Source organism: Meles meles, chromosome 20, assembly GCF_922984935.1.
Source record: "Meles meles chromosome 20, mMelMel3.1 paternal haplotype, whole genome shotgun sequence".
Taxonomy (NCBI): Eukaryota; Metazoa; Chordata; class Mammalia; order Carnivora; family Mustelidae; genus Meles; species Meles meles.
The window spans coordinates 1,299,324-1,411,382 of record NC_060085.1 but is presented as its reverse complement, the minus strand read 5'-3'; the positions used below and the strand labels follow the sequence as shown (position 1 = coordinate 1,411,382).

The window sequence follows — 112,059 nt, the reverse complement described above, 5'->3', positions numbered from 1 at the left end:
CGGACTCCCCCCCACCGGCCAGCGCGGACACCCCCCTCCTCGGTCAACACGGACCCCTTCCCGTCAACGCAGACCCCTCCCGGTTCCACAGAGACCCCCTCCTGGGTGAGCACCACCAGCCCAGGCAGGAGTCCAGCTCCAGCACCGGTGGCGGAGCGGTTTCCGGGGGTCCCAGTGGAGCACAGAGCTTGCAGGTCCGGCTTCCTTTCCCGGTTTTGCTTTTCAGGCACAAAGGGAGGGTCTGCAGAGTTGGGCAGAACTGAAGCAACTCTCGTATGTTTCTTTGTCTTCACCATTCACGTCTTTTGTTTTTATCTCTTTTTTATTTCAATCTGCTGTGTCCATTTGGGTTAGAGACACAAGCTTTCCCCAAAGAGACTTTGAATGATTGCAAAACCCATAGGAGCTTACTGGGCAAAGCAGGTCTGCTGAATCTGTGTGTCTTATTAATTCCTTGCCGGGGGGAAATGCAGTATTTCTATTCCTACAGTAATTCCACGTAAAAGTGTCTTATTTGCAGCTTCCGAACACGCACTACGAGAACGCCACCAAAACTCTAAGAGTTGCACATGTCGGGCCCGCCAAGGAATTTTCCTGGAAAGGAATATTTAATCCCTGACTTTGTGTAAATTGCAGCCCGTGGTGAAAATTGAAAACAAGTGGATTCTCACTTCGCTTTCCAATTGTTTTCAGTCGTTGTGCAGAGGGGCACGCTTTCGTTGCGAAGGCGCCCTCCAGCCCACCCACACGGGCAGGGGCGGCAGTGTCCTGTCTCCTTGAGGCTGGAAGAGCCTCTGCGCTTTGAAATCTGGTTGGGTTTTTCATTTGTTTGTTTTTTGCGTTCTTTGCCTCTTGTGGGCTCTCCCGTGTTTCGCACAAACGAGCGATTCTGGGCCAAGAGTCCAGAATCCAGACTGGCCACTGGTCACTTGGTCATAGGGTGTCTGCCCCCCATGCCTGCGGCCAGAAAGTGACAGAGACCACAGCTGACCCTCAGCACCAGTGGGCTCAAGACCGTCTCTGGTCCACTGCCCAGCAAGTACCTGGAACAGTGAGATGTCCACCAGAGCGCCTCCCCTGCCGGGGTGGGGTCTGGAGAACGGGGTGTAGCCCTCCTCAGCCACAGGGAACCAGCAGGAGCCTTGAGAGACCCAAGACTCGGATGGGAAGGGTCCCCTCTTCATCGGCGGGTTCTGCGCTGTTGCTGGCCAACGTGCTCTTTAACTTGGGATCACTGTGGGTGGGAAGGGGCGAAAATGAAGCTTCCTGGCAAAACAAACAAGCAACCAAGTTGCGCAACTTGCAAAGAATCAGAGCTTGAAGAGTAAAAGCTTGGGGGTCCGGCGGGGCAGGGCATCCGAGTCAGGGACAGTCGCTGGCAGGGTGGGGTCTGGCGGGGCAGGGCATCCGAGTCGGGGACAGTCGCTGGCAGGGTGGGGGAGGGCATCCGAGGGCTCTCAGTGCCCGGCCGGGATGTGGGAACAGTGTCCCTCGTCTTCTTGAGGAGGGTGGGCTCTGGGTCTGGGAGATGGCCCCCCCTGCCTGCTGTCAGGGAGGTGGGGACATGTGGCATGAGGAGCATGTTCATTGGCTTTGGTGGCTGTGGGGGCGGGGAGGGTACCCAGGCACCTGCCACCACCAGGATGGGAAACCCTGGGGCCGGGGTCAAAGTGTCTTTCCAGATTTCCTGTGGCATCAAAAGGTTTGTTCGCGGTTGGATCTCGGTGACTGGATGCAGCGTTCAGGTTCTCGGGTGGCAAGGGACTGACATGATGCATAATCAGGCCGGTCACATCTGGGGGCCCTCCTGGACGCTGGGGGGGTGAGCACATCTCTGGCCCCCACTCCTCGGTGCCAGGAGCTCCCCCCGTCATGGCAACAACGGACGACCCAAGACACTGCCCCGGGTCCCCCCAGCGTCACGTTCTCCTTTCTCTGTCTCTTCTGGGTGCCCCTGTAAATGCAGGGTGTGTGAGGAAGGTCGTGTCCACTCTCGGAGGACTGCGGGGTGCAAGGAAGTTTCCGGGTCAGGAAACAGGCAGCCTGCCCTGACTGGGCTTGCCGGGGACAGAGAGAGAGATCAGACCTGCGGGATGGGCCTTGCTGGGAACAGGAGCCTGTGAGAGGTGAGGGACCCCCTAGACTGCAGGGTAGGAAAGAGGGGTATCAGGGAGGGCTTCTTGGAGGCGGTGAGAGCTGAGCTGCAGGGATGGGACAGAGGAGATGTGGTGGGAGCAGGTCAAGCAGGGAAAGAGCCCATGTCTCGCATCCTGGTGAATCTCTGACCACATTAGGTATCTGGGGGCGCCAGGGAGGCTCGGGTCTCACTCTGATTTTTGAAAAAGGATTTGCAGAGCATGGTTGCCTAACAGCCCCCAAAACGTCCATGTCCTAGTTCCAGAGTGTGTGGGTGGATCACGTCACATGGTTAAAGGGACTTTGAGGTGGGGGCAGGTCAAGACCCGAGGTGGGGGTGACCCTTGGTTCCCGGGGCACCCAGTGTCCTCACCAGGTCCTCATGAGAGGGAGGCAGAGGGCGGGGGTCTCAGAGACTGGCAGACCCCATTCTGCTGGTGGGGAAGACGGAGGGGGGCCGCGGGCCAGGAAAGGGCAGGAGCCAGGTCTCCCTGGGGCCCCCGGGGCACCAGACCTGTCCACGCCAGGGTTTTAGGACTTCCAAGCCCGGAACTGTCGGAGAATCAATCCCTGTGGTTTTAAGCCATTAAATTGGGGGCACGCATCCCAGCGGCCCCGGGGAGCTCCCACACGGTGGGAAGTGAACCTTCCGCGTCTGGGTTGGCGGCAGCTGGTGGCGTGTGAATTTCAGCCACACGCGGCGGTTCGAGTTCGTGCGGCTCCAATGAAACGCAGAGCAAGACGGCAGCGGGGCTGTGGCGGCGCGGCCAGAGCCAGACGGAGCGAGCGCGACGGGCGATCCCGGTGGGATGCGGTGGGAGGGGCGCGGTTGGGCCTGTGTCCGCTGGAAATGCTCCTCTGCCATTTGGAAATTTTCAGAATAAAATGCCAAAGAGTGGGACGCCTGGGTGGTTCAGTGGGTTAAGCTGAGACATATACGGCCTGTGTCTCACCAGCCCTTTGCTTTTTTTATTAAGCTTTTTTTTTTAAAGATTTTATTTACTTATTTATTTGACAGAGAGAGACACAGTGAGAGAGGGAACACAAGCAGGGGGAGTGGGAGAGGGAGAAGCAGGCTTCCCGTGGAGCCCGGAGCCCGACGTGGAGCTCGATCCCAGGATCCCAGGATCATGACCTGAGCAGAAGGCAGAGGCTTAACGACTGAGCCCCCCAGGCGCCCCTGATGTATTTATTTATTTTAGAGAGACAGAGTGTAGACGCACACACGAGCGGGCGGGGGAGGCAGAGGGAGAGAAAACTTCAAGCAGACGCCCCGCTGAGCACAGAGCCTGGTTCGGGGCTCGATCCCACAACCCTGAGAACAGGACCTGGGCTGACACCGAGAGTCGGGACACTGAGCCACTCAGGCCCCCTGGAATTTATTGCTATGTAACCTTGGGTTATCTTCACACATTTTAATATTAAAAACCACCTTTTCTTCCCGGTGACCAGTCTGGTCCGGAAAGTCTCGTGAAGACGGCGTTGGGAAGGGAAAGGCGGGATTCACCAGCCGTTTGCCCACCCGTGTGCACAGCGACGTGATCCGCATCTGGCGTCTGTCCACAGATGGACACACACGGCGCGGTCCGTCCCCACGCGGGAACACGGTCCAGCCTCAGGAAGGGAGGAACCCTGACCCCTGCCATGACATGGAGGGACCCCGAGGACACGGGGCTCAGCGAGAGCAGCCAGACCCCAGAAGGACCCATCCCGCAGGTCCCCACTCCCAGGAGGGACCCAGAGGAGTCCCGTCCGCACGGACAGAGAGGAGAGGGTGGGAGCCTGGGCTGGGGCAGGGCTGGGGAGTCCGTGCTTCTTGGGGACGGAGTCTCCGTGTGGGGGATGGAAAGTTCTGGAGACAGAGGGTGGAGGGGGCCGCAGGACGGGGGAGTGTGCTTCCCGCCTCTGAGCTTTGCGGTCGGGAAAGAAAAGTGATGTTTCACGTTATGTGCGTTTACCACAATAAAAAAACTAAGGCATAAAAATCCCACGATGAACGAAATATTGACATTTTATATTTTCTAAGGACAGGATCTAACACTGGGCTTGAGGGGCATTCCCCCCACTACTCCCCCCAGCCCTGCTGGATGCCAGGGAACAGGTAACACAGCGTGTCCCCACGTGTGGGAGCGTCCCTTAGCTGCGCGCAGGACCGAGGCCCCCACGCACGGCCCCAGACACAGACCCCGAGCCCACGACGCTCAGGGAGGGAACCAGACACAGGAGGCCACACTGGGTGTGAGTCCACGCGTGTGACACGCCCAGACCAGGCTCCTCCACGGACGGGAAGGGGGCTCGTGGGGGCTGGGGGCTGGGGGCTGGGGGGGGAGCTGGGGGAGGCGTTGCTTTCCGGGTGACAGAATGTTCTGGAGCAGCATAGCCGTGCCGGTGGCTATGGAGTGGTCTTGAATGCGGGTTCTAGATGAGGAAACAGGCCTGTCCCACGGGCCCCCCCTGGCTGCTCCGGGAGCTTGTACCCCGTTGGCTTCACCACGGGGGAGCCCGGCCCAGGCTTCGTGGCTCACAGGCTGGCTGGCCGGACTTGAGGGAGAAAGCAAGGTGACTCTTCGTGGTGTCCCCACCTCCAGGACTTGCTTCTCGGAGGCTCAGGGACAGGAAGCGAGCTGCCCAGGCCACCGTGGCCAGCGGGGCGGTGGCTCTGTGCTGGAGTGGGGGTGGGGTCACCCTCTGGCCAAGGCTTAGTCCTGCGGCAAGGGTGGAGCCCGCCCCGGCCACCATCCACCCCCCACCGCCCTCCTCCCCTTCCCGCCACCGCCTGCCCCGCGGACTGGCCCACACCCCTGCCTCCGCACACCTGTTGCCGTCTGTCTTGGGGCCCCGCTCCCCGGGCTCCATCTGTCCAGCGGGCTCACTGTGGCGGCTGCGGAGTAAGTGGGGCAGGGGGAGGCCTGGGCAGGGGAACGGTCCCTCGTGTCTGGGGAAGGCATCTCTGCGGTCCACGGGGACCCCCAGCTCTTGCGACTGCCCCCCCTACATGCCTAAGGGCACCTGCCCGCTGCCCGGTCGGGCCCCTCGCTCAGTGGCCTGTCCAGCCCCAGAGAAGGGTCACTCTTCTGACCAGAGACGTCAGAACACGCTAACGCTGGCAGCCAGGGGCACGGGGGCCCCAAAACAGGGCTGTGGGAAGCCGGCTCGGCTGGGTTTGACCACAGGCTGCCTACGACGTCTGGCAGATGGCTCCCCATCTGTCCCATGGGAGCGGGGGTCGTGGGAGGAGGGTGGGACCCCAGTGCTGGGATCAGGAAGCTCCTGGGGCCCCCGGCCCCTGCCTGTCATGGCCGGAGTGAGGCCCGTCCAGGGGGCTACAGCCTGAGCTTCTAGATTTAGGGGCTGGGGGCTGGGGTGCCAGGAACGGCCGGCCGGGACAGATCAGAGACCTGGGGGCGAAAGTCCGGGAGGGGCCGGGAGGCACGTCGGCCTGTTCCTCTGGCCTCTGGCACTGGGTAAAAATAGTGTCTGGTCTCAGAGAACCTGAGCCGCCCCTGGGGCCAAGGGTTCTGGTCTGGGCCGTCTTAACTCATCTGTGTGTCACCTTGGTTGGGTCCCAGCCCTCTCAGGGCCCAGGCAGCCTCCGGGTCCTCAAGGAGGGGTCCCAGCACAGGGAGGGGACGGAGTGGGGGGGGGGGCGCTGAGCCACGTCCACCCCAGGGTGAATCTGCCCTGGAAAGGAGTTTCCAGATGGAAGGACCAGTAAGGGCTGAGTTGAGAGGCAGGGGGCCCCTTCATTTACGTAAAAGGGGCACCCCCAGGTCAGGCCCGGCCCACAGCAGGGGCTCAGCCAATGCAAGACTCTGACTCTGGCACTCTGACGCAAGGCGCCTCCTCTCCAGCCGCTGCCCCCCAACTCCCAAGGATCCCAGGGGCTCAGACGTCTCCATGACGACCAGGGCCCTGCAGGAGCTGGATGGAGGCCTGGGCAGCTGCCAAGCAGGCGAGGACCTCTCCACGCTGGCCGACCCCTGCCCTGAGCAGCCCCAGGAGGACAGAGCTCGAGGTACCCACAGGGGCTCGAGCAGGACGGACCCCTGTCCCCGTCCACCTGCTGAGCCGGGTGGCTAACTGGCAGACCCAGGACTAAGACTCCCACGTTGGGCCGGCCCCAACTCTGCTCCTTGTTCCCAACCCGTGTCCATTTGTGCCTTGGGGGATCTATAAGGAGCCCCAAAGATACAGGTCATGGGCCAGGCAAGGCGGGATTCAAATCCTAGCTTGCCAGCCAAGTGCCGTGTGCCTTTGGGCAGAACTGCCTCTGAGCCCATTTGCTTTCTAATCTGTAGAATGGGAGGGGTCCCCCACCCCTGGCCCAGCAGAGCCCCGCAGGGGTGGGATGGGCCTGGGGAGCTCTCACAACCTTGACTCTCCCTCTTTTCTCCCTAGCGACGCCCAGGCTGGCCGACTCTAGCAGCTGGCCCCATGTGAGTAGCCGGGGCCCTGGGGTTTCCGCCTGGGGTGCCCCTGGAGTCAGGGACACGCTGTTCAGAGGGGTGGCTCTCTGCAGCCTATGGGAAGGGTTCGGGTTCCCTTGGAGGAAAGAAGGGAAGGAAATGCCCCGGGCCACTCATGACTTCTCATAGGTTTCTCAAGCTGAGGGCAGCCCCCCAGGCAGTGTGGATGCCAGGCCCAAGAAGACAGAAAAGGAGCCTGTGGCCAAAGTGGCCCCAGGACCCGGGAAAGAGAGGCTGAAAGCAGGAGCAAGTAGGTTTGCAGAAGGCAGCGGTGAGGTGGGGACGTGGGTATGGTCCAGCAAGCGGGTGGGGGGGTGGGGGGCAGGGGCAGGCCCCGGGCTGGGTCCTTGGATCTGGGGGGAGGGGAACAGGGTGCAGTGGGGCAGCTGGCTGGCTTCTGTCCCATGTCACCGGCAGTGACAGGCCTGGAAGCCTCGAGAATTCATGGTAACATGACGTGAGGCTCCTGGGCTTCAGCCGGCACCTTCTAGAGCATCCCCACATCCCCGTGAGGCTCTGAAGCACGCACGGCTTTATTCCCCCGCCCAGGGCGGCAGGCAGGGAGGGCAGAGCCCCACGGGTCCGAGCCCAGCCCAGCCCTTGCTCCCCGCAGCGCCCCGGAGCCCCGTGCGCAGGAAGACGCAGGCCTCACCGCCCCCGCAGCGGCTACCGCCACCCCCAGCTCCAGCCCTGAGTGACGAGCTGCCCTGGGGAGACCTGTCCCTCAACAAGTGTCTGGTGCTGGCCTCATTCGTGGCGCTGCTGGGGTCAGCCTTCCTGCTGTGCCGCGGTGAGCCCGGGTGCAGGCCCTCCCAGGGAAGCTCACGTGCCCTCCGGAGGGGGCTCTTCTGTGCCTGCCTCCCCCTGGCTGGTCCCCTTCTCCCTGGCACGGTCTCTGCAAGGAGTCCTCGGCCCCCAACCGCCCCACCTTGTGCACACCCTGTGCAGCCACTGACCTCGTGCGCCCTCCCTCGGTGCCAGCTCCGGGAGAAAGTGCCTCCTCCCCCGTCCCCCACCAGGGACCTTCTCCGGGGGCCCGTCCTCTCCCAGGTTGCATCTCCGCGCGCCTGTCTCCTCCGTGAGTGAGCAGGTCCTCACCCCTCATGGGCCTTGCCCCCCAGGACTGGCCCTATGAGCCCCCTTTGGGTGGTATGTGCCAGGAAGCTCCCACAGCCCGCGGAGAAACAGGGTCTGCCCTTTTGCAACTGGCCCCAGGGAGATGTGGAGGGGAGGGGCGTCACAGCCCGGGACGGCAGGAGGCTTCCTCCTGAAGGCTTGGAGGGAGGGGACTCAGGACTCCAGGGTGGACGGCTGGGCGGTGGGTTTGGTCTGCAGCTCCCCCGCTCCCCCGGTCCCCGCCTGGGCTGACTCCCCTCCCCTCCAGATGCTGTCGCTGGGGAAGCGGACGTCCCTGCACCTGTCCCTGAGCCATGGGTACCGCCCAGCTCAGCCCCGGAGCCAGCAGCAGCCCCGGTAAGCGCTTCCATTAAGTGACCATGGGCGGCGGGGGGAAGGGGCCTGGACCCCGCGCTGGGCAGGTGTGCGCTGACCCCGGCGCCTCGCACCACCCGCCTGGCAGCTGCGGCCGAAGCCCAAGGCCTGGGCGCCCCCATTAGGACCGCCGGCACCCCAGGCGGAGGAGCAGGAGCAGGAGCAGGAGCGGGAGCAGGAGCGGGAGCAGGAGGAGGCTGAGGTTCCCGGAAGACGGGAGGGTGCGGAGAGCGCTGCGGGGCAGAGGCGCGGGCCCAGGGAGCCTCCGCGGAAGGAGAGGCCTCGCAAGGAGCGGCCGCCCAGGGAGAAGCCGCGGAAGGAGCAGCGGCCGCGGAAGCAGAAGCCACGGGCCGCCGGGGAACCCCGAGGAGCCCTACCCCGGCGCTGGGAGGTGCGCGAAGGGGGCCACCGACACTGGGCGCCGGACCCCCGAGACCCGGCGCAGAAGAGGAGACCGGCCTGGGACTCCCTGCGGCGCCCCGACGAGGACCGGCCTCCGGGCCGCCAGAAGCACCGGGCGGGCAAGGGGCGGGACTGAGCCAGGCCTGGGTCCTGGGACCCAAAACTCGGAACCACCCCCACCCCCCGCCGTGGGCGGCCCCGAGGTTCAGCGAAATAAATGGAAAGCGGCAGCCCCAGGGTCGCTGGCTCCTTTGCCCGGGGCAGCCTGGGCCTGAAGGGCCGCGAAAGGAGGCCCTCCGGCGGGGGGCGGGGGTGGAGGCCGTGGGCACCGGGGATGACGCTGCCGTCGCGGAGGGAGAGCGGCCGGGTGGAGCCCCCCCGCCTGTCCGCGCGCGCACGTACACACCAGCAGGTGCGCGCTGGTCTTTATTGGGGCGGGGATGGGGGTCTGGACAAGCACGGGCGGGCGCCCCGGGCCGCCTGGGGGTCAGCGGCAGCCGCACTCCGTGGCCACCATGTTGGGCACGTGGTGCGCGCTGATGCGCTCCTCCGACAGGCCGATGAGCAGCTTGCCGGCGTAGGCCGTGGGCACGCAGCAGGGCGGGCGCGCCAGGGCGGCGCCGCGGGCCTGCATCTTCAGCAGCAGCACCACGTGGTTGCCGTAGCGCGGGTTGCGGTCGGACTGCGGCCAGCCGCACGCGCCCTGGCAGTTGTTGGCCTGGTACGTCTCGGGGATGAGCACGGAGCCCTCGGCGCGCAGGTCCACGCTCAGCTCGCGCAGCGCGCACGGCCCGTCCGCCGCCCCGGCCCCCGCGCTGCGCTGCGCCCGCGGCGCCCCGCTCCGCTCGCGCCCCCGCCACTCGGCGCGCAGACCCTGCAGCGCCTTGAGCAGCAGCAGCGCGCGCAGTGGGCCGCCCGGGCCGCCCGAGCCCCCCGGGGCCCCGGGGCAGAGCGCGAGCAGGCGCTCCAGCGGCGGCGTGGCGGCGGGGGGCAGGCCCGGGAGCCCGCGCAGCTCGGCGGCCGCGACCCGCAGCTCGGCGGCCACACGGTGCGCTAGGCCCGCGGCCCAGGGCCCGGACTCGGGGCTCCTAAGCGGCACGGCGTCCCCAGCCGTGGCCGTGGCGGGAGGCGGCAGCAGCAGCAGCAGGGGTTCCTCCTCGCCGTCGAGCAGGCGCTCCTGGGTCGCGGGGTCCGACAGGTTGACCAGGCCCTGCGGGAAGCCGGCCAGCGCACCCGGGTCCAGGGCCAGGCGCGGCGGCGAGGCCTGGGCTGGGGAACCGCGCAGGGCGCGCACCAGGCGCGTGAGCGTCTCCAGGAAGGGGTCTGCGCTGGGCGGCGGCTCCTTGGGCTCCTGCTCCTGGGAGGGCCTGGAAGGCGGAGTTGGGAGGTGTGAGCAGGTGCGAGGTTCTTCCCCTTCCCGCCACCCCCGGCTGGACCTGCACATACCTGGGTGGCAGGAAGGGCACTTGGTCCAGGAGGCCGCGCGCGGGCATTGGAGTGGGCTCGGGCAGTGGCAGCAGGAGCAGGGCCGGGGTCATCCGCGTGAAGCAGCGGGGGTCGGGGCCGAACAGCAGCTTCTGCAGCTGGGCGGTGCTCAGGGCGGCACCTGGAAGGCCTGGTGCGATCCCGGGACGGCTCAGCATTTGAGGAACTAGGGCAGCCCACCCTTGCCAGGTCCCCGTCTTTGAGAGCCTACCGTCTCCTCGGGTTTGCAGGGTCAGGGTGACCCCAGGGCTGTGCCAGGCCCCCGCCGGGCGCTCCACAGCCAGCAGCAGGTAGCGCGTGTCCCGGGACCAGCAAAGGTTCTGTGGAGACGGGGGCTCGGCCCAGGCCCTGCCCAGCTCTGCCCGCTACCCCCCCGGGACACTCGGAGCCTTGTTCGGCACAGTTAACCCCACTCCCGGGGGCGCCTGGGGGGCTCCACTGGGGAGGCGTCTGCCTTCCGCTCCGGTCATGACCCAGGGTCCGGGCATGGAGCCCCGCATCCGGCTGCCTGCTCCGCGCGGAGCCTGCTTCTCCCTCTGCTCCCCCCCATAAGCAAGTAAATAAAATCTTAAAAAAAAAAATCCCAAGCCCACCACCTCCATACCCTCTCCTCTGCTGGGCAAGGGCTCCTGGAGGCCCAGGAACTGCCCCATTGGGTGCCCTGCTACCTGGGTGCCTGGCAGCCCGGTCCCCGTGACGGTGACCTCAGGACCGGGCCCGGGGTACAGCACCAGCAGCGCCAGCTCCAGGGGACCGGCTCCTCCGGGTGGGGGCGCCTGGAACTTCAGCGTGACTGCTGGCTCCCAGCTCACTGTGACAGGGAGGGGACGACACCTGAGGCCCTGGAGCCAGGCCCCTCCCCGCACCTGTCCTGCGTTCCTGCAGGGAGAGCCCCTGGCCCAACTGGGGGTCTCGGGGACCTGGCGGGAGAACGGTTCGCCCGGAGGAATGGGCGGTGGGGGTGGCTGGCGAGGCTGCTCGGGCTGGGCGCCCTGGGGTCTCCGTCGGGGGCGGCCCATTCCTCCCGTGGCTGAGGCCAATGGCTCCCCCGGACAGGCCAGCGCTCACAGCAGGGCCGCCTCAGCTGGACCGGCCCCCCTCCACCGGGCTCCTTCCCTGGGAAGGGCCGGAAGGGGCAGGTCCGGGAGCCCAAAGGCATCTGCCTCCCGGCCAAGGGGGAGGCTGGGGAGGGGTCTGGTGTGGACGTCTCCCTTCTCAGGAGACCAGGGTCAGATTCCCCCGCTCAGCAGCAGGCCACGGCCCCCCACGTACCTTCCTCCAGGTGCAGCACCGCCAGCCGCCGCCCCCCGGGCTCCCCCAGCCACGCCTGCAGCTGCCGCAGAGGGAGCAAGGCACGCTGCCCCGCGCTGGCGGTGCAGACCCCGAACGCGGCCAGGTCGCGGGGACCCCAGTGTGCCCGCTGCACGGCCTCGAGGAAGGCGCGCTCGTAGCCTCTCACGGCCCCCACCACCCGAAGCGGGGTGCCGCTCCCGTTGCCGCTCTGGTCCAGGGTTACCAGGCACAGCGGGTCTTGTGGGCTCCCTGGCGGCCAGTCCCAGTCGTGGTGGAAAATGAGCCCCCCTGTGCCTGGCTCTCCGGGCGAGGCCGGGGCCCCGGCTCCCCACAGGGGGCCCGTCACCCACAGGACCAGGGCCAGCAGCCGGAGCAGCAGATTCCGCATCCTGGCTGCCGGGAGGGGCTGGGTGGCCCCGGCTTATATGCGCGAGGCCAGGCTGTTTGTGCCCAAGACGGACCCTATCTCCTCCTGGGCTGTGACCTTGGGGACCAGCGCTTGGCTCCGCAGCACCAGCCAGGGCAGGCCAGGAAGCTCTCAAAGCCTCCTCTGTCCTGGCCCCACCGCCTGTCTCCTCACGCTGATAGGAGGCACAGCCTGTGACCGACTTGTCATATGTCTGTCCTTGACGAGCGTCCCCCGGAGGGAGCGGGATCGGGAGCAGGGGGTGTCGGCGCAGACTGTCCGCAGCTCTGGGATCCGGGGACGGGGGGAGGGCAGAGAGTGACGTCCCAGAGGACCGGGCAGTAGGCTCTGCTGGGGAACCCGTGTCTCGGGGGTTCAGACCGCCGGGCAGGTGGGCCCGGGCAGCGGGTGGTCCCCCACCCAGCGGCCACACTGCGGGAGAGTGAGCAGCCGCGGCTCCCCCTCCTCACAAAGGAGAGCCCAGACCCGCTGCTGGCTGGGCCTGCCCTCACCCGGCAGCGCCCCATGGGGCACAGGGACACCAAGACGAGGATGCTGACGCCCCAACCCCGAGCGGCCCCTGCGCCGTCGCCCCCCCGCTGCCAACAGCAGTCCAGTCGGGCATCGGGGCAGACGTTTAATGAGCAGCGAGGACGCAGCACGGGCCGTACAGGACCGCACTCCGCTCGGACAGAAACACAGACCACCACACGGGACTGGCCTGGAAAAGGGGCTGCTCTTCAGTTGGCTGGGGGAGGGGGTGGAATGTTCCCAGGGCCTTCGGAGGGCAGGGGAGGCCTCAGCATGGGGGGCATGGGAGTTGGGGGGTGGACCCCAGGAGTTGAGGGGTGAACTCCAGGAGGCTGGGGGTGGACCCCAGGAGCTGGAGGATGAACCCCAGGAGCCGATGGGTGGACCCCAGGAGGCGGGGGGTGGACCCCAGGAGGCTGGGGGTGGATCCCTGGGGCCGGTGGGTGGACCCCAGGAGCCGGTGGGTGGACCCCAGGGGCCTGGGGGTGCACCGCAGGAGCCGGTGGATGCACCCCTGGGGCCTGGGGGTGAACCCCAGCTGATGGAGGGTGGACGCCTGGAGCAGGTGGGTGGACCCCTGGGGCTGGCGGGTGGACGCCTGGAGCCGGGGGGTGGACCCCAGATGTCGGTGGGTGGACCACCGGGGCCGGGGGATGGACCCCGGGAGCAGGGGGGTGGACTCCTGGTGCCGGGGGGTGGACCCCAGACGTTGGGGGATGGACCCCTGGTGCTGGGGGGTGGACCCCAGGAGCTGGTGGGGGCAGCTGGGGAGGGCCTGGAGGCCCCGAGGGTGCGGGCCCGCTGGGCGGCATGGGCGGCAGAGGCAGGCCTCCCGGCGGTGGCGGGGGCAGAGCCTCGGGCAGCGGCGGCCGCGGGGGCAGACCATTCATCAGGGGCGGCGGGGGTCTCTTCACTCCAGGCGGCCCCGCAGGGAGGCTGGGCGGGGCCGGCGGCTTCTCCATCTTGAAGTGGAACTGCAGGAAAAACTGGAGGGAAACGGAAGAGTCTGAGTAAGGCCTTCGGGACCCTGGGAGAAGGGACAGGCCCGCCAGGGCAGCCATCAAAGGCCCCAGAGTGGCTCACCTGCTTGGTTTCCCGATTCCAGTGGGTCCAGAACTTGCCTTCGGCCTTATCAATCTCCCTGCTCGGCACCTGCGTGGGGAGGGGACAGAGGGGGACCTTCAGGACCACCACAGCCGACACGGCCGGGCCTGCAGGGACTTGCCCCTTGGCCCAGAAAAGGCCCAATCGGGACAGGATCTGGTTCTGGGGTAACAGACTCGCCCCACTACTTAGCAAGGCCGCCGCCCTGGGGAAGGAGCGGCTCGTGGTCTGTGTGGCCGAAGTTACGGGATCAGGTTATGGGATCCCTGAGCAGCCTGGCCGTGAGAGCCTCTGAATGGCATGAGCACCTCGGGAAGCCCAGCTCCCGGCCCCCACGTCCTCTCCCACCCTTCCCAGGCAAGCGCGTGCCGAAGGGGCACCCGGGGCGCGGGCAGGAGGGCCGGGGGACCCCGCGTGCACCACCTTGAAGGCGATGGTCTCGTAGGGCTCGGCGGCCATGAGCAGGTACTGCCAGCGCCGGTCGGGCGGCTCGATCCTCTGCTCGTAGGCGGACATGAAGCGGTGGCGAGGCGTGACGCCCTCGGCGATCTCAGGGTAGTCGATCTGTGGGGACACGGCAGGTGGCAGCACCGCCCCGCGAGGGACCCTCCCCCGCGGGCTCAGGCTTCAGCTCACCTGGAAAAGGAGGCTCTGCTGGCCCATCTCCGGGTCCCTCTGCTTGGTCACTGCAACACACGACGCTCTCCAGTCTAGGCCGCCTCGTCCTTCCCGAGGCCAAGGCGCCAGAGTACGCTAGCGCTGCCCACGGACGGGGGGCAGGACACTGGGGACCCGTACTTGGGTGGCTACTGCCCGGGGCCAGGAGGGTCCCTGCCCGAGACCACAGGGAGGGCACGAGCAGGAGCTCCAGACTGGGCAGGCTGTGCACGGGCGGCCAGCGAGGGCTGTACCCCGGCTGCTGGGAGGGTGCCCTCTGCACGAGACGTCTGTGGCCAAGCCGCCAGCGGCCGGGTCCCCACCTCCAGGCTGCTCTCCGTACAGCTCCGGGCACGCCACACTCATGCCCCTTCAGCCCTCGACTGTCCCCCGCTTTTACTCAGGACACCAAGTGCCCTATTATGGCCGAAAAGCTTTTGGTAGTCACCCCCCCCCGTCCCCCACCAAGGATTCTGTCATCCTGGCCTTAGCTTCTGACGCAGACCTGCCCCCAGGCCTCTGCATGGCTGGGTCCTACCTGGAGTGCCGGTCACCCACACGGCTTCCACGGTTACTCGAGACACCTGCCTGACAGCTTCTCTCCTCCCTCCTACCGCCCGGAACACAGTCCCCTGCCCCAACCTAACGCTTCTCCAACTTCCCGGCAGGTGACCCAGGAACCCTCCTCTCCACCCAAACAGTCCGCTGAGTGAACGGTTTCTTGATGTGGACCCTCGACCCTCCCCCCTCCCAAGGTCAAAGAAAAGGAACCCGTGGGCTCCTCATCCCCACAAGGACTGTAAACTATCCCCAGCTCCCCAAACGCCAGCAGAAGCCAAGGGAAGCCCTGACACCGTGAGCCGGCGGCCTGAGAAAGCTCCCAGGAACGCTGGGGCTCCCGGTGCCAGCGGACCAGAGGGAGAGGGAAGGCCCCTGCTCCGAAGGGAGCGGTGGTCTCCATGGGGCTCAAGGACAGGGGTACGGGCTGGGGCCAGGGCTCGCTCACGCCCAGCGCCAGCCGCGGGCCAGAGCACACGCCCAGACAGAATCACCTTTGTAGCCAGGACGGCCGATCTTCACAAACTTCTTCACCTCCACCTTGACCTTCTCTGGCGCCGGCTGGGCGGGAGCCTCCTTGGCCTCCTTGGCGGCTCGCCGGGCCCTGCAGGTGGGACGCTGTGACCCTCCACACAGGCCGCCAAGGCCACAGACCCAAGTGCTGGGAGTCGTCCAACTCCCACACTGACCTTGGAGTTTGTCTGAGAGGCCAGGGGCATGGGGGGTTGGCTGGGGGTCCTGGGGTTGCATGAAGTGGGGACGGGACAGGCCCGGGGCACCCTCTCTCCTCGTCACATTTCCCACTGCCCCTCACTAGGGCGTCTTCCGCGAACCCTCGCTGCTTCCCTCTCGTGTCCGGGAAGCCTCACGCTCAAGCAAGCTCGGTCGGCTCAACCGCTGTGGACAGAGCTGCTCCCACTCCCCTGGCGTCCCCCCAGCAGCCCTGAGGCACGGCCGGGCTGGCTCGAGACCATCTCACACCGGCGACTCGAGTGACACCTCACGCGCCTCGGAGGCCGGGCCCGGGCACTGGAAGGGGTCTGGGGCACTCACAGGTTGGTCTGATGCTTCTTCCCCTGGGTGTGTGCCAGGTAGCTCCCCTGCAGCGGAAAAGCACACGGACGACTCAGGACAAGGCGCGTGGGGTGGGCCGAGAGGAGGAGCCAGCCTCTGTCCACCGGCTGCCGCGGAACAGGCAAGCTCTCGGGGCTTACACCGCGTGGGAGGAAGCGCACGCAGAGCCCATAACTCTGCGACCGTCAGAGGTCACGGCCTGTGGGACATGGCAAGTCTCGCCGCCTGCCTTGGTGGGGGGCTCAGTGGACTTGGCCGGAGGTGGAGAGCACCAGGCACCAGCCAGCGGACAAGTGAACTTGCCCTGTGACCCTGTGTGTCCGTTCTGACCACAGCCCGGGGGACCCCTCCCCAGAGAGCAGGACGGACTCTACGGATTTCTGGAGCAACAGAGGGACACTGGGCCACGACTGGGGACGTCTGTGGTCATCGTGACTGAGACGCTGCTCAGCAACCTCCAGAGAACGGCCCGGCTCTGAGGGAGCTGTGTCCGGGGGGCCGGCCGCTGACATGCGCGACTGGCCCGCTCAGCGCTCCTGGTACACAACTGAGAAGCTGCCAGGACGTGGGACAGCGTGGAGAAGGACGAACCACATCTATCCGTTACTGAATCACGGCCACGTGAGCACTCGTTACACCATCACTGGGAGGACCTCGGGTCGCCCAAAGAAGCGAGCTGCACCCACACCGACAAGTCCTCGACACCTGGATCTGGAGCGTCCAGGATGACGCCTGCCGCGCCTGCTGCCTGGCGCTCACGGGGATCCCTGACGGCGTTCAAGATTCATGGGCCGGACGCAGCCCTGCACGCCCCGGGCAGCGGCGGGCTCTGGGGGCGCAGGCTGGTGAGCAAGCAGACCCGAGCCCCACCGCCCCCGCCACGCTCTGAATGACATCCCAGAACAGGGGGAGCACGGTGGGACAGGGATGGGAGCGGCCGGTCCTGCTGGAGCCGGGAGGGGCAGCACCGGGACAGGCAGCACCTGGACGGGGCCGGGGTGGGGGAGCAGCAGGGCCCCGCCCGAGCGGAGAACGCACCTCATTGTTGTGCAGGGTCAGACACAGCTTGCACTCGTACGAGCCCAGATGGTTCTTCATAAAGTACGGGTCCTGCACGGGGAGACGCTGTTAGCAATCGCGCCCTGCGGTCCCCGCCCGCCGCCAAGAGCCGAAGCCTCCCCTCTGTCCCGCTGGCGGAGAGGGCGGCGACTCTCCTCCTGCGCAGGTGTCCCGCGGACAGAGGACTAGCGGCGGCCCGCAGCCCAGGGCCCCGCAGGGTTTTCCGCCCGAGGCAGCGCCGTGGGACCAGCTGGGATTCTGTGGACACAGGCCACCCGGCAGGGCTGGGGCCCACAGTGCTGGTTCCTGGCCCCACCTCTGGGGGCAGTTCCGGGCCTGGATGACAGCAGGGGCAAAAGAGCACCACCGGGCGGCCGCCTCGGGGCTGGGACAGAGACCTGTCACCAACCGCGCGGCATTCCAAGCACCACCGCGGAAGCCAGGTGTGGGAAGAACAGAGCAAATGGGGTGAGACAAAGGCCCACGGAGACCCTGGTCTGTGCATGCAGGAGCTCCCACGCCAGACAGGTGACTTTCCATAAACACAGGCCGCAGGGCAGGCGCTTCTGGCCCCAGGCCCGGAGCAGACCAGCTGGGGTTCGAACCCTAACTCCGCCGCCCAGTGGCCGTGTCACCTTCCACAAGGACGGTCCTGCCTTGTCTCCCCAGGAGGACCGTACAGAACTGACCTCGGGGGCCGGGCTGGCCACAGGTCAGAGAGGAACCACACACTGGCCGCTGGGCGCACGCCCAGGGCGACTCCGCCCCCAGGCCACACGGGGCGATGTCTGGGCACAGCTGCGGTCCTCACAACTGGGACGCTGCCCGGCTGCCAACAGCGCCCCACACGTCCGAGGTGCCGAGGGGTAGACTCCGGGCTCCCCGAGCTGTGGACGCCCAAGCGACACGTCGCCCTGTGCTGCTATAACATCACAACCCCCACGATGCCATCCCGGCCCTCGCCACTGGCAGGTCTCACGGCTCCGGGAAGTCGGACAAAAGCAAACTTTCGTGCAGTCACGGCCCCTCTGAACAGCAGGTGGTCGGCGGGGTGCGCCACTGGAGCTGCTCTAGGTCAAGTTCCCTCGATTACAGATCAGGACCCCAAGGCCAAGAAAGCTGGGCAGCAGGGCCAAGGGCACCAGAGACAGGGTATACAGAACTGGGCTCCGCTGACAGAAGTGGGGGGAGGGGCCCCGAGCCGGAGGGAGCCGGGGGTGGGGGGGGGGGCCCGCCTGCCCGCTGCCCACGGCTCAACCCACCTTGTTGATGTCGATGGTCTCCAGGGCCAGCTGCCGGAGGCGCTCCCTGCGGTCTCGGTTGCTCTCCGAGGAGGAGGCCACGCCTCCGCTCCCCGTCTTGCCCCCGGGGCGATGCTGGAAGTCCATGGTGAGGGTGCTGGGCTTTACGCACCGGTAGAGGGACCTGCAGGACCAAAGGGGAGGCTGTGAGAGCGCAGGGCACGGCCCGGCGGAAGGGTCAGGTGAAGACCCCCTTTTTCAGCTTCCTCTTCCCCACGTATCTTCCAGGAGACAAAGGGCCCACAGTGGCCTAAGGACACACGAATCTGGAATCAGGACGAGCGAGGCCAGGAGGCGTACCGGGGGAGGACTGGCAAGGAAGCCACTGCAGCCCGAGCAGCGTCAGTGCTCAGAGCCCCAACACGGCAACAGGGAGGAGGTGGCCATGTTCTCTCCCCAAGTCTCACCTCCTTCAGGAAGCCTTCCTGGACCGCCCGAATGCACGGTTCACACGCCTCCGAGTTCCTTCTGCTGGTCTACGCTCACTTCTTCCAAGCTAAATCCTACTTCCGCGGCTCACCTGTGAATTCGCTGCATTTACCTACCCGCACCTGCTGCCTAACGCGCAAGAGAGATTCGATACCTCCTTGTGGCCAAGGAAGGCTCTCCCGGGACCTAAGCAGACTGGTTCCAGCCCTACCACTGTGCTTCCCACGTTCTCTCAGACTCGGGTCAGACCCAACCTCCGGAGCCTCCCTCTGGCCTCCGAACACTGTCGCTGTTGACTTGGCCAACAGCTCCAGGCTGTCGTCAGCTCCAGGCCCCTGGCTTAATCCCACGGTACCTCGTCTCTGTAGAGGTTAGCTCATGGGAACGGGGCCAGAAACGAGGATGACCTTACAAAGATGTCCCCATTCGGATCCCTGGAACCCAAGAATATGGAACCATAAATGGCGAAAAAGACCCTGCAGAGACGGGCAAGTCGAGGCCCCCAAGCTGGGGGTGACCCTGGTTCCCAGGGGGCCCGGCATCATCACCACATCCCCACGAGAGGGAGGCAGAGGGCAGCTGCGGGCCAGGAAAGGGCAGGACCCTGGGGTCCCGGGGGAATACAACGCTCCACTTCATACTTACAAATGAAGTATTTAACGATCCATACGCTTATTTCAGAGAAAAAGAGAGAGAGACACGGGACGGGGAAGCAGAGGGCGGGAAGAGTCTCAAGCAGCCCCACACCGAGTGCAGAGCCTGGCGCAGGGCTCGATCGCACCACCCGGACGACCTGAGGCGAAATCAACGGTCCAACACTCAGCCGACTGGGCCACCCAGACGCCCCCCTTTTATACCTCCGACCTCCACGACTGCACAGTAAGAAACGCGTTCTAGGAACCATGGGCTTTGCGGCGCCAGCACCGGCGGGCCCAGCTCCGCGGTGGGCCTGCGGCGTGGCTCAGAGCCACCCCCAGCTCCGCAGGAATCTAGATCTCTCCCTGGTGCAGTCCTGATGCCCCTTACACCTGGGAACCCGCAAAGCGACCCCCGATGGCTGCCGAATCAGGAATCAGACCCGTCGCGGCACCAGACGCGTCATCACACCGACCGCCCAGAGCCGCCAAGCTCTCATCTCGTGAGACAGCGAGAGACGAGCACCACCAACCCGGCAGGCCCCCCGCGGGAGAGAACACCACGTCCGCAAAGGAGGAGACTCTACACCTGCAGGTCCCGGCCAGGCACACCTGTGTGCCCCCCGGAGCTCCGCGGTTCCTGCCGCCAGACCCGGCCACGGGCTCGTCGGGGGAGGCCGAGCACCCGACCTGCAGGAGATGCGCGGTTTCCGGGTGAAGTGACGGAAGCTCCCACGGGAGAGGGACAGGGACACCACCGGCAGCACAGATGCACAGCAGGATCAGGGGTCTGGGAGGTCCCCTTCCCACAGGTCCCGAGTGACTTACAGACCTCTGTGGAGACGACGCCCACGTCTCAAGGCCGTCACAGGAGGCCGCTGGCCTGGACAGCAGAAACCGAGCGCTTGTGGGGCTGCGAGTGCGCTCGATCAAGTCAGCAGCCAGCCGACGGGTGCACAAAGGCCCGCGCAGCGTCGCCAGCGACACCACGTCGGGAGGCCTCCTCAGTCGGTTCCCAAAAGGAGGAGGCGGTTCCCAAAAGGAAGACAAAGGTAGCCCGTGCTCCCCGGTTCAGCCAGGCTGGGGGGGAACGGACAGCTCCAGAGGCCGGGACAGAGACGTGGCCTCACCTCCTGTCCCCTGCTGTACTGGCGACTCCAGAACACCCCACAGGCCCTGCGGGAGTGCAGGTGTCTCTAGGAGGGCAACAATCGCAACAAAGCCAAGAGCCCCCACCCCCCCGCCCCCACCCCGTGCCGTGAGGAGCCCAGCCCCTTCCTGAGCAGCGGGATAAGCCCCTCGCATGCTGGGAACAGGCACCAGGGCCCGTGCAGAGTGATGGGCTCAGGGAGACGGAACTGCAACACTGAACTGGCCCCCCAGCTAGAGGGAAACCAGTAGGCTGCCAGCTACTCGTAGCCCACTGCCCACAGCAGCCCCGTGCCCCCAGGAGAGCCCAAGCGCCCGTGGGCAGCTGCGTGGGCAGGCCGGTTTCACTCTCAGAAGAACCGCAAGGAAGGGCCGCTCCACTGGCAGGGGCAGGGACAATGGGAGGGAGTCGGAGTCGGGGAGCGGGATGAGGGTGAGGCTGAAAAGAGGGAATGCCATCACAATCTGCCCTTCCCCCACGCCCGGCCCAGAAGGTCCAGCCGGAGGCCTACAGCCCAGCCCAGGGGCACAGCAAGAGCGCCAGAGACCGAACGCTCAGACACGGACAGCTGGGGTCGGCGGCGTCCCGCGTCTTCCCGGGCTCACTAGGCCAGACGCCGGGACCTCGCACACAGACCCGCAGAATTCCACCTCCCCCCGCCCCAACTGGGCAAGTCACAGCAGCGAAGCAGAACCGCAGGCCGGAGGTCAGCGCGGCCAGTCAAACCCGGGACGAAACCCTCAGAAAGGGAAGACAGGACCATCCCGAGGAAGAGCTGAATGTGAGGCTGGGGTCCGCGTCCAGCAAGCCTTTCGGGAAGGAGAACAAAGCCAGGAAACGTAAAAGGCAGAACGGAACCCAGATGAGGTTTCGGAGCGAGAACAGCAAGAAGCGTGGAAAACATCCAGAAACCCGCGGGCGTCCCCCAAAGGGTCCCATAACGCGGAGCTGAGCGATCTCGCTCCACGGAGACACGGTCCGCCAACGGAACAAGCAGGGAAACCCCGTTTCTAGCAAGAAACAAAACGACCAGGAGCAAAGAGCGGGCAACCGGGAGGGAGTCCACTCGTCCCCGGAGCGCTCCGCGGGCCGCGCACCCCTTTCCCAGTTGCACGGCGGCTCGGCGCGACCCCGGTGCTGCGGGGGCACAGGAAACCAAGGCCGCGAAGTCAGTCCCCGCCGAACCCAACACCGCCGCGGGGCACCGCCGGACGGCCAGCTGAGGGCAGAAGCGGACTCGGGAGCGCACGGACGCTCCGGGACACCGGTCGGCTGCCCCCCTGCACCCCGAGCTGAGGCCCCCGCGGGGGCGGGGACCAGAGGCCCAGGAAACAACCGGTCTGTTTCCGACGATGGAAGAGTGCGGGCGCCTGGGGGACTCAGCCACGACCCCGGACACCAGGGTCGAGCCCCGCGCGCGGCTCCCCGCTCGGCCGGCAGCTGTGCTCCCTCCCGCTCCCGCTCTCTCCGCAACGACAAGATCCTCCCGACGCAGCTGAGCAGGGACACAGCGGCCGGGAGACCAACCCTCACCCCGGGCCAACCGAGGAGCGACGCCGACAGGCTCGGCGCGGGCGGGGCGGCGGCAGAGCAGCGCACGCGGGACCCCCGCCGGGGCGCCAACACCGGCGCGAGCACCGGCACGGACCCGCCGCCAGCCCGAGGCCCACCCGCCGCGGCCCAGCCCCCGCCAGCTCCCGGCGCAGAGGGGAGGAGCGAGCGCGGCGAAGCGGTGCGGCCGGGCCCGGGCCCGCGCCCGCCCTTCCTCGGGGACCCGCAGCCAGGGACCTCCCCCCAGTGGCGGGCCCCGCGGCTCCCGCGCGCCGCGCCCCCGGCCCGACCCCGTCGGCCTCTCAACCCCCGTTCGCGGCGATCCGGGGAAGCCAGAGCCCCGGGGCCGCCGCCCCCAGCCCGCGCCTCTCCTCACCCCGCGCTGCTTCCCTCTCAGCGCCCGCCGCGGCCACGAATACGTTATGCGCACGCGCCCCGCGCGCTCGGGAAGCACTTCCGGGGGCCAACGGGCTGGAGGGGGCGGGGAGAAACGGTCTCCCGTGTGCGCATGCTCGTTCTGCCTGAAGCGCCGGAGGCGCGAGGAAAGGGAGCGGGGCTGATGAGCGCCGAACTCGAAGTGCGCGTGCGCACCAGGCCCTCGACGCCTAACGCGCGCGGTCAGGTTTCACCAGCTTCCACTCGTCGGGAAAGGGCGCCCCCAGTCGTGAGGGAACCTTCCTCTGTTCCCACCCCGGATCCAGCTTATTTCATGCTTATCTACGAGGATCGTGCGTGTCGCTAGTATCGCGTGCGCCCCACGCGGGGTTCGCGTAGCGCCGAGGGCCGCCGGGACACCAGCGCCCCCCGTCGGCGACCCGCAGAATGCGTGGCTCGGGGGCGCGCAAGCGCAGTGGCTGCGGCAGCGCTTCCGGGACGGCGCTGTGCGACTTTTTTGGCGCGAGTGGGGACGGCGGCCGGGAGGGCGCGGTCCGCGCTCCGCGGTGTGGGCCCGGCAGCGCCATGCGCTACAACGAGAAGGAGCTGCAGGCGCTGTCCCGGCAGCCGGCCGAGCTGGCGGCCGAGCTGGGCATGCGGGGGTCCCAAGAAAGGCAGCGGTGAGCGGGCCGGGGCGCCGGGCCGGGCGGGCCGGGCGGCCGGGGCGGGGCTGGGCGGCCGCGAGCCCGAATGAGCCCGCCCTGTGCCCGCAGTGCTGAAAAAGCGGCTTGTGAAGCTGGTGGTCAACTTCCTCTTCTACTTCCGGACGGACGAGGCCGAGGTGGGCCGGCGGGCGAGGGTCGGGAGCCGAGGGTCGGGACCGGGGGGCCGTGGCCCGGCGGGGGGCGGGCCGGGTCGCGGGCCGGCGGGGCGGGGCTAGGGGCGGGGGTCCGGTCGGGGTCGGGGTCGGCGCGGGGGGCGGCGCCGGGCCTCGGCGTCGGCCCGGCGAGGGTGGGTGGGGGGCGCGGGGCCGAGTCGGGGCCGGGAGCGGGGCTGGGATCGGATCTGGCGCTGGGTCGGGGGCCGGGGGCGGGCGTGTGGGGTCCCCGCGGAGGCACGCCCCCACCCACACCCTCGCCCCCCTCGGCCCGCAGCCCGTCGGAGCCCTGCTGCTGGAGCGCTGCAGAGTCACCCAGGAGGAGCCCAGCGGCTTCTCCATCAGTGAGTGCCCGGCCCCGCCCTGCCTCTCCCGGGCCCCGCCGCCGCGTGGGTCGGCCTGGAGCGAAGTCCACTGCCTCGGGCGGCCGGAGGGCGGGTCCGGCTCTTACCCTGGGGCGCAACCCCTTTCTAGCTGCGGCGGCAGCTCCGCCAGGGCGGCCTCTCTCGCTGGGGAGCATTGCACTGTCCAGGTGCCCGGCCGGGTTCTGGGTCCTGCGGAGGATCCGCCCGGGGTCGTCTTGAGAGCGGCGGAGTGGGCCGATTTTCTGGTGTGGCGCTCAAACCAGAGAAACGTGTGCTCGCCCCGTCCAGGAGGGCACAAGTCCCACAGCAGGGTGTCTGCAGGGGTGGTTCCTTGCTGGGGGATGCTTCCCCAGGACATGCTGGCTCCCGGGGGTCGCCGGCAGTCCAAGGGGCTCTTTGCCTTTGTGCTGTCATTCCTGGTGGGATCAGGGTTGGTGCCCACCTGCTTCCGGTTGATCTCCTCTAAGTGGTCGCACCTGTAGTCCTCCTGTATGCAGGTAGGGCCGCGTTTTTAGGCTCTAGGGGTTAGGACTTGAGGACACAGTTCAGTTCCCAGCACCGCTGGTGGGAAGGGATAAGCGCAGCGTGGCCTTGGACTGGAGGAGGGGACACTTGGACAGAGGCAACAGGAAGCTGAGGCCTGTGGCGGGCTCTGGGTGGGGTGGGGGGGCAGTGAGCGGGAATGGACGGGGGCTGCTCCCTCTGCAGGCTTCCTGGAGGACCCCGAGAGGAAGTACCGCTTTGCCTGCTGCAGTGAGGAGCAGTGTCGGGAGTGGATGGGGGCTCTGCGGCGAGCCAGGTGGGGGTGTGGGCCTGCCTGGGGGGGGTCTGGGGCGGGAGCATAGCAGGGCTCTGTGAGCACACGCCACTTGCTCCCCCAGCTACGAGTTCATGCGGAGAAGCCTCATATTCTACAGAAACGAGATCCAGAAGATGACTGGCAAGGTGCGCGGAGGGCCTGGGGGCCGGGGCAGGGGCCTCTGGGGCCTGGGCTCATGCTGTCCCTTCACCCACACAGGACCCCCTGGAGCAGTTCGGCATATCTGAGGAGGCCAGGTTCCAGCTGGGTGGCTTGAAGGCCTGAGTCTGGAACAAGCCCTCCCCATCCTCTCCGCGCCCTGGGTTTCTTGGTCAAGCCTGGATTTCCTGCCACAGGTGCTTGGCTTAAAGACTTCAAAAGTCCAAGATTGGTGGGGGTGGGCAGGGGCGGGTTGGAGAAACAACCCAGTAACACGCCACCCCTGACCTGGACTGGCCTGGCACCTGTTGGGTGCCCCATGCTGCTACCGGGGGACAAGTGTCCACTCCTAGAAGCTGCAGCCAGCCCCTCGGGTCCATCCGTCTGGGGCCTGGCAGCTGCTGAAGCTGGCGTAGCCCTTCTGCCCCGTGCAGGCTGAATGTACGTAGCTAGACGATGCTGTGAAGGACGTGGGGGGCCGCGCCTCCCGGAGCCACTGTGAATTCTACTCCTGCCGCTGGGGCAGGCCCTGGCCGATGCCTCTGGGCGGAGCAGGACGCCTTCACTCTCAGGCCAGCGTGCTTGTTGTACTCAAATAAAGGGACCTCTTTTCCACGTGGGATGGCGCTGTGGTGAATGCGGGGAAGGGCTGCTGCCCCGAGGTGGTTGGAGAGAGGCAGGGCTGCTCCAGGAGAGGGACAGAGACCTAGAATCAGACCCGGGAGAGGCACGGAGCCTGGGACTTTGCTTGGTCCACGGGGCCTATGGTGCTGACAGGCCGCAGGAGACAACGGAAGGGTGATCTGATTGAACCCAAAGATGACCTGTGACCCCAGTTCCTAGGCCTCCCCTTGAGTACAGGCACGACTCTGGAAAGGGTTCTGCAAATGTTAGAGTCCTAAATCAATTTAAAACCCACGAGAGGTATTCTGGTGGGCCGGACCTAGTCAGGTGTGAGTGCGGGAGGGGCTGGGCCTCCCTGAGGCGGGTGCTTGTTGTGAGCCTTGGTCCCAGGCCTTGGTCCCATGATGGCCTGAAGGAGCTTGCCAGGCTCCCGCTGGGAGTCTCTTGTCCTCCCAGCTTGGGGAGTGGGGAGCGTGGCTCTTGGCCTTCAAACCTCTCCTTTCCTGCGTCACGGTCAGAAAGAAACACTGCGAGCAGACCAGGTTCAAGTGAAAACAAGTATTTTATTACAGCGTCTAGAGGTGGAAACGCAGAATGCATTGGCGTTCTCTTAGAAGGGGTCAAGCCAGGCCAGCACCCCCAACTGAAACACAGTCTACCAGAAACACAAAAGCAAAGCCCCGTCGGAGTTACAAATCAAGGTCAAGAGACGTGGGAGACAAACCAGTGTGGCTGGACCGTGGGAATGAGGGCGGGCGGGGTGGGTACAGAGGGGCACGTGAGCCTTGGAGAAATCACAGTCCATAGCTGCAAGGCCTGGCGAGCTGCCCGGGAGGGCCACGTTCACGGTTAGGTTTTCCTGAGCAGAGCCACCTGCGACCCGCAGACTTCCCTGAAGTGGCCCGTGGTCAGTGGCGGCCCCGGGGCCTGCGCCCCTGCGTGCCGCCTGCCTTTCACCAGGGACCGTGTCTGCACACGAGCGTCTGTGCTGGGAGACTCAGTACGGCACGTCGGCAGGAGGCCCCCCGAGGTGACGTGCTGTGTGTCTGGACAGGGCTGCTCTGTTCTACCCCGGGGACACCTGTGTGACCTCTGCTGTCCACTCTGTATCTTTTCAGGGAGCCTTGTGTGCCTGATGGGGGCGTAGTGAACACTGCCCTGTCCTGGGGGGCGGGGGGTGGGGTTCACAGGGTGAGGCACAGCACCTTCATGCGCCGGGAGCACCAACCCAGAGGGCGGGAGCCAGGGCGGCCAGTTACGGAAGGACGGGCCAGTTTCCAGAACCCATCACGAGCACCATCTTCTGCCTCAACTATTGCTCTGGGCCACCCCCAGGGCAGGCAGGAAAGCAGAGCTCTGGCAGGCCCCTGCCTGGGGGAACCAGGGAACCCGCTGACAGCCAGGAAAGGGCCCTGCGGTGGCCCTCTGGCCTGCGTGCCTCAAGGCGTCCGCCTGCCCCTCGGGAGTGGGGGTCAGCAGGAAGCAGGGCCAGGCCGGCCCAGTGCGCCGACCCTCCCCAGGCAGGAGCTCAGGGCCCACCCGCGATGCACAGCCCACCTCTGGGAAGAGGCAAGTTCCCGGTGTTCCTTGGTGGGTGCAAGCACCCGAGAATAGGGCTCCTACCTCACCAGCTCAGCCCTTCCTAAAGCACCCATCTTGGAGTCCAGGGCCCCCCGCCAGGCCCCTGGCTGACCTTCGCCCTTTCGGGGGCCGGGGGACTTCTGGACGCACCCTTTTGAAGACTGCGCACAGACATGACGCTGGTCATACTGCTGCGCTGGAGGAGCTGGAGAACCCTGCTGGCGCCTTCTAGAAGCATCCAGACAGCTCTCCCGGCTCTGCCCTGGCCGCCCGCCCCCCAGCACCTTCACTCCCAGGCACCGTCAGAGCGGCTGCAGGCCGGGAGCAGCACGGACGGGCCAGAGGGCCTCGGGCAGGGCGCGGGGCGAGCACTGCGCCCCAGGAACCGCGGGCACGCAGTCGGGGGCGGAGGGCTGGACCGGCCCGTGCCATGTGTGCACTTGAATAAATAGAAAGGTTTTCCCTCGCTTTCTTCTTTAGTTTACTGTGCATTATACAATCTAAAAATATATGAAGTCAAGTCTATGAAATTTATAAATTTTCATCACATCTCTATAAAATACTGTCACTCCTCAGCGTGACTCTCTTCTGTACAGACAGCCCAGGCCCCCATGACTACCCAGCGCCCGTGCCGGGAGCTCGCTGCACGCTCCGGCGGACCGCGGGGGGAGCCCGAGCCGAGCCAAACCGAACCGAAGTTAAATGCACTTGCTGCACCGGGCCCACTGCCGCCGGGAGTCGGGTACCAGCCCTTCCTCAAGCACCACTCAGAACGGGGCCGCGCACGACCGGGGAGGCTCTGACCAGACCCGCCGGCCGTTCCTATGCCAAAGGCGCCGACGCCAGGCCCGAGCGGCCGCCAGTCTGCAGGAGCCGTTCACAGTGATGGGGTGGGGGCGGGCGCCCCCTCGGGGACGGGGCCTCTTCTGAGGAATGTCACGACAGAGCCAGCCACCCTCTCCTAGAGACGGCCGTGCCTTTGGTATAGGAAGAGCGGCGGGGTAAGTAGGGCAGGCGCCTCGCGGCCTGGGTTGGCGTTGGTCAACCTCCGGTCAGCACCAAGAGCGCGAGCGGGCCGAGGCCCGCGTGGAGATAGCACCGGGACGGCGGCCGGCGCGGCAGCAGGCAGGCCTCCGGGACGTCGGCAGGCGGGTCCTCTCACACATAGCACTTACACTTCTCAACGGGTCGCCTTACGACTTCGGTGGAGTAAAATAAGTCAGAGTTGTTTATACTTTTTAAAAAACGATAAATACTTTATCTAAAACTATCGACAGCATGAGCCGCGGCCGGGCCCCAGCGCCTCTGCGGGTCTGCACAGCGCGGATTCACAGTAGAGCCTCGTCCCCGTCTGCGGTGCGTCCTCGCCGTCCTGGGGCCGTCGGCCGGGCTGGCCTTGCATAGGTCTCGCGGTTGAGGTAGAAATCCTAGTTACCTGCGGAGACCCGCGCGGGAGGAAAGGCGGCACAGCGTCAGCATCCCCCGCAGGGGAGCCCGGACCTTCCCCCAGGCCAGGGAACCAAAGCCTCCTAGAGACGGACGGACGGACGGTCGGACGGAACATGGTCGCTGCAGGCCCCGCCTCTCCTGGCGGGGACCCCTGGTGCCACGCCCCTGGTCCACTCAGAGGCAGCAGGTCCCCATCCTCCCCTCTCCCCCCACCAGGAACCTGGGCACCAAGGCCCTCCCCGGCCACATGCCAGGCCCTGCTCGCAGTCCAGCCCACAGAGACCTCCCGTGACAGCCACGGGGCAGGGGAACAGAAGGTGGTGGTCCGCCGTGGGCCAGGCCTAGGAGCCTGATGCCCGCGAGCCTCCACACGCACACCTCGGAGCTCTTCAAAGCCAGTCCCGGCCGCACACCTTCTCTGATGGCATGAGACCCCCCACGCGCGCCAAAGCCGCTCTGCCTTCTGGGCTTTTCCAAGAGGACTGTGACACAGCCTGTCCCCAGACCACAGGTAAGGCTGTCCACCGACCTGTGCCCCGACCGGGAGGCCATCAGACTCCGGCGACCCCACGCCGTTGGCGCGCCAACACGCGGCAGACGGTGGAGCGCGGCCCCAGTGCTCTCTACCCGCCTGGCTCCCTCCTTGAGTCTTTGGCCCCAGGGACGCCCCCAGGGACACCAAGCAGCAGCTGGCACCAGGCAGCCATGCCAGGGCCTCGCTCTCTAACGCCCACACGCGGCCGGCCGAGGCACTGACCAAAATCCCCTGAAGGCCTCCTGCTGACCGTCCACCCACTTCCAAAGACGGGCCCTTCCTACACTGCCCTGCGCCGACCCCATGCAGGGCCAAGCACGGGCCGCGCCCCCGCGAGCGGCAGGAGCCGTGCATCACAAGGCTGTCCCTCCGTGGCCGGCCCCACGCGGCCCTGCGCCCGCTGGCTCCTGGGGCCTGCAGGCAAGGGCCTCAAGCTCGGGAGCCCGAGGCACGAGCCCCGAGTTCAGACAACCCTCCACGCGCATCCTTTTCTTAAAGCCCTAATGGCGCATTCAGGGAGACAGGCCGCGGGGGGCCCTGGAGCAGACCAACGGCAAAGCTGAACTCTGAGCTGCCCCGGGGGTCCCGGTCCCTCGCGCGCGCCACAGACATGAAGCCTGAGGGCAACGATCGCAGGCTCCATCCAGCTAGACGGGCCAGGCTACGGGCCTCCTCCATCTCCTCCCAGCCACCTCTGCCGGGCAGGGCCCCAGGCGGGCTTGCCATAAAGGGCTGGGCTGGGTGGCGGGAGCCGGCCATTCCCTGGAGCCCCACAGTGGATGCTCAGTCACCCGGGAGGCCAGAATGCACGGCCAGCCCTGTCCGGCCGCCCAGCTTCCCTCGCCTCCCTGCGCTCTGTCTTCCCTTGCACTCTGAGAACCAACCGTCTCCACCCGAGGCAGAACAGCCTGGGTCCCCGGGGCCCCTCCACTGTGCGGAAGGAAGGACAGACAGTTCAGGGTCTCGTACGGGCCCCCTGGTTGGGCTCTAGCCTTACCTTACAGAATACGAACGGCTAGCTAAGCAAGGTCTTTATCTCGGCTTAACCCCCGCAAGGCGCGCGGCATACGGAGGCGGCATGCCAAGGGAAACCCACACGGCAGACGGCCCCGTGGAGCTGGCCTGCGGGATCACGGGCGCGGCCTGGGCCAGGGCCAGCCCGGGCAGGGGCTGATGGTGCACCGTGAAGGAGGGGCGGGGGGCCTTGTGCGGGAGGGAGGCGAGCTTGATGGACAGAGAGGCGTTAGCAGGCTGCAGAGAGGCGGCAGAGGCGGCGGGTAAGAAAGCCTGGTTAGCCGGGAGGGACGCGAGGTTCTGCAGAAGCACGGGCTCAGAGTTAGCCGGGAGCAGCGCGGGGGCAGGAGGCAAGGCAGCGTTAGGGGGAGGGGGTGCGGGGAGGGCGGGCTGCCCCTGCGGGGGCGGGGGCGGGGCCTGAAAGGAAGACGCGGGGGCGCCAGCCACCGCCTGCAGCGCGGTTAAGCCCAGCGTGCCGCTGCGACACGCAGCCCCGCTGCCGAAACTGGCTCCAAACGGATGAGCGGAGGCGGAAGGCACCGCGTGGTTAAAGACACCTGCAAACAGGAGAGAAAAACTCAGCTTCAACAGGTGGGCAGTGTCCGGCCAAGCGCAGAGAGACACAACAACGGGGAAGCAGACAGCGGCCGCAGCTCCGTGGGCGTCGCAAGGGCAAGGGCAAAGCAGCAAGCAGCAGGACCCGCCTGCACCCAGCAAGGAGCCGGCCGGGCCCCCCCTCCACGGTGCCCCCACACAGCAGCTGCTGTGGCCCCTCGCTCTGGCCCAGCGACAGCCCCCAAAGCGGCTCAGAGCCCGCGGGCCATGTCGGGGGGGACGGGCGACCTCCACGGGGAGGAAACCAAGCCCTAGCTGAGGCGCCAGCTCTCCTGAAGATACAAGGACGCCGTCACCACCAGAGGGCCTGGCGCAGGCCGACTCACGCGCAACTGCGCTGCCCACACCACAGGCACATCTGCGTCTCATGAAAAGGAGCAAGGTGGCAGGTGCAAAGTGGCCCCCAGGGGACAGGTGGGCACAGCCTCTCGCCCCTTAGGGGGCCCTGCAAGGGAACCTGTAAAGCAGTTGTCATTAGCCCCACGGTCCAGGAGGGCGACGGCGTGCGGCCCGCAGGACCCGCGACTCAGACGGGGGAGGCGCGCGTCTGCCTACCTCCAACTGCGCCGCCTGCCACCCCAGAGGAGAAGCTGCCCATGGCGTGCGAGTTGGTCAGTCTGGTCGCGGCGGATGAGACGTGCACCAGGCCGGCGGCGGCCGGCACGGAGCTGAACAGGGACTGCAGCACGGACGAGCCCAGGTTGGCCTGCAGGGACATGGGACCCAGGGCGAACTGCGGGCCGGGGGCAAAGGTGCCCAGGAAGGGGCGGTGTGTCTGGGCGGAGGGAGCCGCGCTGACTGTCGAGGACGCCGCGGTGGCGAGGCCCGGGCCGCTGAGGAGGCCCCCGGGAGGCACAGCGGCGGCAGAAATGAAGAGGTTGTGGCCGTTCTTCAAGTCGGGCTCGCGGTCCCGGCCCTTGCCCGGCTTGCTGTGCGTCAGCGAGGCCTTGTCCGGGGGCCCGCACGCCGGCAGGCCCAGCTCGCCCGCCTCTCTGCCCTTGGGGCCACTCAGTCCGTCCAGCTGCCTCTTGTTCACAAAGGTGCCGGGCTCTGCGGCGGCGCCCTCCTTGCCCCGAGGGGTGGGAAAGCTCAGGGGGCCGCTCAGGCTGGCCGCCTCCGGGACCTTGTGGGAGAGAGAAGCACCATCGCTGAAGCTGTGTAAACTGAGGTCGGCGGTCAGGCCCCCGCTGAAGGCGAAGCCATTGGGAGCGTTGCTGCTAGGGCTCAGTCCCCCGGCCCCTGCCAGGGCACCGGGAAAGCCCTTCCTCGGGTGGGCAGCCAGCTTGGCATCGGCCAGGCTGGGCTCCTCTAGGGGCGGCCGGAAAGCGAACAGGGAGTTCTGGCTCAGGGCAGAGCTGGTCTGCAGCGGGCTGTCGGCACACTTGGCCAGGCCAAGGTCGGAGATGGGCGAGAAGGTGGATTTCCACTTGCTGCTGTTGGTGGGCTCGCTGGCAGTCGCCGGCTTCCTCCCGGTCAGGCCACCACCTGACGAGAACCAGAGCCGGTGAGGCCCAGGGCTCAGAGCCACCCCCTCCCGCCCGAGGGAAGTGTGTTACACTCCACACGTGCCTCTGCTGGGGGATCAGGCGGCTGAGCAGGGCGAGGGTGGCACGGGACGGGGAGTCAGAGACCGGAGCGTCTGCGGGCAGGCTGAGGGGCGTCAGCGTGCTCACAGAGTGTCAGACGCTGGCCCAGGTCGACCAGCAGGGGACGGGACTGCCTCCCGACAGTATCAAGGCCAGCCCTCATGGGGACATGGGTGGCATTCGACATCACCCAGAGACAATTCTAGAAGCCCAGCGTGGTTGGTCCTGAGGGTTGAGGCCACACCCTGGGTCCAGGTCACCTTGAGCCTGGGAGTTACAAGGAAGTACACGTAGCCACTCACCGCTTTCCAAGGTTTTCGGAGGAGACTTGCTCTCTAGGGAGATGGTTGCGATTTTCCTCTCAATTCTAGCAAGAAAAAAACAGATGATGGAGGTTTGAAATCCATTTGCACACTGACTGCCCAGCCACCTGCCCACAGACCTCTCTAGAGGGGACTGTGACTGCCAGGCAGAGCCTGAGCCCCTGGTGGGGAGCGGGATCCTGACTGCAGGAGAGGAACGAGGCTGACAGCTCGGGAACGGGGCCATCACATCCCAACACAGAGAGACGCCCAAAGTCCTGCTGGGGCCACTTCTGTGTCAAGCCCCTGAGGCTCACAATAGCTCCAGGCACCATGTCAACAACGGCATGTCACCCACATGACATGGAGCGCGTGGCACATGCCGGACCACAAAACAGCACACGGCCTGGGTGGCTCCGTGGGTTAAAGCCTCTTCCTTCGGCTCAGGTCATGATCCTGGGTCCTGGGATCAAGCCCCGCGTCGGGCTCTCTGCTCAGCGGGGAGCCTGCTTCCCTCTCTCTCTCTGCCTGCCTCTCTGCCTACTTGTGACTTCTCTGTCTGTCAAATAAATAAATAAAATCTTTAAAAAAAAGAAAGAAAGAAAAACACTCGAGTGTAAAACTTTTAAAGACGTAATTTACGTCTGTAGAAGAAGAACAAGATGAACGAGCCTAGACCAGCCACCGAAGGCACGGGCAATGAAAGACGGAGAGAAACGAGACCGGACCAAGACGCAACACTCCTGTCCGCCAGACACCTGCGAGAACGTGAGATGACCGGCCGGAGACCCGAGGACGTTCACGGAGCAGGCGTCAGATAAGGGACCGCGCGTCCGCACACGAGAGAATCCTACAGCCCGACAACACAGGACCGGAACGACGTCTCTGCACGGACACACACACGGCGGGAGCCACGAGCGGACGCTCCGCACCCCCGGTCAGAGCACGAGGACGCTCAGAGCGCCAGTGAGCCCGGCAACACCGGCTCCCCCCCGCTGACGGGGCCCGCGAGGACGGCGGCTGCCAAAGGTTCCTCAGAACATGAAACACAGTCGCCGTCTGGCCCAGCGGTTCCACACCTGGGAGACTGGAAATATTTTCTCTTTTTCTCAAGACTTCCTCGTTTATTTGAGAAGAGCGAGCGCAGGCGTGCGTGGTGTGTGAGCGGGGGAGGGGCAGAGAGAGGGGAGCGAGCCTCCTGCAGACCCACGCCGAGCACAGAGCCCGGCACGGGACCCTGAGACCCTGACCTGAGCCGAAATTGAGTCGGACACCACCGACTGAGCCAGCCAGGGGCGCCAACGGACAACGTCTTCAGATAAGAGGGCGGTACAGGGGCTCACGGCAGTGTTTCCCCATTAGCGAAACACCCGACACCCCAGGCGTCCACCAGCACGTAACGAGTGACTACCATGTGCGCGGTCCGTCCCCAGCGGGAACACGATCCAGCCTCAGGAAGGAAGGGACCCGACCCCTGCCACACGCGGAGGGACCTGAGGACACGGGGCTCAGCGAGAGCAGCCAGACCCAGAAGGACCCGTCCCACAGGTCCCCACTCCCAGGAGGGCCCCAGAGGAGTCTCGTCTGCACGGACAGAGAGGAGGGGATGGGAGCCGGGGCTGGGGAGTCAGTGTTAAGGGACACAGGCCTTTTTCTGGGGTCATGAGAATGTTCTAGAATTGATACTGATAAGGCTTGTGCAACTCTGCGACACACCCAAACCCACTGGGCTGCACTCTTCACACAGGCAACGGGCCACCCGAGTTCCACGGTAATGCTGTCCCACGTTAGGAGGGAGCACTGCTCTCGCTCAAACACCCCCACGTGCAGGGTCCGCTCTCCGGAGCCCCTGCCTGCCATGGCCGCCTGCGCGCCCGTCAGCGCCAACCAAGTGACACAGGCACCAAGCACGAGGCGCCAGGACCGAGGCGACACGGCAACTCCACGCCCGGCGGCTCCAGGCCCAGGCTGCTGGCCTGCCCTAGGTGTGGCGTCTCAGGCGGGAGAACCACCCAGGCCCTTCCCGACCGGCTTCTCGCCCTGTAAAGGTGCGCAATCTGGGGGGACCGCCTACTCGAGCACGGCCGCTCTACGGGGCTGCAGACGGCAGCGGACAGGCCACAGTCAGGGCCCTGGCGCCCACCGACGGTAGCCAGACACTACCCCGGGCGGGCGACCTCATCACGAGGGCCTTTCCTCCCAGAAGCCGTGCCCATGGACGCCCGGCGCCCACCCCGCCCGGCCCCACTCGCCTGGCGCTGCCCGGCTCGTCCTCGGAGCCCTGCTCCTCGTCGGAGGTCAGTGGGGAGTAGTGGGCCCCGTTGGTCTGGCTCAAGGGCTTCTCCTTCTTGAGAACGGGCGGCTGGTCGTTGTCCTGGTAAGGGACAGGGGAGCTCTTCAGGCTCTCGGGGGACGAGATGGCCGTGATTTCCAAAGGCTGGTTAATGTTGCTGACCTGAGGGACCGGCACAGACGCGGCACAAGCCTGTCAACGGGCTCCCTGGGCGCCGACACCCACGGGTTTCGCTCAGGTCCCCGCCGCCCCGACCCGCCCTGGACCTCAGGCTGCTGGGCTACGGCAGAGCTGGCCCGCTGCCCTCAGAGGAAGGTGGCCCATGGCCATCCTCCCGGCTGAGCTCCTGGGGCCCTGCCATCCTGGCCAGGCTGGGAACACGAGACTCCATACGAGACACCTGCGTGGGCCAGACGAGCCAGCCCGCCCTCCCCACCGCACCCCTGCCCCCCAGCTGGCCCCGGACTTACCATCGAGTTGAGGTTCAGCGGGGACCCTGAAGACTGTGTGAAGAGGCCGGCAACGGACGGCAGGGCCCGACGCTTGGGCGACACGCCGGAGCTCAGGCTGGGGGTCCCGGCCGCCGCCCGCTTCCTCCTGCCCCGCTTACGGCTGTCCGGCCCATGACCTTGGCCGCTGTCCCCGCGGGCACCCGTGGGCAGAGGGCTGGGTTTGCTAGGAGGCGACTGTTTGGTGCTGCCGCCAGCCGAGATGGTAAAGACGATCCTCCTCTTGGCCTCGCCCTCGGGGTCTGAGACGCCGGCCTCAGAGGGAAGGTCCCCTTTGTTGGCCTCGGGCAGCGGGCCCTGGGCAGCGCTGCTGAGCCGCGGGCTGGCGCACAGCGGATGGGCAGGGGAGGCCGCACCAGAGCCGCGGGACTGCGGGAGCAGGGGCGGGTGCTGCGGGGTGGAGCCACAGGACCCCATGCTGGCGAACAGGCTTCCTGAGCTCGAGACCTCGTCCAAGGCGCTGGGCTCGGCTCCGGGAGCGAGGGGGGCCGGGCTGCCTGCCAGGGCCCCGCTGACAGCCCCGGAGCCCGTGTAGAAGCCTGCCAGAAAGGACGGGCTCTGTCAGGGGCGGACGCCGCTGCCTCGGGAGCTGCCAGTCACGAAGCTCCGTGCCCAGGAACCCGCCCTCCGTGGGGTTCCGCCGCGCACAGGAGACGAGCACCCCTGAGCTGGGCATGGCTGGGCCAGCCCGGGGGCTCCTGAGCAGGCACTTCTGGATGCGTGAGGACCCCTGGTGCTGGAACCCGACAACTCCAAGTGGGCCTGGGCACCCCACCCTCACTGGAGGCTCCCTAAGCCACAAGAAGCCCTACTGAGGTCCCTGCCTCCCGCACAGACCCGGGCCTCCCCGCCCCAGAGGAAAGGCTGTGCTGGACACGAGAGGCGGCCCTGCCCTCCCTGCGTTAACACAGGCGGCAGCAAACTGGCCACGCCCTGGCCTGGTGTCACTGGCACGCCCACCCCCCAGGGCCGAGTGGCTGGGACAGAGCGCCCCCCCCCCCCCCACCGCAGAGGCACCATGTGCCACCCGGCCCTGTGTACAGTCTGCGGGGGCCTCTGCCAGGAACGATCAGGGGTCTCTGAAGGGGACTCAGAGCCCAGATGGAAGCAGGCTGCTGCCCCCGGACATCAGCAGCCAGGTGGGGCTCGCAGCCTGCCCTGGCTGACCTCCAGGAGGGAACAGCAGCATGCCTCAGGCCAGAGGCTCCTGACGTGAACCAAGGCCCAGCCTACAGCCCCTAACCCCCCGGGCTTAGGGGCTGACCCCGTGGCCAGGAGGAGATGGGCCTGCTCAGAGCCCAGCCTGCCAGATCTGGGGCCTCCCCTCCATCCAGCCTGTCCCAGCTCCTCCTCCTTCCAGCAGCAGCAGCAGAGGCTGGGGAGGGCTGGGCCCTGGGGGCAGGGCCGGAGGCAGGACCCAGGTGCAGGAGAAGCCGTCTGACCTGCAGGAGCTGGAGCGAGGCTTTTGCTCCCAGCGCCGTGGGCATTAGCGCCCATCTGCTTTTCAAGTGTAGACGAGGACTCTCGGGTCTGCGACACAGGGCTGGGGGTGCTTCTCTGCGGAGAAAAAAGTCCACACTGTCAGATGAGCCAGGGCTGGAGACTAAGGGCAGGGAGGGAGTCTCCGACATGAGCCACAGCATGTGCAAAGGGCCTGAGGCAGGGAGAACGGCAGGTGTGTGGGAGCCGGCGCACAGGAGGGGAAGCGACCTGTTGGGGTCTGAGCACTGCAGGCCGCGGTCAGAAGGTTCTGACAAGGGGAGGGGCAGATATCTGTTCCAAAGCGAATGTTGGGCTGGGAACGAAGGGAGCAGGGACGGCAGCTGCGATCCAAACCCTGATTCCACTCCTGTGTGGAACGGGATGGACACACGCACCCACACAACATCTGCGCGCGCACGTTCACATCACCGTGACTCGTAACAGCCACCGGTGGGAACAACACGTCTGCCCGCAGGAGAGCAGATAAACACGTCGTGGTCTGTGCACATGGGGGAGCGTCCCCAGCCACCAGCAGGAGCCAGGCGCCCCCCCATGCGGCCCCAGGGACGGACCCGAGCCCATGACGCAGAGGGTGGGAACCAGACACAGAAGGCCACGCGGGGTGCGAGTCCACAGATCGGGTGTGACACGGTCTGCGGACAGCTGTCGGCGGCACAACTCGGTGAACGAACTGCAGGCCACTAGAAGCTGCGCTTCAGCCGAGAGGTCGGAACGTGAATCACGTCCCCACTCACGCAGAGCCGAGCCGCGCCATGCAAGACGGAGCCCCCACGGGGGCCCGCGTGTGAGACAGGACGAGGGGAGTGGGGCTTCACGCTTCTACCGAATCCGGAGTTCGATCCCCTCTCCACCCAAACATACCACCCTCCTCAAAAGAATCGGGAGCCGAAAATGGGAAAATATTGCTGTAACCAACTCTGCATTCTGGGGCTCTGTCCCGGGTGCCGCGGTACGCTCCACACTCGTCAGCAGGCCAGTCAACAGAAAGTAGGTCTCGTAGGGAAAAAGCCAGCCAAGACCCCCTCTTCGCCTACACACCACACTGAGGAGCCCAAGGGCCGGGGCCAGTCACCCGGGGCCGACACCGCCCCTGCCCGGCGCGCACTCACCACCTTCTCGGCGCGGCTGGGCAGCACCACGCTGGCCAGGGGGATGCTGACGGGCAGTTTGCTCGGCTGCACGGTGCTGAGCGGGATGCTCACAGGCAGGCTGGTGATGGCCTCCCCGCTGCTGGCGTAGGCGCGCTCCTTCACACCCTGCACACACACCAGCAGCCCGGCCTCGCTCCTGCTGGCCAATCGCGCCAGGCCACCAGCGCCACCCAAAGACCACGGGGACGTCCCCAGCACAGGAGGAGGTCCCTTGTCCTGAGACACAGTTCCTCCTTCTAAAATCCCAGGGACCCTCCCCCCATTACTTCCCCACAGACTCTCTACTCTCCCTCCCATCTCTACGGGCAACGGCCCCCCACGGGGGCTCCGCTGCGGCACCCCCGCCTGGAGGGCCTCTCCTAACGGCCTGGCTCAGGACACCCACCATGCACCCTCCACGACATGGGTCCTGCTCTCACCTTCTCGCTGCCCCTCTCCCCTGTCATCTGTAAGGCCACGGGGGACGACGGTCGCGGGTCCTGAGGGCTCAGCTTGATACCGTTGGCAACGCCAGGGCTCTGGTACGGAAGGCCGTTCTCCTTGGCGTGCTCAGCCCTGGAACGAGACACGGCCCTGGTTCCTCCTCTGCGGGTGCCCGCAGCCTCAGGTCTGCATCTAGAGCCAGTGGCCCCGGCTCAGCGCACACCCCGGGGTCTCTCCCAGACCGCGAATGCTGGCTCACCAGAGCCCAAGGTGGCCCCGGGCACCAGAGCGGACTCACCGTGGGTGCAGCTCGCCGGCTGCGGCCTTGCCGCCGGCCGCGTGGTCCTGGCTCAGGTGCCGCCTGAGCACCAGCTTGGCCGGGGAGAGCCGGGTGTAGTCGGGCAAGGCCAGGCCCGCCATCTTCTCCAGCCGCGGCCGGCCACCATGGCTGGGGGTGCAGGGCACGACGTCCTGGTCCAGCGGGGAGGCCAGGTACTGGGGCGTGTTCTGCTTGGACGAGGGCCGGCTCAGCACACCACACACCTCGTAGCTGGCCACGTGGCCGTTCATGGAGAGCTCCGGGCTAGCGCTGCTCAAGTGGGGCAGCGAGAACTTGGGGCCATCCAGGTCAAGGTGTAGACGGCCGGGCTCAGCCTCCAGCTCCCGGCCCAGGGTGCCCTTCCCGCGCAGGTGCGCCGACAGGCCGTCGTCGGGCGGCCCACACGACTTCAGCTGCAGAAGCTCCTGCCGCCGCTGGCTCTTCTCCAGCTCCACGATGCTGATCTGCCAAGCAGGGAGAGGCTCAGGGCCTGAGGCCATGCTGGGCGCGCCACACCCGGCCCCTCAGCCAACGCGATGGACGCACCCCCGGAGCGCCTGCAAGGACGCAGACCGGCTTTGGGGGTGACGCGGAAGCCAAATGCCTGGCACGGGGCAGGAAGCTCTGGGACACCAGACAGAACAGCTGGTGTCCGGGGCGTTCCGCTGACGTGCGCTTGGGGGATGGGAACGGGGAGCGGTGACCCCGTCTGTGCTGAAGGAGCCTACGTATAAACCAGCAGCGAGAATCCCTGGCTCTGGACTTCCTTCCCGTCGCGCGGGGCACCGGGCATTTCTCTGGTTTCTGTGCTTTTGCTTCGCCCTCACGAACGTGCCGTTACCGCACAGAGATCAGCAGCCTGTCGGCCGCTCACGCACGAGCGCAGAACCGAGGCCTGGCTGGGCCAACGGGGTTGGCCTCCTCTGTGACGGGCTCCCCTGCGTCATGGCCCTTCAGAGGGCGGTTGGCCCGGACCCCGGGACCCCACACCACTCACAGACCCGCTTTGGGGAGCAGATCTTCAAGAAGCATCCTTAACCGGAGTCTTCTGTGCAGAACAATTCCTTGTGGCATCGTTTTGTAACAAAACAGCACTCGGAAGACCCCGAGGGCTGGTGACCAGGAGAGCTCCGCGTGAGCGGTGAAGCCAGGCTGGGGAGACGCCAGCCCAAGGGGGGCCACAGCCTTGCAAAAACGGAGCTTGCAGGTGCCACCGATGCCCAGGCCGCACGCCGTGCTATGGTCCTGCGGTCACCGGAAGGCGACACACCCAGCCGGCCAACTCCGGGAAACTGGGACAGGAGACAGACCCGTCCATTTCTCCTTCCCTCCTGCCCTGTTTCCCCCCGGACCTTGACAAACACGCTACCCTTCTCGGCAGAAGGGGCCAGCTACTGGGATTTCCTGTGCAAACACTGGTCTTCTCACGGCGGCTTCATGAATGACTCACTAAGGGGCACTGGGGAAATGCTGGGTTTCCAAGGAGCCTGAGACGCCTTGGAGCAAGCAGGGCCCCTCGGCTGCCTTTGAGGGCCAGACACAGGACCATCAGGCTGCTTCCCAATACCACGACAGACGGCCTGGCCCTGGAGCAGGACAGCCCGGCGGGGGCGGCCGGCGGCACCGCGCTGGGAGTGCAGGGGCCCCCGAGGCGCTCGTCCCCACCTGCAGCTCCAGACAGTGCCTCTGCTTCTCGGAGATCTGGGTCCTCAGGGCCTGCTTCTCCTTCAGCAGGTTCTCCAGGGACAGCGTGGACCAGTCCAGCTTCAGCTCCTCACACCGAGCCTTGAGCTGTGGGGATGAGGAGGTCACGGTGGTGAGCCCCGGCTGGGCAGACCCTTGCCGCGGAGCACGCGCCGCTATTGCGGGGGCACCTGTCGGCCCGGCAGAGGGCAGACTCTGGGCTCTGAAGGGAGACCTGGCCGATGCCTGGGTGGGTGTCTCTGAACATCTGTGTGTCCGGCAAGGGAAGCCGCTAAGAGAGGGCCGGGCTGGGAGGCAGCCCAGGGTAGAAACCGGGGTTCCCCGGGAAGCACACCCACGGGGAGCAAGGCGCGGGTGCCCACGGAATGGGACAGGAAGGCCCCATCAGAAGTGACGCTCCCGCACATCCAGCAAGCGTGTCCTGGTCTCCAGGGCACTGAGGTCCCAGGAAATGTGCCCCTGGCCCTAGGGCTCGTCAGAGACCAGCATGGGGCTGCAAGGGAGCCGGAAGGACCCGCCCCCGCCGCCCGCGCGCCCCGCCCCCACCAGCCGCAGGCTCTGCGTCCTCAGCTCCCCGTTGTCCTTCTGCAGCTGCTCCGTCTGCTCCCGCAGCTGCTGGTTGTGGGCCGAGATCTCCTTCTGCGCCTGGATCAGGTCGTTGTAGGTCAGCGCCTTCACTCCCAGCTGCGGACACACGACAGCAGAGGTGGGCTCTCAAGCCGCAGGGTGCAGCGGCAGGCTGAGGGCAGGGGACGGGGCTGGGGGCCGTCTGGGGGCACGAAGGGGCAGGCGGGGCTGGTGGCCGATGGCGGTCGCAGAGAGGACCTATGGTGACCCAGAGAAGGGACAAGGACGAGCCTAGGGCACGAACCCACAGCAGCAGCCCTCTGTCAGCAGACGCGGGAAGTCCGAACACCGGGAAGGAACCTCAGCACCCTGGCCGGCACCCCGCCCCCGCACCCGCATCCCTCCCCGGGGGCCCAGTGGCGGGCCCAGTGGCGGGCGTGGTCCCAGCACCCCACCTCGTCCAGCTTCTGCTGGAAGAGCTTCTTGATCTCCTCCTTCTGGGCCTGGCAATGGCCAAACAGCTGCTGCGCGGCGCCCAGCAACCGAGCGTTCTTCTCCTGGGGGACGCGGCAGGGTGACGGCAAGGCCCTGTCCCCGCCACGTCCCCTCCCACAAAGGGCCGCACGTGCCCCAGCCCAGAAGGCTGATGACCCTCAGCCGTTCTCACTGGTTACGTGAGACCCCCACGGCCTCTCTGGAGCCAGCAGGGACAGTGCACGGGCCCTTGAAGGGACCGCCGCTTCTCCTAAGGCTCCTTCTGGGGGCCAGCAGGTGGGGGGCACAGGGCAGGGCTCACCTTCTCCTGGTCCAGCAGCTGCTGCAGGCTGGCCTTATACTGGGCGGTCTTGGTGTAGGCCAAAAACTGCAAGTACTGAATCTTGAAGGACTCTGCGAGGGTCAAGGACGCAGCTCAGCACACACGAGCCCCCGAGGCCGGCAGGGAGGAGGAGGGCCGCCCCTCAGAAACCCGTCGTGGCGGCTGCCACCCCCAGTGGCGGCTGCGGTGTCTGTCTCACCGCCCGCCATCACGCCGGGGCCTTCGGTCCCCACCCGGGCGCCCCTCACAGCTCCTGCCAGTGCGCCCCATGTCTTCTGCCCTCCGACACCACATGGGTGCCCGTTTGCTTGGGGAAGCGCAGGTTATGGATGCTGAACGGAGAAAACCGGCAGCTCCCAAGAGGTGAAAAAGGGTTTCTTTCACCCGATTTTCAGAGATAAGCAGCTGCTTGATCTTTCCCAGCAGCCTGAGTCTGTGCGCACTCGGCTCAGCGACACTGGGCGCCAAGCTCACTCGACACGGCCCTCCCCACCCCACGCAGCAGACACGGGGTGGGGCCGGGTGGTTCTCCGGGGGCGTCCCACGTGCGAGGGAGATCACAGCTGCCCTGAGCCCGCGTGACTCTGGTCTGGGGCCCGGCAGCCCTCCCGCCCCGCCGCAGGCCCACGGGGTCCGTGGGCAGCTCACCTAGCAGCTTCTGCAGTGCGGGCGGGGTGGGAGCCAGCAGCAGCTGGTCGGGGGGGTGCCGCTGCACGCTGGGAGGTAGCTGGTAAAACGGGCTGTGAGGTGACTTGTACGCGTCTGTAGAAGACAGAGCGGCCACGAGTCAGCGGCAGGCCGGCGTGCCTGGGCACTGCCACAGCTCTGCTCCAGGGAACCGGCCAGCGTGCTCACACCGAGACTGAGCGGGGGACCAGACACCGCGTCGCAGCGCTTTGAGAAGTGGAGTCAAAGCTCCGCGGGATCCAAGACGCCCCCGTGAGTCGTGTCCCTGGTGCGGGGTCTGTCACCTGAGCCCGGGGCGGGAGGATGGGAAGGCCCCCCCCGGGGTGCGCTCTCAGGGGGCCGACCCCAGTGTAGACGGCCGTGAGGATCCGTGTGCCCCAGCAGGGTCTGGAAGGCAGGCACCCAGCCACACGGGACGTGATGCCCTCACGGCGGCCTCTGCCCCTCTCACTGCCTCAGCGGACAGGAGAGGGACCCTACTCCCTACTCGCCGCACCGAGGCAGAGAGACACAGGGGCGCTGGGACTGGCTGAAGGCACGCCCCGGGGTCCACCCACGGCCGGCTCACCCTGCGGCGAGGGCGCTGCCGTCTGCGGCGCGGCCTGGGCGTGCAGGAGGTCCAGTGCGTTTTGGCTCTTCTTGGGCTTACGCTCGGGGTTCGCAGTGCTCATCTTCTTGGGGCGCCCGCGCTTCCGGCCGGCCATCTTCCGCCCCTTCTTGTTCAGCTTCTTCTTCCGTGCTTTGGAGGGGGACGGCTTTTTGATGGTGGTCGCCCCAGCTTTCTCTTCCTCGGCCCCCGAGTCCTGGCGGATGGGAGCAAGGCCGTCAGGGGAGCACTGGCCGGCCCATCGGGCCACGTGAGCCCTCCCTCCGCAGGGCGCGGGGCACACACTCACCATCGGGGCGTCCGCAGGTGCGGCAGCCTTGCTCTCGGGCCCCTTGGTGGGAGTGGTCGTGGCGCTCTTGCTTTCCCGCTGCTGCCGCCGCCGGGCTGCCTCTTGCTCCTCCTGGAAAACAAGTGTGGCTGCGTCTGCGGCGGGGCCGGCTCGAGGCGGCCGCCAGCCCGAGCTCCGCCTGCCTCCGCACACGCAAGGACAGAGAGGGGCAGAGGAGCCCAACGGCCTGCAGGGCACGTGCCCCCCAGGGCTCCATCAGAAAGCAGGTGGCCTTCCAAGCGTGGACGGCGCAGGACCCTGGTGCTGGGGTGGGAGAAGCCTCCCGGCCGTGGCTTCCCTCCAGCTGGTGGCACGCTCCGCACGCCGCGGGGGTGTGTGCACGACAGCGTGGTCCTCCCCGGTGAGGACTCCGGGTCGCACCGCGTTACGAGGAAGGATGGTGACCACCTGCTCCAGGGGCCGAGAGCGCTGGTCAGCATGTTACGACCCGAGTGCCCTCAATACAGTAGGCAGAGCACGGGGCCCCCGGCAGCTGGAGTGGCTGTCTCTGGGGCTGGGGGCTCTCCTGCTTGGATACTTATCCGAGTCACCAAACAAAAAAACTCGTGCCCAGACAGCACCGACTCTGGAGACAGATGAACAGCAGCTGCGAGGGCACGGGAGGGACATGGGCGCAAGGATCCCAGCTCCCCTCGGACGGCAGCTCGGAACGTTCCGGCCCCTCTGTGGCTCGGGCCTCGGATTGGGACAGCGGGAGGGCTGCTCTCCGCCCTGTACTTGGGCATAGCCCACCATGCCGCCAAACCCCATCTCAGAGACTCATTCGACCCATTCCCCAGAAACGTGCCCAAGAGCTGCGGCCAGAGGCAGGTGTACGCGGTCCCCTGGTCCCCCGCACTGAGACCCGCCCCCACCCCGGACAGCCCCTCCCAGCCGGCACACCCCCCACCAGCAGCGCACACACAACATGAAGACTAGTAGAAAACACACACTTACCCTGAGTTTTGGATTTTTCAGACTAGAAAAATAGTTTTCAAGCTGCAAACACAAAAAGACAAGACAATATCTCATGAGAAGCCGGGCCCCAGCCCTGTGGGGGGGTGAGAGCAATAGGCCGGGCTCGCAGACACCGCACCCGGCAGAGCGCGGCGGGGCGGCTCCCAGGTGGGCAGCTAGCAGGGCACCCGCCGGGCTCAGGGCTCCCCCCGTGTGGGCCGTGCAGACCCCGCACAGCCGTCCCACGTGGGCCGGCAGCCACACGGCAGGCCTGGCAGGGCGCCGGTGGCCTCGGACTCCAAGACAGAGCCGCTGTACCACGGGTCCTCGTGGACAAGGTCTGCCCCCCACGAGGGCTGAGGACAAAGGCGAGACAGACCAGGGCCTCCAGCCTCCTGACCCACTTCCACCCGCACTGCGGGCCGGCTGGCCAGGCCCCCCACCCCAGCCCAGCGGGGCACTCACTATGGTGCGGTCGATGGTGTGCAGGTAGTAGGAGACCGGCTTCCCCGTCCAGGACACCGAGCCCTTCAGGGGCGAGAGCTCCACGACCCGCATGATGGTGCCGATGTCTGCGCACAAGGGGCTACGGTTAGGGCCCCTCCTGCGCCTGGGGTGAGCGGGCAGGCCCTCGGAACATCTCCCTCCAGTCCGGAGAGACCCCGTGAGGCAGGAAGGGGTAGAGCCTGTCCCAAGCGCCCGCCAGGGGGCAGCTGGCTGCCAGCACGCGGCTGAGCAAGGGAGGCGGCATGGCCACCCCAGGGGCTTGTCGCAGGAAAACAGCGACAAGCACGGGGCGGTGGCATCGGAGAGCACTTGCAGGATGACTCACAACGACGTGAAGCCAGGAGCTCCCACTAGCCTCCCAGGAGGCCCAAGCCCCCGAGGCCCGTGCAGCCCGACCCGAGGGCTTTCCGCCACCAGTCACTCCTGAGCAGGGACAGGGCAGCCACTGCCTGCTCAGGCCAGTCACAACAGGAACTCAAAGGGCTCGGCACACCTGTCCTTCTGAGTTCCACACAGAGCCACGCTCCCCGCTGGGGACACAGGGCCATGTCGGGAATGTTTGCGGCCATCAGGACTGGGGGGCTCGTGGCACTGAGGGGGTGTGGCCGGGGCTGCTGCTGACCCCCCATCCCCCCAGAGAACGACCGGCCCGATGTGAGGAGCACCAGGTACGGACCCCACAGCGACACAGATGCTTAAAGTCACATAGATTGACGACTCAGCAACGTGAGTTTCTTACCGCTCAAGTTTCTGCTGTTTATTCTAAAGTTCAGAGGCGCGAAGGGCTTCGAGGACACGATTCTGCCACCTGCAACACAAGACTGGTCACCACGGCTCGCGGGGTGGCCGCAGGGCGGCGGAGCGGGGCGCAGCCACAGCAGGCGCGGGGACAGCAGCGCCACCGAGTCCTGTCCGCGCTCCACACGTCAAAGCAAAGCCAGGAGGCGCCTTCCCCGTGGAAGTCTGTCCACGAGCGCACCGTGCGGACGACGGTGCTCTGGGCACAGCTCCCGGCCGGGACTCAGGCTGGCCACAGGCGGACACCAGCTGCGAGGACATGCGCCCCCTCCGCTGGCTCCGTACTTGAGCGGATGAGTTCAGTCATGGCCGAGGCAAACCCTGAACTCACACCACCGGGCCTCCCCGCAAGGTGGCAGGTGGCCCGCCCCGGCTCCGCATGCGAGTTCTAGGGAGAGAGAGATGCGCAGAGGAACCCACAGGTGCGCGCACGCTCTCAGAAGCCATGCTTCTGGGTGTGAGGAAGAAAGAGCCACGTGGAAAAGTCAAAGAAAACACTACTGTCACCCTGAGTTGGAAGAGTCCGTCTGAGCCCGTTTCCGTGTGCGCACAGTCCCGCGTGCCGCATGTCTGAGCCCGTTTCCGTGTGCGCACAGTCCCGCGTGCCCGCCGCGGCACGTCCCGCATGTCTGAGCCCGTTTCCGTGTGCGCACAGTCCCGCGTGCCCCTGCAGCACGTCCCGCATGCGGAGCAACCGGTCACCCAGCCCACGTCCTGAGAACCAACCCTGGCGGGAGCAGGCCACAACCAACTCAGCACTGCGCCCGGTGCAAGGTCGAGGCAGCCAGGGTCAGAGACTGCAGGGCCCTATCAAAGGTCTCAGCGGACGGAGGCTGAACAGAGCCCCGCGGGGTGCCTGGAACCCGGAGGGCCTCTGAAGAGCGTGGTGCCGAGTGGACCGCATCCCAGGCCCCCAGGGGCTCCCGCTAGGAACACAGCACCCTGCATGGCCCACACGACAAGGGAGCTGGGAGGGGCCCGAGGGCGCGTCGCTACAGGATCCCGGGTCAGGTGGCTAGGGACCGCAGGGCTCGGCGGGTGGTCTGAGCCCCATCAGGTCCCCCAAGCCCACCCACAGAACACCACAAGGGAGGAACCAGAGCAGCGACACCCCATGAGACAACGAGCCCGGACGTCCAGCAGGGGTCGTCAACAAATGCGGAGGAGCCCTGCTCCCACAAAAGCCCACTTGGCCCCTTGCCCAGGACGAAACCAGCAGACGGCAGGCCCTTGGGCGGGCAGCAGGACAGCGACAGGTGGAGGGGCCCTCCACTCTCTCCTGGGGGAGGCGCACGGCCCCTACAAAATGACGGGGAGCACCCCAGGCCTCGTGCACACACTCCCCGCACACAGACCCATGCGCACTGGCCATGTAGCTGTCAGGGCTGAGGGCAGCTGGCGGCCACCTGCGCAGGTGCGGGGCGGCCCTCCACTTCCTCGAAACGTCTCCTGATGGGACGTGGGGGACCCATCCCATCCCTCTCTCGTAGGAACAGGGATGCGGAGGGCGCTTGGCCCTCCTCAGAACTGGAGCCCGAAGCAGCGGGGATGGCGCAGGGAGGGCGGCACGCACAGGCCCTCCTGAGGTGGGAGCGCCAAGGCCACATGCAGGCCGTCTCGGAATCTGGAAAACCAGCAGTGGCTTCCGCAGCTGTGTTAGAAGCTACAGGGATTGGCCAAGGATGAGGACATGTCCTGAGGCTTCCCGTCCAGGCCCCGGGAAGGGTTCTGCTGACCACAGGCCCAGGCGGGCGACGCCCACACTGAGGCCACAGCCCGCAGCCCGCTCCTCCAACAGGGCACGCCACACTGGAGGCCGAGGAGGCCAGTCACGTTCATGCCAGGAGGGCCTTGAGAAGGACGGGCACCCGAGGACAGCAGCACCCCCTGCTACGACCCACAGCCTGGCCGCCCTAAACCGGGCACATGTAAGGAGGGGAGCCCATGGGCTCTGGGCTGTTGGCTAGGGGCCTCGGCCTGCAAGCAATGGGCTCCTCTTGATCCTGAAACACAGTGGGCCATGACCAAGGACTTTGGATTCAGTGTGTCCCCGAGCTCAGCCAGACAGAGGCCCCACACTGTTCCAAGACTGTCTCCGCACAGGGAGAAAATGAAAAAACAGTCAGAACCTTGACTCTCGGCTCAGTGAGGACACATGCCAGAGGCACAGCAGACAACGGGGTGACACGGCCCTCGTCCACGGGAGAGCGGCAGGAGGCCCCACTGTGGCCCGGCCCGTGTGCCCCGATCGGCGCCCAGGGTGGCCGACACCCGGAGGAAGCTGCTGGAGTTTCTCTTTCCTCCAGGAGCCCACCGGGCTGGCTCTGCTGTGCTGGGACACGGAGCCACGAGCGCTCCCCCGCACTGACACAGGCCTCAGCCAGCGCTCCCATGAAGCTAGCTCCCTCCCGCCTCCTCGGAAGCTCCTCGGCTGGATGGTCTTCTCTGCCTGACGCTCCAAGTACACAAGGGCTCCCGGCACAGCACAGGGAAACGCGGCACCGGAGGTGCGCTGCGAAGACAGAGCTGGAGGGAGCGTCTCACGCGGCCGCACACCCCGGCGCAGAGGGCATGTCGGTCCCCCGCCCTCAGGTGCACCCCGGGCCGTGGGAGGATCCAGGGAGCAGAGGTCTCCCCCGGAAGGAGTCCAGCCGGGAGGCTGCCCCCCAGCACGACGGCCTCTGGTCTCCACTTGCCAAGATTCAGAAAAGTTTTCCCTAGAAGGTTCGGGCCAGAGCAGAGGACCTCACCCCACACAGTTCCAAATCCGGAACCCTCCATGAGCACAAAGAAAACGCAACCCTGGGGCACCTGAGTGGCTCAGTGGTTCGGCATCTGCCTTCGGCTCAGGTCATGATCTCGGGGGCCTGGGATCGAGCCCCGCATCGGGCTCCCTGCTCGGCAGGAAGCCTGCTTCCTCCTCTCTCTGCCCTGCTTGAGATCTCTCTCTCGCTATCTCTCTCTGTCAAATAAAAGTGTCTTAAAAAGAAATTCTTTAAAAAAAAAAAAAACGCAATCCCACCTACACGCCAACAACTCGACCAAGAGCACGGGCCGGCGAGTCCGGGACACACGCACGGCAAGGGGGCCTCCCCCCACCCTCCCCGGGACGGGAAGGCAGAGGAGGGCAACCGGGGCCCAAACACAGGGAAAATCCAGAGAGCCGTAGAGGCCTGTTGGGACGAGCCCCGTGGCCTCACTGTCCCCGGGTTGGGGTCACAGGTCGAGCCCAAACTTCAGACTCTCAGCGAGTAACCCTTCAGCACGAGTGTGCACCGAGAAGTTACTCGTCGCCTCCAGGACGCGTGAGCGTGACTGCACAGTGCGCAGCCCGCTGGCAAGCCAGGCCCCCACCCCAAGGCCCCGGGCCCACCAGCCCCATCCGCCCAGGTGAGGCCCAGTCGGCCCCACCACGCCTGCCGTCCGCGGAGCCCCGGGGCCGGGGCCTCGCGCGCAGCCTGCACCTGGGGGCGGTCAGCACCGACCCGCCGCGCCCGCGGTCACAGACGGACTGAGCGGGCCTCAGGCGCCGCGAGCACACGGGACCACGACAGGGCAGGGTTCCGGGGAGAGTGCGTTACCTTCCTTCATGTTGGCAAACCGCTCCTTCAGCTGGTGATCCACCTCAGGACCAAAGGCAAAGTTATTCACAAATATAACACTGCAAAACAATGTTCCGGTTCAGTGAGGCCAAGGCTCCCGCGCGCGCCACGCCTACCGCCTCCGCCGCCGGCTCCCCCAGCCCGGGGACGGGACCCGCAGCCCGCAAGGCGCAGAGGACAAGCAGGCTGCGCTGGTGGGGGGCGGGCGACGCCCCCGGGGCGGGAATGGGGACCGCACACGCGTCACCTGGGGACCGAGGTCTGAGGACACCCGGGCAGGGGGGCGTGCGGACGGCATCCCGCGGCGTTTGGAAGGAGCCGCCGAAGGACCGGCGGGACCAGAGGCAGAGTCCTCCTCCGCCCGCCCAGGCGCTCGGGCACGGGACCACCCGGGACCCTGGTCCGCACACGCCAGCCGGGGCGGCAGGAGACGCGGCCGCCTCACACGGCGTGCGCAGAGCCACACCCCTGCCCGCCCGCCTGGGCCCTGCTCGTGCCCGCTCGAGGCACTCTCTGAATGGCCGCAAGCCACGGAGCGCTGGCTCGCGTCCAGCCCCGCAGGTGAAACAGCTCCCGACTCAGCGGGCGGCTCTCCTCTCCCCGGAAGTGCCTCCAGATAAAATGCGAGCCAGGGCAGACGGACGTTTACTTCCTCTCTTGAAAGGGACAGAAGACACCCTGGGCTGACCCCAGCCATCCCCTCGCTGCTTGTTTGGAGTCTGGACAGTTTAAAATCGAGATGCCTGGAAGCAGTCAGGGCAACCCGGTAACAGAACAGTCCCGGAAGACCCGAGCACAGCGAGAACAGACACCGGGTGCCAACGGGCAGAGCGGCAGGGGGAACCGTACAGACACGGAGCAAGCCCAGTGCGCTCTCCCTGAGAAGACAAGGACGGGAGGCTTTAGGCTGGGGCCCAGGCATCCTTGGGAGCCAAGGGACAGAGCGCTGACAAGACAGCCAGGGAGAACAAGCTCTCACGGGGAGCGAGACTGGCCTGTCCCAGTCCCTAGTTGGGGATGGAGCCTGGGAACGCAGGACGTGAGCCAGCAAAGGCCCTGGGGACAGCCCTGATGGAAGAAGGGTGCCCTGAAGGCAGCCGCTCCCTCCCGCCCCATGCACGAGAAGTCAGAAGCGGGGACAGATGTCCCTAACAGGAAAGGGGCTGGGAAGGGAGGGGATACCCCTGCCAGAAAGCAGAGCACCTGGGGGGACATCAAGGGGCCACTCTCCCATCACCAAGGCCTGTTCCCATCCTGCCTGCAGGACGAGGGGCAGACAAGGCCCTCCCTGTGACCACAACATGGGACACCTTGGCCCAGATGCTGCTGGCCAGCGCCCAGCAATGGAGAGCCCCAGGCCCCTGTGGATGGGGATGCCCAGGGGATCAGCACGAGTCTCTCAGGAAGAGGGGGAAGACCCGGCCAGTAGGGGAGAGCAGAGCAGACCCCTCCGATGAGAATTTCTCGTGGGACAGCCACAAAGGGAGACCCCCCGGGAAGAGCGGCACCCAGCTTCTACCGACACCCAGGACTCAGACGGTGGGGACTACGGGGCAACAGGCCGTATGCGCCTGAAGGAAAGACAGGGAGAGGCCAGATGGCAGGGTCCCCCAAAACAGTGGGCCACCATCAACAAGGCTGACTTGTCCCCAGGAAGACGGCTCTGGGTGTGCAACACCCCTCGGGTCCCAGGCTCCCGGCAGGCTCCAGCTGACTTCTGAGCCCCAGTCCGAGGCCCGGGGCAGGGCGAGAGGGAGGTGCGGGCAAAACCACAGCAGCCCAGCCGTGGGGGAACAGGACGCCGTTCCGCAGTGGGCGCAGAGAAGCCCGGCCCCGCGCCCAGCTCGGGAAGGTGTGGACACAGCAAGAGGCCGTGCGCTGAGCACAGGGCCGAGACGGCAGGGAAGAGCCCTTCCTGACGGGCAGCCAGGGGACTGGCACGTGCAGGCTTTGCGCCACACCTGGCCCTGCCCTGGGGCCCTGGGTCCAGCTCCCAGACCACCTGCTCGGCTGCGGGCAGGGATGGGGAGAGAAGGAGCTCCGCCAGCCACGCACCCTCCCCGGGGGGGGGCACCCGCCCGGCCGGGCCCTACCTTGTGTTGGCAATCCGCTCTCTCCACTCTTCGGAGAGGAAGTCGCCTCTTTCCAGCTGAAAGGAAGAGAAAAGGGGAGAGTCTGACTCGGGAGGCCTCGCCGGCTCGGCGCCCCGCCCGCCCGCACGGAGATGAAATGAGCGCAGTCACTGACGGGGGAGGATGTGGGACCGGGGCGGCGGCGGCTCAGGGAGGGTCCAGCCCCAGCAGAGGACGCGCCACGGAGCCACACAGAGCCAGCTGGGGACGCAGCCACACGTGGTTCCCAGCCTACCAGCAGTTCTGGACAGAACTGGGCTGGCCGGCTGGGGCAACCACGGGGAACAGTGTTTGTGCCCTCAGGAGGCACCTGTGCACCGAGGGACACCAGGGCAGAGCACCGGCCTAGCACGCAGCAGAGGCCAGGCCTGCTTTCTGTACCGCAGACGTGCTGCATGGCGGGCCCGGCCTCCCGCAGCTCGCTCACTTTCACGCCGGCTCTCTGCATGGCGTGGCCCAGCACAGTAACACGGGCCTCCAAGAGCACGTGGTTCTTAGTGACCAAGGTGTCCCGAGGTGGGGCATTCAGCAAACCAACACGTCTGCTTTAATCATTCTTTAAAAACGCGATCACACTGGGGCACCTGGGGGGCTCAGTTGGTTAGGCGGCTGCCTTCGGCTCAGGTCATGATCCCAGCGTCCTGGGATCGAGTCCCACATCGGGCTCCTTGTTCGGCAGGGAGCCTGCTTCGCCCTCTGCCTCTGTCTGTGCTTGCTCTCTCTCTCTCTCTAATAAATAAACAAAATCTTCTTAAAAAAATAGAAATAAATAGAAACACGATCACACTGCACCTCGGCGTACACCAAAAAGCGAGACCATGTGTCCCTGCAAAGCCTGCACCTGCTCCGTCTCGGCGGCTGGATTCAGAAGAACAGACGACAGAAACGCCCATCAGCGCGTCCCCCACGTGCGGGAGCGGCCCCCAGCCGCAGACAGGAGCCAGGAGCCCATGCACTGCCCCAGAGACGGACCCCAAGCCCACAACACACAGGGAGGGAACCGGACACAGAAGGCCACACGGGGTGTGAGTTCACACGTGTGACACGTCCAGCCCAGGCTCTTCCACGGACGGGAATGGGGGTTCGTGGGGGCCGGGGATGGGGGAGGGTGGGGCCAGTCACTGGCCTCACCGCACCCGTATGCATGCCGCGAGGTGACCAGGAACCCCCACTTCCCTCACGAAGACAGCAGGGGGGGCTGCTAGGCCACTAGGCCTGCTGTTGCTCAGAAACGGACAGAAGACCCTGAGCTGAGACGACCCAGTTTCCAGTGAGCGCCACTGACCCGGGTCAGAGGCCAGGAGCCCATCCTACGACCCCCAGCACAGGCGCAGACCACCCGGGGTATCCCGCGGCGGACACAACGTGACCGCACAGGGCGCAGGGGCGGGGAGAGGGGCGGTCCACCGGAGCGTGCTCGGGCACTGGGGGGGGGCTGCTCACACCCCAGCTGTCCCAACTCTGAATCCTCTCCCCGCCTGTGGAACTTCCTAAATCTGCCACACTCCTGAGAACGGTCCTGCCAGACCACAGGAGTGACCCGAGTCTGCAGCGTACGTAAGAAAGCTCGCACCGAGGGCCGGAGCCCTCCCTCCCCACCGGTCGGCTCGCGAGGCTGGCCCTCCGTGGCGTCTGGAACCGGACTGCGGGCTCCGGTCAGCCTCGCTGCTGGGGGAGTTGGGTCCCTAAACCGTCTGTGCAGACGCGAGGCTCAGGCTGAGCACCTGCTCCCCTCCCCGAGTCAGGGTTCCCGGCCTGCACCGGGCAGACGGGCCTGTGAGACCTACCCAGCGGAGAACCCGGTGCTGGGTCTCTGCCAGCCCCCGGAGACCACACCACACACGCACGGTGCTGTCTCGTTTGGGGGGAACTAAGCGTGTCCTGTAGGACACCCCAGGAGAGGCCTCTGGAAGCTCCCGCCTGGTGTCCCCGCCCCCCACACCCCTGCCCTGAGCTCATTTTGCTTCCTGTCCTCTGTCTGTATAAACCACGGCCCTGGGGACGACTGCCTGCTGGGCCGTGGGGTCCTCCCGGCACCCCCCACCCCGCACCCGGGCCTGGGAGGGACACAGATGCCTTCAGGCACTTCTTCAAGCGGCCTGCCTCTCCCTGGCGGCTCCCGTCCAGGCCCGGCCGTCTCAGGTCGGAGCAGCACTGCTGGGCTGAGGCCAGAGAACAGCCGCAGGCTCGGATCCTGCTCGCCCGGCCCCACTGTGGCTCTGCTCTGGGCACAGGCGGGCTGTGACCCTCAGAAGAAGGGGGCTGGCTGCCGCAGCTGTGCCGCATGTGGCCCTCCTGTGCCCCTGCCCCGGGACCCCGCGGTCACAGAGCCTGACCCCGGGGTCAGGCAGACCTCCACGTGTGAAGGAATGGGAAGACACAGAGAAGGTCCCGGGCACGCACTGGCGCAGAGGGCGTCGGAGCCCATGACCGCCCCTGCCGGAGACCCCGGGCCGGCAGGCAGGTGCCTGGGCCCATCAGCCCCCCCAGCTCGCCCCTGACATGCTCCTGGAGGCCACGCACACCCCGTACCAAGCGCACACACTCTTGTCGCGGGAAAAGAGCACAGCGTCCGAGCATGAAGAGACCGAGGTCTGCCCCACCAGAGTCAGGGGGGCAACGGGCAGGCCCTGGCACTCGGCGCACCCACCCAGGAGCAGCCCCAAGTCCGCAGATGCAGCGCGGCTCGGCCGAACCACCAGGCCCCGTCTCCTGGCAGCGCCAGCCTGCCGGTGACCCAGCCCCAGGCCGAAGGGGAGGTGGGCCAGCGCATCTGAGATGCAGGGGCCGCAGCAGACATGGCCCAGCCCCCCCGAGGCCCACACGCGCACCGTCGTGACATCGACAAAGCCGGAGGGGTGGCAGGTGCCGGGGGAGGCCCCGCACACGTACTGGAGAGAGAGGCCCGGGTGCAGGAAGCGTGTCGGCACGGGCCGGTCTGCGGACACCCTCCCTGCCGTGGCTCCTCCGAGAGGCCGCAGCCACCCCGGGTGACACGCCCTCCATGCCTGCAATCCGCCGAGGGCCAAGCCCATTGCCAGGTGCCCACAGCGTACGGGGCTCATCGTGAACAGCCCGGCTACTGTGTTAAGGGGGCTCTGGGGGCCTGGACGTCCGCCTGGGCAGGGAGCCGGACAGAGCGTCTCCCAGGTGGAGGGGGCGCCCTGCGCTGAGCCAGACCCGCAGGCGGAAGCCAAGGAAGGAGGGCACGGGGGCTCTGACAGGAGGAAGCACGTGGTGGCAGGGAGGGCCTGGCGCCGGGCACCGCTGGGTGCAGGACAGGGACTGGTAGGTGGAGCCTGGGGGGACCTCTGCGGAGGCGGGAGGGGACAGAGGAGGCGGCGGCCGCACGGGGAGCCTTGGCCCGCAGAAGCAGGCTCTGGGGCTTGGAAAAGCACACGGAGCTATTTTTAGACTCCTGTTGGCTGTTTCCTCTTAGGTTCTTAAGCAACGGGAGCAGGACTGTCCGTCTGCCAACGAGGACGCCTGGTCAAAGCCACAGAAAGCTGCTGGGAAGGCCTCACAGACCCAGGACACGAGTTCCCGCCAAATGTGGGCGCTCTCCATCACCCCGCGCTCCCACAGCCACAGGGCCGGCGCTACAGGACGCCCTCTGGAAAGAGACAACGAACAGCAGGGGCTCGGCCAGCTTCCTCCACACACCCACGGCCAAGGTCGTGCCCGAGTGTCCCCTGAGCCAAATTCCATTCGCAGCCACCCCGCAGGGGCCGCAGCGGGGCCAGCGAGCACTCTGCCCCACGCTGGACCTGAGGAATGAGACGGTTTCCACACGGGGAGCCCCTCCTGTCCGCCCGCGTGCCAACCACTGACCCCGCACCGAGCCAAGAGAGGGAAGGAGGCGGCAGGAGGAGAGGCAGGCGGGTAGCAGGCGGCGGCCCAGCCTGGCCTGGCCCTGGCCCCCGCCCCCAGGAGCTGCCCGAGGCTGCGAGCAGGCCGCACTGACCGCACCAGGGGCTGCTCCGGAGGACGTAGCGCCCTCACCAGAAACGAGAAGCCCTTGAAGACGCACAATCCCTCGTCTCAGGAAGTCCGCCCAGGGCTGCAGTCTGCAGAGGAGACGTGGGAAGTTCCTGGAAATGGAAACCCCCGGGACTTCTGCAGGCTGACCCCGGGAGCCGCAGTGCGGGGCAGAGAGTTCCAGAAGAAACTGCACCAGGAGGCAGGGAAGAGAAGCCAGGCAGAGGGCGCACCTCCGCCCCCACGGGGCCAGCACCCCGCACCCGAGCACGTCACAGGGAAGGAGAGCTCCCGGCCGGGACCTCTGGGGACGCCGATGCAAGCGCTCCCCACAACGCAGGTGCAGAGCGGAAATCCCGCACCGTGTGAAAACCGCCCACGCCATGACCGGGCAGGACCCCCCCAGCCACGGAAGGACACCTGCGCTCGCCACACCAACAGGGACGCGCCAACGCACGCAGGAAAGGCATTTGACAAGCCTCTGGCGCCACTCCTGGTGAGGATTCTCAGCCAAACAAGAGCGGAGGGGAAACGTGTCTGCTCGGTCAGGAGCACCCACGGAACACCTGCCAACTCACGGCCCCTCTGTGATTGTAAAGTCGCCGTTTCCCAGGAAGCTCAGAACAGGCCACAGTGTCCCTCTCAAGCGTCGTGGCCATACCAGTGTTACACGGGCTCGTGCAACAGACAGGAAAAATGACGCACACAGACCGGGAAGGAGACACCACACCATCTCGGCTCGCAGATGACGCGATCGTCTGCGCAGAAAATCTGAACGAGTTCGGAGACGCACACCCGGAGCTGGTAAGCCATCACAACACCACTCTAAGGCAGAGGCGCCGTCGTACGTAAACACACGGCAGAAGCCAACTGCCTTCCTGCAAGCCAGCAACTGACACGCGGGTTTGAAATTAAAAAGCCAGTATTGCTCACACAGGCACCAAGACAGACAGACAGACAGACAGACTTCCGGATAACGCCAACAAAACGTGTATGCGACCTACAGGAGGCAGACTACAAAAGCCTGGAGACCGAACTCGGCGAGGGAAGGCAGGCCGCGTCGGAGGCACGAAGACGCAACCCTGTCCGGACGTGAGCTCTCCCCACGCGCCAGCACAGACTCCGGCCGGCCGCCCCCCGCCCTGCCCTCTGAGGTGGACCCGACGCACGGACCGCACGCCGACTCCATGGCTTATCTGGGGACGGGAAAGCCCCAGAGTGGGCGACACGGCGCGGAAGGAGAGCCAGGTCAGAAGAGGCGGATGGCGCCCGAGTGAAGACTCGCTACAGAGCCACGGCAGCGGAGACGGCACGGACGGCCAGACAGGCAAGCACAGGGCTGAACCTGCAGGGCCTCAACATGCAAAAGGAAAGGATCCAGGTGCCAACCTCACAGCCTCGCGGCCCTACTCATAAAACAGCTACCAGAAGGGGTGCCTGGGGGGCTCAGTGGGTTAAAGCCTCTGCCTTCGGCTCAGGTCATGATCTCAGGGTCCTGGGATCGAGCCCCGCATCGGGCTCTCTGCTCCGCGGGGAGCCTGCTTCCTCGTCTCTCTCTGCCTGCCTCTCTGCCTGCTTGTGATCTCTCTCTCTGTTAAATAAAGAAATAAAAATCTTAAAAAAAAAAAAAAAACCAGCCACCAGAAGACACCAAGGAGCAAACACGGGTGACCTCGGGTCTGGCGATGACTTTGGGACACCACAGCGCAGGGACGACCCACGGAAGGAGAAGCCATCAGGCTGGCCTACGGAAAGGGAAACCTCCCCTTCCCCTTCTCCCCACACCCCAACCGAGCTCCCCTCCGTGATCCCGTGACACGACCAGGACACCGGTCTCAGCTCAGCAGTCAACACCCGTGGGACGGCGTGCTCTGGGCTGGGGACGATGGAGAGGGCAAGACGTGAACACTCGCAAGAGACCCCGGGAGGGACAGGAACGGGGCCGGCCGCGGAGCTGAGCACAGGCTCGGGGGTCTGGGCGCGCACATTGGACCCGGGATGGGAGGAGGAGGAGTTAAAGGTCTGGTTGGGACACACTCTGTCCACGGTGTCGCCGCAGTGGCCACGTGGCTGCAGGCTACACGGCTGCAGTGCGTCCACAGTGAAAGAGGGAGCAAGCGACGAGTCCCGGGCCCACACGCGTGTTCCAGGGCGTGATGCAGGAGCCCCGGACAGGGGCAGACAGAGGCCAGGGCTCTAGAACCCTGGCCAGCCAAGAAACGTGGGCCTCGCAAGCCTGGGCCAAGCCACGGAGGCCACGGTGCAGGAGCGGCCCGGGGAGCTGGGGGTGTGCGGCCCAACCCCGAGCCTTGCCAGGAGGAGGGACTCACCGGCGGGGTCACAAGCTGCCAGGAAGGCAACGGAGAGGACACCACGGAGCCAGGCAGCGGACCAGGGAAGAGGCCTTCCTGTCCACACCCCGCTGCCCAGACCTGCACCGTGGCCGTGACACACACGCGCACGACACCAAGGGCTCCCTGAGACCCGCCAGGTGCCCGGGGACACGATGCCCACGACTGCCTTCGCACGGCTGAGGGCTGCGGGACAGGGTCCACCTGCCACCTGTTCTCAGGGCGCCCGGGGCAGGAGCAGCGGCGGCCCCAAGGAGGCCGGAGAGGGCGGAGGAGGCAGGCCCTCGTGAGGCCGGGCGGCCGTCCCCCAGCACCACACGCCAGGCGAGGACAGGCAGGGCAGAGCGGCGGGTCAGGGGAGGAGGAGGAGGAGGCACAGGAACGGAGCCGGACCGTTAGCTGCAGGGCCCGGGGCCATGGCACTCACTGTGTATTCTGCATGCTTTTTTCCATACCATTTCATCCACTTCCTGAACTCGCGGTCCATGGTCTGCAAGGCAATATCCGACAGCCCGTCAGCGGCGCCCCGCCGCCCCGCCCCGGCCTCCCCCAGGACAAGCTGGGGCTGCCCCGCTACCAGCCCACAACCCAGCCCCTCTGAGCAGCAGCCGGCCGACTCTGGGGGTTGCAGGGGAGGACAGACCGCAGGACCCGTGGGGTCCAGCAGATGCGCAGCCGCACACTCTAAAGGCGTTTCTGGAGACGCGCCTACGCCCCAAACCCCACTGGCCCCCCCCAGGCGGACACGGGCACCCAGGGAATGCCTGCGGACCCGGGGTGCATCGGGAGGAGACAGGCCGGCCTGGCGTAGGCAAGGCTATGGTCCTCCCTGGCGGCACGCGCACCGGGCCCAGATGTGCAGGCAGAGACCAAGCGGCCCCGCGGAACGCCCACCTCCTGCTGTCCGTCCCTCCTTACTCCCCGCGGGTCCCGGCAAAGGTTGGAAAGAAGAGAGGCGGACACACGCGCCTGCGCCCACTCCAGAGGCGCTCACCTCCGCGTACTTGGCTGGGATGTCCGCTTTCTCCACGCCATAGTGATGTTTGCAGTTGGTGGCCGCGGCGACCTGCAGCACGACCTGGCCCACTCCTTCGGAGAGAGAGAGGGACAATCAGACACAGGCCCTGGGACGGAGGCGCCACCCACCCAGAGGCGAGGCCCAGGCCACACAGGCGCTGGCCACAGGGGTGAAGAGGCCGAGGCCACCGGCTCTCCGAGAAGGTACAAGCATCTCCAAGGTCACTAGGATATGCCACTGACCCAGGCCGTGAGCCGAGGCACCGCTAGGGGGACGGCCGTCTGGCCTACACTGCCTCCCATAGACAGCACACCAGGGCTCCCGCGAGGGCAACCTGCACTGTGTCTCCCTCTGGAAGGTTCCCCAGTCACCACCAAGGCACGGCACGGCCGGCCCGATCTGAAACCGCCCGAGAACACCCATCAACGCTCGGCGTCGACCGGGGCTTGATGTGCAGTGGGAACAGCAGGGGCAGTCCCGCACTCCAGAAACGGGGTCTCCAAACCACGGCCACGCACTGGCCAAACGCACCACCAGGTCCAGCTCGGCAGCGCGTGGCGCTCAGACCTCATGTGCGCCCGGAAGCCTGGCCCACGGTCCCTCTCCTACTTGGGTCAGTCGTGCCTCTCAGCCAGCGTGCCGGGAGCCTTCTGAGCTCATGCTTTGAATGTGTTCGTTTGGGTAATGAAAAGAAGCAACCGAGGGCCTGGCTGGCTTGCGTGGTGGAGCGCGAGACTCTCGATCTCAGGGTCATGAGTTCAAGCCCCACGTTGGGGGTGGAAATTACTTAAGTAAAAAATCTCCTTTATTTTATTTTGTTTTATTTATTCATTTGACAGACAGAGATCGCAAGCAGGCAGAAAGGCAGGCAGAGAGAGAGGGGGAAGCAGGCTCCCGGCTGAACAGAGAGCCAATGCGGGGCTCGATCCCAGGACCCTGAGATCACGACCTGAGCCGAAGGCAGAGGCTTTAACCCACTGAGCCACCCAGGTACCCCAAGTAAAAAATCTTAAAGAAAGAAAAATAAGAAAATAGGTCCATGACTTAGAAACACAGGGTAAATGGCAAGGCCCACAGCAAGAGGACACAAGGGTCATGGCGAGGGGTAAGAGCTGGGCACGAGGAGCCAGAAGGGGTTTTCTGAAACTCCCAAACCGTCTACGGCCATACCACCCTGAGCGCGCCGGATCTCGTCTGATCTAGGAAGCTAAGCAGGATCGGGCCTGGTTAGTACTTGGATGGGAGACCAAAACTCCCAAACCTTTCCACACACACAGATAAGTTCTGTAGCGTTTTAGATAACTGACTTTTGAAGCCTAGAAATTCTTTTTTGTTTGTTTTTGGAGAGACAGTGTGTCCACATGCACGAGCAAGGAGAAGGACAGAGGGAGACAGTCTCAAGCAGACCCCTGCTCAGCATGGAAGCTGCGGTGGGGCTCGATCTCACGACCCTGAGATCATGACCTGAGCTGAAACCAAGAGTCGGACACTCGACTGAGTGAGCTGCCCAGGAGCCCCTGAAAGTACACATATTCTTAATAAAAGGTGAATTGTGGGGCGCCTGGGTGCCTCAGTTGGTTCAGGAGCTACCTTCGGCTCAGGTGGGATCGAGCCCCATGTCGGCCGCACGCCCGGCAGGAACCCTGCTTCTCCCCTGCCTGCCACTCTGCTGCTTACGTTCTCTGTCGACTAAAGTCTTCGAACAAACAAGTAAAACACAAATTGTGTGCTTCAAAAGGTCCGCGCTACTGATGACGTGAAAAGGGTCGTCCGCGCCCGGGGCGCTGGGCCCCCTGCAAGCGCCGAGGCCGCGCCGGTTTGAGACGGGACATTCAGTCTGCGGCACAAGGCTCTGTGTTCTCCGGGCCGGCCGACCCAGAGGAGGGCTGTGCACGGGGTTCCCACGCAGGCGGACCGCCAGCCCCATCGCCAGCCCTGTCACCGAACACGTCCCATCGGGAATCGGCCAACCCGAGGTGTGCGTTCGTGGCACTCCGTACGTGGCTCTTCACGTGGATGCCTGCTAGGCCACGCTGAGGACAGGCCCCTGCCCTCAGGACCCTCCATGCTGGTGCTGGGGGCCCCCCGTGCACCAAAGAGGCAGGGGGCGAGTGACAGCTAGGGAGTGTGGTGCAGGGGTGAGGACAACCAGCCACGTGGGGGGCTGGTCTGCAGTGGTCACTGGGGTCCCCTCTGAACGGGTCCCAAGAACAGGTCCCCCAGGGCGAGGAGGGGTGAGGGAGAGGGAGGGGCCCTCGGGAGCACGGCGACCCGGGCTCTCCTCGGTGCAGAGCGCCGGCTGGCCGCAGAGAGGGGCGGCCCCCCGCGAGGGGCTGCAGGTGACCCGGGGTGCTCCATCTCCAGGGGCCAGGGAGGCTGGCGGCGCTGACGGCGCGGCCTGCCCACACTCACCACTGCCCAGGTCCACAAACAGGTCGTCCTCGGTCATCTTGATCTCGTCGATCATCTGAGCAACCAAGTCAAAGGAGGTCTCCCCGTACACCTCCGGGGAGAAGGGCTCGTAGTTGTTGAGCTTCTCGGGGTCCGTCACCGAGTGGTTGTAGACCTGCTGCAGGACGTGTCGCAGAAGCCCGTTGGACGGCCGCGTGTTCAGCTTCATGGGCTGCGTGGTCCCCTTCCACTAGGGCGGCACAGAACGCCCCACGCGCGTGACACGGGTGCCTCGCCCCGCCCGACAGCCGTGCGTCCCGGCCCCAGCCCCGCCGCCTCCCCAGAGAGCAGAGGTCGTCGGCCGCAGAGCTGCACCTTCACCCGAAAGCCCATCCGGGAAAAGAAATGGGCCGAGGCCACGGAAAGAGCCGGCACCGGGTGGTCCACGTCAGGGGCCTCCGAGGCCCGAACTGGGCCTGCACCCCGTCCAGCTCCCGCTGGCCCGAGGAGGGAGTCCTTAGGCTCCCAGCCCCGGGGACCACTGAGCCCTGACCCCTCACAGTCCGCCCCCTTGGGCTACTTGCGGCCCGTGACTGGAACCGATGGCTCCCGAGGGCCTTCCCAGTCTGGGGCCACACCACCACCACGCAGCCCACGAGAGGCCACACAGCCGCCATGAGTGGCCCAGGTCAGCCCCTCGCCTCAGGCCCCGCCTCCTGCCCAGGACAAAACCGAGGGGAGAGCTCGGGGCCGAGGCGGTGGAGGGGCGCCCACACAGCTGACACAGAACTTCTCCGAACCCCGGTTCTTACAAGCAGACGGGGACACTCTCGTGTGATCCAGCAGCCCCTCCCCTCCCGGCAGGGACAGTGAGGGGGTCGGCAGCCCAGAGCCCCCGCCAGCCCGGGCCAGGCCCTCGGAGCTGCGGGCCCAACAGCCCGCCGCAGCCTCCCGGACCGCCAGGCTGTGGCACGAGATGCCGCGCCCCACCGGGAGCACACACCGCCCAGCCGGCGAGCAGCCGCAGACATGGGGGCGCACTTTCCAGAGCTGCTCTGGCTGCCTGGCCCGGCCCCGCTGTTCTTCACCAGGCAAGCGCTCCGCAGGCCGCAGCACGGTGGCACGGGGTGGGGGGGGTGAGGACAGAGCCCCAGGCCTCTCCGTAACCGGAACAGCCCGGAGGGGTGGCAGGAACGCACTCGTGACACAGCCGGCTGAGGGCACCCACGGGGCCAGGGCGCCGACGTGAAGGTCCGTCCGCACGGGAGACCCGGGGGAGCACCAGCACGCGGGGGCACGGGGCTGCGGACGCACCCTACACCCAGCCCAGTCCCAGCAGAGGCCGGCCCCACGCTGCACATGGGCACCCCTGCCCTCCAGGGCGGTCTGCAGGGGTCCGCCAGGCGTGTGCGACCACCCCCCGGAAAATGTGAGGGGCCGTGGGTCGACACCTCCACACGGGTCCCCGGCGAGCAGACGCGCGTGGGGGAGGCAGAGGCCACCTACCAGCTGGTGGATGCTGTCGATGGCACGGTTGTACTTGTCGCAGAGCCTCTGCATGCTTTCGAAGCTGAAAGGCAAGGGCAAGACGCCGGTCGCTGCGGAGCCCAGCACACGCTCCAGGGGCCCGGCCGGCCTCTCGGGAGAGATGGCTCCTGGACAGGCGGCACCAGCCGTCCCCAGTGAGGAGGCACAGTCCCGGGACACCAAGGAGAACCACGTATGGCCAACAAGGCTGGGCCCAGGTCGCACTGAGGCGGTCTTCGGCTACGCGGCAGCCTCCGGAGGTCAGGGCTCACAGGTCAAAGCCAAGGTCAACGGTGTACCCGGCAGGTGTTAGGGGAGAGAAGGGGCTCTGCACAGTCTTCGCAAAGCACCATGGCTGGGAGCTGGCCGGGCGCGCACCCCACCTGCTCCCCAAGCCGGGCCCGCTGCCCCAGGGCAGTGCACACGGGCCTTACTTCCTTCCCGGGCTGGAGGGAGCCTCCATCTCAGCCCCAGCTCGACGGGCATGGGGGGCACGCGGTAGCAGAAGGGCCCCCTGGCTCTCTCGGCAGAAGAGGTCCCCGACACTTTCAAAGACGGAAGCGGCACCCGTTAGGTGCCTGCCGAGAGCCTGCCTGGGGCTGTTCAACGAGACTGCACCCCCCAAGGCCCAGTGCACTCAGGTGGAACTCTCGATGATCCCCCGACCCGGGAGGTCCCCCCAGCACGGACTCTGCCTCTAGGGCACACAGTACAGCGTCTGGGCACATCCTGGGACGCTCCTGGCATTCGAAGGGGTGGGCCCAGGGATGCTGCGTGGACGCCCCGCAGAGAACGGCCTGATGGGGGCGGGGCAGGGGCGGGGCGGGGCGGGGCGGGGGCCCCGTCCGTAACACCTGTGCACACACACAGCAGCAAGGGCCTTCCTCCCTGGGCCGGACACCAGGAGCCTGGGAGAGGTCCCTCCACACACGGGCCACGACCACGCCGTGTGCACCCCACGCCGCCCGCCCCACTGCCCCCCACATCCTCGCGGACTGCCAGATTCACCCCCAGAGCTCGCACACAACCTTCCTTTAGGACAGAAATACAACAATTCAACGAAGCTGGTTCCCCGACGTCAAGGCCGAGGTTCCCCCGTAGGACAGCCACGTTGGACAAGCAAGAAAAATGGAGAACAAGCGGGAAGACCAGGCCTGACCCAGGCCTGAGGCGTCCTCACCGAGGACGAGGATGAGCTGCCCCCAGGCTAATGTGGCGAACTCAGGAGCCCAAGAGCAACAACGGACTCTGCCCCTCTTCCGAGCGGCGGGCCACAGACACAGCCAGACACTACCCCCTCCCCCGCTAAACACCGGGCCAGGTGGGGTCACAGGGAACCAGGACGTGGCAGTCCGCAGCCCCAGCGTCTGAGTGACACTCCTTCGCCCTCCTAATCTGCAAAATGAAAGATCCGAGACCTCTGGCTCCTAGTTTCTCGTGCTGCCCTCACAGGAAAACCCAGGTACCCCTTTGTCATTTTACTTCCTGGGGTTCGCCTGCCCCTCGACAGCTGTGAGACCCCAGGTCCAGCCTGCTCCAGAGGAGGCCCTGGGACGGTGCACAGGAACCCGGCTGCTGCCTCGCTTGGCAGAGAAACGAGGGTCCCCCACTGCGAGCCTGACCCCGCAGCCACACCAGCCCCTCAGCTGGATACCCTCAGCCTGGCCCCCCACAGCCGTGCCGGGTCTTTCCTAAGCCATCTGAGTACCGAGGGAAGGGCCTCCAACAGCCCCTGCAACCATCGTGCAGCAACACTGTCCTGAGAAGCACGGGCTGCTCTGGGCCGCACAGAGCACTCGACCCATCACTGAAGGTAAGCTCCCGGGCTAACCGCTAACGTCCACGGCTCGGCCCAGCGCACCCCACTCTGGGGGCAAGAGAGCTGCGCCCCAGCCCTCAGTGTGGGCCCTCGTTGCCCACCGCACGCACACCACCAGAGTCCACAGGGCCACCCCATGGCCCAGGGGCCGGGCTGCTCCGGAGGGAGGCGTGAGCACGGTTCACTGCCTTCCCAGTGCTCGGGGAGCGGTTAGATGTGGAATAAGGCCGGAGGCCGGGGGCAAAGGGATCCTGACGAGCAGACCAAGAAGCCCTTCAAACACAGCAGTGAGACGGTCAGCACCACCTGGGCCCCGGGGCTCCTCTGGACTGGGCTCCTGATCGAGAACAAGCCAGCAAAGCCCACAGAAGGCTCGCTCCTTCCAGAAAGACCGCGGAGCCAGGTCTACGCCCGCCGAGAGCTGCCCCCGCAGGAGCAGGGAACGTCAGCCGCCTTCTCCGCCTTCTCCAAGAGAAACAAAACTCCGGCCGGCATTCCAGACACGGCCTCGCCCTTCCCCGCCCACCCGACTCTGCTCCGAGATCCTGCACGCGCCTGCAGGAAACCAGGAGGGGGGCCAAAGGGGCTGGAGCGGCGGAGAGGACCGAGCCCCTGAGACCCAGACGGCCCCGCAAGGCCCGGCAGAGGCACCGTCCCTGGGCCGGAGCGTGGGCCGCTGGCAGGCGGCCGTGGGGAGAGCAGCCCCCAGCGGCCGGTGGGGCTGACTTCACGCCTACTGGGCGCCGTTTCCACAATGTGGCATTTCCAGTCACGTCTCGGCTCGGACAGCCTCCGCCAGTATCTCATCAACGTTTCCTACTGAAATCGCTCTACGGGGCGACAGCCGACTCTAAAGGAAACTGCAGACCAGCTCGCGCCGTCGAAGAAGAGCCGACCAGAGGCCGCGTCCCCGGCCGGCGCAGAGAGGCGGCTCGGCTCACCTTTTGGTGTCGTAGTCGATGAGAACGTAATTCTCCATAGCAAGCTTGAGGTCCGGGATCTCCTCACAGACCCACCTGAAACACAAGAGCAGAGCCAACAGTGACGACTTTTCACTCTCGACTCCCAAACGTTAAACTCAACAAGCGCCAGAGAAGAGGGAGGCATCGCTTGGGGACAAGCCACAGGAAGCCACGCGGTCGGCGCCCGGGGCCAGCGGGCCACACGGGCCGAGCCGGGGAAGCAGCCGCTCCAGGCAGAGGGCCCGGAACGCGCCGTGTGCCCGGGGCCGGCAGACAAGCGGGCCGCTTCACAGGCGCATGGCGAGAAGCAGACGGGGGAGCCCACACAGCAGAGGGACAGAGACACACGCCAGCCCGTCCCGAGGCCTAACCCTCACTGGATCCTGATCTCACCACCTCGACAAAGAGCCCGAGAAAGGACTCAACGCTCCACACGTTCAAGAGAACACCGGGAAGTCACGAAAAATGCGCCGCCGAGAGGTCTGACAACTTAGACGAAATGAGCGACGTCCTGGAAAGACACGAACACGCGAAACCGACCCGGGGACAAAGGGGACATCTCGACAGTCTGGACCCTGCTGCAGACTGCGATCCCCTGATCAAGCGCCCTCCCGCCAGGAGAGCCCGGGTCCAGCCGGCCTCGCCGGGGAATCCTGCCGCACATTCAGGGAGGCAGGACACTGACGTGTTCAGTCAGCTGCACGAGGTCAGCATTACCCTGATGCCGAAACCAGAGGGAGACAAAGCCTCGGAGAGACAAAGTCGGCATAGAACAGGCAGTCTACCACCAACACCCCCCACGAGCTCCGACACAACAACCCCCTAAAAGCACGTGTGAACCGAAGCCCACGTGCGCTCACCATGCGGAGTTTACCGCAGCTACGAACCACCGTCCTTCGCCTGGTCAACAGAAAGTCGTACGATCGCCTCAGCAGACAGAAAACGCCCAAGCCAAACCCAAGCCCCACACAGGGTAAAAACTCCGAGGAAGCAAGAGGTGGAAAGAGGCGTGGGGGGCACCGCCCGCACGCCTGCTCTCTCTGATCTACCAGCAGGCTCCCCGCCGGCCCCGCTCGGCGGGGACGGGAGGTACTGTCCCTGCGTCCTCAAGCCCGACTCCCTCACTGGAGCAGGAAGCCGCAGCTGCCGCACCCCCAAACACACGCGCACAGAGCCGCGCTCCCGGCCCAGACCCTGCGGCCCCTCCCACAAGACCCCTCCGCTCCCCGTCACCAGCGCCAGCTGGGCAGGGCCCCCCTCCAAGCGTCCACACGCCCAAGGGTCCCTCCAGTGCGTCAGGGTCCTCCCCACCTTCCCGCCCCACGAGCACTTCTCTCTGGTAAGCTCTCCGCTCGGCAGCACACACAGCTTCCGTCAGGAACCCCGACAGGACAGGAGGGCACCGTGCCTGCGGACGCCGCGGACTACTGGCGCACAGACCGCTCCCAGATGGGGGAACAGGTGAGGACGCCGGCCACCACACCTCCTTCAACACTCTACCACGGGCCCTGGCCAGCACCACGGGGACAGCATAAAGACTAGAGAAGCAACAACATTCACAGACACACAATTTAACACATTCCTCCTAAGGAATTTACACAGAAGCTTCTAGAACTTACACAAATTGAGCAAGGTCACAAGACATGAGGTCAATGAGCAAAAATGAGCTTTGTCTGCATATACCAGCAACAGAGAATTTTTAAATGGGTTTTTTAAATGCCATTTAAGATGTCAGTAAAACATAATTATCTAGGGATTTTTTTTTTTTAAGATTTATTTACTTGAGGGGCGCCTGGGTGGCTCAGTGGGTTGAGCCTCTGCCTTCAGCTCAGGTCATGATCTAAGGGTCCTGGGATCGAGCCCCGCATCGGGCTCTCTGCTCAGCAGGGAGCCTGCTTCCCCTTCTTTCTCTGCCTGCCTCTCTGCCTACTTGTGATCTCTGTCACATAAACAAAGTCTTAAAAAGAAAAAAAGATTTATTTACTTGAGAGAGAAAGTAGCACATGTGTGCAGGGCTGAGGCGAGGGGAGGGAGAGAGAGAATCCTAAGCAGGATCCCTGCCCAGTGTGGAGCCCAACCTGGGGCACAACCTCACCACCCTGAGATCACGACCAGAGCCCAAATCAAGACTTGGACGCTTACCTGACTCAGCCACGCGGGCGCCCTTTAGTGATAATTTAATGAAAGATTGGTAAGACCTCTATATTGAAAACCGTAAAACACTGCTGAGAAAACCTGAAAAGGAAAGAAACCAAGGGCAACTGTGTTCACAGAACAGCAGACTCAAACGGCCCCTCCCTTCCCCGGAGCGAGCTGCCACCTCAAAGCGACCCGAGAACACGCCCAGGAGGCTCCGGGAGAAACGGACAAGCTGACTCGAAGACCGGCGTGCGAAGACCCAGCCCCCAGCCTACGTGCGCGTTAAAACGAGCGCCCCGAGAAGCGTTGGCGGCCTTATCCTGAGACCCCCCCCCCCCCCCCCCCGCAGGTCTACGGTAACCAGCTGAGACCCCCCCGCAGGTCTACGGTAACCAGCTGAGACCCCCCGCAGGTCTACGGTAACCAGCTGAGACCCCCGCAGATCTACGGTAACCAGCTGAGACCCCCCGCAGGTCTACGGTAACCAGCTGAGACCCCCCGCAGGTCTACGGTAACCAGCTGAGACCCCCCCGCAGGTCTACGGTAACCAGCTGAGACCCCCCACGCAGGTCTACGGTAACCAGCTGAGACCCCCCGCAGGTCTACGGTAACCAGCTGAGACACCCCCCCCCCCCCCAGGTCTACGGTAACCAGAACTGGTGCTGGCGCAGGGACCGGGAGACTCGCTGACCCAGCGCACAGGCCAGAGGCCGGTGAACGTTTACACAGCTTTCGGATAAAAGCACTAAGACAACGTGATGGGAAACAGTCTTTTTAATTAATCTCGACCCCACAAATATAAACCCCAGCTGACCCACGCCAACACCCGCCCACAACTGATCTTAACCCTCACACAAAGGCTGAAACCACAGGGCTTCTCGAAGAAAAGAGAACACCTTTGTGACTCGGGCAGGCAAGGATTTCCCGGACGAGGAGTAGCCGCCGAAGCGGACGGAGACGCTCCAGACGTCCAGTCCTGAAGGTGCGCTGGGAGCTCAGCCAGCTGTGCGGCGCGACCCACACGTCCCACCGGCACTCGCGGCTGGAACGCGTCAGGAAGTCTCACAGCTCGGCGCCGACAAACGGCACGAACCCCTCCCCGCTAGAAGAAACCAGAGCCGCTGAGAGCTGCGGCCGACGGGAGCGCCGGGAACACGGGAACCTCAAGGTGACGTGAAGCGCTGCGGTTCTAGAACACACGGGCCTGCTCAGGACGGCGGGGGCACGCCGAAGGGACAGGGCGCGCACAGGGAGCCCCCCAGAGCCAGCACCGGGCGCCCAAGTCAGGCGGTGAAAGTCCAAGGAGAAATGGGATGTTTGCAAGGTCTCCAAGGATCTCCCCCAAGATCTTCATTAATTAAAAGGGGGAAAGAGTGCCTATACCTCAGAGAAACATGACGGACCAGCTGGGCAAGGCTAATGTCACCACAGTAAGAGAACACGACAGGCCGTGTGCCTCCTGCTGCCCCAAGAGCCCTTACCACGAACAGACGCTCCGTCAGACGCTGTGTCCACACCGAGTCCCTGACACTCGGGAGCGGACGGCGGACACCATGCTACTTCGTGCGCGAGTACTTCCGCTTTCGCCTGTCCAAGTTACCCCTTCTTGGAATACAACTACAATGCCACGGTCACACGTAGGACAACCATCAGGGATGGCAGGGCGTTTCCGGAAACTTGCACGGGGCATCTGAGAAAAACCTAGCGCTTTCACCGCTTCTACGCAAAACTGCACTAAAGGTCCCAGCCAATTCGATAAGCCCAAGGAGAAGAACTGAGGTCACGAAGACTGAAAGGAAGAAATAAGACTGCCCCTAGTCACAGACAAAGTACGTATTTCTACGAGTCCTAAGAACTCTACACATCACGTACTAGAATCGATAAATTTGGCAACAGGTCATGGTTAATACATGAAAGTCAACCGCATTCTTATTTAGAAGCAGCAGGCAACCGGAAAGGAAAACTTTTTTTTTTTTTTAAAGATTTTTTTAATTTATTTTTTGACAGAGAGAAATCACAACAAGGCAGAGAGGCAGACAGAGAGAGAGAGAGAGGGAAGCAGGCTCCCCGCTGAGCAGAGAGCCCGATGCGGGACTCGATCCCAGGACCCTGAGATCATGACCCGAGCCGAAGGCAGCGGCTTAATCCACTGAGCCACCCAGGCGCCCCCCGGAAAGGAAAACTTAACACAGAATCCTAGCTACAGGCCTGCCAAAAGCTCAGCTCTCTGAGAAGGAATCCAACCAACAGGTCCAAGACCCCTCCCAAGACAACCGAGCGCCGCTGAGGGAAGTGCGGAAAGACAGAAGCGAGCTCAAAGACACACACCAGGTTCGTGGACTGAAAGACCGAGTACCGGAAGCCTCAACGGCAAATGTCCGCGAGCGAGCTACTGGCTCAGGGCACTCCCCAACTACACCGCGCAGAAAACCAACAAGCTAATTCCAAAATGTACGGGAAACGCACAGGAGTTAGAATAACCAAAGCAACATTTTTTTTTGTTAAGGAGGTTCTACGCCCAGCACGGGGCCTGACCTCACAACCCTGAGATCAAGACCTGAGCTGAGATGGAGAGTCTGACGTTGAACGGACTGAGCCCCCCAGGCGCTCCCCCAAAGTGATGTTTTAAAAGAAGCACACAGGTGGAGAAGCTACTCTGCTCTGCAGGTAAGGCCACCAAGGTTCTGTCTGGTGAAAGGAGACAGACGTGGGTCAGTGGGACAGAACCACCCCTGGAAAGAAGCCGGCTCCCGCACCGTCACCTGACTTTGACAGAGGCGACACGGGACTGCACACCGAAGGGACAGTCTCGTGCACCAGCAGAGCTGAGTGAGCGGCCGTCCACACGCACGACGGTCAACAACTCATACCCCGCATCCATCATATGGAACGACTTTCTCAGCGTGGATGGAAAAACTCCGTAGGAAACCTAAGCCGTAAAACTTCCAGAAAGCATAGGAGAAAACCCCTGTGACCTCAGATCAGGCAAATATTTCTTAGGAGGCAAAAACCCCACAAGTTATGAAAGAAAAATGTGGACAAACTGGACTTCGTTCAAAGTCAAGCTATCCACTCCTCCAAAGACACTGTGAAGAGCCTGAGGAGGTAGGGCGCCCGGGCTCAGGCGCTGAGGCATCTGCCTCCAGCTCCGGCCCGTGGGATCGAGCCCCACCTCGGGCTCCTTGCACAGCCTCTGCCCCTCCCCCTGCTCGTACTCACTCTCTCTCTCCGACAAATAAATAAAATCTTTAAAAAAAGATACAAAGAGGCAAGCCCAGACCGAAGAAAACACCTGCAGAACACACCGGTCAGGACCGGCAGCGACAGCACGCACAGGCAGCGGAGATCAATGGTGAAATCAGCTCTCACCCAGGCAAAGGGTGGGGGGTCACGAGTTTCAGGACGAGCGAATCGGAGCCGCAGTGGACTAGCACTGCGCAGCTCAGACTCAGGCAAACCCAGCCGCGCCGGCGCCCCACGCTGGTGGGCGGGGGAGCGGCGGGGCAGCTGCGGGGCACAGACCGCCACTTGGTAGCGCCTTTTTTTTTTTTTTTTTTTAAGATCTTATTTATTTGACAGACAGAGAGATCAGAGGCAGGCAGAGAGAGGGGGAAGCAGGCTCCCTGCTGAGCAGAGAGCCCGATGCGGGGCTCGATCCCAGGACCCTGAGATCATGACCTGAGCCGAAGGCAGAGGCTTTAACCCACGGAGCCACCCAAGCGCCCCTTGGGAGCTCTTCTTAAAGTAAGTTGTCACCAAACCCAGCAAGCCCACTCCCGGGTCTTGACCCAGAAGAAACAAAAGGCAAGTCTACAGAAAACTCCCACATGAACGTTCGTAACGGCTCTATCTTGAATCGCCAAAGTCGAAAACAGCCCAGACACGGCCACCGGCCGGTGGGATGAACAAGGTGTCGTGGGCCCCACAGCAGAACAGTCCTCAGGAGGGAGAGGAGCAGTGACTGAGCCGCACGACAACAGGGAGAGGCTCGACATCACGCCTGACTGAAGGGGTCCGAAAAAAGGAAAGGACGTGCCGAACGAGTCCTTGCAGGGAAACTTCCGGAAGAGGCAGAGTAACCTGCCGCGGCCGAAAGCGGGTCGGGGGCTGGCTGGGGACAGTGGCGGAGGGCAGGCAGACCAGAGAGGACGCGAGGACGCGGGCACAGCGGGTGGAGGCGGGTGCGGGGGCTGCCTCGCGCGGTGTCGGCCGCCCCACTGCACTGCCTCCTCTAAAGCTACGACTGTGGCGAAGACTAAAGTCGAAGGAGGTACCCATGACACCTGAGTGGGGACGCGCTGGTCACCGTGAGGCTGGCGCGTGGGTATGTGGGTTCAGGACACCCTCTGTCTACCACTGTCTCTGCTGGAAATTCTCCATGATCGAAAGTAAAGAAAGAGAAAGGACAAAATGAGGTGACTGGCCACCTTGCCGGTGAACACAGCTCGACTGCAGGGACAACGGGGAAGAAGGTGACGTGGTTTGGGGACCCGGGATGTGAGGATCAGGCCCGCAGAGGAGCAACCCTGGGCAGCTCCTAGAGAGGACGAGGCCACGGCAAAGGGCTGGCTCGGCAGCAGGGCAGGACGCCGACCCCCAACTGCACAGGGACACACGCCCCGCTCCGCAGGTGAGAAACGGGCGCAGAGGCCGCAGGGAGCACACCAGGCCACCTGACTCCTAGCCCTGCCTGCTGACCCCCGCACTCCCACGTCCCAACCAGCAGCCCTCTTCAAAAATGCCATAAACCAAACTACGGCCACGAGCGTGCACTACTGACCGCTTTCGGGCCCAGCTGCAACACCTGCGCTCATCGGTTCACTTAAATTTGAAAACCGTCTGGCAAGGAGGCATCCGTGGGCCCCCAAGCCAATCAAATAGGCTCGGGCAGCGGGAGCGCCCCGGGTTTGTGGCCCCACTACCACGTGGCCAGAAAGGGACTCCCATCACAGCTGGCCCTCCCGTCCTGGCTACTTCACGGGGCACCACCAGGCTAGCCCTGCCTCCGGCCACGGCAGCTTCCTGCAGGCATCACGGCGGGGGCCCAAGGTGGTGGCCCCACGGTTAAGGATTCTGAGGAACAACACAGCAACAGAGACCACAGCCACGCAGACACACGAGGACAACAGGGTCCCTGACCACAGACTGCAGAGCCAGAAGCAGGCACAGAACTGCACCCAGCTGCCGTGGGGCCTTCCAGACCCCAGGCCAGCACGGGAGAGAGCCCGCTAGAAACAGAAGGGCGGACGGCCTTCCTGTGGCTTCAGTCAAGGTCGCCCATGAGGGGTGGGGGAGCCGGCACTTCCCCGCACACCCCAGGAACTTCCACGCTGGTGAGAGGCTGTCCGGGGCACTGAGAGGAGCAGCAGCCCGCGGAAGGCTGAGTCAGCACCAAATCCCAGGGGGAGAAGGAAGCAAAGTGGGGAGTAGAGTTGGGGGAGCCCCCGCACCCCGCCAGCTCAGCAGTCCCCTCCCCTTCCACAGCAAGGTCCAAGGCTCAGAGAAGCATGGAGACCTGACCGGGGCCACACGCGGATGGCCCGGACTCCTCTAACCGGTCCCTGCTTCCCAAGTCTGCCAAGCGGCTCACCGCGAGGAGCTGTGCAGGGCAAAGCGGGCTCAGGGGCCGGCGGTGAGCCGGAGAGCCCAGGTGGGGCGGCTGGCGCAGGGGCCACCCCGTGAGACCCCACCCGCCCCGCCAGGCGCCACACTCACCGGATGGTCTCGATGATTTCGTGAGCAGCATCGTGGTGTTTGTCCTGAAAGACAAAGGAACAGGGTTTACACCCTCCACTGATGCAAGGTGCAGGGACGGGGCGGCCGACCGGACGGCCCTGGCCTGGGCCAGGAGGTGCTGCTCTGGGACCCCTACCCAGGCTGGACACGGCGCTCTTGGGAAGACCCGCTCCTGCGACACTCCCCCCCCCCACCCCACAGCAGGCGGCGGGGCAGCGACCTGGGATGGAGCCTCCGCCCTGACCCTGCCCTCCCTGCCCCGCACCCACCCTTCTGCTGACTCCTCCCCCCACCGCCCAGGCGCTGCAGTAGCCTGGGAGCCATAGGTCTGGTTCTGACTTACGGAACCTCTCCAGGCCTCCGTTTTCCCATCTGTGAAACGGGGTCACACCAGTAACACAACCATGGGAGAAACCCACACGGCCGTCCTCCCGCCACAGCACAGACACTCCCTAACCCCACAGCTGATCTCGGCGGGTCCCCACGGTGCCCACTGCGCAGGGGCTCGCCGCTGCTCCTTCCTCAAAGAGCAGGCTGCGGGCTCACTCCAGGCCTCTCACTGGGGTCTGCGCAGCCAAATGACCCCAGACCTTGCAGAACCCAGGAGCAGACACATCGAGTCCTCTTTCCGGCCCCGTCCCGATGCAAGCACGGTGCGGGCTGCCCCTCGGGGAGGCTGTGCACACACCCTGGCCGCTTGCACCACTTCACGACAGACGGCTGGGGGCAAGCGCCCGGGGTCAGGGTCATCACAAGTCCAAGGACCACGTACCCTGACCTTGCTTCCGTAGGGACAGCCCCGTGAGGACGGGGTTCTCACAGAACGGAGCTTGCTCGCTTTGCGTGCACAACTCGGCGGCCTTTCAGCACTTCCAGAGTCGCACGAGGAACGCGCTAACCCCAGAACACTCTCGTCACCCCGCACGGATACCTGACCCCACCAGCCATCACCCCTCCTCCCCTGGCAATCGCCAGTCCACTTTCGTCTCTGGACACTTCACCTGAAGGGAATTATACATCGTGTGGCATTTTGTGCCAAACCTTAACTTTTTTAAGGCAAATGAAGAGGCAACTTTTCGGGTCCTTGGTAACATCCTCCAACTGACAAAGAATCAAACGACACACGTCACTTGCGGTCCTGTGACAGGGACACGGCGCGGGCGGGGCGAGACGGAAGGCAGGCAGCCCCGGGGTCCCAAACGCCGGAACCGACCAGCAGCACCGGCTGCCGACTGGGAAGCTGATGGGAACTAGCGGCCCCCGGACCTGCGGGCACATGTCGGAAGACTCCTGGGGCAGCTCTGCTGGGCTCGTGAAGCCAGCTGTAGCCCAACTTCAAAGGGTCTTAAAGGAGCAATGGGGACTGGCCGCAGGGGAGCGTCCCTGTAGGTGGTGGCACGGCAGTCCCGGCACGACCTGTCCCCGCGTCCTGAGGAAGGAACACGGAGCCAGCGGACACCCCCGGCCTCTGACACGGGAGCCCTGGCTCTGTCAGCGAGCCACGCCAGCCTGGGTCCCAAGGACGCGGGGACACACTCAAGTGCTCCGATTCGCCAGGAGGGCGCACGGGAGGGAGGAGCTGGGGGACCCCCAGCTGGAAACCGCTGCTCCGCTCACGTCAGCCCTTCCCACCCGCGCACCCGAGCAACCCCGGCTGCTACCTTCAGAGCCCCCCACGCTCCTCGGGGCATCTCCCTGACCTGGCCAGAGGGTCGGAAACAAGGGGGAAGCCACAGTTCCTTCTGCCAGACCACTCGCCCGAGAGCCCACACCGCGGAACACCCTGTGCCCACGTGCACTGCCATCCGCCGCGTGCCGGGACCGCAGTCCTCGGGCCGTCACCCAGCGAGCCTGTCCGCTTGGCCCTCCAGGTCCACACCTGCCACGCGGGCACCAGTGAGGCAGGAGACCTGAGAGCGACAGTGAGGCGGCAGCCACAGAGCTCGGGAGAGTACCCGACACACGCAGGGCAGTGCGTCACAGGACCGTGGAGCTCAGGTGGCACCGAGCCCTCCGCGGGCACGGCCAGCACCCCACCTTGCAGACGAGACGCTGAGCACCAACCTGCCCCAAGCGCCTCTCACGAGGCCGCGGGGGCCTGAAGCAAGGCCAAGAGACACGGGAGCACCCACCGCTGCGCCGAGGAGCGTGCAGGGCGGAGGGGAGGGCAATCAGGGTGCCTGCCTGGCGGTGACGCTTCCCACAATGATCACATAAACCTTGGGGCGGGGGGCAGAGGGCACAGGTAAGCTGCACGTCATCAGAATGAAATGGTGACGCTTCCAAGGACAGCATCACGAAAGCCGAAAGACAAACCACAGAACAAGAGGAAAACTTGGCAAGTCACTCTCTGGGGCAGCGTCTGTATCCCCACAGGCACACCTCGCCGGGCCGTGCTGTACAGAGAGGGAGCTTTTCCAAGCCCAGGGCTGGCGCCCACCCGGGATGAGCCCGTCTATCGGCACCGTGTTTCCCACGCCGGTGGCTCCCGCGGTGGCCGTGCGTCCCATTTCGGGAATTCTCGCGACATTCTACCTTCACCACGTCCGCTGTGGTGGTGCTGCCTTGCTGAAAGCATTTCCAGCAGAGTCTTCTCTTTGGGGAGTCCACGCTGCCTTCTTCAGCCATCCTAACACGGTACACTGAACAGACCCCGGTACGGAACTGGGAAACCACACAATCCAGGTTTTACTGCGACACCAGCTTCCCCGCGGGCTCCAGAACCCGCGGGACCCCCGTGTGTGCCTGCGAGTGCCCGGAACGCAAACCACCCCAAAAGAAAACACAAGTAGGGCCGTTAACGCAGGAACTGACACGGTCACTACTACGAAGAAAAGACCCTCGTGGCCAGCCAGTAAGACCAGTAAGGACACGAAAAGACGCTCCACCCCGCGCCAGGAACGGACACGAGTCGAAACCACAAGGATGGCCAGAGTCCGAACGACAGACACTGAGCGTCGGGGCGGGGAGTGAGAACCTTCACACCGGCTGGCGGGCACGGAAAGTGATGCAGCCGCTCTGGAGGGCGGTCCGGCAGTTCCTCAGACGTGCAGGGGGTTTCCACGTGGCAGCAATCCCACGCGTAAGCACACACCCGAAAGAAACCTGACACGTCCACATGAAAATCCGTGCGCACGCCCACGGCAGCAGCGAGCCTCACAGCCGAGAGCTGGAAACAGCCCCCGTGTCCACCAGCAGATGAACGAACACCGCCTGCCCCCGCACACGGAGCGTCCCTGGCAGCAGTGAGGCGCCCCCACGCGCTGTCCCGGGACGGACCCCGAGCCCACGACGCGCAGGGAGGGAACCAGACACAGAAGGGCACACGGGGTGTGAGTCCACGCGTGTGACACCCCCAGACCAGGCTCCACACGGGAAGGGGGCTCGTGGGGGCCTGGGATGGGGGAGGAGGAGGGGGATGACTGCTGATGGGGACGGGGTTTCTTTGGGGAGACGGAAGGTTCTGGAATTGACAGTCGTGAGGACTGCACAACTCTGAATACAGCGCACACCCAAGGCGTGAGTTATCTGATACGGGCTTTCACTCCTCAAAGCTGTTAACGCAACGGCGCCCGGGAAAGCACCCCAGCCCGGGAGGGAAGCACCGAGCTGAGGAAACACTCGTCCGATGGCTTCTCCTGCTGCCGCCCCATGACCCTGCAGGGGACCCAGACTCACGACCTTGTCAGGAGCTCACCTGACGGCTGCACTGACCACCCCACAGAGCCCAGCAGGCCCTGCGCCGTGACACAGGGTCTCCAGAAGAGACCGTCAGACCCACACGGTACAAGGGCAAGCAGCTACAGAGGGGAAGGTCGTCAGTCTGCAACTTTCCACCAAATCCCCCCCTCCCTCTCCCTCTCTCTCTCTCTCTCTCTCCTGGGTCACTTGCCCCAGGGAAGCCAGCTGCCGGGCCACGGGCAGCCCCGCAGAGAGGCCCACCTGGTGAGGAGGGGAGGCCTCCCTCCCTCCAGCAGCCCAGCAAGGGCGCCCGCGTGGACAGCGCCTCCCACCCCGGCCCAGCCTTCGGATGAGGCCGCCCGGGGGCTTATGGGCAGACCACGACCTCACGAGAGACCCTGCCCCGGGACCCCCCTGCCCCCCCGCTATGTCTGCTCCGGGATTCCCGAGCACAGACCACGAGATGATAAACTCGTGTTGCTTTAAGCAGCTCCTGGAGATGATCTGTGACGCGGCCGCAGCTAACCGACACACAGTTCGTGTGAAGGCTGACCGGCCAGCCTGGAGCACTGCCCACGAGAAAAGGTTCTGCGGCAGCGGGACTTGACGGGGGGTTCCGGCAACGCCCCGCCCACGAGGGTGTGACTCCAGTTGGCCCGGCAGTCTCAAGAGGAGAGGCACGGCCCCGGCACGGCAGGGCGGGGGCAAACGGCAGCTCGAGGCGCCCCAGCAGGGCAGGTGCACTTGCAGGGCTCCCGGCCCTCCCCCCGGCCTCGTGGGAACCCGCACAGCCGGCCCGGCTGACTTGTTTCACACCAGATCTGCAGACCTGGAAAGGCAGAGGTGCCTGGAATCTGATCTCCGCTGGCGAGAAGTTGAAATTCAGCTTCCCAACGCTTTAAAAGCAGGAAAAAGGAAGCACGACTTTTACAACTGGGCTTCTAAAGGTCTCAGAATGACTCTTCGGGGGATGGGCCAGCTGCCACCAGCGGCCCTGAGGTATGTAATTTAAGACGTGCCAATTGCCATGAATGATTCAGGAACGTTGGGGCTGCGGCCTCTCCTCACTGCCCCACAGGTCCAGAGAAAGAGGCCAGAAGCCGCCGGGAAAAGTTAGATTGAGCGTGGCCCCTTGGCAGCCCGCATTCATGAGCCCCCGTCCTGTGACCCAGGAATACCCGTCCTCCTCCTCCATCGCAGGAGCCCTGGAACCCTGGTGTCCTTATAGGGACCCCGCTGTGCACACACACAGCCCAGTCCCCAGCCTGGCGCTGGCCACAGGAGGCATGTCCGCCTGCAGAGGACAGCCTCACTCCCTCGCCACTAACGGCATCAGAGCGCCCACGCGGAGCCGCGGGGAGAGGCCCTTCCACGCGAAGCCCGTTCAGCGAACGCAGCTAACTGGAAGCGGGCACCGGGCGCCAGGCGGCAGGCACTAGGCCCTGTACCTCGGGGACTCATGGAAACGTCCGTGACAACCACGACCCGCTCCTGCCTGACACGGCACACCACACGGGGCAGTCGTCACACCTGGAGATGACACGAAACTCTGTCCCTGCCGCGACCACTTGGCTCCTCAACCCCAGTGGCGGTGTGACTGCCCGGCGCGGACGGCGCGTGGAGGGCACACGCACCGAGGGCCAGAGCGCGTGGGGAGCCCCAGCGGCCTCACTAGCCCAGGCCCGGCCCCTTCTTGTACCTCGAGGACAAGCACTGGGACAAGAACTCAAGGTCCGGCTCCACCTCCAGCCTGTCCCTGGCAGGTGTGCGGGTCCCCCCGCAAGCCCAGGAAGCGTGGACAGGAGGGTCTTCGAGACGTCCTCCGCAAGGGCATGGGCGCAGGCTGCCGAGCACTCAGACCTCCTTTGCTATAAGCGTCCGCACGACTGGAGAGCGCTGGGACCGAGGGTGTACAGTGAGAGGCGGGATGCGGAGGCCGGGGAAGACCGAGCTGAACACAGGGGTGTGCGCAGGGGGACCCACCCGCCAGCTCCACGCTCCTGACTGCCGCTGGCAGCAAGAACGACACCCAGGGATTCCCTCAGGAATCACAGCCGGAGGCCAAACCCGAGGCCCTCCGAGGCGGGCTCGCACGCTGCGCCCAGCAGGGCTCCTGGGCACAGACGCCCCCCACCTCCCAACGCCGCTGCAGCAGCTCTGCGGGCCCGGAACCTGCATGTCTAACAGGTTCCCGGGTGATGCGAAGGCCGCGCCCGGAGCCACCTCCTGAGCTACCGCCCGAGGAACTGGGTGGACAGGATGGTGATGTGCAAACAGAGCTGTAGGGGGCAGAGGACAAGGAATGAAGGTGGGGGGATGGGCCGGGCAGGAGGCCTGCTGGCTGCCGGCTGTCCGCCTCGGCAGCGGGGCTCCGGCGGCAGAGATCTGGTGCGGGTGGAGAAGGACACGGTGCAAAGTCAACAGGCGTCCAGAACAGCCAGTCCGGAAGGGAGCCCTGCGGTGTGGAGAGCACAGGGCCCGGGGCCAGGCTGGGGAGCTCAGCCTCATCCATCTGCCCATGTGCCGTGCACCTGGGAGCCGTGTCAGGGAGCAGCGGTGAGGACAGCAGACCCACAGGACCTGAGCATCAGGAAGGGAAAGGCTTTCACGTGAAAATGAGCGAATTCACGCAGGGCAGCCAGTGTCCCCAGCCCGCCCAGACGTCTGCACCCCAGCAAGGGGAGAGCCGGGTGGCAGCAACGGGGAGTCTGCCCCGTGGGCTCCGGGAAGGCGGCGGAAGCCAGTCCGCCAACCACACCTGAGGACAGGCCGAGTCACAGCCGAGGTGTGCACGACAGACACAGGCCTCCGACGGGAGCACAAACACGGAGCACGGCGCCCAGGCGGGCCGTCACAGGCCGGGGCCAGGCTCAGCCGAGCCAGCTGGGTCTGCCGCCAAGACTCCAGGCAGCTGCGGCGGACACAGACAGGGAAGCGCTCTCGGGGCTGCCGCAGGGCCGGACACTGAGGCCAGGAGACTGTAAGGATGGAATGTTTGGGTCGCCGCAGTCCACTCGCGGCAGCCCTGCCGCCATGGAACGGTATCAGGACGCGGGGCCTTTGGGAGATGTTAGGGTTAGGGGAGGTCACGAACGCGGGAACCCCCTGTGGGACTAGTGGGCTTGTAAGGGGAAAAAGGGACGAAAACTCTCTCTAGGTCGCGTGAGGACACAGCGAGAAGCCGGAGCCACCCACCCTCCCCAGGTGCCAACCCCGCCGCCCCCCTGTGGTACCCCGTTACCGCAGGTCAAGCAAGGGCCCCCAGGGCACAGACTGTGCACGGCCAGGGTTCACAGGTGACCCAGGAGGAAAGGAGGGGACAAGGAGCTGGTTGAGGAGGAGCAGGCCTCCGGGCCGAAGGCAGGGAGGAGGACCCAGGTGGAGAAGCAGAACCAGCAGAAGCGGCAGCCCACAGTCGTGCAGACAAAACGCACCTCTGCAGCCGCCAGGAACCCTGGAGCGGGCCAGGTGACCTCGCTCTGAACCAGGGGGCAGGCAGCGGCCCACACCCAGTGGAAAACCGAGCACCGCCAGGAAGCCCCCGCCCCAGGGAACCCACGTGGAGAGACGGGCCTGCCCTCAGAGCAGGGGCCAGGGCTGGGCAGGCCACAGCTCCTTGGCGGATTTAAATCCGGGTTTGCACGGCCGTTCCTCAGCCCTGGTTCTCTCCTCCGCAGGGCTCTGAAACGGAACCAGGCTCCTTGGAGGAATGGCGGGTTCCAGGGCCGGGGCACAGCAAACACAAGATGAGCGGGGACAGCCTGGGCACCAGGCGGGAAAGACGCATCCCCCGAGAGACACCGGCACGCCTCGAGCCCAGGAGAAAGCTTGGAGGCACTCCTGGGGACCAGCCCCAGAACGTGAGCGATGAGGTCTTTGCAGACTGGACCACCAGCCGGAGAACGCAGTCCCCATGAGGCTGGGCCGGCCTGAGGGAGCGGGGCAAACGCAGGGCTTTGGGAAGGGAGCTGCAGTCCGGCGGGCGCGCGGTGGAGGAAAGGGGGAGGTCCCCCACGTGTAGACAAGGCTCCCCCAGGGTCCCGGACAGCGTCACAGGCCCCTTCCCCTCTCCGGGTACACAGCAGCAACCTGACCGTGGTTGGGGGAGGGACCCAGCAGCGCCACCCAGATCAGGGCTCGAGGTCAGCACCGTCCACAGGAAGGTGCCAGTGGCCTTGGACATGGCGCCCGAGGAGACCCAGCCTCTGCCAGCGGACCTCCTGCCAAGAACGCAGGAGCGCCTCCAACCACACACTAGGGCCCTCGGCAGGGTGGGTAGGTCACGACAGGGACCAGTCTTGGGAGGGACAGCGGCAGGTTACAGCTGGGAACAATGGACAACTAAACACTACAGGGCCCCGGGCTGGACCTAAGCAGACAGGGACACGGGGAGGCAGGGTCCTGAGTGTCCTCAGCGCGGAGCCTGGGCTGGGGTCCTGGTGCCACGAGCAAGGGGCACAGGAGCTCAGGTCCATGCGCACGACAGGCTCTTCCGTCTGAAATCCTTCCCGGGGGCGCCTGCGGGGCTCAGACGGCGAAGCGACTGCTTTCAGCTCAGGTCATGATCCTGGGGTCGCGTCAGGCTCCCTGCTCAGTGGGGAGTCTGCTTCTCCCTCTCCTCCCCACTTGGGCACTCTCGCACACGTACTCTCTCTCGCAAATAAATAAAAATCTTTAAAAAAATAAACAAATAAGGGGCGCCTGGGTGGCTCAGTGGGTGAAGCCTCTGCCTTCGGCTCAGGTCATGATCTCAGGGTCCTGGGATCCAGCCCCACATCGGGCTCTCTGCTCAGCAGGGAGCTGCTTCCTCCTCTCTCTCTGCCTGCCTCTCTGCCTACTTGTGATCTCTGTCTGTCAAATAAAATCTAAAAAAACAAAAACAAAAAAAACTTAAAAAAAAATAAACAAATAAAATCCTTTCTAAGTGTAAAAATGCTGCCCAGAAAGGTCAGACGCAGAAGGTCCTCCAGAGGCCGACAAACCAGAAAGGTGCTATCAGGGTGTGTATGTGCTCTGGGCCCACGCACGGCCCTCAGCCCGCCCCACCCCACCCCAAGGCCTTCCCGCGCACCGGCCGAGACAATGCCGGCTGCCTTCTTCCTCGGCAGGAGTGCTACGAAGAGAACACACTTGGGGGTGCCTGGCCGGCGCAGTGGGGACAGCACGTAACCCCTGATCTCTGGTTGTGAGTTCAAGCCCTACGCTGGGCCTACAGCTTACTTAAAAGAAGGGGGGGGGGGAGAATAGGATACTTCAAGTCTTCTGAATACGTTAATAACTCCATGAATTTTACAGCATCTTTCCCCCGCTGAAATTTTGTATTTCTCAACTCAGAAATAAGGAAAATGTGCGATACAACACCCACAGCGAGGAATGTAACAGATTAGTCTGAATCTGTTTCAGCATCTCCAAACTCAGCGTGGTTCATTGGCTATCTTAACGATCACCTTCAATTTCATCCAGAAGCTGCCCTTTCACAGACATGACGACACGGGCCTGTGACAAAGTAAAGGCTCCCTCCTCATCGCTTTGAAACAGAGAGCGTCGCTTCTGAGCTCATGGTTAAGCTGAGCCGGGGAGCAAAACACCAATTCAAATATTAACAGTGACAGCACCTTTTCTGGTTCAAAGAAGCAAGAATCCAAAAAGACAAGCCATGTGTTCAAGTAAGCAAGGAGCAAAAACCACTGTGAGAAGGCTGGGGCGGGAGGGCACTGATCCATCCTGGAGGTCAGCCTGGAGGGGGAGGAAGGTCAACGTGCGGGGCCCAGAGCGGGCAGGAAGAGTCTGGGAGCGCCCCCGAGGCATGGTGCTCTGGGAGGTGAACAAGGGGTCAGGTCTGCAGTTCACACTTGGCCCTCAGGAGAGACTGCAGAGCAGGGCAGGGCCAGAGGCCGGGCACCAGGGTCAGGCTGCCACGAGCCAGGGCAGGCCGAGGGCACTCCCGCTCAAACCGGGTTAGCCATCTCGCGGCATTAAACCACGCGTGGGGCCTGCACCCGAGACCTTGCAGTCTGCAAGGAGCGAGACTCGGGCCAGGTCTCGCCATGTCTGTGCGGGACTCCCTCCTCTACACGTCGGACCCCGTGGGGACACGTGCTGGTCCTCCTCCCAGACCTCTGCTCGCCACTGGCCAGGTCTTCAGACAACACGCACCCACGCAGGGAGAGACGCCCGGGGTGACGACCTCCCAGCTCTCAGCCCTGGTGTCCATGCAGCAACGGGCACCCCCGGGGCTCTGCGCCATGCTGTCCGCGGTAGGGGGCGGCACAGGGAGAGAGGGGGACTTAAAGACCCACACAGCGACTGTGGTCACACTGGGGGCTCGCACGTCTATTCTTGGTGATCATTCGCCAGTGGCCACACCGCAGGCCTGGCGCGCTGCTGGGATGGCGTTGCCTGGGGTTGCCCTGCCCGGGAGGGTCGGGGCTGCAGTTCTGGCGGGCCCTGTCCTCCCAGCGGCCGTGTCTGAGCTGGCTCTGGGCAGCGTGGCCCCTGAAGAGGGGTGCGGCGGAGGTGGCGGCAGGAGCCAAGCCCTCCTTCCTGGTGAGTCATTGCTGGCTGACGTCACAGAGCCGAGACATTCCCTGCGAGCCGGGATGCGTCACAGGTGAGCGGCTGGCTCGGCACCATCCTCCGGGGGGTGCGGTGGGGGGGGGTGGTTCTCCGAGCAACGCCGGCTGCCCTCGTTCTCACCCCTTCGCAGCGGGACAGTATTTCCGGGGCCATGTAAGTTTAGTCTTTAAAACTTGCGAAGCCCACAAACAGGGCTGGGGGGACTTGACTTTCTCCGCGGTTCCCGGACTGCATTTGCTGTTCCCATGGAAACCGACTTGTTCCCTGTCCCTCAGCCCCAGCAGGTGGCCTCAGTGTGTCTCCCAGATGCAGAAGCTGGGCAGCCCACAGGTCCCCATATTCAAGAGGACCCCAAAGTGCTTTGTAGCTTGACTGTACCAATGCCAACGATACTCGTGGCTCTCTGGGAGAAGCTGGGTAAGAACACAGGATCTCTTCTCTTCTCTTTCTCTTTTAAGATTTATTTGAGAGAGACAGCATGGGGCAGAGGAAGAGGGAGAGGGAGAGAAGCAGACCCCCTGCTGAGCGCAGAGCCCAACTCTGGGGCTCAATCTCACCACCATGAGGGCAAGTTAGGCACTTCACCAACAGAGCCATCTAGGCGCCCCTGTTATTTCTTACGGGCTTGAGGGAATCTGCAATTATCTCAATATTAACAGTTTGAGGGAAAAAAAGTCAGAGCTCCCAGAGGGAGTCTAGACAGGCCGATCCCCAGCAGCCTACCACGGCCTTCCTAGAGAATATCCCAAGTTCCTGCTCCCTCCGTCCCCTATGCATCTGAGACAGAGCCGGGGCAGGCACGTGGATCCTAGAGACCAGACTATGAAAACTAACAGCCACACACGACATAAGGGCTTTTCTGAGAGTCCCTCTCCCCTTCCCAGCGGCTGCTCCACCCACGCGGAGTTGTCTCGGGGTTAATTGCCTGCCACCGGTGATCACACAGAAGGCTTGCGGGAGACCAGGTCAGCGTCAAAAAATATTTTCTGAGTCACGGGGAGGGATGGCTCACTCTGCCCACCCACTTATCCCCCTGCATAAAGGGCATGACTGCTCAGAGGGCATTCATGGGAGAATCGTGGGCTCGCGGGAGGAAGCTGGAGGCGGGGACAGTCACGCTGGGGCTGCTCCCCCGCCCACAGGCTTAATAAGTCACGGAGGGGATGAACCACTCCACCCCCTCGCAGTTTCTTGCCCTGCCGCCTGGCAGCCAAAAATACCACGACCTCCCTTCCAGCTGAGACCCGGTTTTCCCAGTAAGACAAGAGCCACTTTGAAGGGCGGGTGGGTGTCCCAGAACTCTAAGTGCAGAAAGGAACAAAACTCAGCCTGCTCCTCCCCCCATCTTCCCTCCTATTTGTCAATTTCCCAAAAAGCTGGCTTCTGAGGGGGACGTTTCCCAGTGTGGGCGGTTGTGGCTGTGGGCACTTCCTCCTACAGATGCCCCCGCCTCCAAGAAGCCACCCACGCGTCACCCAGGGCAAACCAGCAGCCCCTCCCTCCAGGACCACCTCAGCCCGCAGCTCTCTGCGCCACACATCACCGCTGAACCTGTGGGTTTACAGAGCTCCTTCCTCCCTACGCTCATACGTGTCCCGGGGATGCGAACACCGTCCACGTCCTCTGCGCCCCCAGGGACATGGGAAGCGTCCAGTAGGTGCGGGCAGAATGAATGGGTCCATGAACAAACAGGCCCAGTCATCCCACACAGGCAGTCAAGGGGCAGTCCGACCTTCTCGAAAGCTGACTTATGAAGTCATCCGTTTTCTCAACACAGTCCCCATCGAATCACCACAAAACAGGACCTCTTCCGAGAGCACCGCCCCGCTTCCCACCGGCTGGGTTACGGAAAGTGAACAGACCTCACTACAAAGCCGTACCAAAAGTGCTGCCTCCCGCCGCGGCCGGCTGAGGACCGCGCGGGACCGCCTGCCCCCTGGCCGGGCAGCGGGACAACCCCACCGGGAGAGGGCCTGCTGATGTCAGGCAGAGCGCCCGGCCAGAGGGAAAGACACTCCACGGTTCAGAACCAGTAACTGGTCGGAAGCCGGTCCCGCCAGGCCCCACACGAAGGCCCCGTTTACCCCGGGTACGAATCGCTGCGGGCCCTGCTCCACACCAGATAGGACGGTGGGGACGGGCGGCTGCGGCTGTCTCTGCGTGTCCAGGACCCAGACGGCTGGTCACACTCTTCTGACACCCAGCGGTGCCGATCTGGGAGACGCGTAAGTGTCACGCACAGCGGCCAGGGCCCCACCGTCCTCCCCGGGGCGCGTCCCAAGGCCAGAAGTCAAGCTGCGCAGAAACCTGGCCCCCAGGCTCAGAGCGGCTTTATTCCTAACCCCGCTCCCCGCCCCCGCGGCCAGGGCCAGCCAGCGGAACAGGGCAATGACCAGATGGAGCAGGACGCGGCCACCGACAGGAACTTCTGATACCCACAGCAACACGGGTCTCAGCGGGGACTGGCGGGGCGGAAAGCTGCCCGCTGTCCATTCCATCTTCCTGACTGTGGGGGAAAGCAGGCCTGCGGGCCGGGAGGACAGAGCCCCGCTGGTGGAAGGGCGCTCGGAGGGCTGACAGCGGCCTGGTCCCACGCACCGGTCAGCGCTGCGGCGGCCGCGCCGCAAACAGCGAGGGAGGAACACTAACTCGGTTTTCCAGAAGGCTCCGGCCAGCCGGCGGGCGGGCGCACGCGGGGCGCTGTCACAGGGCGGGGACAGGCGGCGGCCGGGAACGGTCGGAGTCCCGAAGGTTCTCCCCGCTTTCGTCACCTCGCACGTCGGTCCCCCGCCCTGCCCCCTGCCCGGGCGGCCGGACACACACACCCCGGCGCTGCCAGCCGGAAAAGCCGGGGCCCGGGCTCGACCTCGCCTCCGGCCGCAGGATGAGCAAAAATAGCTCCGGCGCGCGGCGGGCTGGAAACCGCGGAGCCCTCCGACCGCGAGAAGCCGGGGCCGGCGGCCAACACCCGCTCCCGGGCGGTCGCCGCGCCCCGACCCCGCCCCCGGCCGCGACGTTTCCAAAAACTGACACACACGGAGCGCGCGTGAGGGGCGGGGCGCGCGGGCTTCCCCGCCGGGTCCCCCGGAGGGCCCCGTCCCCGCCCGGCGTGCGCGCCGAAGGGCGCCCCGAAGACGCCCGCCCACGGCGCCCGCCGCGCTCCCGCTCCCGACGGCAGCCTGCCCGGCCCGAGCGGCCCCGGGGCCGCGGACACCCGCGCCGCGCCGCCCACCCGCGTCCCCGCAGCACCGCGGGCCGCCCGGGAAATTGCCGCCCGGCCTGTCCTCTTCCGAGCGGTCCCGGGGCCGCGGGTGCCGCCGGCCCCCCGCCCGCCCTCGACACGGCGGGGACGCAGAGCGGCGCGGCCGAGCCCGCTGACAGCGCCCGACCCGCCGACCCCGCGCGCGGCGAGCCGCCTGTCAGCACCCGCGCCCCGCAGCCCCCGGCCCCCGCGCCCGGCCCGGCCCCCGCAGCGCCGCCAACGGCCGCGGGCAGCGCCGCCAGCCGCAGGACGGCCGGAGGGGGCTTCCCGGGACCCCGGCGGCCCCGTCCGCGGGCGGGCGCGGCGCGGGGCCCGGGCCGGGGGACGCGGCGCGGCGGGGCGCGGGGGCGGCACTCACGTAGACCGGCAGCGGCCACGGGTAGACGGCGGGCTCGGCCCCCACGGGCGACTTGAGCCTCAGCTCCAGCTTCTCCCCCATGTCGGCGCGCGCGGCCGCCGCACCATGCTAGTCGGGCGGTTGGGGGAGGGGCGCGGCGCCGCCGGCGGGGGGCGGGGCGGCGGGCGGAGGAGGGCGGGCGGGAGGGCGGGAGGCTGAGGGGAGGGGGGTGGGCCCGGCCTGGGCCTCGGCCGCCGCCGCCGCCTCCGCCGCCGCCGCCGCCGCGGCGCTCCCGTCCGGCCCCCGGCTCCTCTTTGTGGTCACAGGCCCGGGGCCTGCAGCGCCGCCGCCATCTTGGGCCGGCGTGAGGCGAGCACAATGAGCCGGGGCCGGGCCGAACCATTCGCCGCGCGCGCGCGGGGGGGGGCCGGCGCGAGGAGGCGGTGCGCGCCCGCTGCCCCGCCCGCCGCGCCGCGCGCCGCCCCCCCGCCGCCCCGCCCCGTGGGCTCGCCCGCACGCACGCACGCACGCACGTCCTCGGCTGCCCTCGGCCGCCGCCGCCGGCCGGCCGCGGGGACCCGGGGAGACCCCGCGGGTCGGGGATGACAGGTTCGAGCCCCGCCCCCGGAGCGGCGGGGCGCGTCCTCCCCACGCCCCGTGACGTCGTCGTGCCGGCCCGCGCTCCAGCTCCCAGCGCGCGCCGCGCCGGCCGAGAGCGTCTGCTCGGCGCGGGGGAAGCCCAGACGGTGCCGAGGGCCGCCGTCCTGGGGGGCGTGCAGGCCTTGCTCCGACGGTGGCCAGGGGCTGGCGTTCCCGCGAGATCGGGGTCGAATCGCTGGACGGGAGGCTGAGGACGTTGTGGCCGGCGGGCCGTGGGTGGGCCTCGCCCAATCAGGGGACGGTCTTGGGAGGACCAAGTCGGGTTCCCTCCGGGGAGGGACCTCTGGCCGCACCAGAGGCTCTTCCTGGGGTCCCGCCTGGAGATTTCCGGCCGGACGGCCACGCTGCCCTGGCCCGGGCCTGCGGCGAACGTGGGCTGCATCTGCACCGCGTCTACACAGCGTCGCGTGCGCGTCCGCGTGTGCGCGGCGTCTCTGCACGCGCGTCCGCTCACAGGTGTGCGCGGTGCCTGTTCTACCCCCGGGGCTGCACGGGGGCTCGTGTGCGTGTGGACACACGCGTCCCGTGGGTTCTGCTTGCGTGGGGCGGCCTCACGCGTGGCCTGTGGTCACTGCCCGCGGGGAGCCAGCCGCCGGCCTTCGCAGTCCGTCCCCGGGGTGTCGCAGCCCCGGGAGGGCGGCGGGGGCGTCCGCGCTGGCCGGGTGAGGGCCTGACAGCGGGGACGCGGGTGGGAGGTGGAGTCCCGCGGCGGTGCCCACGCCCCCGAGCCTGCACCTCCCCGGCGGTGGGGACAGGACGAGGCAGGGTCCGAAAGCCAGGGCGGTGGCTTCCACTTGGAGCTGGGGACCGCCGCGCGCCGACCAAGGCGTTCGAAGTCAGGGCAGTGGTTAGGTCAGCGGGGAGGCCCCGGGACCTTCCGCTGTGGAAGAGGATCCGTCCGGCGCTTCTCCTGTGTCTGTCAATAAAAAGCTTTCTGGGAACAGGTTCCCGGGTTGCTGTGCAGAGAGCGCACGGGGGGTCTGGGGGGTCAAGGAAGAAGCAGGGAGTGAGGGGCCAGATGGTCACCTGGGGACAGGGAAGGAGGGCTCCGAAGAGGGACAGACCCCCCCATGGGTGACGCAGCCAGCCAGCCTGGACTTTGTGAGCTGAGGACGGCCCAAGACAGGGTCCCCAGCCTGAGGAGCCCGAAGCCCCGAGCCACCCCACTCCTCCCGGACAGGAGAGCCTGTCCGCCACCTCTGGCTGCCGGGCTCTCAGGCCGTTTGCAGTTTCCATCCCACAGGGCACAGAGGCAGCCAAAGCTCGGGCCTCAGGAAACCCCTCCCTCCCTGTCTCCCCCCTCCCTTCTCCAGCCCTTCCCCCGTCCCCCATCTGTCCTCTCCCTTCTGCCGAGAGACCCCGAGGGACCTCTCAGACCCGGCTCAGGCAGCCAACCGGAGAGTGGCTACCGACAGCTGCTTCCCATCCCTCCCCTCCCCTGCCTGTCCCCCACCATCTGAGGGACGTCAAGACGGGCCCTGGAGGAGGGTGACCTTGGCCCCGGGCCCTCAGCATGTGCCTCCCCCTACTTGGAATATGCTTCCTGAGACGCCTCCCTCTGTCTTCAGTGTTGTTCCCTGCTCACTTCCTCCAGAACCTTCCCGGACTGCACAGACAAGGTGGGGCCCCAGAGTCTGTTTTACACACACCACGGACCCATGGAATCCCGGTCCTGACCCACCCTCCCTGCCGGGTTCCTCCCTCAGCCTCTGCCCGGACCCACAGAATCCCGGTCCTGGCTCACCCTCCCTGCCGGGTTCCTCCCTCAGCCTCTGCCCGGACCCACAGAATCCCGGTCCTGGCTCACCCTCCCTGCCGGGTTCCTCCCGTGAGCAGCTGATGCCAGCAGTCCCTGCCTCAGGAGGTTTGAGAGGGTCAAGTCAGTTCGCATAGAAAGTGCTGGAACGGTGCCTGCTACGTAGAAGTTAACGCTGCCTGCTGCTGTTAGGGTGGTTTGGAGCGTGACCCGCCGTCCGGTTTGCCCGCGACTGTCCTGGTCTTGGCTCTGGAAGCCCAGGGAATCCGTCTGTTCTGGACACACAGGGATGGTTGGTCACCCTATTTAGGGTTGATCTGCCATCCCCGTGCAGCCGGAAAGGAGATCTCCCCGCACCTGCCGGCCTTCCTGCTTAAGCCTTCATTCATCCACTCATCTCTGCTCAACGCCTTTATTCGGCAAGTATTGCATTGTTGGGTCCGTTATCAAAGGAATGAGACTGAGACAAAGTGAAAGTTATGCAGAGCCTGATTCTGTTCTAAGCAAAGTCAGACTGACCGGCCAGGGCCGCCTCCGAAGAGAGCGACGACCTCTTGGTCTTACAGGCTAGTTTTACAGGGCGCAACCGCAGATCTCTACGTATGTGGCTTTGGCTGATTGGATGTTCCCACCTGTCAGGCCTTGTTTTAGGTGTGCGTTTTAGCAACAGTTACCTGGAACTGATACCGGTAACTGCTGAGGCATTGATTAAACAACAGAATGTCTACCGAGGCAACGTGGAGTCACTATGGCTAAGGAGGCTCAGGCAGGCCCTAGGGGTTTAACAGGTTTTAACGTGGAATCGGCCCCAACAGCGTAAGCTCCTACGACCCCGCGGGCCCCCTCCCAGGAACGGGGAACATAGCAGCCAGGACGGCGGATGGAGATCCGTGTCCTCATAGAGCTGACATTCCAGGAAAGGCAAGGAACGGTAGGCCGGTCAGATGTCATTTATTACGCGGGAAGGGTGTCCGGGAGACGGGACATGGCTAAACTACGGGAAGGAGAGGGAGAGGGACAGCTTTAAATGCAGGCCGTGGAACGAAAGGGGACCACTGCTGTCTCCCCGAGCTATCCTGCCCCAAGGGGACACCGGGCCATGTCTGGGGACATCTGTGCTTGTCACGGCTGGGTGAGGCCAGCATTGAGGGGGTGGGGCCAGGGATGCCGATCAGCCCCCAGAGCACCCAGAAGACGCCCACAGAGAACGACCCGGGCCCCAGCGTCAGCAGCGCCCAGGGGCAGAGACCCTGCTCCAACATTATTCTGACAAGCTGGCTCCCCCAGAATCCTGCGAGGGCAGGGACTCCATCCCAGGCACTTGTCACCCTCAGAGGTGACGCGGAGCAAGGCAGGGCTGAGACAAGTCTTGGGGATGAACTTACAAGCGTGTATCCCCATCCACCAGGTACTCAGCGCTGGGGGGGGGGGGGCTGTCCCCTGCACACTCCGGCCTCTATCACCCACCTTGTGCAGCTGGCTCTTTCCAGAGTCATCTCTGGTCCCTGCCCTGGGTGGAGTGGACTCTGAGAACAAGGACTTGAGGGCAGGCTGGTGGTTGGAGAGGTGCAGAGAACAGCGTGGGAAGAGGGGAGGAGACGGGTGCGCCGACACCGGCTGCCTCAGTGGGACCGCCCCCTCCCCCATCCCGGAGACTCCGGGCACGTGCAAACACATACCTTGGCACAAGCCACCAGGGTGTCCAAGGAGTTGGGGTACTTATGCATGAGCTCCTGCTATCGGGGGAGTCTTGGCGGGGCTCCCGGCCCTTTAGCCCACCACAGTCCTCGACTTGCAGACGCTGGCTGTTTGAGTCTCCAAACGGTCGGGTCCAAGCAGAGTTGAATCCCGTCCCATCCCCTCCCGTGGTTCTAAATACTTGTGGAGCCTTCAGAGGGCACCCGGCACTTTCGTCTTCAGCTCTGGAGTGAACCACCTGCGACGAGCCACCCCCCTCTCGGGGACCAGCCGCAATTCTTTATTGTTCTGAGATGCTCCAGATACCAAAATCATGAAGACCAGAGGAGACTCAGGCCTGCCTAAATCAAGGGAAGACACTATTATCTTTGTAAAAGTAATTAATTTTAATAGTTAAGATTTACCCAAAAAGTAGGGGCGCCTGGGTGGCTCAGTGGGTTAAAGCCTCTGCCTCCGGCTCAGGTCATGATCTCGGGGTCCTGGCAACGAGCCCCGCATCGGGCTCTCTGCTCGGCGGGGAGCCTGTTTCCTTCTCTCTCTCTGCCTGCCTCTCCGCCTACTTGTGATCTGTCAAATAAATAAAATCTTTAAAAATCACGGTGGACATTTCCCTCCCCCAAGTAACCAGAAGTAAAGAGTCTGACAACATCTAATGTTGGTGAGGACAGGGTTCCCTAGAACTCCCGTGGGCTGAGGCTGGCCGCGGGGACTGTGTGCGTGGGTCTCACAGACTCAGCAGTCAGGGTAAGGCAGTGAAGCGATGCCAAAGAAATTTAATTAAATTTCCTTCCTTCCTACCTTCCTCCCTTTCTTTCTTTTTTGAGGGCGGTTCTTTATTTGGGAGCTTTTTGTTTCTTTTGTATTTCACTAAGTTTTTTTTTAAGATTTTATTTATTTTATTTGACAGACAGAGATCACAAGTAGGCAGAGAGGCAGGCAGAGAGAGGAGGAAGCAGGCTCCCCGCTGAGCAGAGAGTCCGATGCGGGGCTCGATCCCAGGACCCTGGGATCATGACCTGAGCTGAAGGCAGAGGCTTTAACCCACTGAGCCACCCAGGTGCCCCTATTTCACTAAGTTTTTAACTTTAATTCCAATGTAGCTAGTGAGCGGTGTCATTTTCAGGGTCCGGGATGATGACTCAGCGGCTCTGTGCGCTGCTCTGTGCCCGTCAGAAGCGCGTCCTTCCCCTGCTTTGCCCTTACCCGCCCGTGAAGGGGACCTACTTCCTAACTCCAGTTGTATGACGTGCAAAGCCTGGAGAATGAACAAATGGTGTTGCAAGCGGGGCACGGTTCTCGCTGGGGGTTGAGGCATCGTCTAAGAAGGGTCTGGATGTGTTTTACGTTGTGCTCTGGACGGGGGTTACTTGGAGATGGAGGTGGAGAGCCGGTGGGGGAGAACCGACGGAGCTTGTCCCTTGAGACTAGTGCACGTGTGTCCTTTTTGCATGTGGCTCTCTCTCCCATTAGAAGAAAGGGGAAAAAATAATTTTTTTATATTTTATTTATTTGACAGAGAGAAATTACAACTAGGCAGAGAGAGAGGAGGAAGCAGGCTTCCCGCGGAGCAGAGAGCCCAAGGTGGGGCTCAATCCCAGGACCCTGGGATCATGACCTGAGCCGAAGGCAGAGGCTTTAACCCACTGAACCACCCAGGCGCCCCAAAATAAAATAATTTTTAAAAAGAAAAAATAGAGTAAATTAAGAAAATAGAATAAATAAAGAAAATAGAATAAAACCAGGTCTGGGCTGGTGGGAATATAAAATGGGGCCACTGCTGTGGTGACTGTTTTAGAGGACCTCAAAAAATCAAACGTACAGGTGCTATGTGACCAGCAATTTCATTCCTGGGTCTACGCCGAAAAATTGGAGAACTGATATTTGCACACTGTGTTCACAACATTACTAAAGATACCCAAAAGGTAGAAACGACCCAAGTATCCATTGGTGGTTGAACAGACAAGCAAAATGTGGTCCACCCATAGGATAGGACATTGCTCAGCCTCAGAAAGGAAAGAAATCCTGAGACCTGCTGCAGCGTGGATAGACTTTGAAGACCTTGGGCTTGGAAATATGCCAGAAGGACCCGTCCCGCAGGACCCCACTCCCGGGAGGGCCCCAGAGGAGTCCCTTCCGCACAGAGACAGGAGAGCCGGGGCTGGGGCAGGGGTGGGGGAGTCCGTGCTTCATGGGGACAGAGTCTCTGTGTGGGGAGATGGAAAGTTCTGGAGACGGGGGGTGGGGGTGGTCACACAGCAGTGTGAGTGTGCTTCAAGCCGCTGAGGGGTGCACTTAGAAGTGGCTAACAGTAACCAAACTTACGGTGGGGAGCATTTCATAATGTAATAATTTTTCAAATCACATGCACCCCTGAAATTAACATTATGTTGTATGCTGCAAGAAAAAAATCACATAGTTAACACTCACCATCTTAATCCTTTACAATTTTTGCGGGTGCTTTATCACCATTTTTAAAAGTGGTAGCAACTGTAATCATAACGACCAGCTTTGCAGACGAGGGTAGGCTCCTGCCCCAGAACCATGGAACCCTCGGAGAGTCCTCTTCCTGCATTCCTGCCGTGTCCTTTGCTTTGTCCTGGGGTCAGTGAGATCATTCTTGGCAAGACTGGAGAGACGGTTGCCCCTGTGTTGCAGGGGAGGAGGATGGCAAATCCGTATGCCAAGTTAAAGGTCCTTCCAAACCGTGGAAAGACATCCTCGTGGAGAAAGATGTGCGTGACGGGTTGTGTTAGAAGGAGCAAGGTACGGATTAGCAAGCTCCCGTTTGTACTTAAATACGCGTGTCCCTACATAAGCGTGCTTGCATACAAATAGGCTCTTTCTGGCTCGCAAGAAACACGTTACAGTGGTTGTAGCTGGGAGGGACGAGCCGTAGACTGTTGGAGTCTCTCCTACAATGGGAGATCCCCTCGTGCATACACATCCACACTCTCTGCCACGTGTGTTTGCAGGGTCTCCTGGTAGAGCTGCCGAAACACATCCCTGCTCCCTTCACAAGAGGCTTAACAGTACGTATCCTTTACCCACTGCTGGGTAACCAGCCACTTCCGGAACTCTGCGGCTTCCAACAAAGATCACGGAGTTCACGCCTTGCTCTGTAGTCGGCAATCCGGACTGAACTCAGCTGGACAGTTCTCCTGTTGGTCTTGCCTGTGGTTTTTCACATACGAGTGTCATTCTGTGGGTCAGCGGTCCGCTGGTTGGTCTAAAGGGCTTCAGCTGGGGCCGGGGGGCTCGCCTCTACTCTCCGGTCTTGTCCTCCAGTAGACCAGCCTCATGGTGTTCTGATGTCAGTAAGAAGAGCATAAGAAATGAAGCTTCCAGGGCTGCCTGGGTGGCTCAGTTAGCTGGGCATCTGGCTCTTGGTTTTGGCTCAGGTTATGATCTCAGGGTCATGAAATTGAGCCCCGCATCAGGCTCTGTGCTCAGTGAGGAGTCTACTTCAGACTTTCTCTCTGCCTCTGCCCTCCCCCCCCCAGCAAAATAATAAATAAATCTCAAAGAAGAAAAAAAGAATGGAAGTTTCCAGACCTCTTGAAGCTCTTTTGGGAGGCTTTCAGGACCCACACTTTCTCTTAGGAAGGGTTGGCTTTGGGTGCCTGCGTGGCTCAGTTATTTAAGACTCTGCCTTTGGGGGGCACCTGGGTGGCTCAGTGGGTTAAGCCTCTGCCTTTGGCTCAGGTCATGGTTTCAAGGTCCTGGGATCGAGCCCCGCATCGGGCTCTCTGCTCAGCAGGGAGCCTGCTTCCCCTCTCTCTCTGCTTGCCTGTCTCCCTACTTGTGATCTCTCTTTCTCTGTCAAATAAATAAATAAAATATTTTTTTAAACAAAGAATCTGACTTTAGCTCAGGTTATGATCCCGGGGTCCTGGGATCGAACCCCGCCTTGGGCTCCCTGCTTGGCGGGAAGCCTACTTCTCCTTCTGCCTCTGCCCCGCACCCCGTTCATGGTCTGTCTCTCTCAAATAAAAACTTAAAAAAAAGGGGCGCCTGGGTGGCTCAGTGGGTTGAGCCTCTGCCTTCGGCTCAGGTCATGATCTCGGGGTCCTGGGATCGAGCCCCGCGTCGGGCTCTCTGCTCATCGGGGAGGGAGCCTGCTTCCTCCTCTCTCTCTGCCTGCCTCTCTGCTTGCTCGTGGTCTCTCTCTGTCAAATAAATCAAATAAAATCTTTAAAAAAAAAAAAAGAAGTTTAAAAAAAAAAAACTTAAAAAAAAAACTTTAAAACTTAAAAAAAAACTTAAAAAAATTAAAAAGAAGAAGGTTGGTTCAGGACAGGGTCTAATCCAGCCTTACCACTTATCTTTGCAAATAAAGTTTTATTGAAACCCAGCCACATGCATTCATTAACACGTCATCCGCGACTGCTTTCCCACCACCACGCTGCACACTTGCGCTGTGATCGCAGAGCCACACGTTTACTCGCTGGTCCTTTACGGGAAGCATCCCAGCCCCTGATACCAGATGGCAGAACACGGGCCTCTTGGACTCAGCTGCCTTGCCGTGCCTACCATGCTTGCAGGGGGCTGGGGCAAGGCACATAACACGAGCTTCCCCGGCATTCTCCTGCTGGATTTGGCCCCTCCCTGGGCTTTTCTGAGCCCCCGATCGAGCTTACAGGAGCTCAAAGCACAGTGCACAGTGGATCGCCTCTCTGTCCTTCACCCGCACAGAATCCCAGACCCTCCCGGCCCCCGGCCCCCCGTCTCCACAACACGAGTATTTTCTCCCAGTGGAAATGGAGCTCGTGACCATTTCAACTACACTGATGGCTTCTATGCCACCCCCGCAAGGCCACAAATAGGAATTCTTTGTCATGGGGAAGCCCAACAAGCACAGGACAACATCTGATCGCCAGATGCTCTGGGAAATCTCAGTGGCTTCACCAGATCTCCCCCAGCGGCGAGGGGTGGTGCCTCCTGCTTTTGGGGCCACTTTAAAGGCTCGGGAGTGACCGCAGTGACAGCAGAGAACCGAGAAACCACCGGCGCCTTCTGCTCCAGGCTGCAGGCCACCGTCACCTCTGAAGCCCAGGCTTCCCCAAGTTCCCTGCAATGGGACTGTTGGGCAACTCAACCAATCATTTCCAATTATTGAGCGCCGAATGTATGCCTGGGCTAAGCCAAGCACGTGGTCCACACAATCTCACTTGGTCCTGCAGGGACGCCAGGAGGGACGTTCTTTCCGTGCCCATTTCCTACGGCTTCTGCACCCAAGTACCACAAGTGAAAACAACACGAATTTACTCTCATACATGCATCGTCGCTCTGGAGCAGCCTGACTCCTACACTGGGCTTCGTTCACTCCCTTCCGGAGCCTCTAGGGGAGGACTCATTTCCTCGCCTTTTGCAGCTTCGAGAAGCTGCCTGCCTTCCTGGGTTATGGTCCTTCCTCCGTCCTCAGCGCCAGCAGCATCTCGAGCTGCTGCCTCCCCGACCATCTTCCACTGTTAAGGAGCCTTGGGTCCCCCCAGACGATCGAGGATAAACTCCTCATTTTAAGGCCAGCTCATTCAAACTTTAATTCCATCTACAACCTTAATTCCCTTTTGTCACGTGACCCAACATAGTCGTCAAGTTCCAGTGATTAGGAGGTGGACGTCTTTGAGGGGCATCTACCTACCTGCCATACTCTACCAACATCCCATTTTGCAGGTGAAAAAAAGGAACCCAGGCGTCGATGGGCTCAGTGATTATCTGAGTCACAGGCAGCCAGTGAGTGGTTAAGCTGAGTTGCTCTAACTCCCGACCCCAGCCTGTTAGCCAGTGCTGTCCCCGGCGGGATGCCAAGTGCCTGTGGGCAGGAGGAAGGCAATGCAGAGCAGAATATAGGATTTACTTATTTAAAGATTTCATTTACTTATTTGTCTGAGAGAGAGAGAGAAGAGAGAATGAGAGAGGGAGTGCACAAGCAGGGGGAGCCGCAGGCAGAGAGAGAAGCGGGCTCCCCGCTGAGCAGGAAGCCCGATGAGGGGCTCGATCCCAGGACCCCGGGATCATGACCTTCGCTGAAGGCAGACATTTAACCGACTGAGCCACCCAGGCGCCCCTGAATATAGGCTTTAAAAAGCAAGAATCCAGTCTCTCACTAAGTGAAGTAGGCAGGTCTATTGGAGGGCACTCCACGCCGCCCCCCCCACGATAAAGTCCCTGGAGTGTGAGGTTACACCCCTGTCATCCCCTTAGACCAGGCTGCTGTATCTTACCCCCCACCCCTGCCCCTCCAAACACACACTTTGGCAGGGTCTGGACTTCTCGCTTTCTCCAGGCAGCTCGGAGCTCTCCGCGGTACTGAAACCGCCCCCCATACCCGCCCCGCTCCCACCCCACCACCGCCTGTCTTTCACCGCCAGGGGTCTGGGGCTCTGGTGTCCTAACTCTGGCCACGTTTTGCTGTCTACACCCCAGGACTCCTTTTCCCCCACCCCAGCCAGGTCCTCATGGGCCTCGAGTTGGTGGGGAGTTCTAGGGCAGCCCGAGAGCTTAGAGCTTTCCTGGAATCTCTAAATATTTTCACATTTGGAGAGACCCAATGGGTGTGCGGTAAGCAGAACTTTGACTGAAGAAAGCCCTCCCTTTACGGACATATCTCGTAGGAATTATGCAAAGTCACTCCTGGACAACCTCAAGTGTCCAACTTTTGGTTTCAAATTATACCAGTTGTTTTGAGCAGACTGATTAAACACAAAGGACAAACAAAAAAGAAACTGTCTGGGGCACCTGGGTGGCTCAGTGGATTAAGCCTCTGCCTTTGGCTCGGGTCATGATCTCAGAGTCCTGGGATCGAGCCCCACATCGAGCTCTCTGCTCAGTGGGGAGCCTGCTTCCTCCTCTCTCTCTGCCTGCTGCTCTGCCTGCTTGCGATCTCTGTCTGTCAAATAAAATAATAAAAAAAGAAAAAGGGAAAAAAAAGAAACTCTCTTCTGATTTTTGTTTTGTTTTGTTTTTGAGCACATGGCAGCCTCCAGAAGCCTCTGGTCAAGAACACAGGGCTTGGGGCGCCTGGGTGGCTCAGTGGGTTAAAGCCTCTGCCTTCGTCTCAGGTCATGATGCCGAGGTCCTGGGATCGAGTCCCGCGTTGGGCTCTCTGCTCAGCAGGGAGCCTGCTTCCTCCCCTCTCTCTCTCTGCCTGCCTCTCTGCCTACTTGTGATCTGTCAAATAATAAATAAATAAATAAATAAATAAGAACACAGGGCTCTTGGAGTCTGTTGTTGTTGTTGCTGTTAATTGTGGAAAAATACGTGTAACATCAAATTTACCATTTTTAAGTGTATGTTTTCATGGCATTAAATACATTCACAGTGTTGTGTAACCATCAACACCCTCTATCCCCAAAACTTTCCATCTTCCCAAGTTGAAATTCTGTCCCCATTGAACACTTAACTCCCCTTCCATCTCCCCCCCCAGCCCCCCAGCTCCCACCATCTACTTCCTGTCTCCAGGACGTTCCAGATTCTTTGCCGTTTTAATGTTCCAGGATCACACCCAGGGGACTGCGTGGTATTTAGTGGTCATTTCTCCTCGAGCTCCTCTTGGCTGAGACAGTTTCTCAGATTTTCTCATTTTTCATGACCTTGACAGTTTTGAGGAGTGCGGATTAGACGTTTTTTTTTTTTCAGCGTAACAGTATTCATTGTTTTTGCACAACACCCAGTGCTCCATGCAAAACGTGCCCTCCCCATTACCCACCACCTGTTCCCCCAACCTCCCACCCCTGACCCTTCAAAACCCTCAGGTTGTTTTTCAGAGTCCATAGTCTCTTATGGTTCGCCTCCCCTTCCAAATTTTTTTTTTAATAAACATATAATGTATTTTTATCCCCAGGGGTACAGGTCTGTGAATCGCCAGGTTTACACACTTCACAGCACTCACGATAGCACATACCCTCCCCAATGTCCACAGCCCCCTCCCCCTCTCCCAATCCCACCTCCCCCCAGCAACCCCCAGTTTGTTTTGTGAGATTAAGAGTCATTTATGGTTTATCTTGATTAGACGTTTTATAGAATGTTTCTCAACTGGGGCTTATCTGGTATTCTTATGACTAGACTGCAGTTATGGGTTTTAGGGAAGAAGATCCCAGAGGTGAGGGGTCATCCCACATCAAGGGTCCGTGCTACCAATACGACATCACCACTGATCTTCACCTGGCTGAGGTGTGTATGTCAGGTGTCTGCACTATAGACCACTCTCTACTACACCCTTTCCATCCAGTTTCCATGCAGGCAATGGTTATGTAGAGCTCACATTTTTAAAAAAGATTTTATTTATTCAACAGAGAGAGGCACAGCAAGAGAGGGAACACAAGAAGGGGGAGTGGGAGTGGGAGGAACAGGCTTCCCGCCGAGCAGGGAGTCCGACACGGGGCTCGATCCCAGAACCCTGGGACCATGACCTGAGCTGAAGGAAGATGCTCAACGACTGAGACCCCCAGACGCCCCTATGTAGTTCACATTTATAAGTTGGAAGTTATGCTCCCCCTCCTTGAGAGTTGAGTATTTCTGGGAATGGTTTCTTAATTTTTCTGCCTGGGAGGTCTACTTCCCCCTTACTTCTTCATGACTTATTTACATCAATATGGAGTCACAGATATTTATGTTATATTTGGGGTTTAATCCAATATTGCTTTATTTCGCTGCAAAAAAACTGTTTCGGCTTTGGGCAGTGGGAGTCCTTTCAGCTGGCTTCTGTGTCCTGCTGATTTAACCCCCTCTTTGCGGTGGGTTTTTAAGCTTTTTAAAAAAGATTTTATTTATTTATTTGATAGAGATCTCAAGTAGGAGGAGAGGCAGGCAGAGAGAGAGACAGAGAGGAGGAAGCAGGCTCCCCACTGAGCAGAGACCCCCCCTCCCAATGTTGGGCTCGATCCCAGGACTCTGGGATCATGACCTGAGCCAAAGGCAGAGGTTTAACCCACTGAGCCACCCAGGCGCCCTGTGGTGGGTTATTTTTAAACACTTACTTACTGGTACCACCAAATGCTCCAAGCTCCCTTTGTATATTTCTTCAGCCTAGAATCAGCCGTCTCTCCACTGAGCTACGGACCCAGGCTAAGCATCTGCATTTGGCTCAGGTCTTGATTGTGGGGTCCTGGGATTAAGCCCCACGTCCGTCAGTCAGGCTCCCTGCTCAGCGGGGAGACTGCTTCTTCCTCTCCCTCTGCCTGCTACTCTCCCTGCTTATACTCTCTCTTTCTCAAATAAATAAACAAAATCTTTTTTTTTTTAAGATTTTATTTGACAAGGAGAGACACAGTGAGAGGGAACACAGGGGGAGTGGGAGAGGGGGAAGCAGGCTTCCTGCTGAGCAGGCAGGCCAGTGGGGGGGCTCAATCCCAGGACCCTGGGACCATGACCTGAGCTGAAGGCAGACACCTAACGACTGAGCCACCCAGGCGCCCCGAATAAACAAAAATCTTTAAAAAAAAAAAAAAAAGTGTGGGACAACATTGTTGTCTAAAATCGCAGACTGTCGGAATCTTTGCTTGTTCCAGTCTCACTTGTGGGAATGCATATTGCTCTCGTCCGCAGGGCCTGAACCCTCTAGGTCACCCTGACCCAGAGAAGTAGTCCGGATTTCCCATCCAGGTGAGGACTCTAAGCTACCTGGACACATTTCACATGGCAGTTTGCAGGGAAACGAGACCCCGCACCTGCGTCGTAGGCCGAGCTCAACGCGGACGCCTTGCCGCATTCGCTCTGTCTCGCTTCGAGCCCGTCCAACCCCGCTTCACGTGAACACCGGATAAACTCTACCCTTGCCTCAAATCCTACCACGTTTCCTTTTATCCTTTTCGGGGAGACGCTCCATACATCCCCTCTTAGGCGGTCTCCTGCCGCGGCAAGTTAACCAGCCTAACTTTCCGGGACCCCCGCTGTGTCCCTGGACGTCACTACCAGACGGGCTGTAAGCAGGGAAGGGGGAGGTGGCGGGGCGAGGCCCATTTCGGAAGCAGCGAAAGAAGCTGGGATTGGCCGTTGCTCCTGCGGGACGAGACTCCGGCCCCGCGGTTGCAGCGCGAGCGTGACGAGGTCAGGGACGTCCGGTCACCGCCCCCACTTCCGGCGGACGCTGGGACGACAAGGCAGAAAGAAGACACAGTTCAAGTGCGCTGCTCGCGGGAGGGAGGACGGGCGGGATCGCGAGGGGCCGCGGGGCTGCTCTATGCGCGGGAGCAACAGGGCCGCGACCCGCCTCCCCGTTCCGCCCCCAGCGGGGACCTCTGCCCCCGCGGCCGTCTGCGGCGAGGGTCTCAGGAGCTCGGACCGCCAGATCCAACACCACCTCTGCAGGGTTCCCGGTCAGCCCGGAATTCGGGTAACCAGCGAGTCAACGTTGGGATGTACGTCCCAGATGTTTAACGGGACAGGCTGATAACTGGGCAGAAGTCACCTTCACCGGAAATTCCAATTTCACCGGCAGCCCTGTATCTAAAGTGGGGACCCCTCCCGAACCCAAACACCCGCCCGACACAGAGCAGCCTTCTGGGGAAATGGCCCCAATCCCCTCCTGCAGCCTGGGCAGCCATCTTTATCGTCATGTGATGCTGTCATGTGACCATCCTCCACCGCGATTGGCTCCCTGGCCAAAGCCCGCCCGCCGTGGTTGGGGAGCAGCCTATCAGGTGGGCGGGAGTTCTGGCCAATAGGGCCTTCGGACGGTGACTCGATGGCCCAATCAGAGCTTCCGTCCGTGGGATTATTTCAACCTGGGGACGCCTAGGTGGGAATGTGAGTTCAAATCCTGCCTCCGGCCCGTAGCCGCTATCTGTGTCGTGACGGAGGGTCGTCAGCCTCTGATTTTTAAAGAAGATTTCTTTCTTTATTTACTCACTTACTTATTTGAGAGAGGGGAGGGGGTGCAGGAGCGGCAGGCAGAGGGGGAGGGGGAAGCAGGCTCCCCGCTGAGCAGGGAGCCCCACGCGGGGCGCGATCCCGGGACCCTGAGACTATGAACCCAGCGGAAGGCAGAGGCTTCCCCGGCTGAGCCCTCGGGCGTCGCCCCTGATACGTCTGTGGACCGCGGGTGGGCGTGGACAGACCGCGGGTGGGCGTGGACGGACCGCGGGTGGGCGTGGACGGGCCCCGGGTGGGCGTGGACGGACCGCGGGTGGGCGTGGACGGGCCCCGGGTGGGCGTGGACGGACCCCGGGTGGGCGTGGACGGGCCCCGGGTGGGCGTGGACGGACTCCGGGTGGGCGTGGACGGGCCGCGGGTGGGCGTGGACGGACCCCGGACGGGATGCCGCGGACAGGGCTCCAGTAAACTCCGTTGTGCGCCAGCATCGTGATCACGGACGTCAGCGTAATCGTCATCGCTGCCCTTCCTCCTCCCGTGGGGTTAGACCAACGGGGACCGCCGTGACCCCACTTCACAGCCGGGGAAAGCAAGGGCTGGGATCGTGCTGCTGGGCTGAGCGACCGGCAGAGCGCTGGCGGGGACCAGGCCCCTCCAGGGTCCCCTGCCTCCTTCCTGGAAGCCTGACCCCCGCTTGTGCTGCCTCCTCGCCTCTCCATGCTCCCCGCAAACCTGGTGTCTGCAGTTTCCAGGACCTCGGGTGATGCAAGATGATGGCTTCGTTGCTGGGACCGGCTCCCTGGCCCCCCGGGGACTGAAGCAGCCTGACTGGTGCCTCTGGGGGGAGTGGAGGTACCAAACTGTTCACCCGGGAGCCAGGCCTAGCCCCAGGGACTCCACCATGCACAGGCAGAAGGGAAAGGTGTTTTCTCACTCCAAACCAGAGGACTCATGTGCTGTCAGGGACCAGGATGCTGGGTCACTCGGGCAGGCCACCCCCGTCTGTAGTATCCAGGTTCCTGGTCTGCGGGATGGTCACTGTAGCAATCACATAGGTGCTCTGTGAATGAACATTGTTGACAAACCACGTGTTGGTGGGACTAGACAATGCCGGGGTCCTGGAAGCCCCAGCCGCTGTTGGGCACCATCTGGTGAAACTAAACATAAGCTTAACCCGTGGCCCAGAGATTCCACTCCTGGATGTGTGGCCAGGAGAAACGAGAGCACATACCCACCAAAAACACACACAAGCATGCGCATGACTTAGATAAATCACACACCATCCAAATGAAAACCTTTTGTGCTTAGAAGGACGCCATCAAGAAGATGAAAAGACAACTCACAGAATGGGAAAAAATAGTATCTCCATAGCAGGTACCTGGCATGGGACTTGGGTCTAGTCTGTGTAAAGAACTCTTACAAGTCGACGACTTAAAAATAGCCCAACAGAAAAATAAGTGAAGGTTCTAATAGACGGTTTTCCAAAGAAGATAAAGAAATGGTCGATGAGCTCCTGAGAAGGTGCTCAGTATCATCAGCCATCGGGGAATGCAGATCCAAAGCACACCAAGCTATTGTTTCACACCTGCTACGGGGTCTAGAATCAACCAGAGAGAAGATATCAAGTGTTGGAGAGGGTGTGCGGAAACTGGGACACAAGTCGGCAGAGAGACAGGTGGGGGTGGAGGGTGGGGCAGGAAGCACGCTCCCTGCTGAGCAGAGAGCCAGACGCAGGGCTCAATCCCAGGAAGCTGAGACCATGACCTGAGCCGAAGGCAGAGGCTTAACCCACTGAGCCACTCAGGTGACCTAGGGCAGTTGCTTTTTGCAACAGTCTGGCAGTTCCTCGAAGATTAGGCATAAAGTCATCGTATGACTTGGCCGTTCCGCTCCTATTAAATGCCTAAGAGAAATGAAAACGTGTCCACACAAAAACATATACATGGAGCGGCCACATGGGGTATGAGTCCACGTGGGTGACGTCCAGAGTCTGCTTCTCCCTCTGCCCCTCCCTGCACTTGCTCTCTTTCTCTGACAAATAAATAAAATCTTTAAAAACAAACAAAAAACCCCACTGCGCTGTACATTTAAGGGGGTGCATTTCATGGTATGTAAATCGTATCTTCTTTTTTTTTTTAAAGATTTTATTTATTTATTTGACAGAGAGAGATCACAAGTAGGCAGAGAGGCAGGCAGAGAGAGTGAGAGGGAAGCAGGCTCCCTGCTGAGCAGAGAGCCCGATGCGGGACTCCATCCCAGACCCTGAGATCATGACCTGAGCCAAAGGCAGTGGCTTAAACCACTGAGCCACCCAGGCGCCCTAAATCGTATCTTCTGAGATAATAACAAATACACAGAGAGGTGTCTGTCCCCAGTCCCTGTCTAGAGCCCCTATAACTCTGGAATTTCCTAAGATAAGAGCGTTAGGAACATCTTTGGTTCTACCATTGGGTCTCTGTCCCCAGTTCCTGACACTGAGCTCCTAGATCCCTTGGCATTTCCTGGGTGACAGAAGTGTCTTTCGTTCTAATGAGATGAACTCGTGGGCTGCTGGAGGGGAGCAGGTCACCAGAGAGACCATGATTAGAAGCTTGGAGCTGTCGGGGGGCGCCCGGCCAGCTCAGTTGCTGGAGCGTGTGACTCTTGATCTTGGGATTGTACGTTTGAGCCTCACGTTGGGTGTAGAGATTGCTTTAAGAATAAAAATTTAAAAAAAAAAAAAAAGCTTGGAACTCTCAGCCCGGCTCTCATCCTCCCCAGGGGATGGAGAAGGGCTGGAGATTGAGTTAATGATCTGTCTTGGCCACATGTCGAAACTTCCGTAAAGGCACCAGCTTTGGGAAACTTCCAGTTGGTGAGCACGTGGGGGTGCTGGCGGGGTGGTGCCCCCGGGGAGGAGACGGAGCTCCGCGCCCCCCCACCTGCCTGGCCGTAGGCCTCTCCCCCACCTGGATGTCTGTCTGTATCCTTTATCCTATCCTTTCATAATAAGCCAATAAACAGCAAGTAAAATCGTGTTCCTGAGTTCTAGCAGCTGCTCCGAAAAACTAATCGCATGCAGGAAGGGGATTGTGAGAACCTCTGATGTACAGCCGGTCAGCGAGAAGAAACACAGCTGAGAGCCCGGACTGGGGACTGGTGTCCGAAGAGAGAGGCAGCCCCATGGGAGGGAGCCCTGAACTTGCAGGGTCTGCCGTAGACAATGCCAGAACGGAGTTAGATTGTTGGGCTCTCGGCTGATGTCACGTCTGGGGTCAGACTGTCGTCAGTGTGATGTGTGAGTGCAAAGGAGACACCCACGGGAGGAGGGGAGTTTTCCTGGGCACATCCCCATCGCTCTTATTATTTTAAAAGGTGGGGAGGGGGCCACATGGGGAGAAGTGGTTCTTTGTTTTAGTCTTCCCTATTCCCAACCCCTCCCTGTGTTAGGTGAGGCTGAAATTCTTCTAACTGTAAGAAGTCGGTTCCTACCCCATGGGGTGAGAGGTCCCTGACTTGCTCTGGCCAATAGGGTGGGAGCAGGTGCTCACCAGCGGGCGGGGGAGGAACACGATGCCTGCTGTAGCCTGGCCACAGGAGGGTTTGAACAATCCCACTTGGAGCCAGCACCGCGCCGAAGTCAGCTCACACTGGCTCGTAAAGTCCGATCGCTAAACACGTAGACTTCTGGTGACCTGGGTTTTAGACACAGCTGGTGTTGGAAGTTCAATCGTATAAAAGTACACTTAAATAAGTTCTCTTTAAAACACACGTGGTCGATACCCAGAACTCACTACTCCCATTTGTCTCACCAACCTCTTGGTGTCATTGATTGCACTCTGGGCATCCTTCAGATTATACTAAATATAAATAGGTTATATTTTCAGCTTATTTACATTAATTGTGTCAGTACTGTCCCTACAGATTTGTTTCTTGAAGCCTAACCCGGTGTGTTGAGATTTGGAGGTCAGGCTTTGGGGGTGATTAGGTCACGGAGGGAGAGTCCTCCTGTGTGGGGTTGGTGTGCTCATAGAAGCTGACCCCAGACGGCTGTCTCACGCCTTCCGCCACCTGTGGACACAGAGAAGAGACAGCTGCCTGTGAACCGGGAAGCAGGTCCTCACCGGACCCCAAATCTGCCAGCACCTTGAACGTGGACTTCCCAGCTTCCAGAACTGTGAAACATAAATGCCTACTGTCTGTGGCCCCCCAGCTATGGTATTTTTGCCACAGCAGCCCAAAGGGACCAAGACACTGTGTAACGGTCCACCGCTGAACACCTCTTTCCAACTCTGCCCTCAGTGATGGCAGGATGGTCATTGAGATCAGCCCCCGTGGGAGTATTTACACCACAGAAATTGGCAAAGGTGACAAACACCTCCATCCCCATCCCTTCCCCTAAGATGTAATGGAACATTTAGCAGCACACCCTGAGGGGAAGACACGTGGGACAACACGAAGCTTGGAACCAGGAGCGGCTAAGATGAGGTTCGCTCTATGGATGCCCCGCAGACCCGAAGATGGGGTAGATGATTATCGTCAAAGGTTGTTACACAGCATTATCGTCACACTTGCTGACTGACACAGGTGTCCGCGTTATTGGACTGGAAGAGCTGCAGAGCAGGAAGCCAAGGGCAGAAGAGTCTGTTGATGGGGACACGGTTGCCCAAGAGCCCAAAAGGGCCTGGGAGCAGGGAGACAGATAAGACACCTGGGTCCATATCCGTGGGGTTCTGGCTAATTGACCCACTTCTCTGAGCCTCTGCTACCAAGAGCAAATTGAGATGACCCTCACCCACTGTCCCGAGGATCACAGTAGAAGAACACACGTGGGGTTTGGCACAGACCCTCTGGGAACGCTCCTGCAAGGTGACCTTGCCCAGCTCAGCTTCTGTTATCGCTCACCCTTCAATCACACCAGCTTTCTCTCTGTTCCTCCCCCATGCTAAATTTGTTCTGACCGTTCTCTTCGTCCTGACATCTGCCTGGTCATTTCCCCAAAACTTCGCTTGGCTGCGAATCTGTCCTCCATCTCTGTTCATTGCCAAAGTCAGTACACAGTAGACACTCGGCGTGGTGGTGGTGAGCGAATGGATGAGCAGACAGAAGGAGGGAGGGAGGGAGGGTGGACGGTTGGGTGGAGGGTGGATGGATGGAGGGGAGGATGGATGATACGTGGACGGATGATACGTGGACGGATGGGCGATTTGTAGGTGACAGAACTGATTTGGGGCTGGAGCTGGAATTGATCGCAGGTGCCCAAACCTCTGGCCGGGGTGCCATGCTGGTGCTCCAAGACGAGAACAAGAACATTTCAGAGAAGAGCCGTGCCGTCTCTGAGCCCGGCTCCCACTGCTCTCTGCTGGCCGGCCCGGACACTGCAGGCAGTCCGCCCGCCGGAAATGGCCCTTGGCAAAACCATCATTCTTCATACACTCGGGGGTCACAAGTCCGACTAGGGTTTCACTTGACTAAACCCAGGGACGGGCAAGGCTGGTTCCTTCTGGGGGCCCCAGGGAGACCCATCTCCTGCCTTTTCCAGCTTCCAGAGGTGACACGGCCTTGGCCCACGGCCCGTCCTCCCTCCTCACGGTCAGCACTGCACGGGCGTCTCCTCTCTTAGACTCCCACCTTCTGCTCCCCTCTGTGTGGTCCTTGCGAGGACACTGTCCTCCCTCCCCACTGGTAGTCCAGGGCCATCCCCATCTCCGAGTCCTTATTAATAAAATCCCTTTTGCCATGTGAGGTGCCATACCCACGGGTCCCAGAAATTAGACTTGGACATCTTTACGGCAGGTTTTAAAAAATATTTTATTTATTTATTTAGAGAGGGAGAGAGCGAGCAAGGGGGGAGGGGCAGGGAGAGAGAGAGAGAGAGAGAGAGAATGGGAATCCCGAGTAGACTTGTGCTGACGTGGAGCTCGATGCGGGAATCAGTCTCACGACCCCGGGATCATGACTGAAGCTGAAGTCAAGAGTCAGACGCTTCACCGACTAAACCCCCTGGGCTCCCCTAGTTTGTGGTTGTGTAAGTACATCACAGTCACGATGAAGCACACTTCCATCACCCCAAAGTTCTCTCCCCTTTACAGTGGACCCTCCCCACATCCCCGCCCTCAGGCCATCCCCGACATGTTTCTCCCATGTTCCCCAGTGTTCTTTGATATTATTCCCCAGTGTTCTTTGAGTTCCATAGCATGGAAGCCCACGGCATGTGATGTTTTGAGTCTGGCTTCTCTGAAGTGGTATAACGCCCCCGAATGGGTCCAAGCTGTGGGCACCAGCACTTGCCCTCTCGCCGTTGTGGAGAAGGGCGTCGTTGCATGAGCACGCCGCCGTGTTGGCTTCTAACCCGGCTATCTATGGACGGGTCCTTAAACCGTGTCCACTTTTGGGCTCTTATGAATGAAGGTGCCGTGATCAGTGGCAATACTGGTCAGGGTTGGGAAACACGTTTCCATTTCTCTCGGGTAAATACCCGAGTGAGATTGCTGGAACGCATGGTAAACGCATCTTTGACTTTGAAAGAAACTGCTAAACCATTTCCCAAAGTGGTTGCGCATTTTGGCTTATTCCAGCCACGCCTGGAAGTTCCAACCGCTGTGCATCTTTGCCAACAAATGGTGTTCGCAGGCCTTTACGTGTACACTTTCTAACAGATCGTGATATCCCACTGGGGAACGTTTCCTTAAGGACTAATTATGGCAAGTATTTTCTGTGCTTGTTGGATATTCATAACCTTCCTTGGTAAAGTATCTGTTGTTCAAATCTAGTTACCTATTTGAGAAATTGGTTGGCTTATGTTCCTACCGTTTCTTAGTATTTTCTTTATTTGTCACATACATGTATTGTGAGTACTTTCCCCAGGTGGTGCTTGCCTTATCTTTTTTTTTTAATGTTTTCTTGAAAAGCAATTTTTAAAAAATTTTGGTGAAGTCTATCTTCTTCCTTTCAAAAAAAAATGGTTCGTGGTTTTTCTATCCTATCAAAAAAAAATCTGAGCCTAACAAAAGTCATAAAAACTTTCTCCTATGTTTTCCTCCAGAAGTTTTAAACTTTTAGCCTTTATATGTAGGTCTGTGACCCATTCTGGTTCACTGTTGTGGATGTACATTAAGAGTAAGGACAGGGTGGCTAGCTGGGTCAGTCGGCAGAGCACGCGTCTCGGGGTTGTGAGTTCGAGCCGCATGGCAGGTGGAGAGATTACTAAAAAAATAAAAGAAACTTAAAAAAGAAACTTGTAGGGGCGCCTGGGTGGCTCAGTGGGTTAAAGCCTCTGGTTTCGGCTCAGGTCATGATCCCAGGGTCCTGGGATCGAGCCCCTCATCGGGCTCTCTGCTCCGCAGGGAGCCTGCTTCCTCTTCTCTCTCTGCCTGCCTCTCTGCCTAGTTGTGATTTCTGTCAAATAAGTAAAAAATAAAATTAAAAAAAAAAAAGAAACTTGCAGGTAGCCCTTCAGTCTCGTTCTTTTAAAATTTGTTTTGGTTACGTCTTTTTTTTTTAAAGATTTTATTTATTTATTTGACAGACAGAGATCACAAGCAGGCAGAGAGGCAGGCAGAGAGAGAGGAGGAAGCAGGCTCCCCGCGGAGCAGAGAACCCGATGTGCGGCTCGATCCCAGAATCCTGGGATCACGACCCGAGCCGAAGGCAGAAACTTAACCCCCTGAGCCACTCAGGCGCCCCTATTTACATTTTAAACATTTTTTGTGCTCTGGGTGCTCCCGAAGTACCACCAGGGCTCGGAGGCCGCCAGCAACCACCGGACAACCCGGAGCTCTACCCTTCCCGTGCCTTCCTACTTTGACTGCAACAATGCGCCTTCAAAGAACTTGGCCACATATTTTCTTCGCCGATCTCACGAGGAGAGGGAAATGCGGAGAAACTGATAAAGCCACAGAACCGAGGAGCTGGCCGGATCTTCCGTCAGGATATCAAGAGAGCAGACCGGAGACAGGGAGGACGGCTGAAGCCGTGGAGTGCGCGCTGCACGTGGGAAAGGACGTGGTCCGTCACTGCGGGGACTGCACAGAGCGGCCCATCTGCGGGACTGCATCGGGGCTCAGTACCCGAAGGGCCCGGTACCCTGTAACCAACGCGCACAGGGTGGCAGCTCCTGGAACCAGCACGCCCTGGGAAACAGTGGTCGCCGAGCTAAGCCTCAGGCTGTCCTCCCACAGCCTCGGGGGTGGTTTCCCGGGTCACCGAGGCAGACCCAGCACATTGGGGTCACCTCTGCCTCTTCTGTAAGTTGTACCAAAACATCGACTGACCTTCCTTCCTGCGCACCATGCCTTCGAAATAGAGTGATTCGGTACCTCCCAAAAAGCAACAACAAAAACATTTCATGGGTTCTTCGTTCCTTTTTTTCTTTTTAAGAAAGAGTGACAGACAGAGATCACAAGTAGGCAGAGAGGCAGGCAGAGAGAGAGGGGAAAGCAGGCTCACCGCTGAGCAGAGAGCCCCATGCGGGGCTCGATCCCACGACCCTGGGATCATGATCTGAGCCGAAGGCAGAGGCTTTAACCCACTGAGCCACCCAGGTGTCCCTAGAAATTTATTTTTATTCCCACCCTGGCCTGGGGAAGCTGGACCCTGTGCAGTGATAGTCCGCCAAAGCCTTGTGGGGGCCCCGGCGAAAACATACGCGCTCTCTCAGGACAGTTCCCTGCTCTCCGGCGCGCTGCCCTGGGGATTCTGGCTGCTGTAACCTCCCTCACCTCCCATCTTTGTCTCCCCACTTCGTGAAACCTTTGTGTTGTGTTGGGGTCCCCCCCCAGCCTGGATTTCACCTACAGGCAGAGTCTGGGAGCAGCTGTAAGCCTCTTCTCGATCCTTCCCTTTTCTCCGGGCTCGCCGTCCCGCACCACGGTATGCTGTCTGAAGCCGGTGTTTCCTGTTTTGTCCCGATCTCCTGCTGCGTAGCGTGCGAGGACAAGCCCGTAGCAGTGCCCTACTACCTTCTTTCTATCAGCTGACGGGAATGTCCTGGGATGTACCAGACTGTAGGCACGCTGTCTCCAGTTCTCGTCTGTAGTTGTGCAACCCAAAACGAGGCGCATACTTCTTTCTTAAAAAAGATTTAATTTTCTCAGGGGCACCTGGGTGGTTCAGTGGGTTAAGCCTCTGCCTCCCGCTCAGGTCATGGTCTCAGGTCCTGGGATTGAGCCCCACGTCGGGCTCTCTGCTTAGCAGGGAGCCCGCTTCCCACCTCTCTCTCTGCCTGCCTCTCTGCCCACTTGTGATCTCTCTCTGTCAAATAAATAAATAAAATCTTTAAAAGAAATTTTTTTAAAAGATTTTATTTTTTTATTGACTTGAGAGAGACAGAGCGAGAGAACAAGCAGGGGGAAGGGGCAGAGGGAGAAGCAGACTCCTCGCGGGACTGGACCCGAGGACCCTGGGATCATGACCTGAGCCCAAGGCAGAGGCCTCACCGACGCAGCCCCCCAGGCGCCCCGATCCGTCCTGCCCGTAAGTGAACCTCGCAGCAGCAGAACCGCGTCGTGCACACCCCCTCGCCTGCGGCGTCTTCGTGCCGCGCCGTGTCTGTGCGGCCCGCCCGGGCTGCTCCGTGGGATGGTCACCTCCGTCCGCGGACACGTGGGTCGCTTCGGGCTCGGGCTCCTGCGAACGCAGCTGCCGCGAACGCTCGTCCCCGGGGCGGGTTCGGCGTTTCTGCAATCTCGTCGCGAGCGGTGGGCAGACCCGGTCACAGGGCGTCCACGCGGCACCTCTGAAACATGCAGCCGGGGGTCCCTGGCTGGCTCAGCCCCGGGGCGCGGCGCTCTCGGTCTCCAGGTCGTGAGCTCGAGCCCCGCACTGGGCGTGGAGCCCACTTCAAAGTCAGTAAATCAAGAGAACACGCAGCCGAGCGCAGCCGCGGAGCCCGCCAAGCTCGACCCGCGGCCCCTGCGTTCGCGTCCCGCATCCGGGCGGTTTGCTTTAAAGCCGGAGGGACGCACCCCGCCGCCCGCATCCCCGGGGGAGCCGTGCGGTCTCGCCTTCCCACCTGGAGCGCCAGAGAACCCCGGTTGTCCCGCGTCGCCCGCGCACCGGGGACAGCGTTGTCACGGCCGCACGCGGGCGTCTTGCGTTTCCCTGCGGGCCGAGGAGCTCCCGGTTCGCCTCGGGGCCGCCGGGACGTCGTCTGGGACGCGCGCGTCGCCCTCCCCCCCACTCCCCCCCCCCGACGCGGCCCCGGTGCCCGCTGCCGGCCGCCGTCTCCCACTGGGCATGCTCGTTCCTGTCGCGCCCACAGACGGGGCTCCCGCTCCCCGCAGCGCCGGCTCCGCCACTCGGAAGAGGCGGAGCTGCTTTCCTCCCCCGCCGCGGGCCCCAGAAGCTCCACGTGGAGCCCCGCCCACGCCAGGCCCCGCCCACAGCTGTCACTCCGTGGCGGGGCGGGGCAGGGAGGAGGCCCTCCCAGGGGCGGGGCTAGACCGGCGTGCGGCAGTGGGTGGA

The 112,059-nt window shown here is 63.2% G+C and overlaps 5 protein-coding genes across 10 annotated transcripts; 2 read left to right on the top strand and 3 right to left on the bottom strand.

The window, feature by feature from the left end:
* Positions 1-4,987: 4,987 nt before the first annotated feature.
* JSRP1 (junctional sarcoplasmic reticulum protein 1) lies at positions 4,988-8,716 on the top strand. The gene is made up of 7 exons (XM_045989996.1): positions 4,988-5,024; positions 5,973-6,151; positions 6,535-6,572; positions 6,732-6,852; positions 7,216-7,392; positions 7,987-8,075; positions 8,182-8,716. Exons 2-7 carry the CDS (start codon positions 6,034-6,036, stop codon positions 8,629-8,631), a joined length of 993 nt encoding a protein of 330 aa, XP_045845952.1. The 5' UTR covers positions 4,988-5,024; positions 5,973-6,033; the 3' UTR covers positions 8,632-8,716.
* Positions 8,717-8,918: 202 nt separating this feature from the next.
* AMH (anti-Mullerian hormone) lies at positions 8,919-11,661 on the bottom strand. Its single transcript, XM_045989993.1, has 5 exons — positions 11,253-11,661; positions 10,649-10,791; positions 10,192-10,300; positions 9,942-10,101; positions 8,919-9,862 (listed from the first exon to the last, which is right to left on the bottom strand). The coding sequence occupies exons 1-5, from the start codon at positions 11,659-11,661 to the stop codon at positions 8,983-8,985; spliced, it is 1,701 nt and encodes a 566-aa protein (XP_045845949.1). The 3' UTR covers positions 8,919-8,982.
* Positions 11,662-12,303: 642 nt separating this feature from the next.
* SF3A2 (splicing factor 3a subunit 2) lies at positions 12,304-22,185 on the bottom strand. Of its 2 annotated transcripts, none has more exons than XM_045989995.1 (10): positions 22,105-22,185; positions 18,371-18,483; positions 17,925-18,087; positions 16,642-16,713; positions 15,583-15,629; positions 15,024-15,133; positions 13,951-14,000; positions 13,738-13,878; positions 13,294-13,362; positions 12,304-13,196 (listed from the first exon to the last, which is right to left on the bottom strand). In XM_045989995.1, exons 3-10 carry the CDS (start codon positions 18,048-18,050, stop codon positions 12,420-12,422), a joined length of 1,392 nt encoding a protein of 463 aa, XP_045845951.1. In that variant the 5' UTR covers positions 18,051-18,087; positions 18,371-18,483; positions 22,105-22,185; the 3' UTR covers positions 12,304-12,419. The 2 variants fall into 2 exon arrangements, with proteins under 2 accessions (XP_045845951.1, XP_045845950.1); XM_045989994.1 differs by lacking the exon at positions 22,105-22,185 and adding an exon at positions 19,038-21,140.
* Positions 22,186-22,353: 168 nt separating this feature from the next.
* On the top strand, positions 22,354-24,923 carry PLEKHJ1 (pleckstrin homology domain containing J1). Its single transcript, XM_045989997.1, is given in 7 exon segments — positions 22,354-22,763; positions 22,765-22,783; positions 22,877-22,944; positions 23,258-23,324; positions 24,054-24,144; positions 24,227-24,290; positions 24,364-24,923. Coding segments are annotated over 7 exon segments (588 nt in total). The 5' UTR covers positions 22,354-22,550; the 3' UTR covers positions 24,430-24,923.
* A 1,103-nt stretch (positions 24,924-26,026) lies between these two features.
* Positions 26,027-87,104, bottom strand: DOT1L (DOT1 like histone lysine methyltransferase). Of its 5 annotated transcripts, none has more exons than XM_045989988.1 (29): positions 86,712-87,104; positions 72,814-72,857; positions 64,939-65,013; positions 62,158-62,221; positions 60,673-60,901; positions 58,237-58,331; positions 57,670-57,732; positions 50,875-50,930; positions 48,761-48,840; positions 45,121-45,189; positions 44,340-44,446; positions 43,875-43,916; positions 42,879-42,989; positions 42,551-42,785; positions 41,944-42,057; positions 41,275-41,366; positions 40,934-41,035; positions 40,458-40,595; positions 39,873-39,998; positions 38,187-38,671; positions 37,885-38,020; positions 37,424-37,570; positions 36,254-36,368; positions 34,773-35,350; positions 34,262-34,383; positions 32,010-32,074; positions 30,677-31,606; positions 29,490-30,063; positions 26,027-27,943 (listed from the first exon to the last, which is right to left on the bottom strand). In XM_045989988.1, the coding sequence occupies exons 1-28, from the start codon at positions 86,790-86,792 to the stop codon at positions 29,525-29,527; spliced, it is 5,040 nt and encodes a 1,679-aa protein (XP_045845944.1). In that variant the 5' UTR covers positions 86,793-87,104; the 3' UTR covers positions 26,027-27,943; positions 29,490-29,524. The 5 variants fall into 5 exon arrangements, with proteins under 5 accessions (XP_045845944.1, XP_045845943.1, XP_045845948.1 ...); XM_045989987.1 differs by having other exon boundaries at positions 34,262-34,464; positions 86,712-87,101; XM_045989991.1 differs by lacking the exon at positions 26,027-27,943 and adding an exon at positions 30,448-30,578 and having other exon boundaries at positions 29,939-30,063; positions 34,262-34,464; positions 86,712-87,097.
* Between the last annotated feature and the right edge of the window lie 24,955 nt (positions 87,105-112,059).

Bases quoted from the DNA above. Each gene is read 5' to 3' on its own strand.
- JSRP1 (XM_045989996.1), top strand. From the start codon at position 6,034: ATGACGACCAGGGCCCTGCAGGAGCTGGATGGAGGCCTGGGCAGCTGC. The intron at 6,152-6,534 runs GTACCCACAGGG...TTTTCTCCCTAG, and splicing joins CCAGGAGGACAGAGCTCGAG to CGACGCCCAGGCTGGCCGAC. The intron at 7,393-7,986 runs GTGAGCCCGGGT...CCTCCCCTCCAG, and splicing joins AGCCTTCCTGCTGTGCCGCG to ATGCTGTCGCTGGGGAAGCG.
- AMH (XM_045989993.1), bottom strand. From the start codon at position 11,661: ATGCGGAATCTGCTGCTCCGGCTGCTGGCCCTGGTCCTGTGGGTGACG. The intron at 10,792-11,252 runs GTACGTGGGGGG...TCCCTGTCACAG, and splicing joins GGTGCTGCACCTGGAGGAAG to TGAGCTGGGAGCCAGCAGTC. The intron at 10,102-10,191 runs GTAGGCTCTCAA...CAGGCCTTCCAG, and splicing joins CCTGCAAACCCGAGGAGACG to GTGCCGCCCTGAGCACCGCC.
- SF3A2 (XM_045989995.1), bottom strand. From the start codon at position 18,050: ATGGACTTCCAGCATCGCCCCGGGGGCAAGACGGGGAGCGGAGGCGTG. The intron at 13,879-13,950 runs GTGAGCTGAAGC...GTGTCCCCACAG, and splicing joins AGCAGAGCCTCCTTTTCCAG to ATCGACTACCCTGAGATCGC. The intron at 13,363-13,737 runs GTGGTGCACGCG...CTCCCCACGCAG, and splicing joins ACGAGACCATCGCCTTCAAG to GTGCCGAGCAGGGAGATTGA.
- DOT1L (XM_045989987.1), bottom strand. From the start codon at position 86,792: ATGGGGGAGAAGCTGGAGCTGAGGCTCAAGTCGCCCGTGGGGGCCGAG. The intron at 72,858-86,711 runs GTGAGTGCCGCC...TTTGTCTTTCAG, and splicing joins CGTGGCCGCTGCCGGTCTAC to GACAAACACCACGATGCTGC. The intron at 42,786-42,878 runs GTGAGTGTGTGC...CCCATCCGCCAG, and splicing joins CACCTGCGGACGCCCCGATG to GACTCGGGGGCCGAGGAAGA.